The 144179-nt window shown below is 43.1% G+C and overlaps 3 protein-coding genes across 5 annotated transcripts in view; 1 reads left to right on the plus strand and 2 right to left on the minus strand.

Moving 5' to 3' along the window:
• The first annotated feature begins 17875 nt into the window (after nt 1-17875).
• Rnf24 (ring finger protein 24) lies at nt 17876-81271 on the plus strand. 2 transcript variants are annotated; one of them, XM_070006842.1, is made up of 7 exons: nt 17876-17999; nt 47483-47551; nt 63120-63269; nt 69482-69524; nt 72136-72177; nt 74079-74158; nt 75101-81271. In XM_070006842.1, exons 2-7 carry the CDS (start codon nt 47496-47498, stop codon nt 75237-75239), a joined length of 510 nt encoding a protein of 169 aa, XP_069862943.1. In that variant the 5' UTR covers nt 17876-17999; nt 47483-47495; the 3' UTR covers nt 75240-81271. The 2 variants fall into 2 exon arrangements, with proteins under 2 accessions (XP_069862943.1, XP_069862944.1); XM_070006843.1 differs by lacking the exon at nt 47483-47551.
• A 2443-nt stretch (nt 81272-83714) lies between these two features.
• Pank2 (pantothenate kinase 2) lies at nt 83715-114126 on the minus strand. The gene is made up of 7 exons (XM_070006841.1): nt 113739-114126; nt 105419-105771; nt 99477-99730; nt 96998-97174; nt 92424-92547; nt 90492-90617; nt 83715-84269 (listed from the first exon to the last, which is right to left on the minus strand). The coding sequence occupies exons 1-7, from the start codon at nt 114001-114003 to the stop codon at nt 84219-84221; spliced, it is 1350 nt and encodes a 449-aa protein (XP_069862942.1). The 5' UTR covers nt 114004-114126; the 3' UTR covers nt 83715-84218.
• A 14537-nt stretch (nt 114127-128663) lies between these two features.
• Nucleotides 128664-144179, minus strand: part of Mavs (mitochondrial antiviral signaling protein) — a 17234-nt gene continuing 1718 nt past the window's right edge. Inside the window, exons 2-8 of one of the 2 annotated variants that reach the window (XM_070006846.1) lie at nt 142921-143165; nt 140187-140370; nt 136593-136770; nt 134894-135063; nt 133989-134139; nt 131235-131695; nt 128664-130170 (exon numbers count right to left, since the gene is read on the minus strand). In XM_070006846.1, coding sequence (XP_069862947.1) covers nt 129700-130170; nt 131235-131695; nt 133989-134139; nt 134894-135063; nt 136593-136770; nt 140187-140303 — 1548 coding nt within the window. In that variant the 5' untranslated portion in view covers nt 140304-140370; nt 142921-143165 and the 3' untranslated portion in view covers nt 128664-129699. The remainder of the gene's footprint in view (nt 130171-131234; nt 131696-133988; nt 134140-134893; nt 135064-136592; nt 136771-140186; nt 140371-142920; nt 143166-144179) is intronic. The other variant, XM_070006845.1, reaches the window with a different exon arrangement.

Below are 144179 nucleotides of genomic sequence, written 5' to 3' on the forward strand. Positions count from 1 at the left end.
GCAGTGGGGGTGGGGGCGGAACCCAGAGAACTTCTGAAGGCTAGGAGTCCTGATTTAACTCAGACATGAAGCACTCCTTCCCTCCAAGGAGGTACTCAGTCCTATCAAACCTACAACCCAGCTCTGGAGCACAAAGGGCTTAAGTAAGCAACTGAGTTCAATGCCAGCAAAGCCTGAGGTTCCATTTGTCACTAGCAGGTATGTTCAGTCCCATTTCCTAGAATCAGAGCCTGGAGTGGTGATCTGTTACCAAGGCAACAATCTACGGAGAGAGGGGCAGGGAGGAAAGCAAGACAAGGCCAGGGAAGATGGTAAGTAGGGATGTGGCTTCAGCCTGATTCACAGGAGCTCTGGAGTATGAATGGTCTACAGTTGTTGCCCCTGGAGGGAAGAAAGCCAAACCTCTGTGTACTTGTATCAGTCATTTATTGCCCACCCCTGGGGTTGGGAGAAGATTTAAGTTCCTAGGTTCTGGACAAGGACCATTCCATCATCAAAGGAGGTCTCAGGTATAGGCTGTAGGCTGTAGACACAGCCCTGGCAGCAGCTGTGGGAGGAGCATGCTGGTTGGGGAAAGAAATCCAATTGGAGTATTGATGTGCCCATCACTCATGGCTGAATAGCACATGACAACAGAGGCAGAATTGATGCAGCTGCAAGCCAAGCTCCACCAAGGAGTGCTGCTGACACAGAAACTCAGAAAGAGGCATGGAAGAGACTCCACCTTAGAGCTATGGAGAGAGCATGGCCCTGCCTGCCAATACTTTGATTTGGGACCTCCAGCTTCCAGAAGAGTACAAGGGTAAATTTCTGCTGTTTATGGCCATCCGGAGCATGGGACTTTGTTACAGTGGCCCTTAAAATGCAACGCTTTACTAGAATTTAGTAGTCACTGCCCAGTAGTTTGCCCAAGTGCCCTCTACTCAATTTCCAAAGGAATCTGCGGGTTCCATCCTGGAAACTGGTGCGCACACCCATGTACTACCTTCCTCAGAGATCTGTTAAAACTGCCAGTTGTTCTTCCCCAGGCAAATCCCCCTAAACTACCACCTTTGCCCAGGGTGGAAGTGAAGGCTCACAGAGGACTAGTAACTTGCCCAAGTTCCTCCAGCTTGGCAAGACCTGAACACAAACAGACTGGTTCCAAAGCCTGAGTTTTTTTTTTCTTTTCAGTCATTTAGGCCCCAAAGAGCATCCACCTGCTAAGATACCGGCTGCGTGTTTCCCCTGCTGGCTCACCTCAGGTTTCATGCTGTGAGTCAGAGCAACCAAGATTTTATGAGCCCTCTAATGGGCCAACTACCTGATAATATGATTATGCAAAAAGCCACATGTGAAACTCCCGCCCTAATAACCACGTAATTTATAAGGAAATGAGTCTACCTACTCCCCAGCCTTTGGCTGCCTGCCCTTCACAGAGGTTCTGCAGAAAAAAGAGGTTCAGGGCAAAGCAGGAAAGCACCAGAGAGAGATCCTTCTCCTGAGATCAGAGAGCTTCCTCCTGCCTTGGCCCCTGAACATTCCTCCAACCATCTGCCTCTAGAATCTACGAGGAAGAAGAAGAGGAGACTTGAAGGGGGCTCAGCCAAAGAGGAAAGGAAGAGCAGGTGGAGGGGGCAGGGTAATGAGATCAAAATGGGTCAGTGGGATGGGTTGTTCAGCTCTGCTGCTTAGAGCTGGGGCAGAGGCAAAACCCACCACATGAAACAGGAAGTCTGTCCTCTCTGCCCTGGGACACCAGAACCAATAGCTAAGATGGGCCAAATGGCGGCAGTAGTCAAGCTCCCCTTTAATAAGCTCTTCTGGATTTCCAGGTTCAGGCTCTAGGTTGTTTTTTTTGTTTTGTTTTGTTTTGTTTTGTTTTTCCCTGACATTTTCTGACCTCTGTCTCCATCAGTACTTCTTTCTTCTTACCTCCCCATGCATTTATTATGTACCAGAAGTCATGATGCCAGTGACACCAGAAAGAGTGAGATTCACACAGTCCCCCACCTTCTGCATACGATAGCTGAGTTTTCACACAACTGTTAGGGCTTCCTGAGATTTAGTCTGCAGTTTTCTGTCCTATCCCTATCCCTATATCTGAATCTTTCTCTCTGACAATAACCTGCTCATCTCCTGTCCTCTTCCTCCTGCTTCTCCTCCTCTTTCTCTAAGGTGGTATGGGTGGAATACAGAGCTTCCTGCATGTTAGGCACTCTACTATTAAGCTCTACCCCTAACTCCTCTTTCAAAAAAGTTCATCTGCTCCCAAGATTTCATGTCTGTTCCACATCAACCACTCTCTTTCCCTGTGGAACTAGCCAGTTTCTAACCATCTCTAAAGCTATCTCCTCTGTGTGTGTGTGTGTGTGTGTGTGTGTGTGTGTGTGTGTGTGTGTGTGTGTGCGAGTGCACACGCGTGCGTGCCAGAACTTGAACTCAGTACCTCTGACTCAGTTTGTTGCTCACTCACTGCTGGCCCTCAACCTTTGAACCATACCTTCCAGCCCAGCGCTTCCTTAGTTAAATGGAGATGACGTCTTGCAGATTTATCTGTCTGAGATGGCTTCCACCTGCGATTCTTCAGGTCTCAGCCCCTTGAGGAGCTAGAAGTAAGCCATTGGCATGAGGCTTCCCTCTTTTTTTTGTTTATTGTTTTTATTTTTAATAAAGAAAAGGGAAATTTTCACAGGTTATTAAGTCCTCTCTTTCTACCAGAGTTCACTGTTCTTCTAAATAATGAGAATATAGCACCTGCCATGTGTTGGGCATGTATCATACCGCTGCATATATCAATTCATTGACCCTTTCCACCAGCCCTAGGAGGTCAATACTACCATGCTGGGATTTGCTCTCAGTTGTTCTTTCTTCTGCCCCACTCCACTGACTTGTGACTTGTTTTGGCTAATGGACTGTGGAAACAACATGTCAGTTCTGAGCTCAAGATTTATGAAAGCATTGTATGTTTCCACTTGCCACTCTAATGCCTGTGACCTTTGCCATGTAAAGAACACACCCTGCACAGTTGTTGGTAGAAACATATAAAGCAGGTCTGAACCCTACCTGAGTCTAGAGCCCAGCCTAGCAGGGCTACAGCCAATCTATGGCTCTGTTGAACCCAAGGGTTATTTATTACACAGTGTTAAGAACAAATTTGTTAAGAACAAATTCTGACTAATACAATTGCCATTTCCCATTTGACACATAAGAAAAAAATCAAAGCTTGCAAAGGCTAGAACTATGAGTCAAGTGGTAGAGTGTCTGCCTAGCAAACATCAGATCCTGAGTTCGAGCCCCAATACCATCAAAAGGAAGAGGAGGAAGAGGAAGAGGAGGAGGAAAAAGTGGTGGTGCTGGTGGTGGTGGTAAAGGAAGAAGAAGAGGAGGAAGAAGAGGAGGAAAACTGAAGCCTGAAGAAACACAGTGACATGTATGGTTATACAGCTTGTAAGAAATGGAACTAGGACACAAATCTAAGCAATCTGGCTGTAGTCCCACTATTCTGTATTGACTCTCACACTGAGAATTAGCATTCTCAAGTACACACTTATACTTTCATTATGTGTGTATATGTACATTACATGTGTACATATACACATTTACAAACAGTATATCTATATAACACATTAATGCATATATACATGTGTACATGCAAAAATGTTTATGTATAAACATACATATATATGAACACTATGCCATAGTATCTTATATTTTTAAGTTCTAAGTAGATGACTATATATATGTATTTATATAATTCTGAAGCATATTTTTTCATTCAACACTATGCTCACCTCATTAAGGGTAATCCAACAACATCTATTTTACCTACTGTATTCCATCTTGTAAATATATCCAACTTCCTATAAGATGGACACTTCCTTTATTTTCAGTTTTTGCTATCTCAGACTGCCACACCCAACATTGTTGTACTTGTTTCATTTTGGGGGGGGGGTCCGGTCATGGGGCCTGAACTCTGGACCTGGGCGCTGTCCCTCAGCTCTTCAGCTCAAGGCTAGCACTCTACCACTTGAGCCACAGCACCACTTCTGGCGTTTTTTCTTTTTGCTTATGTGGTGCTGGGAAATTGAACCTAGAGCCTCATGCATGCAAGGCGAGCGCTCTACCACTGAGCCACCTTCCTAGCCCCACATTGTTGTACTTGTGTACATCAAACCACTCTATGTTCTGCATGTGATGGTGAAATCTCTGGGTCATGGCATGTGTGTCTTTCACTTTATATTACAGAATTGATTGTTGTTTTGTTTTTGTTTTGCATCTTTTTTCTTATTGATGCTGGGGATTTACTTCAGGGCCTATGCATGCAGGCTAACCAAGTTATCTATCACAGAGCTACATCTCCTTTCCAACATTTTACACCAATTTGCATAAGTGTGAGATTTACCGGCAAGGTGTGTGAAGTTACTACAGGGTCTGAGACTGTCTGTTATCTACACACTTGCTATAGAGGATAATGCTGGTGCCTCACACAGACCCCTTTACAGGCTGACAGACTCTGGCTTAGCTGCTGGATATGGCTCCTATTGACTTCCACACAACCCTTGCTGGGTAGAGGCCCTTGGCCGTGAGCATCTTCCACCCAAGCACAGGCCTAATCCTCTGTTCATCTTTTCTTTGGTTTGGCACGCACATGCATGCATGTGTGCACCATCAGTGGGGCTTGGACTCAAAGCCTAGGTGTTGTCTCTTCGCTTTTTCATTCAAGGCTAGCACATACTACTGAGCTATACTTCCACTTCCGGCTTTACTCTCTGAATCGGGATCCTCAGATCTCAGCCTGCTGAATGGCTAGAATTACAGATATGAACCTCCCTTGCCCAGCTCAAAAGGCTTTTTAGAAGCTCTGCATCTGTAACTCTTTCCCAACTTGTTACCCGAGCTTGCATTTATACTCATTGCCAAGTATAAAACCACAGCCCCATTTCCCATAAGGAACTTCATTTCTCTTTCTTTTCCCCTCCCTGCTCATAGAGCCTTGGCACTCTCTAGCTCTTTCCCTCTCTCCTTCCCTCCCTTCCCCATCTCTCCCTCTCCCTCTCCATCTCCCTCTCCCTCCCTCCCTCTCCCTCCCTCCCTTCCTCTCTCCCTCCCTCCCTCTCTCCTTCCCTCTTTCCCTCCCTCACCCCCTCTCCCTCTCCCTCTCCCTCTCTCTCTCTCTCTCTCTCTCTCTCTCTCTCTCTCTGCAATCCAGACAGGCACCACCCAGTCTCTGGGCTGGGCCCCATTCCCTTCCTCTAGTTTTACTTCAAGTGCACATTCTTGGCAGCCTTTAAAACTCTTCCCTGTACAACTCAGGAGTTCCACCCTCACTGTGCCTCTCTGAAGCCCCACCCACCTCTGGTGCCAGGTCTTCAGGAGACCCACCCCACCTGTCTCCTTATTGTTGCTTCCAGGATGCTGTCACCATTACCCTCATCTCACTTCCTCTACCTCCTTCCTCATAGACATTCATACTATAACCTCTGAAGTATGTAGATTTCTTACTCAGTTTATTTCGACATTTTATATCTTAGGCAATAATAAAGCCAGCCCCCTACCTTGACCACAGGGGTACTCTGGCAAATAGAATAATGACCCCTCAAGATGTCCATATCCTAATCTCCAGAACCTGTAGATCTGCCATGCCAGGGACTTTGGGATGTGACAGCAATTACAGATCTTCAGAACAGGAATATTACTAATCCAGTATTATTTAAATTGATCCCATACAATCTAGGGACTTGTGTTAGTTAGCTTTCTATTACTGTGACAAAATACCTGAGATCATCAGTTTACAAAAGGAAATGCTTATTTTGGAGGTTTAAACCCATAGTCATGGCACCATAATTCATGGTAGGAGCTTGTGGTGGAGGAAGGATGTTTGTTTCATGGTACTCAGAAAGCAAAGAGAGAGACAGAAAGGGGTACAGAGTCCCAATATCTTCTTCAAGGGAATTTCCCTAGTTACCTAATTTTCTCCTATACCGCCCTACCTCTTAAAGCTGACACCACTGGCAGTCAAGTCTGTAGTGCAAACTACAGCAGGACCTTATAAAAAAGGAAAGTAGAAGGCAAGAGAATGAGAGGAGATATAGCTATAAAAATATGCTTGTATAGAAGACAGGAAGGAGGGGAAGAAGGAAGAAAGAACAGAAGGAAAGAAGTTCACTAGAAAGAAACCAAGATAAAATGCAGTTGTAGACAACTTGTTTGGAATGTATTTGACAGCAGGCATTCATCTAGGCCTGCACTAGAATAAACCCTCAAACTAATGAGGAAAGTCACATGAGGGTGGATCCAAGGGCAGAGAGGGCTCTGGATAGAGCTCAGGATGGCAGTAAGACCTTCCACTAGTGATATGTGCATCTTTGACAGATTGAACAGCCTTTTCAGGGCTCCTAAGAATCAGCAAAGTATAAAAATAATCATATGATACCGGGTGCTGGTGACTCACGCCTACAATCCTAGCTACTCAGGAGGTTGAGATCTGAGGATTGTGGTTCAAAGCCAGCCTAGGCAGGAAAGACTGAAACTCTAATCTCCAATAAACCACTAGAAAACTGGAAGTGGTGTTGTGGCTCAAGAGGTAGAGCACTAGCCTTGAGCTGAAGAGTTGAGGGACAGCACTCAGGCCCAGAGTTCAAGTCCCATGACTGACAAATAAAAAAAAATATTACATGAGTTGTGGGTGTTAGGTTTTTAAAAAGAGGTAGCCGAGTAAGAACTGCACCAGCACACACGTGGTATTCAGGTAAGGGGTAGGTTTATTCAGTAGATCTGCTGGGACCAGGCAAGGTTGGCACTCCACGTGGCTGGGAAAGGCCTGGGAATGAGAGAGAGCTGGGAAAGAGAGGAAAGAGCTAGAAAAGAGCAGAAAGAGGGGTAAGAACAGCAGCACTCACGTGGTATTCAGGTAAGGGGTAGACCTGCTGGGACCAGGCAAGGTTGGCACTCCACGTGGCTGGGAAAGAGAGAGAGCAAGAAAAGAACAGAGAGAGAGCTAGAATAGAACAGAGAGAGCAAGAAAAGAGCAGCAAGAGAGCGTCTGGGCCTGGGCTAGGCCTTATGTAGGGTATGGGCGGGGAAAGGTGTGGCCACATCAAATTCAGATGTGACCTCAGCGGATGCAGATGTGACCTCTTCCAGGTGTCCCAGTTGCCTAGGTAACGCAGGTACTGGGTGGAGACTTTGCTGTGAGGAGGGTGGAGTCTGCTCGCCATCCAGGAGCAGACCTTACAGTGGGCAGTTCAGAATAACCTGCCCCAGCCAAAAAAAAAAAAAAAACTAAAATGTTTCTGGATAATCAAAGTTGATTAGGGCCATCATACCTTAGATTGTGTTGTGTATCAAGAGGGACACAGAAACTAGGTAAGAGACTGCTGGCCTGTAAGGAATCTTACAACCATGGTACAGGTTGGGTCTGTGAGGTCTTGTGAGAACTGACCACTAAAGAAAGACAGAATGAATACCTCAGCTTATGCTGGTGTGTCCAGCGATGATTACAGACTCAAGGCCATCTACAATGTTTGGACCCCTGAAAGCCTCCCAGAAACAGGAGTAGGCTCCAACTGACAGACTGAGGTGAGATCAACACTGAATGAGGGTGAAATAGACATTGAGTTCAATTTAAGTGGTGAAAATTAGAAGATTTTTTTTTTGCACATTTACATCTTTTTCTATTGAAATGTGTATCCATTACCCCAATCATTTGCTGGGAAAGAAATAAGAGGTTTTGGGGCTGGGAAGGTAGCTCAGCAGTAGAGTGCATGCCTTGCAAGCATGAAGCCCTGGGTTCGATTCCTCAGCACCACATAAACAGAAAAAGCCTGAAGTGGTGCTGTGGCTCCAATGGTAGAGCGCTAGCCTTGAGCTGAAGAGCTGAGGGACAGCGCCCAGGCCCAGAGTTCAGGCCCCATGACTGGCAAAAAAAAAAAAAAAGAAAAAGAAGAAAAGAAATAAGAGGTTTTTTTGTTTTTGTTTTTTTTTTCTAAGTACTACCAGACTGTTTTAGAGAATGAAAATGCTACTGTTCACTCAGAGGATTGACTTTAAAGAGGGACTATGAAGGTAGAATGAAGGGGAGCAGGGAGTAGCCCTGTTTTTCCCTCTCAGGTAAGGGAGTATTTATTTTCAGAGATCTGCCCAGCCCCAAAGTGAAGAGTCACCATTCTTAGAATCCTTCCAATAAGGTCAGGTCAAATAACTGGCACAGATCTGTAATCCCAACACCTAGGAGATAGAGGTAGGAAAGATCTTGATTTCAAGGCTAGCCATGGCTACATGGCAAATTTGAGACCAGTATTCTTCCTCATCCCAACCCCCACCCACCCCCACCCCCAAATAGTAGAATTCTTCCAATGAGGCTCTGGATTGATTGCTTTGGTCGCCTTCTCAGGCCCCTACCTCAGAAGTACCCTGCAGCTGCTCTGTAGTATAGGAGACCTCTACTCTTCCACTGGAAAAGCAGGAAGTAGGTGATTCTGTCAGTGCCTCACATATCACCCTTGGTATTTACCTCTGCACATGGAAAGCTTCTTTACCTTCCTACCTAAAGGCCTTCATTTCTGACCACAGGAACATTGTGTGGCCTATGTGCAAGCCAAGCCAGAAATGCCAGAGATGTGAAGGTACCAAGAAATCATCTTCAATTATTCATGAACAGAAAGTCTGTAAATAAATATCCTGGCTTCATCCTTTGGGTTAGGATAGCTCTGAGGTTCCCAGGTAGCCAGGAGACTGAGCTTGTTTCACCCAGTGGTAATTCACTTGCTAGCACATCTGTATGGACTTCTTTTCCCATCCCTGGCTCTCTCCTTCACTCAGCTATCTGGTGCTTCCTGGGATCACCTCCCACATAAGTCATTTGCATTTGAATTCTTGTCTGAGCATCTGCTTTGGGGGAGAACTGAAAACAAGATCAGTTCTAATTGTGTTAAAGAACACAGACACAAAAGGCTCCACATTACATGATTCCATCTATATGATGTTCTAGAAAAGGTAAAACTACAGATGGAGAAAGGATCAGTAGTTGCCAGGAGTTAAGGAAAATGTCAAGAGTAGATCGCAAAGAGTATATTTTGGGCTGATAAAACTGTTTTCTAGCATGAACACAGAGGTGGCTATATGACTATGCATTTTCAAAACTCATAGACCATAAAACTGAATATTACAAAGAATACATTTTACAGAGATGTAGAGAACCTAAAGGTACATGCAATTCACTTAGCCCGTCTGAATATTTACAGAAGATGAACTTAAGAATCATGTAAGAAAAATTTCTTTCCCAAGTCCCATAGCTACCTTATGATAGAGCTTGGAATTCAATCTTCAACAGTACTGAACCGTACTCTTCCAACAGTAACTGGGTATCTTGTCTTTTAGCCAATATATCCCGAAAAGTCTGTACCTCCAAGAAAAGTTGATTATAAATAGGGAATAAGAAAAATGGTCATCTTGGTGATGAGGGCTTTCTAACACATTTATCTCTTGAAGTTTCACTGCCTCAATCCTCCTAGGTTCATGCTGTGTTGACTCTCATACTTGAGTCTCCATGCTTGAGTCTCTATACTTCTCCCTTGTATTGGATCCCCATTTCCTACATCCTGGGTCATTTTCTTTGGTTTACTCTCTTGGCTTCTCAAAACATATCCTTCAGTTCCTTCTTAGAAAAGGAAGCATGAGATTGTGCCTACACTCTTTTATTCTTTTTCTTTTTTTTGTTGGTTATGAACTCAGGACTTGGGTGCTATCCCTGAGCTTCTCTGCTCAAGTCTAGCACTCTACCACTTTGAGCCACAACTCTACTTTTGGTTTTCTGGTGCTTAACTGGAGATAAAAGTCTCAGACTTTCCTGCTGGGGCTGGCTTGAAACCAAGATCCTCAGATCTCACCCTCCTGAGTAGCTAGGATTATAGGTGTGAGCCACTGGTACTTTGTGAGACAATTCTTCCCTTCAAAATTCTGAAGATAATACTTTAACAGTCTAGCTTCCATTTTTTTCTGGAATATTTCCAATAAGGGGAAATCTAAAGCCATTCTGATTCTTGAGACTTGGTATATGACTTACTTTTTCTTCACTGAAACTTACAGAATCTTTTTGTCCCTAGCATTTTGGAATTTTAATTATATATTGGTTGGACCTCTTTTTTAACTATTGAACTAGGCATATCATGGACCCTTACAACTGGCAGTTTATGTTTCCCAGCTTGGGAAATTTTTCTTGAATTATCTCATTTAATGACTTCCTTCCCTTTTCTGGAAGAACAATTATCAAACCAGACAAGCTGTCAAACCTTCTGGCCTATTTATCCTACATTCCTCATCTTCTCTTTCCTATTTTTTTGGATCTATCTCCTGTGAGATAGTCCAACTTTTCCTCCAAGTCTTTTATTGATATACTTTTCACTTTGCTACAGTGTATATACATGTGTTTATTTTAGAGCACCTTCTATTCTCTGTCTTAAAATAGTACTTTATTCTTGCTTCACGGATATAATATCTTGTAATATCACCTTGACAATAAGTCTTTCTATCTTGCAAGCTCATTTTTTTCTGTTTATTTTTGTTGTTACTTTGTTTTGGGTTTTTTTGGTCTGTCATGGGGCCTGAACTCTGGGCCTAGGCGCTGTCCCTCAGCTCTTCAGCTCAAGGCTAGCACTCTACCACCTGAACCACAGCACCACTTCAGGCTTTTTCTGCTTATGTGGTGCTGAGGAATCAAACCCAGGGTCTCATGCATGCAAGGCAAGCACTCTACCACTGAGCCACCTTCCCAGCCCCTTTGTTTTGGTTTTGTTGTTATTTATTTTCTATCTTTCATGTTAACAGTTTCTTCTTCAGATATCTAACAATCTACGCTGGATTTTATTGTTGTCCTGCCCAAGTTGCTGTGAATCCAGTTGTCAAATGTTGGTAAATTATGTGTACCTGAATTTTCATCTCAGCTTCTGTTTCTAGGGAACTAAAGACATCAGTTCAGCTGTCTGCTCTTGATTAACAATAAAGGACTCTCTGGGTATGCTGGAGCACACTTGTTAGCCCAGCACCTATTAGTTCAGAGATTGGAGGATCTAAAGTTTGCAGCCAGCTTCAGCAATACAGTAAGACCCTGTTTCAAAAACAAAGGCAGGGATGAAGTTCAGAGTTCAGAGATAGAATGCTTGCCTCCCTTGTACAAGACTCTGGGTTCAAGACCCATTATTGCAAAATATAGAAGACAGGCAGGCAGACAGTTCAAAAAGTTTATTGAAACTCTGAGAATGAGAGTCAAGTTTGTCAATACAAAGATTCACTGAAGGGGGGCTGGGAAGGTGGCTCAGTGGTAGAGCACTTGCCTTGAATGCTCAAGGCCCTGGGTTCGATTCCTCAGTACCACATAAGAAAAAAAGCCGGAAGTGGCACTGTGGCTCAAGTGGTAAAGTGCTAGCCTTGAGCTGAAGAGCTGAGGGACAGCACCCAGGCCCAGAGTTCAGGCCCCATGACTGGACCCCCCCCCCAAAAAAAAGATTCACTGAAGGGAAGTCAAAGCTTGTCTTATGTTAGAATCTCCAGTCTTTCATTTTTGGCTGGTCAGAGATCTTAGAGAAGAGAGGTTGAGGGTGACTGCTAGTGATTTAGAAACTGAGCAGAGAAGAAGTTGAGAAACCTAGCATGCATGGAGGAAATAGTGACTTAGTACCCCATTCTCTACATGGTATCTTGTCCTCAGCGGTGCTACAGACCCTCTGTAAATGTTTAGTCCTCTGCTAAGCAGGAAAATGCTCACAGTATGGGGGGTAGGAGAATAAACTAAGATTTTTAACTGTTCTCCCCCTGACTCCCCCCCAAAAAAAAGCCTTTCACCTAATTATCCTGATTTTTGGCTGCTCATACAGAAGTGTCTAAGACTGCCAATTCCTCCTTTTTTTTGTTCTCCTCATGAAAATAGGGCTCCTCTTAGCTTTTCCTGAATTTCAGCTTCTGTGGAGCTTCTAGGTCAATTTTCACACATCTCTGTTTACCACTTCCAAAATTCTTTTATTTTCCTATTTCCTCTGTCCAGAGAAGTTCATGTCTTTTCTTTCCTCTATAGTACTTTCAGTGATAATTAAAAGCAAAAGTGGATGTGTAGATTCAATTCACCATCTTAACCTAGAAAAAAACAATTTTATTAGGAAGACCTATCCTCCAAGATCCCTTTCCTTGTGAATCCCTTGGATGACAGACAGGCAAGTGAGAAAAGCCAAGTAATAGAGCCAAAGGCATGGGATGGCAGCTGTGTCTCTCAGTAAAGGCTCCTGATCCCCTACAGAGTCCAAGTTTTTTGCCTCAGTCACTGCCTGAACCAATCTCTGAGTGTATAGACAGATAATTTCCAATTTTGATCATGTAGGTTGGAAAGGCAGAAAGCCAAAACAACCAGGGAAGCCTGCCTAGCGGAAGTGCTTCGGCGGCTGAAGAACATTCCAGAAAGCTTTCTTGTCCCATCTCTTTTTTCCTTCCTTTGTTTTGTAATGAGGTGGTTGAAAGCTCCTTGGGTAAACTGGATAGGTTGAAGTAGAAGAAGAAAACCACCATACTTCCTTTTTCCTAGAATGAGCTGTGGACAAAGGTACCATTTCACTTCCTCTTTCAAGCTTAGACCTGAGACTCAGCAGAGACAAGGTGGTGGCACAATGAGGTGAGCAAAATCAAGAAAGGTAGAAATTGGGGTGATGGGTGTTTCAAAGGATGGCAGCCATGGTAAGAACTGTACAACTAATAGCTGAAGAGCTGGGCTGAGACAGCTTGCTTGGCTCCACAGATGGAACTTGAAAGTTCCCTGATGGTCAACCCTCAGCAATGGGGAGACTGAAGTCAGTGGATAAACACTCCGGCCTCTTATCATCCAGAAAGACAGTGTTGTAGGCTGTTCTCTTCTGGTTGCTTAGTGGGTTTCCAGCAAGGCTGAACACCAGTTGCCCACAGCTGTAACTAGCTAATCAACAAACTTTGGTAGTATTGGCTTCCTGCCCTTCCTTACTCATTTCTATTTTTTGTTATGCTTGGGATGCTTCCCAAATAAATTACCCTCATTCAAGTCCCCATCTCAAAGTCTGCTCTTGGGAGAGTCCAGACAAAGATGAGTGACTTCCAATCCAAAAGTGTGTCTGAGCAGGTTATGCTGTCCCTAGGAATTTGTCCCTACCTCCTCATCTGCTTCTATGACTAGTCTCAGCTAAGAAGCAACCACATAAGAGTCTGGGCATACCAGACTCTTATTCATTCAGGAACTCTGAGTTTTGTTTGGGTGACTGGATCTGTGCATGCACCAGAAAGATAAAGTGATTTTTGGTGGCCTGGGAAATAGAATCCATGGCTCTTCACCTCCTTTGTTAATCTAAAGGTGGACACCTCCAGGCTCCAAAGGACCACGAATACAGGTGCTTATGCTTCCTCTCCACTCTACTGTTCCACTGTCATGTTAACACATCCCATAGTGAGAAGCAATTCACTTCCACAGGCAAGGTCTTGGCCCAGCAAGAGGCCCACATGGCCTGTGAAAAGGGGAAAATTATCAAGAAGGAAATCTTAGAATTGTTCGGATGAGAAGAGGCTCAGAAAACACAGAACAATTCCTGCTCTCACAGAAACTATTGGGGCTCTTCACCAAGCTAAATTTAAGGAATCAAAGTATTGTAGGATAGTCCTTGAAAGCAGTCATTCAGAACTCTAAATAATCAAGCAGTCAAGTATCTAAACAGTAGGAGGGATGTTTTTATCTTAGCACAGTGCCCACCACTCCACTGCACCAGAATAGACAGAAGGGCTGGGATGTAGACAGCCTTTGATTTCTGGCTTCTGTTTCAAAGACTGGTTTTGCCTTGACAAGTGAGGCTGTCACTGAACAAACTTGTACTGAGTGCCAGATTCAAAGATGACTAAAACACGCTCCCGTTCTCAATATAGTCACCATCCAGAAAGCTGCTGTCCAAAATTAGTCCCAGCCACATAAAATTAGATGTCATTTTTTTTCTAGGAGGAGTCTTGAAGGACTTCTGACTATATGGGTATAGGTAGAGTTTTCTGAGATAGGCTTGGAATGAGGAAAAAAAAATTTTTTTTTTTGTCGGTCGTGGGGCTTGAACTCTGGGCCTGGGCACTGTCCCTCAGCTCTTCAGCTCAAGGCGAGTGCTCTACCACTTGAGCTACAGCACCACTTCCGGTTTTCTGGTGATTTATTGGAGATGGGAGTCTCATGGTCTCTCCTGTCCGGGCTGGCTTTGAACTGCGATCCTCAGATCTCAGCCTCTTGAGTAGCTAGGATTACAGGTGTGAGCCACAGCACCTAGCTGAGGAAAATATTTTTAAGGAGGTATAATGTAGAAAGGAGATGGAAGAGGATGGGAGAGGTACTTTCTTAGTTCTTGTTTTGCTGCTGTAACTAAGTACATATTTATTTTTTTAAATCTGTTTCTTGAGGCTGGGATGTCCAAAATCAAGGGGCTGATACCTGGTATGGGCTTTCTTTGCTGTATTGAAAATGGTGGAAGACAGAAAGGCAAGATAGTGCTCATCTAAGGGAAAGAGAGATGGGTGCCAATCTCTTCCCTTTATTAGAAACCCAGTTCTTTAATAAAGCATTAATTCATTCACCTAATTACCACTTAAAACTCCCACTTCTTAGAACTATTTCATTAAACACTGAATGTCCAGTACATGAACTTTGGCAGACATATTCAAACCATAGTAAGAGGGCTGAAAAAGAAGAATATCTTCTTAAGCTCTATTCCATGAAGTCTTCCTCACCCCACACCCCTGATCATCATATGGAACAAAGGAATGTGTTTAGCTAGGAAGTGACTCTTTCAAGTTCTGGATGTCTAGGAGCCCACCTAAATCCTCTAGAAAGAACTTTCCAGATCTCCCTCCATATACCTGGTCCATTTGTATGCTTTTGGTGCACCACAAATATTTTAACTAAAGGAGTAGGAAAGGTTTAAACAAATAGTATCACAGATGAGCAGGTGAATTTCCAGCTGGAAATACGAGAAGGCCACAAATTCATTAAATTGAATAAGGAACCAAAGGGCAGCATTCTAACATATGTTGTAGAAGCTGTGAGGGCTGGGAATGTGGCTTAGTAGTAGTGTGCTTGCCTAGCATGCATGAAGCCCTGAGTTCGATTGCTCAGTACCACATACATAGAAAAAGCCAGAAATGGTGCTGTGGCTCAAGTGATAGAGTGCTAGCCTTGAGCCAAAGAAGCTCAGGGAGCGCTCAGGCCCTGAGTTCAAGCCCCAGGACTGGCAAAAGAGAAATAAAAGAAAAGAAAAAGAAAAGAAAAGAAAAAAACAAAAACAAAAACAGAAGCTGTGAGGCAGGTTCCTCTGACTCCAAAAGGCCATGAGCTAACTCATCCCCAAAAGGCCATGGGCTAACTCATGCCTCCATAAAATTTTAATAAAATGGGTCTTTTTGGGAAGTAGCAAAGCCTTTCTGGTTCTTGTATTTGCTCTTTCTTTTTCATACCTCATTTTCATAAGCACAAAGGACATGAAGCTAGAGCCACTCCACCCTCTCCCTATAGCTGGTTTAGACTAGTGGCTACTAGCTAAGCTTTATAAACAAATAAAACAGGTTTCCAAACCATAGGCCTGGTGAAGAAAACCACAGAAGGGAATACAAAGAAAAAGAATGCAACCTCCCTGGGCCACCAGTGATATCCTCTCTACTAACAACTGTTACATGTCCATTGATGTCCATTGTGCACCAGTCACACACTTGATCCTGAGGAGAAACTGCCCCTGCTATTGCAGCATTCATATTGTGATGATGAAAAATATGCAAATGGGCGGGGACCTCAAAGGGTGTCTGGTGCCAAGATGGAAGTGGGTACAGGGCACAAGTGGGGATTTCAAAGGAAATTGTGTCCACTGTGGAGGCAGGAAGGAGGACTCCATTAAAAAGTGTCTCTTAAAAAATAAGCTTTTTAAGAGCAGTTTTTGATTCACAGAAAAGGGAGGTAACAGCAATGTGAGAATCTCTTATTCCCTCTGCCACCCCCAACACAATGGTTTATTCTTTATAGCTGATGAGCCTACACTGACATGCCTTTATCACCCAAAGTCCATGGCTTATTAAATTAGGACTCGCTCTAGTGATTGGACACTCTACATGTTTGCACAATGTACAAGGACATGTACCCACCATCACAGTATCACACACATACAGAGTACTTTCACTGCCTTAAAAATACTCTGAGAATTTTTGGAGGAAAAAGACATTTGCGTCTCGCTAGATGTTTCCTTCCTAGTAGAGGGATCCGCAAGAATCATGTTCATCAAGGGTGCTGTTCCGAAAATGACTGGAAAATGAGTCTCAAGGTGTCAGATGGGGTAGGGAAAAAGAAAAAGACAGAAACACACCAGATTTGCATATCATACAAATAGATTTGCATGGAAATAGATTGAGGTGTCTGCCCAGGGGAGAAATGAAACCTGATTTAGACAGTGAAAAGTATCAAACAGCAAACAGCAACAGAGAGCAAAAAGACTAGGGATTGGATCCAGCTTTCTGGCTTGAGTCTGGAAGGACATGGGTCCACAACCCTGGACAGGCAGCTCCAATAGAAAAGCCCTATACTCTCACTCACACATGCCTGTAGCCTTCATTCACCTTGGAGGATTGTGACTGTCTATGACCATTGGGTAGAAGGGTATTTTTCTTGAAATGATCGCTGATGTTTCGTTTCCTCTTCCCTCTTTCCTTGGAGGTTTATGGTTTGCCAAAGCAGGAGGAATGAATAATGGCTTTTGCTTTCCAAAGTTAAGTTACTATTCATGGTTTACCTGAAGAGTAAAGGAAGGGGAACTGCAGAGGGACATGGGAACTTTGGAAAAGTAGACAATCATTTCTGCAAGACCCGAGTCCCCACACTCTACAGGGCTTTGCTACAAGTTTCCAGCTCCAAAAGCTAAGGGGCTAGGAACAAGAATAAACTACCAGCTGAAAACAAGAATGGCCCCACAGATTCTTGGAGCCTCTGTAGATCCTACTGCACTGTGATTAGTTTGGGTCAAGACCTTACACACACACACACACACACACACACACACACACACACACACACACACACACACACACACACACACACACATCAGGCTTGAAGTTACAATTTCTTGTCCCAAGGAATGAGAGCCGGCTGAGAGAACTAGATAGATGCAATTAAATAAAGGGGTGCATTGTTTCTGGTACATACTTCTGACCACTATCCGGGCAGAGTTTGGGTCTCATCCATCACCATGGTCCTGCTGCAGGAAGGGCAGACAGAGAGGGCAGTGTGCACCAACCCCCTACGTAAGGAGATGGTACCCTACTCTCGGACTCATCCGTGTGTTCCTAGGGATTTCTAAGTAAAGAGATGAAGAGGGGCTGGGAAGGTGGCTCAGTGGTAAAGCGCTTGCCTTGCATGTATGAGGCCCTGGGTTCGATTCCTCAGCAGAAAAACCTGGAAGTAGCGCTGTGGCTCAAGTGGTAGAGCGCTAGACTTGAGCTGAATAGCTGAGGGACAGCGCCCAGGCCCAGAGTTCAGGCCCCATTTCAGGCCCCATGACCGACAAAAGAAAAAGAGGTGAAGCTTCCATCTTTTACTGTTAGACACAGGGCATGCAAAACAAACAGGCAAGCAAACAGAAAACCCACCACACAATTGAGCAGCGAGCTTAAGCCACCCTGCTGAGCGCTGGGACAGGGCACTAGCAGGGCGGAGACCGTGCCCAGGTCCACAAGGGCTGCGCGTGCGCACTGCAGACGCTGAAGCCGCGCGCCCTCAGAGGAGTGGGAGGGGACTGGGCATCCGGGTTCCTCACCCCGCCCCCGCTGCATGAATGAGAGGCGCGGCGCCCCCTCCCCCGCCGGGCCCGCCCCTCGCCGGGGGCCGCTCGCCCGCAGTCCTGTCTCTGCCACCTCAGCCTCGCGGTGTCCCCACGGGCACTCGCCGCTCGCCGTCCTGCGCACGCAACTTGCCCCTGGCCCGCGGACCGTCCCGCACGCCCGTCAGAGTAAGTGAAGGAAGGAGGACCGAGCTGTGAAGGGCCGCCGTGCTCGGGCTGGGGCTGGAGGAACGGGGCGGGTCCGGGTCCGGGTCCGCGCTCAGGTCCGGGATGCTGAAGAACCCCGCGGGCCTGCAGCCTCCACCGCCCCCCGCCCGCCACCTCCCCGCACACACACTCGGGGTGTCCCCGGGAGGGCGGACGCGGCGGCCCCGAGCCCGGGAGGGATGCGGAGGAGGGTCTGGCGCATCCCGGGGGCGGGAGGGGGGGCGGTGAGATTGAGTCCCGCACAATGAGAGGCGCGGAGCTGTCACCTGGGAGGTTCCTGACCCGGGGCAGGTCCGCGGCCCCCCGCACGCCCAGCTCGCGCGAGCCCTGGTGTCGCGTCCCCGGGGCGAGGGAGGCGACTAGGGGGTGGGGGGGAATGAGCGAGGAGGTGGAGGAGGAGGAAGCGCGGGGTGGCCGGGACGGCTGCCGGCCGCCGCGGTGTCGGCGGTGGGGACGCGCCTTGGGGGGCGCGGCGTTGGCTGGCTTTTCCTGGTGCCGAGCGTCCCTCCTCCTTTCTTTGTGGTGCCTGTCGCCTGCCTGGTTGTCACCGTGCGCCTGGCAGTGGTCTGCGGCGAGACCTCTCGCCTTGGCTCCCTCATTAATGAAAGTCATATGGGGGACCTCATCATGGGGGTGGGGAGGGGTGAGAGGCGTGAGTGCTCCCGCAGGCCAAGGAATTAAAGGACCCTTCTTTGTTTCCCGAGATCTAACTCTGTGTGTGTGTGTGTGTGTGTGTGTGTCCTATGAACTGAGAGAATCTGAGATTGTTAAAAAAAAATGGAAAAGAAAGGCGAGGGTGGTAGAAACAAAATAATAATAACTTCAGACCTTTGCCTCCCTTCTCCTCCTCCTGTCCCAGGTGTTATTTCAAACCGCAGTTCCTGGTTTCTCACTGTAAAAAAAAAAAAACACAAACAGTTTTGTTCATTGAAAACGCATGTTTGTCTTCTCGCGTTTGTCTATCTTTAGAACAACGCTTCTGGGATTTGGCTAATGGTTCTAGACTCATCTGTGTACAGTGGCAATACTCCATTGTACAGGACCCTGCTTTCTGGGGTTAATTCATTGATCATGTGTCTTTGTACTTGTGTACGTGTCTGAAGGAATACTCCAACATATCTAGGACGTTTTTTCTTGGCTTCTAAGTACAGAAAGATTGTGTTTCTTCTTGCCTCCCTGTGTTAATAAGAAGGTGGTCCAGCAGGTTCCCTCCATCTCTTTGCTGTTTTTTTTTTCTTCTTAATTCTTTGGCAAAGGATTTTATTGCTTTATTACCCTGGCATGCGCCCTTGCTTTGATCTGAATTTTCCTGTTTTGTTGTCTGGTTGTGCAGCCCAGCTCAATGGCTCCTCTTACAGGACTACTGGAAAACACCTTTTTTCATTGTCTTCATCCCCTGAGAAAGGAGCAAGCTTTGCAGGTTCCCATAGATTTTGCTTAGTGGGACTGCCTGCCTGAATTTGTGGTCTTGATAAGGTTATGGGAAGTTACAGTTAATGTGGACCAAATAGAAAAGTTGTTAGTGTAGCACTAGCTAGCTATTCCTTGCTATATTATTTTTAAACCAAATTATTTAAATTTTAAAAGGTAGTTGTAAGCCGGGCGCTGGTGGCTCATGCCTGTAATCCTAGCTACTCAGGAGGCTGAGACCAGAGGGTCATGGTTCAAAGCCAGCCCAGCAGGAAAGTCCATGAGACTCTTATCTCCAATAAACCACTTGAAAACCGGAAGTGGCGCTGTGGCTCAAGCGGTAGAGTGCTCACCTTGAGCTGAAGAACACAGGGACAGCGCCCAAGCCCCAGAGTTCAAGCCCACGACTGACAAAAAAAAAAAAGGTAGTTGTTACTTTGGTTGGATGATGCTTTTCCATTTCTTTTTTGCCCTTCTAACTTTGTAGAGTGTTAAGAAGTTAGCTAACTAAGTTATTTAAAAAAAAAACAAAAACTTGAGGCCTGGCATGGGTAGCTCATGCCTATAAGCCTAGCTACTCACCAGACTGAGATCCGAGGATCTTAGTTTGAAGCCAGTCTGGGTGAGAAAGTCCTTGAGACTCTTATCCCCAATTAATTACCAAAAAGCTGGAAATGGAGCTGTGTCTTAAGTGGTAGAGCAGTAGCCTTGAGCATATAAGAGTTCAGGAACAGCACAGACCCTAAGTTCAAGCCCCAACACTGGCACACACATACTCCATACTTTGAGAATATTTCTATTTTCTTTTGATTCAAAATAGTGGTGGCAAAAATAAATTATATTGAATGATATGAATAATGGAGTGTTTTTTTTAAAGATTCTCTTTAAGATTATTTTTCAGTCACACCTATTCATTCCTCCAGCGCAAAATGAAATGTAAACCTCCGTAACATCTGCTTAAGTACATTTTCTCTGTTTAAAACATTTGCTTTTAATTTGAAGGGGAAAATTTTCGCATTGTATCAGGATCCATTATTCTTGGTTAAATTTTTACCTTATGATACCACGTTCAAGTTCTTTTTTTTGTTGTTGTTGTAGTAGTAGGGTCTGACCTCTGGGCCTGGGCGCTGTCTCTGAGCTCTTCAGCTCAAGGCTAGCGCTCTACTACTTGAGCCACAGTGCCACTTCTGGCTTTTTTTGCTTAAGTGGTGCTGAGGAATCAAACCCAAGGCCTCATACATGCAAGGCAAATACTCTACTACTGAGCCACCTTCCCAGCCCCTCTTTTTTTGTTTTTTTGTATGAGTTAAAATTAGTAAAAGTTAGCTGGGTGCTGTGGCTCAGGCCTATGGTCCTAGTTACTGAGGAGGCTGAGATCTGGAGGATATTTGGTTGAGGACAGCCTGGGAAGAAAAGTTTGCTATACTCTTGTCTCCAAATTAACCAGCAAAAAGCTGGGCTGGAGGTATAGCTCAAGTGATAGGGTATCCTATTAATCAATGCTTATCAACCCAGAGGTTAATGTTTCTGGTAATTGAAGAATATTCTTTTTTGTTGGTGGTGGTTGTGGGGCTTGAACTCTGGCCTGGGCACTGTCCCTGAGCTCTTCAGCTCAAGGCTAGCACTTTACCATTTGAGCCACAGCCCCACTTCCAGTTTTCTGAGTGGTTTATTGGAGATTAGAGTCTCATGGCCTGGGCTGGCTTTGAACTGAGATCCTCAGATCTCAGCCTTCAGAGTAGCTAGAATTACAAGTATGAGCCACCACACCCAGCTGAAGAAATATTCTTTTTTTTTTTTTTTTTTGCTGGTCGTGGAGCTTGAACTCTGGGCCTGGGCACTGTCCTGAGCTCTTCAGCTCAAGGCTAGCACTCTACCACTTGAGCCATAGCACCCACTTCCAGCTTTTTCTGTGTATGTGGTGCTGAGGAATCGAACCCAGGGCCTCATGCATGCAAGGCAAGCGCTCTACCTCTGAGCCACGTTCCCAGCCCTGAAGAAATATTCTAAAGTAGTTTTATAACACTTAAATAGTATGATAAATTTTTTAGCAGTAAATGTACTATTTATAATCATTAGAATACTAATATTGTTATTTCTGTGATGGTTGAAATATATGTTGATCCTTTGTTAACCAAAACTTGGTACCATTAGCCTCCAACAATGTATGCTAACAAAAATAAAAAAATTTTTCTGTTGAGCATTCTTTATTATAATTGTTGTAGCTTAGTGGTAGAGGTCTTACCTAGCATGAATGAAGCCCTGGGTTCTATTCCTCAGTACCACTTACATAGAAAAAGCCGTAAGTGGCACTGTGGCTCAAGTGGTAGAGCACCAGCCTTGAGCTGAAGAGCTGAGGGACTGCACGCAGGCCCAGAGTTCAGCCCTATGACCAACAACAACAGAAAAAATCAACCTCAATTAGTTAATCAGTCGTTGACAGATTCAACCTCTCAACCTCTGTCAATTCTTAGCAGTTCCTCTGGTACTTTTTAATTTATCTTGTTTTTAATATTTATACAACTATTCCGTGGCTCTTTATCTTTGGATATCACACATGGTCTTCTGTTTTGGTTACTTTTATTCTTTTTCTTTCTTTCTTTTTTTTTTTTTTGCCAGTGCTGGGGCATGAATTCAGGGCCTGGGCACTGTCCCTGAGCTGCTTTTGCTCAAGGCTAGCACTTTACCACTTAAGCCACAGCACCACTTCTGGCTTTTCTGTGTATGTGGTACTGAAGAATCGAACCCAGGGCTTCATGCATGCCAGACCAGCACTCTATCACTAAGCCACATTCCTAGCCCTGGACTTCTGTTTTGGAAATTGAGAATTTAGACACAACCATCATTCATCCTTACTCATACTTTACAATTCTCTGGGCTGGGAAGGTGGCTCAGTGGTAGAGTGCTTGCCTTGCATGCATGAGGCCCTCGGTTCAATTCCTCAGCACCACATAAGCAGAAAAAGCTGGAAGTGGGGCTAAGGCTCAAGAGGTAGAGCGCTAGTCTACAGCTGAAGAGCTGAGGGACAGCCAGACTCAGAGTTCAGGCCCCACAAAGGACAAAAAAAAAAGCTTTACAATTCTCAGTTAAGTCAGTATTCAGTATTTATATGACTATGACAATATGCTACATTTTCTTCTTGTACAACTTTTGTTTCTCTTTAATTAAATATATGCTGCTTTCTTTTTTTTTTTTTTTTCAATTTGCTTGTCTTACTCTCAGACACTAATTCATCCTCAAACCCTCTGATAGAACTGATAATCTTTCAGTATTTTCAGTTAAGCACTCCAGTTTCATTTCTTTTTCCTGGGAGATGGTGGTACTGGTCCTTCTCTCCCCTACTCCAGTGTGGATTGGTTTGCTTTCTGAATTATTGCTCAGCTCTCATTTTAGGATTTCCTTTGTCATTATTTTGGGAATTTTGGCCACCCCCCTATGTTGGATCCCCAACTTCCTGGATCATGTGTTTTCCTTATTAGTAATCTTTCTTTCTCTTTCTCTTTCTTGCTTTCCTTTTCTCCCTCCCTCCAACCTCCCCACACCATGTCACTGATACTACTTTTGGTGTTGTGGACATGCCTCCATCAAGAGGTATGAATTCTTGCCAGAATCTTTAGAGTCAGGAACACAACTGGATGGTCAAGAACATACACCTGGACTTGCTGGGTACCCAGTGCCATCAGGCCAGCATCCATCTTCCATTTGCCTTGTAACAGCTGTTCAGGCAATTTAAAATATATTACCCAAGGTGCATGTGTATTCCTTAGGGAGGGTGGAGGATATTATGTTCTTTTTTAACTTTTTTTTTTTGGGGGGGTGTCCGGTCATGGGGCCTGAACTCTGGGCCTAGGCGCTGTCCCTCAGCTCTTCAGCTCAAGGCTAGCACTCTACCACTTGAGCCACAGTGCCACTTCCAGCTTTTGTTTTTTCTGCTTATGTGGTGTTGAGGAATCGAACCCAGGGCCTCATGCATGCAAAGCAAACACTCTACCACTGAGCCACCTTCCCAGCCCTTTTTAACTTTTAACTTTTAAATGGAATCATAAATGAAAATATCAGTGAACAACATCAGAGTTTTCAGTGTAATGAAATCATCTCTGTAATCTACATAAAGGTTATCTATCAAGTACATTTTAAAAGAATTCACTTCTGGAAATGAAGAACCACTTATGACCAAAAAGAAACTGTGTTTAAGCTACATGATTAAATATGTCATGACTAAATGTGACAGATTGTAAGAATTTCTGTAGTAAAGAGATGAAAACAAAGGGAGCTATATAGACAAAAGCTTAATTGGACATTGTCAGGTTCCTTACATTTTTTTGTCAGTCGTGGGGCTTGAACTCTGGGCTTGAGCGCTGTTCCTGCAGTCTTCAGCTCAAGGCGAGTACTCTACTGCTTGAGCCACAGCGCCACTTCCAGTTTTCTGGTGGTTTATTGGAGATAAGAATCTCACGGACTTTCCTGACCAGGCTGGCTTTGAACCACAATCCTCAGATCTCAACCTCCTGAGTAGCTGGGATTACAGGCCTGAGCCACTGACGCCTGGCTTCATGCATGTTTTTAAATATTCTTTTTGCACATAAATGTTTGCTATGTATTTATTCTATTTATTTAAAGTTCATCTGGCTTTATGATTAGTGGACTTCAGATTTATAACCAAACATCTGAAGTTGACACAGCACCACCCAGAAAAGCTACCACTGATTTGCTAATAAGCCTGTTTTCCCTGTAATTATTGTATTTCAAAGCTTCGCCCCACTCAGTCAACTTCTCAGCAGCCCACCTCTTCCCTACTCAGGTAAGCTGGACTCAGACCTCATTGAGGGTTTAGGAGATTTCAGACACAAGCCCCTCTCTTCTCACCAAAACTAGAAATCTGCCATTCCTAGGACCCATGTTTTTACTCTTTCTCATATCAGAGATCAACTCCTCTATGCTCTTTCTCTTCATCTTTTTCTTGTACTCCTCAAACCTAATTCCTGTATTTGAGCCTGTTCTTATATCATCATCTTTCTATGGGCCTATCCCAATCAGCATACTCACATGCTCTCATGTTTTCCATCTTTAAATGTGGAATAGCAAATGACAAAAAACTTCCCCCACATCCCATTCTTCCTCTTCTGTTTACCTGCATAGTGAAAATGTCTCAAAGGAGAACCCTAGATTTTCTCCCTGCCTCCTATATATTACCTATCACTATGTGAAATTCTCATGTTGATTGATCTTTTAATTTCTTACCCCCACTGGAATGTCAGCTGTAGGAAGGCAGGGACTTCATCTACCCTGTTTATCACCTACTCAATATATGGGCAAAAAGGGCTCAGCTGACATTTTGAACCTGGTAAAATAGCTCTGTTTTCATTTATTTTTTAATTCCTTATGACTTTTTGCTACACTTAAAATTTGAAGAAAAAAAAATGACAACTAGGCCAGGTGTTGGTGGCTCACGCCTGTAATCCTAGCTACTTAGGAGGCTGAGATCTGAAGATGGCAATTCAAAGCCAGCCCAGGCAGGAAACTCTGTGAGACTCTTATCAGAAACCACTCAGAAAACTGGAAATGGCGCTACAGCACTCAAGTGGTAGAGCGCTTGCCTTGAGCTGAAGAACTGAGGGATAGTACCCAGCCCCAGAGTTCAAGCCCCACAACCAACAGAAATAAAAAACTTAAATTAAAAAATGTTTAACTTTTAAAAAATGACAACTATATTAATGATTAAATTTTCCCCTATGGGAAAAAAATTCCCCTAGGTTAAATTGAATTATATTGTTTCATAAGGAAGATTTAATACTGGCAGTCTTGCACCTGGATTCTGTTGGAATTGAATTTCTTCATCTCTTTCATTTTTTGACACGTGATTGGGGTGGTTTTGTCACCTCTCTGTTTCTTCATCTGTAAGATGGAAATAATATGTACTTCGTGTGTTTATTGTATGGCCAAATTTAACACATAAAATGCTGAACTTGAGTCTTAGAATGGAAGTGAACTCAATGAAAACTAATTGTTAATCTTTCACTTTATAATATTTGACTCTGACTTGGTCTCTTTAATACTTATTTCAGAATGCTTGTATCTGCTATGATATGTTGGCTATGAATATGACTCAGCTACTTTTGTTTTTGTCTGTTTTCTCATTCCTTGCTTCTCTATTCCCTAGATTGCCCCTTGTTAGGTTGGTAAAATGATCTTCAGTTGACAGATGAGTATAGCTCTTAACTAGCAGTTTGGTCATTTGATAAATTGTTTTGATCATTTGATAAAATATTTTTATTTCAAGCCAACTCCTATTGTTTAGTTGGCTTGCTCAAAGATGAGGTTCCTTCTTCATATTAATAAGTTTTCTGATTTCTTACCTAAACTTTCAAAATACCCAAATGTCATCAGTTTTTTTAAGTAACTATAAAACATTATTTTTTTCATAGAAGCTAGCTGTAAAGTTAAATATATGTAGCAATAAGCTTTATAAGAGTTTAGAAAGGTGGGCTGGGAAGGTGGCTCAGTGGTAGAGTGCTTGCCTTGCATGCATGTGGCCCTGGGTTCGATTCCTCAGCACCACATAAGCAGAAAAAAAAAGCCAGAAATGGCACTGTGGCTCAAGTAGTAGAGCACTAGCCTTGAGCTGAAGAGCTGAGGGACAGCGCCTAGGCCCAGAGTTCAGGCCCACGACCAGACCCCAAAAATAAAATAAAAAGAGTTTAGAAAGGTGTTAAGTTCTGTCAGCCTTAGGGAATTCTTTTCTGCATGTCAAATTGTTGTAACTTGTTCCCATATTATTTGTCTCAATTTTTTTTTTGAGGAGGGGGAGGTCAGTCATAGGGCTTGGACCTCTGGGCCTGGATGCTGTCTCTGAGCTCTTCAGCTCAAGGCTAGCACTCTATCACTTGAGCCACAGCACCACTTCAGATTTTCTGGTGGTTAATTGGAGATAAGAGTCTCTGGACTTTCCTGCTCAGGCTGGATTTGAATTGTGATCTTCAGATCTCAGCCTCCTAAGTAAGTAGGATTACAGGTGTGAGCCACCCACGCCCGGCTTTCAATTTTTATTTTTGAGGTTCATGTAATAATTGTGTTACTATCACAGATTTTAAGATAGATAATATTGGAGACTATGAGTGGGAGGGGGAAGGAGTGAGGGCATAAGGGGGTGAATATGATCTAAGAGCATTATGTATATGTATGAAAATAGAATAATGAAACCTATTAAAATCATATGAATAAGAGGCAATAAAAAAGAACAATGGTGTTAGTGAATCTGATCAAAGTACGTTGTATGTATGTTTAGAAATATCACCATGAAACTCCTTTGGTAAGTTAATATACTCTAATTAAAAACTTTTGTTTTAAATATATACAAGCTAAAAGTGAAAACAGTTTTTTCTTAAATTGACTTAGGTAGGTAGTGGGGACTCACACAATGATCTGAGCACTTCAGACCTAGTCTACTGTTGGGTAAAGTGAAGGTTCTAAAAGAATGCCAGATGGTTGAAAGGAATTGTGAGCACTCCAACTAGTCTTCCTTTGAAGCCATCTGGCTAAGCCTCCTCTACTCTGGAGGTAGGAACTAGACACTTTGTTCCATGCTAGCTGGCACACAAATAGCTGGCCAGTAGCCTTACTTTTGGTTAGCCACTCTTGGGAAAGCCAACTTGGGTCCCCCAATCTCTTAAGGACAGTCTAACACTGGGGTTGCACCAAGCCTTTATGATATTTTCTACAAGAAGTTAGAGCCAGCCTGCAGGGAGAGGGATCCCTGCTTAGATTATACTAAGGGAGCCTTGGGGCTGGGAACATGGCTCAGTGGTAGAGTGCTTGCCTTGCATGCAAGAGGCCCTGGGTTTGATTCCTCAGCACCACATAAACAGAAAAAGCTAGAAATGGTTGTGTGGTTCAAGTGGTAGGGCTCTTGCCTTGAGCTAAAGAGCTGAGGAACAGTGCCCAGGCCCAGAGTTCAAGCCCCACAACTGACCAAAAAGAGGCGGGGGGGGGGGGGAGCCTTATGGAAAGTTATGAATTAGCTTTGGGAAAGTTTAATACAACTTTAATTTTTATGGGTGTAAGGCTAAGCTTACTAATAAAGGTAGAAGAGTTTTTTTTTTAAGTACAGTACAGTATCAATAGCCAGAGATAGTACTAAACTGATAAAAATCTTTTTTTCATACTAGTTAACCTTTACAAGTGTTGTTTACTCTTTACAACAACTCTCAAAACATGGATGGTAGCCGGGCGCTGGTGGCTCATGCCTGTAATCCTAGCTACTCAGGAGGCTGAGATCTGAGGATGGCGGTTCAAAGCCAGCCCGGGCAGGAAAGACTGTGAGACTCCTATCTCCAATAAACCACCAGAAAAGCGGAAGTGGCGCTGTAGCTCAAGTGGTAGAGCGCTCGCCTTGAGCTGAAGAGCTGAGGGACAGCGCCCAGGCCCAGAGTTCAAGCCCCACGACCGACAAAAAAAAAAAACATGGATGGTAAAACTAAATATCAAAGAAGTGTTCACATTTCACAAGTAAGGAGCTAGGAGCTATTTACAAACCTGTCACAGGGTTATTCAGATGCTATCCTGCTCTAACACTTCTGGAAGGCTTTTGTTTCTAAAGGAAGTTCAGAGATCTTTGCAGAGAATGGCTAGAGAAGAAGGAAATATGGAAAGAAAAGCATCTAAACTTTCTTTTTCTCTTCAAATGCTTTTTGCAGAACTACTGCAGTAAATAAAAATGACTCTTCAGAATTAGAATGAGACAAAGGTGATAAATTCATTTCTTAAAGTTGCCATAACAAATTATCACAAAATTAATGGTTTATAATAACAAAAATTTGTTCCACCACAGTTCTCGAATCAAGAAGTTGGAGATGATGGTGTCAGCCAGGATGCTGAACACCCCCCAATGAGCCTATGAGAGATCCCTTCCTTTTTCCAGTCTGGTGACTCCACACATTCTATCTTCATGAGGCCTTTTTCAATTTCTCTTTCTTATGAGAGAAATATTTCTCTCTCTTATGTCTACCTAAATAATCCAAAAGGGTCTTATTTCCAGATCCTTGACCTAATTACATCTGTAAAGACCCTTCATTCAAATACAGTCACATGCACAGGTATTTGAGGTTAAGATATGCTCATACCATTTGGGGAGTTACTTTTAAACCCACAATGGAGAACAAAATTTTCCTTCGTGATAATCTTTACCACTGTTGTAGTACGAAGTCCCAACTTAGATAAGTATTCAAAAGACCAAGATACAAAATAGTGGAAAATATTGAAAATATAGAAAAGACAGGCAAATGAACTTTATAGGACGACTTATTTCCCAGAAGAGATATTACTTGAGATAGATCATGAGTGATGAACAGATCTTTACCAGATGGTTTGGGATAGCCTGGGATATACGGACAGTGAAAAATAGATAGGACAGTATCTACCAAAACTAACTCATTTGTTACTGAAGTCTGATATTATGAAAAATAGTGAAGAATGAGGCCAGTGGTGAAGAAATAGTGAAGAATAGGCCAAAGTCTGGGTTGTCTTTAGTGTTGGACTGATAAATTTGTATTAGGTCTAGAGTTGCTTACCCATGACAAGAGTTTCTAATTAAGGCCCTTAGAGCTATTATAAGACCCTTTGAAAAATATTTAGTGTTTTTTTCCTATGAGAAGATATTCATATGATATTCTTTTTTCATCTAATAGGCATTCATTAATTTTTTTAAAAAATTGTCATTAAGGAGTTGTACAAAGAGGTTACAATTCATAAGTCAGGTAATGAATCTAATACTTCTTGGACAATGTCACCCCCTTCCCTCCATCTTCCCTATCCCTGCCCATAAATTGCTTGGTTCTTTCTTTATATACTATGTATTTAATACTATGATTGTATTTGTTCATCCTTCCTCCATTCCTTTCCCCCTCTGCTCCATTGTGCCCCTCCAAAAAGACAAAATAGAGAACAGCAAATACAAAAACAGCAATAACAAAAACTAGTCTTTAAGAAAAAGGATTAAATCTGATCAAAGGAGAACATTCATCCTAAGATGAATTTGAGCCACATTTCAATGTACTTTTCACCATAAATACCTGTGGAGTTAGAGTACCCATTGCACCTCTTATCAAATGTGAGTGTATCTACTTCAGGATGATTTTATTCTTTCCTTTGCTAATACATTTTCTTCATCTCTTACATTAAAAAAAAAAAAGGTTAAAAACCACTGTTCTATTAGGAATGGAATGTTTTGAAGTATTTATAGGAGGCTATTGATTTTCTTTTTTGCTTTGAATAACTTAGAAGATAATATGAAAAGTGAACTCCAAAGAACTTTAGTCAGCTCTGTATGAAAATCACATTGTAAATGTCACACATTAAGAGTTAAAATATTATTTCAAAATGGATGTGAGGGAGGCTATAGATTCTTAGAAAAGGAAACAAATGATTAAGCAAGACCTCACAGCATTCAATTCAGAATGCAGCTGTGACTTGTTTTCTGTAGTTCAATTCACTACTACCATCCATTTAGGACTCCAGAATAATAAAAGCATGACACAATTGTGAGAGGCAAAATGGACAGCTGCATTCCTAAAGGGTTTTTAAAAAGTTTATTCTATAGAACTGCTTGTTCTGTACAATTGGTTTTTAGTTAGGTCACCTACTTCAGAAGTAAAACAATATTTATATCATATAGTGTCTGACCACATTGTACAAGAAGAAAATGGATGTTTTCCATATAACTCACTCAACTTGTACCTAAAGAACCACACTGAAAGTTTTTTCACTGATTCCCTTGTTTAGTACCTGAGATTAATACTACTTAATGGACTTAACATACTGCTACTCAAGCTTCTCTGCTAGTAAGGTTCTTTTCTTTAATTTTTTATTATGACAAATTGTAACAACACTCAAATGTAGAGAGTACTATGGAAATTACACCTATATGCACATTCCTCAGATTCGGCAATGAACAAGGATTTTCATTCATTTTATATACAAATTGTAAAAACACTCAAAAGTAGATATTACTGTGGAAATTACACCTATATGCCCATTGCTCAAATTCAGCAATGAACAAGGATTTTTACTCATTTCATGTATCTTTTTATCTTACCTTTCTTTGCTGAAATATCTTAAAGCAAATTCCAGACATCTCTAGAAACTAAAGACATTTCCTTATAAAAGTGTCATTCTTATACCTAAAAATAGTAATAATTACCCCTTCGTGTCACATTACAGCTAGACCCAGTTCAGCTTTGCATTGTTTCAAGAATATCTTTTTGGCCAAACACCAGAGGCTCACATCTGTAAACCTAGCTACTCAGGAGGCTGAAATCTGAGGATAAGAGTTTGAAGCCAGGGGCTGGGAAGGTGGCTTAGTGGTAGAGCGCTTGCCTTGCATGCCTGAGGCCCTGGGATCCGTTCCCCAGTACCACATAAGCAAAAAGAAAAAAAGCCGGAAGTGGCGCTGTGGTTCAAGTGGTAGGGCTGAGGGACAGCGCCCAGGCCCAGAGTTCAGGCCCCATGACCGGACCCCCCCCCCCAAAAAAAAGAGTTTGAAGCCAACCTGGGAAGGAAATGCCACGAGACTCTTATCTCCAATTAACCCTGGAAAATGAGAAGTAGCCCTGTGACTCAACGTGGTAGAGTGCTAGCCTTGAGCAAAAAAGCTCAGGGACAGTGCCAAAGCCCTGAGTTCAAGCCTCATGACTGACAAAAAAAAAAAAAAAAAAAAAGCCAGAAATAGAGCTGTGGCTAAAGTGGTAGTGACCTACATTGAGCACAAAAGCTCAGGGACAGCAAGCCCCAGGACTGGCACACAAAAAAGTTAAAAATCTAAGAATATATTTTGTTTTATATTCTTCAAATTGCTGTACAAAGGGGTTTCAATTTAATGTCAACTTATGTGTACAATGAATCTTGATTAGACTCATCCCTTTCATCACTCTGTGCCCTGTCTATCCCATCCCACTTACCTCTTCAAGTTGCCTAGTTCAGTTTTCTTGTATGTAATGTACATTGAGTATTATTGTTATATATTCCTACCATTCCTCTTTTTCATTACCCACCTATTTAAGCCAGATGCTAGTGGCTTCACCTGCTACCTACTCAGGAGGCTGAGTCCAGTATGATCACAGTTTGAAGCCAGCTAAGGCAGAAAAGTCTTTTAAGATTCCATCTCCACAGTGCACTGGTGGCACATGCCTGTGATCCTAGCTTCTTAGGAGGCTGAGGTCTAATGACCACGGTTCAAAGCCAGCCTGGGCAGGAAAGTCTGTGAGACTCTATCTCCAGTTAACCACCAGAAAACCAGAAGTGGCACTTATGGCTTAAAGTGGTAGAGTGCTAACCTTGAGCAAAAAAGCTCAGAGACAGCGCCCAGGCCTCTAGTTCAAGCCCCACTGTCGACAAAAAACAAAAAATTGAGCCATGGCTCAAGCAATAGAGCCTTCACCTTGAGCTAAAGAGCTGAGGGATAGCGCCCAAGCCAAGAGTTCAAGCCCCACGACCGACCAAAAAATAATAAAAGAGGGCTGGGGATATTATGTAGATGGTAGAGTGCCTGCTTAACAGAGACCTTCAGTTCAAACCCCACTACTACTACTCACACACACAAACCCCACTACTACTACTACTACTACTCACACACACACACACACACACACACATACACACACACACACAAAGAATATTTTAATTATTTTACCTGGTATTCGGCTTGAATTTTCTATCTAACTTTTATTCATCTTTGATTTGCCAAATATCTTCTGTGCCAGGTATTTTCTGGTATGAACTTACAGAAATGCATATTTTTATTAGAAATACTTGATGAATACACTGCATTTAATGAAGTTAAGTTATAGTTCAATTCTGAATTTATTAGATTTGAGGTCATTTTAAACTCTTTCTGACATGTTTCATATGATTTGACTTAAAAGTTCCTATAAAGCTGAAGGAAACTGGCTCCTCAGAGGAATTTCAGTACTTTTTCCAGGCAAAGATAACTTCCCACAAATGCAGTGAAATCAGTGGTGCCTGAACTTAGATTTTATTCAGGCTAACTTCCAACCCTCTTAAAAACTTAAGTATGTATTTTTTTGTTCAGTAAGTTCCAAGTATATTTCTATAAAGGCAAAAAAGAAAGAAGAGGAAGGAAGGAAGGAAGGAAGAAGGGGAAGGAAGAGAAAGAAAAGAAAGAAAGAAAGAGGAAGGAAAGAAGGAAGGAAGGAGGGAGGGAGGGAGGGAAGGAAGAAAAGGAGAGAGGAAGAGAAGAAGCAAGCAAGCAAGCAAGAAAGAACGAGAGGAAGGGAGAGAGAAAGAAAGAAAAGATAGAATGATATAGTAGAAAGCATTTGGGATTTGTGCAAGTTCTGGCATGTCCATTAACTGTGCCTAAACAGTCTTAGAGGGGTACAATTTCACTTGAATACTTCAGAGTATTGTGAATGTAGTTTAGCTTCAGTAATAAAGTGCTTTCCTGATAATGATTGTTGTAATGTGAGGATAGAACAATGGAAAGAGTAAATAGAAAAAGAAATCATCTTCACCATGTCTCAGTTCTTTCCTTTTCACAAATATGATTTGTGCATTATGCACCAGCTTTGCCTATTGCTGAGCCAGGCCTGGTCAGAGGCTCCATTCTAGTGGTTGTCAGATGATGTGAAAATGGTTAGCATATTGCATAGCTCTCTAAGAAGTTACAGTAGCTGTAGACTAAAGAATTGTGTTCCAGTATAGAATGTGAAAGAGATCCAGGTCCCATCACTTATTTTAGCTGCTTTTTTTTTTTGGGGGGGGGGGGTCCGGTCGTGGGGCCTGAACTCTGGGCCTGGGCGCTGTCCTTCAGCTCTTCAGCTCAAGGCTAGCGCTCTACCACTTGAGCCACAGCGCCACTTCCGGTTTTTTTCTTTTTGCTTATGTGGTGCTGAGGAATTGAACCCAGGGCCTCAGGCATGCAAGGCAAGTGCTCTACCACTGAGCCACCTTCCCAGCCCCTTTAGCTGCTTTTGTGTACACGAATAATGTCATGATTGTTGGTACATCTTTCAATACAGAGGATAATAATGTTGTAAGTGAAACTGTTGTACCATTGTCATCTATATTTACTATTTTCCTCTGGTAACTGATTTTCCTGTTGGCTGTTCTACTTAGCTCAACTATTCATAAAAATGTCTAGCATTTTGGTTTTTTTTTTTTTTTTTTGGTCAATTGTGGAACTTGAACTCAAGATCTGGGTGCTGTCCCTGAGCTCTTTTGCTTAAGGATAGCAATCTACCACTTTGAGCCACAGCTCCACTTCCAATTTTCTGATGGTTAATTGGAGATAAGAGTCTCACAGACTTCCCTGCCCCAGCTGGCTTTGAACTGTGATTCTCAGATCTCAGCCTCCAGAGTAGCTAGGATTACAGGTGTGAGCCATCAGCCCCAGGCTATGTCTACATCTATATATTACATTTAGTCAATATATGAATTTTATGAATTAAATGCTAGATATTTTACCTTGGGACAACCAGTTACTGTATATTATAAGTTGAACATCTCTAATATGAACATCTGAAACTTAATATGCTCCAAAATCTGAAATGTTTTGAGTATATCAACATGATGCCAAAAGTAGAAAATTATATGCTGATTTCATGTGACAAGACACAGACAAAACAACAGGCATCTTAAGAATATTGTATAAAATTAGCTTCAGGCTGTAGATATAAAAGTATGTATGAAGGCTGGGCACCAGTGGCTCACCTGTAATCCTAGCTACTCAGAACACTGAGATCTGAGGATCAGTGTTCAAAGCCAGTCCAGGCAGGAAAGCCTGTGAGACTCTGATCTCCAATTAACCACCAGAAAACCAGAAATGGTGCTGTGGCTCAAGTGGTAGAGCACTCGCCTTAGCTGAAATGCTCAGGGACAGCGCCCAGGCCTAGAGTTCAAGCCCACAAACAACAACAACAAAGTACATATGAAACATAAACAACTTTCATGTTTAGACATGGATCCCATCTCAGAGATTATCACTATATATACACAAACAAACCCTATAAATTCCAGAAAAAATCAGAAACTCAGTACAATTCAGATAACGGATATATATATATATATATATATATATATATATATATATATATATATATATATATATTCAGCCTCTATTATGGAAACAAAATATATAGAAGTAATCCTCAAAGCATATTTCACCCAAGTGTATGCATGTTGTTAAAAAATTAAAAGCCAGCCTTTTGACTTTGAAAAGCTAGCCTCTATGTGCCTCAGTTTCTTCTTCTATAAAGTACAATGGTTGGACTGTGATGCATAATTAGTGCTGAAGGTCTTAACTCTGTGGTTCTGGACAGATAATTAGTTTACAAATTGCTGGTGGTCCCTGACTACTTCCTATGTCATATCCATAAGATTATAAGTAAAATTTTCTGTGTTCTAATTAGTGTCCTAATAGGGTGCCATAACAGAAGGCTAGTAGTATATATAGTCTTAGCAAAAAACAGATTTTTCTGAACTAAAACTTGGATTTGTGATCTGGTCTGCTAAATGGTTTGTAACTTAAAAATGATTTAAAATAGCACTGACCTAGAACATCAGTGTATGTGATGGGTTTAGCTGTAACAGAAATCCCAACAGTGGAGATGGGAGGGCAGGGATGGTAGGGGAAAAACAAAGGAGGAGGCAACAATGCTTGATAAGAAATGTACTCATTACCTTGCTCATGTAATTATAACCCCTCTGTATGGTATTTTCACAATAAAATAACTTATTAAAAAAAGAAATCCCAATGGTAAGTGGTTTAAAATAAGATTAATATTTTTTCTGTTCATGTAAAGTTGACACAAATCTGGTATGCAGCTTCATGTCATAAGGGATCTTCTATTTATGTTTCCTTCAACATTCCTTTCTCCCTCTCCCTATCTCCCTCCCTCCATTCCTGCCTTCCTCCCCCTCTCTCCCTTTCTCCTGTCTCTCCCCTTTCCTTTTTTCTTCCCTCTTTCCCCCTCTCTCTCTTTTTCTCTCTGTCCCTCTTTCTCACTCCTGCAGTGTTGTGGATAGAACTTAGGGCCTTACACATACTAAGCAGTACTCTACCACTGACCTGCATCCCCGGCCTGTAGGCCCCATTCTTATTTAATAAGATAGTTTATAAATAAGATCTTATTTAATAAGATCTACATTCCAGAGAACAGTATGGGGAAAGGTTTGGAGCAAAAGGTACAAAAAGCAACTGCCAGCGCTTTTATATTAAGCAAGATTCCGGGACACTCACATTCTTCATTGCATTGGCCAAAGGTGAGACATGTGAACAAGCATAGCTACAGGAAGGGTGAGAATTGAAGCCAGGTACCCAACTAAAAATTCTAATCACAGTAGAAAGAAAGAACAAATATTGGAGGAACCAGGAGAGGAAGGCAAACCCATCACTCTGCCACCATATTGTTCATTATGAACAAAAGAGAAAAACAATGGCATTGGCCATTTACCCCTTTTTCTAAGGGAAGCTTCCATGTTTGTGATAGCTAATATTAACTCTGTAGGTGGGAATGTCCTTTTAGAGAAGAAAGGTTAACAATGTAGTAAAAACATCACTTTCCAATATGTCACTTTCTTTTCTGTAATTGGGTTTGTGCAAGGGGATCATTCAAGAGAAACTTGGTAGGTGTGTTCGCTGGTTTGAATGGTGTATGAACTGATTCCTTTATGAGTTGAGTTAGTATGCACTTTTTCCACACAGTCCAGTAACTCTTAGCAAAAATCAAGCAGGGAATAACCCAAACAAAGGTACACAGTGATCTTACTTTAAGAGTCCATCTTTCCTAAACCTCTCTCTCATTCCTGATCTTTTAGGGTGTAAACATCACTGTAGTCTAACATAATCATGTATAAAATCAAATAATACTGCTTTGCATGATGAAGATTGTAATAGTAGTCTTTTCAAATGTTTTTAAAAAGTAAAAAGAGCTTCCAGGACTAGTAATATTGTGACCCTTTAAGAAAGCATTTAGAGAGAGGTTATTCACCATTCCAGAATGATTATAACTTTTTCAGAATTTTTCAAAATACAAAATCAGCACAAACAGATTTACCTCTCATAATATTGAAGAGTAGTATGCTTCTTCTGCTCTATTGCCTTCATTGGTCCATCCTCTGCCTGAAATTATCTTAAAGATAGGATTTTCCTATGTCTTTCTAAAAAGGGGGAACAAAGTGATCATAGTAGATAAAAGAGGGACTTGGGGGTAGCTAGGACTGTAATATTTAGAAATTTAAGGTAATTATCACCAGCATCAATGTTCATAAGAACAGCCTATATGCTTTCTGGATTTATAGCTATTTGAAAATTGCTGAATTAGTCATGAACATCTTTGATACTGTTTTTGTTTTTGTTTTTTGTCCGGTCGGTCTTTGGGGCCTGAACTCTGGGCCTGGGCACTGTCCCTTAGCTCTTCAGCTCAAGGCTAGCGCTCTACCTCTTGAGCCACAGCACCACTTCCGGCTTTTTTCTTTTTGCTCATGTGGTGCTGAGGAATCGAACCCAGGGCCTCACGCATGCAAGGCAAGCGCTCTCCCACTGAGCCACCTTCCCAGCCCCCTTTGATACTGTTTTATGGCCATAAAAATTTCCATTTACACAAATAAGATCCCCAAAAGGATAGGCTTTTAATATATACAGATTAGCCATCTAGAAATCGTTGTGGAAGAAATGTTGCTAAACTAATATCTATTTCCCCCAATTCCATACTTTACAACAGTCACTTTAGAAAGCTGTCATTCCAGTAAAACAGGAAGCCTAAAATAGGTCAGTCATGGTCCAGGCATGTATTGAGGCAGAATGAAATCCTTACTTTAAAAATAACCAGCTCAAAAAAGATCTGGAGGCATGGTTCAATGGTAGAGCTTCTTCCTAGCAAGCATAAGACCCTGAGTTTAAACCCCAGTAGCACCAAAAGAAAAAGAATTATTTGAAGGTATTAAATTTTCTCTGTATGGACTCCACTGTGGTTCAGAGAGGCCTAGAAATGTACCTCAAGCCCAAAGGATTTTGAATTCAGGAAATTTTACACTAGCCCCCAAACCAACCTTGCACCAGAACATTAAGAGACTTTAAGCTCACCACATGCCAGGCACACCCATGAGTTGGATGTTGTAATGATCCTCATTTTATGGATAGGAAATTAAAGACTTGCTGACTTGCCTATTGTCGTGGCATCTTCCTTAGAACCTACTTATTACCATAGAGCTTTCTCTGATTTACTACCCTTTTTGCTGATGATTTTTTTTTTTCAGAATTCAAGGCCTTGAGTTTGCTAGGTAAGCCTTCTACCCCTTCTACCCCAAAAGCCCTTTTTGTTTCAGGTTATTTGTTAGATAAAGTCTAGCTTTTTTTCCCCAGGTTTGTCTGGGATGGTGATCTTCCTGTCTATGAAGTACCATACTTGTCTTATTTGTTCACATAGGGTCTTTTTTTAAAAAAATTATTGTAAAGGTGATGTAAAGGGTACAGTTACGTAAGTCAAGTGTTGAGTACATTTCTTTCTTAAAGTTATAATTTTTAATACAATTTTTACATTTCTGGTATAGTTCATTCAATATATACAGTATAGAAGACATACAAAGCCAGGAAGACAATAGAACAGCCTCCTTATAAAACACCTAAAAGTACTTTGTTCTCATTGTTTATTCATGACAGATACCTGTCACATTCTTTTGATATTCTAAATTGTTACACAAAACCTTAAAAAAGCTTCATATAAAAACACTTTCCTTTTTATCAGGGCTCTCAAATTAAATACTAAATGTTCTTTATACCAACGTAGTTACAGTTTTTAATGGCTGCCATACCTAAAAGTTGGTAAGTCAATTTTTATATAACTTTTAAAGTATACATTCTGCAGGTATAAAACTTTTAAAAAGGGGCTGGGAAGGTGGCTCAGTGGTAGAGCGCTTGCCTTGTATGCATGAGGCCCTGGGTTCGATTCCTCAGTACCACATAAGCAAAAAGAAAAAAGCCGGAAGTGGTGCTGTGGCTCAAGTGGTAGAGCGTTAGCCTTGAGCTGAAGAGCTGAGGGACAGTGCCCAGGCCCAGAGTTCAGGCCCCATGACCAGACCCCCCCCAAAAAAACTTTGAAAAAATACATTCAATTTAATTTTTTAAAACTTTCTAAATTTACATTTTAAACACTGCTCTGATTGCTATAATAGCTAGTTTATAGATAGCCAAAATAAGTTAATTTTTAAAAATCAACAATAGTACATTTCTTTTTGAACAGTGTCACTCCTGCTTCATTCTCAGATAGGGTCTTATTAACTTTTGTCCCAGGCTGGCTTTGAACTACAACCCTGCCCTCATCTCCACCTGCCGAGTAGAGCACCATTTGTGAGCATGTACACCAAGCAAGCACAAGGCCCTGAGTTCAAGCGCTAATACCAGTATTTAAAAAAAAAGAGGGAGAGGGGCTGGGAAGGTGGCTCAGTGATAGAGCGCTTGCTTGCATGCATGAGGCCCTGGGTTTGATTTCTCAGGACCATATAAGCAGGAAAAAAAAAAAGCCGGAAGTGGTTCAAGTGGTAGAGTGCTAGCCTTGAGCTGAAGAGCTGAGGGACAGTGCATAGGCCCAGAGTTCAGGCCCTACGCCTGGACCCAAAAAAATTTCTAAAAAAAAGAAAAAGAAAAACTCTAAAAAAAAAAAAAAAGAAAGAAAGAAAAAAGAGCCAGGAGAGAGCAAGAGAAGGGGAGGCAGTGTCCAAAAAGAAATATACTGTTTACCTGACTTATATAACTGTAACTTCTCAGTATAGCACCTTTATAATAGCAATTTAAAAATCTAAGCTGGGGAAGTGGCGCTGTAGATCAAGTGGTAGAGCGCTCACCTTGAGCTGAAGAGCTGAGGGACAGCACCCAGGCCCAGAGTTCAAGCCCCACGACCGACCCAAAAAAAAAAAATCTAAGCTGGGCGCCGGTGGCTTATGCCTGCAATCCTAGCTACACGGGAGGCTGAGATCTAAGGGCTGTTCAAAGCCAGTCTGGGCAATGTCCGGAAATTCTTATCTCCAATTAACCACCAGAAAACTGTAAGTTGTGCTGTGGCTCAAGTGGTAGAGCACTTGCCTTGAGCTGAAGAGCTAAGGGACAGTGCCCAGGCCCAGAGTTCAAGCCCCATGACCTCCCCCTAAAAAAAAAAAAAAAAATCTAAATTAAAAAAAAAAAAAAAAGAATCTACTTGTGTGTGGCCTGGGAGTTAGATCAGTGGTCCAGCAGGTGCTTTTCTTTTTTTTAATTGTGAGAATACCATACAGAGGAGTTACAATTACATGGGCAAGATAACGAGTACATTTCTTATCAAGCATTGTTGCCTACTCGTTGTTTCCCCTTTTCATCCCAAACAGGTGCTTTTATAGAGAACCTTCCTACCATGTCTCTGAGTAGGTTGAATATTATAGGATCTCAAGAGGATAAACCTCCATGGTTCAGAGTTTGAATTGTAGTCACTCAAAATTCAGTACTTCTATGCTACCAATTAGAAAGAGAAGTTTATATCAAGAAAAAAATTCAATGCTTTCTATTTTATTTATTTAGTCAGTCGTGGGGCTTGAACTCTGGGCCTGGGCACTGTTCCTGAGCTCTTCAGCTCAAGGCTATCACTCTACTGCTTGAACCACAGCACCAATTCTGGTTTTCTGGGGTTTATTGGAGATAAGAATCTCACAGACTTTCCTGCCCAGGCTGGCTTTGAACTGCAGTCCTCAGATCTCAGCCTCCTGAGTAGCTAGAATTATAGGCATGAGCCACGGGTACCTGGCTTAATGCCTTCTAATAGCTTTTTGTTTTGTTTTGTTTTTTTTGAGTCTACTGTAGTTTGAATCCAGGACTTCGTGCTTATTAAATAAGGTAGAGCCCTATCTACTACTGAACCATGCCTCCAGCCCTTTTTTGAGCTGGTTATTTTAAAGTAAGATTTCCATTCTACCTAGATGTGTGCCTAGACTATGATCTACCCATTTTAGGCTTCCTCTTAGGGCTAGGATGACAAACACACACTACTGTACCCAGCTTCTTTCCACTGAAATGGAGTCTCAGGGCTTCCCAATTTCAGCCTCCAGTGATGACAAATATATGCCACCATACTCAGCTATGGATTAAAAAGGGGTCTTGCAGCATTTTCTGCTGGGAATAGTCATGAGCTGTGATCTTCCCAACCTCAGCATCTCAATTTCTAATAACTTATTGAATATTTTTATTATCTTTAACTAGTTACATAAAAGAGTTGCCATTCAACAAAGCAGTTTATGAATACAATGCCTCTTGATCAATATCACCCCTTTGACATTCTCACACACCCTCCCAACTCACCCTTTCTCTCACTTAATTTTTAGGATATGTATTAATTTTTGCCACTTAGGAAAGCAGTTTATGTATACAAGGTGTCTTGATCTGTGTCATCCCTTCAACATTTACCCCCTTCAGCCCACCTTTTCCCTTATTCTAATAACTTTTATGTACTTTATTTTTTAGTTTACCTTGTTTGAAGACTGAACATTTTCCTTTAATTTAAAAACTAAATAAATAAATATCTTATGACTACTCCATTAAGCAGAGTTGTACTGATTTCTATCTGGTACCCTGTGCTTTTCCAGGAACTTACTTATAACTGACTGTTGATTTATTTTCTTTTTTTTTTAATTTAATTTAATTTTATTTGTGAACATACTGTACAGAGGAGTTACAATTACATGGGCAGGATAATGCATACATTTCTTACCAAGCATTGCAGCCTCCTCCTTTGTTTACCCTTCACATCCCTTCCCAGCCTCCCCCCTCCCCCCCAATCCCAATCCTTCTCCTTTCCCCCCCTTCCCCCGCGCCCCCCCCCCCCGCCCCGCACAGACGTTGTAAAGCTCGTTTTGGACATGACAACTTGTACTTCTCATTGTTGCAACAGGTCCACCTGTATCCTTAAACAACTGGTTTTTCCCCATCTCCTCCACAAGTTATACTGACATCAAATATAGTGAAAGCAGGGGTTATACTGTGGGGGAGGGATTGATTTATTTTCTTATGTGCAGATGACTTAAATACCACAGACCTATTCAAATTATCAACAATTCTTCTCTTTATTTAAAGAGCAGCTTTTCCCCGCTTAGGGTCACTATGGCTCCTTATTTCAGGATATTTTCTTTTTTTTGAGGGGGGGAGGGGATCTGGTCTTGGGACCTGAACTCTGGGCCTGGGCGCTGTCCCTCAGCTCTTCAGCTCAAGGCTAGCTAGCACTCTACCACTTGAGCCACAGTGCCACTTCCGGCTTTTTTCTTTTTACTTATGTGGTGCTGAGGAATCAAACCCAGGGCCTCATGCATGCAAGGCAAGCGCTCTACCACTGAGCCACCTTCCCAGTCCTATTTTCTTGATTATCATATAGATCCAACATTCCCAAGGTAGATTCTTCAGTATTCAGTGCTGTTTTCTAAAATGTCATGACAGTTTCAGAATAAAATAAACATTGATTAATTTTAATTATAAAAATACAGTTTGTTGGGCTAGGAATGTGGCTTAGTGGTGAGTACTTGCCTAGCATGCATGAAGCCCTGGGTTCAATTCTCAATACTACATACACAAAAAAACCCAAAAGTGGTGCAGTGGCTCAAGTGGTGGAGCACTAGCCTTGAGCAAAAAGAAGCTTAAGGACAGTGCCTAGGCCTTGAGTCTAAGCCCTAGGACTGGCAAAAACAAAAATACAACCAAAAGTGAAAGAAAATAAAATAACATATAAAAAATACAGTTCTTTTTCAAGGTTGGAAGAAAGTAAAGGGCTATAATATGATATGGAATCCTCAATTGGATCTTGGAACACAAAGGTGGGTGTCAGTGGCTCACACCTATAATCCTAGTTACTCAGGAGGCTGAGATCTGAGGATCGAAGTTCAAAGCTAGCTCTGGCAGGAACATCCATGAGACTCTTATCTCCAGTTAACCACCAAAAAACCAGAAGTGGTGGTGTCTCAAGTGGTAGAACACTAGTCTTGAGCTGAAGAGCTTAGGGACAGTGCCCAGGCCCAGTTCAAGCCCCACAACTGACAAAAAAAAAATCTTAGAACCCAAAATGAGTATCAATGAATGAGTTGATGACATTTGAATAAAGCCTATATATTTTAGTTTATAAAAGTATATCAATTTTGCTTCCCTGTCATGACTGTGCTTATGTAATATTTCATTTAATGTTAGGTGAATGTAGGTGAAAAGTATAGCAATTCTTGTACTTTTCTGTATACCTAAAGTTAGTGTGTGTGTGTGTGTGTGTGTGTGTGTGTGTGTGTGTGTGTGTGTGTGTGTGTGTGTGTGTGTGTGTGTGTGTGTGTGTGTGTGTGTGTGTGTGTGTGTGTGTTTATGCATGTGCCTGTCCTATGGCTTGAGCTCAGAGCCTGGGCATTGTACCTGAGTTTTTTTGTTCAAAGCTAGTGTTCTACTTCTGGCTTTTTGGTGGTTTACTGGAGATTAAGAGTCTCATGGACTTTCCTGCCTGGTCTTGCTTCAATCTACAATTTTCAGATCTCAGCCTCCTAAATTAGTTAGGATTATAAGTGTGAGGTACTGGGGGCCCTAAACCTAAAATTATTTAAAAGTAAAAAAAATGGGGGGCTGGGAATGTAGCTTAATGGTAGAGTGCTTTGCCTAGCATACATGAAGCCCCAGGTTCAATTCCTCAGTACCGCATAAACAGAAAAAGCTGGAAGTGGTGCTGTGGTTCAAGTGATAGAATGCTAGCTTTGAGCACAAAAATCTCAGGAACAGCACCTAGGCCCAGAGTTCAAGCCTCTAGGACTAGAGAAAAAAATCTGTACATGATATAGTTATAAATGTGCTTATGACATTTTGAATCTTTTTTCACTGTTTAAACCTAAACCAAACCAATATGATAAAAAAAAAAAAAAGAAAGAAAGAATTTACCTGAACATTTAATGTAGAATCTTTTCAATACAAGGCTTTTACTTAATGATTATTTTAACTTAAGCAAAAGTTTTAACTCTTTTGCTTTGGAAATCATGACAAAAACCCCAAGTATGTTCATTTTTCTGAAATGTGAAGCCCAAGCCATAGAATCCATCAAGAGAGCACTAAAGAGATCATATGTCCAATCTACCAATTAAATGAGATGTATAACCTTATATTTTGTTTTCTAAAGTAAATTATGCAATAATTGAGAACAAGAAGCTCAGTCAAAATGTATAAGTAGTGCTGCCAGCTACTTATGATAGTATATTTTTCTTAGTTTACTTCTTCAGGATCTAATGTCAACTCTAAATCTGTATTTCAGATAATTCATAGCTCTGACTTGGTGAAGGGCCACTGTGTGGCTTAAAGCAGAGGTTAATTATTCTTTCTGCTGTTTCTACTGTTTGTTGATTTAGCTGCTCACTAAAACAGCCTTGCCTAGTCCAACCAGGTCCTTTTTCAAAATTTCTAATCTAATGCCAAGACCAAAAGAGGTCAAAGAAACAAAACAGATTTTCCAGGGAATCCAGACTACACATTAGTATTCCTCAAGTTCCTACCTCTGAATAAAAAGAAATCCTACAAAATAAAAAAATTTAAATTGAGTTGGTAATGAGTAAAAACATCTATTTCCCTTAAGAAACACATTTTCTAAAAACTTGTGTGTTACTATGAAACTGGTAGCTCCCTTAGTATGGTAAATGCAGGGTGGGGGAATGGATAAATGGATATCTCAACTATACACAATTCTGTTTACTCAAGTAGCAATATTATTAGATTAAAGATGAGACAAGGGTATCCAGCACTAACAGCTTTTATCATTATTCTAGATAAGAGACAACTCTAGGAAGAAGGAATTAAAGTTATCTCCTTTTCTGGCAGTACTGGGGTTTGAACTCAGAGCCTTGTGCTTAGTAGGCAGGTACTCTATCCCTTGTGCCACACTTCCTGCACCTTTTTGCCTTGGCTATTTTAAAGATAAGATCTTGCTTTATGCTTGGGCTAACCTGGCTATAATCCTCTTACATTTCCCTGTGTCACTGGGGATGCCCAGACATTGATTGAGATGGAATCTCATGAACTATACCTGAGTTAACTTTGAACTTCAATCTGACTCCCAAGATACTAGCTAAGATTACAGGCTTGAGCCACTGCACCTGGCTAAAATGTAAAACAGTTACCTAGCAAGTATCAGGCTCTGAGTTCAATCCAAAGGAATGGAAAGGGAAAGGGAAAAATTACCTCTTTAAGCAAATGCTAATCCAAGAAAGATAGTTATAGAATATTTATGAGATCTTTAGTAATCCTTGTGGCAATTTTTCTTCACTAGATCTATCAAGAAAAGGCCAGGATTTTCAACCAAGTCTCATTTTTATTTTTCTGTTTCAACAGGAATTAGCTTCTCCTATACACACTCTGTCTCAGAAAAAGACAAACCTTGTCAGGGCTTTTTTTAATGTGTCTTTATTAGATTTATAGATTTAAGAAGAATTGACATCTTTGTAATATTTAGTGTTCACAACCAAGAAGATGATATGTCGAGGTTTTCATATCTTCTCTCATCTCTCATATTTTATTTTTGTATATGATTAGTAAATATTATTTCTTGTTGTTTTTCCAGTAGAATTCTTTTTTTTCTGTTGTCTGCAAATAATGCTCATTTTAATTCCTTTTTTTTGGAATCAGGTTGCTTTTTCTGAAGAGTTAGAAAAGATACAAGCACGTATCAGGTGTAGATTAGCTAGGTATAGATTATTTAAAAATTATACTGGTTTGTTTTCATTATCCCTTTCTGTATTAATCTCAGTAATTGAGTAGATTAATAGTAAATACCAAAAATAAATACAGTTTGTACTGGCAACTAGCAGCACTTACCAAAGTTTTAAGCATTAACATTTTTTCTGTGCTTTGTATCTATATAAGAACTAAGAGCTGGCAAACCATTAACAAAGAATAAAATCCACCTGTAAAGTAAGGCTCACTGGCTACCCAACAAACTTGAGATGTTAAAAGTAAACATCACAGGTAATAGAGAGTATTGAGTAGCATATGCATTGCTCTGCTGTTGTTTTGATTTCTTTTTTTTTTTTTTTTTTGGTCCGGTCGTGGGGCCTGAACTCTGGGCCTGGGCACTGTCCTTCAGCTCTTCAGCTCAAGGCTAGTGCTCTACCACTTGAGCCACAGCACCACTTCCGGCTTTTTTCTTTTTGCTTATGTGGTGCTGAGGAATGGAACCCAGGGCTTCATGCATGCAAAGCAAGTGCTCTACCACTGAGCCATCTTCCCAGCCCCTTGATTTCTTTTGTTGTAAGGAAAACATGTTGTTTTGTTGAAGAACAAAATTCAGCTTTTTTCTAAAATAAAGCAGGATTCTCTTATACCCCAAGACTATCTCATGTTGAAATGGACACTGCTCTTTGCTCCTGTTACTTTTCACTGCCTTTGTGTGATTGCAGCAACAAAGTTTAACTTGAGTGTATTTTTCTTCTTCTTTTTTTTTTTTTTTTTTTTTTTGGTCAGTCATGGGACCTGAACTCTGGGCCTGGGCGCTATCCCTCAGCTCTTCAGCTCAAGGCTAGTACTCTACCACTTGAGCCACAGTGCCACTTCCTGCTTATGTGGTGCTGAGGAATCGAACCCAGGGCCTCATGCATACAAGGCAAGCACTCTACCACTGAGCCATCTTCCCAGCCCCGTATTTTTCTTCTTTACAATTTGTCTTCCATTTCATCTTCCTTCTATTTCAGCATTACTCTGTGTGTGTGTGTGTGTGTGTGTGTGTGTGTGTGTGTGTGTGTGCGCGCGCGCGCGCACGTGCGTGTGTGTGTGTGTGTGTGTGTGTGTGTGTGTGTGTGTGTGTGTGTGTGTTTCCTTTTCTTGGTGGTATACACCTCTAATCCCAGTACCCAGGAAGCTGAGGCAGAATGATTTCAAATGATTTCAAATTCAAGGCCAGTCTGGGCTACAGAGAGAGTTTCAGTAATAAGATCCTATCTCCAAACAAGAAAAAAAGAAAAAGGAAAGAAGCCTGTGCTCATTCAGTTGCAAAACTGTGAACCAAATAGAAGCTAATAGTTAAATACTAATAAATAGATTGTAAAAATTATATTGCATTTCCCCATGTGCCTGAGATAGGAGGTCAAATTTAAATCCCTACGGTCATCAAAATGAAGTTTCATTGAGATCTAATGGGATTTACATAGAAATGGAAAAAAACTTTATAAAACTGATACAGAGATTAATTACTGGGATTATATCAGAGTAAAAGTAGAACACAAAAGTGGGGATAATACCAATAATCCCAGCACTTGGGGAAGAAAGGCAGGATTGTGACTTTGAAGCCAGTCTGAGCTACATAACAAGATACTTAAAAAAAATTTAACTACAAATTTTATCTACAAAATATCATAGGGGAGGGCTAGGAAGGTGGCTCAGTGGTAGAGCGCTTACCTTGCATGCCTGAAGCCCTGAGTTCCACTCCTCAGCACCACATAAGCAAAAAGAAAAAAGCTGGAAGTGGCTCTGTGGCTCAAGTGGTAGAGTGCTAGCCTTGAGCTGAAGAGCTGAGGGACAGCGCCCAGGCCCAGAGTTCAGGCCCCACGACCGGACCCAAAAAAAAAAAAAAAAATCATAGGGGAATTTTAATTACTATGTTAAAACTATCAATTTGGAGAGATTATTTTTTCTATATTGAGTTTTCATGAACATAATCTGCATCTACATTCATTTAAATCTTACTTGATTCCCTTAGTCAGGAATTTATACTTTTCAGCATAAAAGACCTATATGTGTCTTAATAAGTTTATTTCATATATTTCTGTTTTACAACTTTATATATTTTAATTTCATCATTCATGTTCATTATTAACTTTAGATGTTTGTTTTTAAATACTGAAACTTTGCTAAACTCACTTATCCTAGGAGTTTTTTTGTGTTTTGTTTTGTTTTTAAGATTCTTGGTGTTTTTGTTTTATGTAGACAATGATATCGGCAAATGAGGCAGTTTAATTTCTTCCTTTCTGATATGTATGACTTTTATTCCTTTTCTACCTATTGCACTGACTAGAACTCCCAGAACTATGTTGAATAAGAGTGGTGAAAGCAGATATCCTGCCATGTTCCCGATCTTAGGGGGGTAAGTATTCAGTCTTTCACCGTTAAGAGTAATGTTAGCTGTCCAGCTTTTGTTGTCATTGTTTAGTTGGATTTTATTTGTTGTCTTTCGTTGAGGCTTCTTATCAAATCAAGTTCTTTTCTATTCCAGGCTGCCCTGGAACTTGAGATCATCTTGCTCTAGTTTCCGAAATGCCAAGATTACAGGCCAGGGATACCATGCCCAACTTCTGGGAATTTTTAATTATAAGTCAGTATTAAATTTGCCAGATGCTTTTTATGAATCATTTGATATGACCATGTGATTTTTTTTCATCTATCACTGTTTAATATGATAGATTACATATTTAAATTAAACCAGGCTTGCATTCCTGGAATCACCCCTGCTGCGTCAGAAAACACCCAAGCCTACAGCTTTCTTCTAATGGATTCAATTTCTCTAATAGTTGTACTTATTCAAATTATCTTTTATGTTGATAGTTGTACTTATTCAAATTATCTTTTATGTTGGATAAGTTGTAGTGGTTTGTGTTTCTTAGAAAGTGTTCTGCTTTATGTGATTAAGTTTATATCTGTATGCATATGTATATTCCTGTGTACATATATATCCTTTTGTTGTTGTTGTTGTTGGTCGTAGGGCTTGAACTCTGGGCCTGGGCCCTGTCCTTCAGCTCTTCAGCTCAAGGCCAGAGCCCTATTGCTCAGCCACAGCGCCACTTCGTTTTTTCTACTAGTTTATTAGAGATAAGAGTCTTACAGACTTTCCTGCCTGAGCTGGCTTTGAACCGTGATCCTCAGATCTCAGCCTCCTGAGTAGATAGGATTACAGGCTTGAGCCACCAGTGCCCGGCTTCATATATATCCTTTTGATGTCTGTAGAGTCTATGATGATAGTATGTACAGAACCTTTGATAATTTATATCTTCTCTCTCATTTTCTTGATTTCTTTTGTTCATATTTATCATTGTTTATTTGTTGGTTTGTTTTAATTGCACTGTGGAGATCGAATCCGGGGACTTCATCCATGCTAGAAAAGCACTCTACCACTGAGCTATACCCCTAGCTGCTCTTTTGTTTTTTCTTTGTCATTCTTCCTAGCGATTTTTCAGTGTTATTGATCTTTTCAAGCCATAACTCAGCCATTTTTTCTCATTGATTTTTCTCTATTGTTTTCATATTTTCAGTTTTACTGGTTTCTGCTTTTTCTTATTCTTTATTATTTACTGCTTGACCTGCATCTCTTTTTTTTTTTTTTTTAGGTTCTTGATGTAAGATTGAATTGAGACTTTTTAGTGCTATGAATTTCCCTTTTAGTACTGCTTTAACCTGTTTTCCACAAATTATGATACATTCTATTTTCATTTCTAATCACTTTTGTGTTTGTTGTTTTGTTTTACCTTGAGACTTTTTAACCCATGGAAGTATGGGTTAAAAAGTATGTTGATTCATTTCCAGATATTTGGCCATTTTTTCTTATTAATTTTCTGTTACTGATTTCCAGTTTGATTTCATATGTGCAGTAATACAATCTATATGATTTCATTTTTTTAAGTTTGTTGAAAATATATTTTATGATTGAAGATACAGTTTTTCTTTGACACTTGAGGAGATGTGTATTCTGATATTACTAAGTGGAGTACTATGTAAATTTTTATTTCCTGGAGCTGATTGTCTAATTTTTCTTTATCCTTGCTAGCTTTCTATGTAGTTGTTTCATCAAGTGTTGAGAGAGGTGTTTTGCTCCTTGTTTAATTTGTTTGTTGTTGTTGTTGTTGTCTTTGGGGTCAAGATCTCACTATATAGCACAAACTGGTCTTGAATTTGCAATCCCTTGTCTCTACCTCCTGATTGCTGTGATGCAGACATGTTCCCACCACACCTATCAAGAGAAGGTTTTTAAGTCTACAGGTTTAATTGTGGATTTGTCTATCAGTCTATCAGTTTTTACTTCACTTTGTAGCTCTTTTGCTTTGTGCACACAAATTTATGCTTTCATTCTTTGACCATTTTATTATTATGTAATATCCCTTTCTCTGGTAATTTTATTTGTTCTGAAGTCTACTTTAAGTATATGCACCCCTGCTTTCTTTTGGTTAATGTTTTCCTCTGTCAACTTGCCTGTATCATTTTTTTTTTTTTGCAGGGGGAGGGAGAGGGGGGAAGAAGGGGTTTGGTTGTGGGGCTTGAACTCTGGGCCTGGGCGCTGTCCCTCAGCTCTTCAGCTCAAAGCAAGTGCTCTACCACTTGAGCCACAGCGCCACTTCCAATTTTCTGGTGGTTAATTGGAGATAAGAGTCTCACAGACTTTCCTGCTCAGGCTGGCTTTGAACCACAATCCTCAGATCTCAGCCTCCTGAGTAGCTAGGATTACATGTGTGAGCCACTGGCACTCAGCGCCTGTATCATTTTTGGGGGGGAGGGGTCCGGTCATGGGGCCTGAACTCTGGGCCTGGGCGCTGTCCCTCAGCTCTTCAGCTCAAGGCTAGTGCTCTACCACTTGAGCCACAGCGCCACTTCTGGCTTTTTGCTTTTTGCTTATGTGGTGCTGAGGAATCGAACCCAGGGCCTCAGGCATGCAAGACAAGTGCTCTACCACTGAGCCACCTTCCCAGCCCCTGTATCATTATTTTTGAAGTGAGTTACATGCAGGCAGTATTATTAGATCATGGATTTTTGTTTGTTTGTTTGTTTGTGTGTGTGTCCTTTCAGGCAGTATTGGGATTTAAACTCAGGGCCTTATGCTTGTTAATTTGCTTGCTTGGCTGGCAGTCTACCACTTGAGCCACCTCTCTATCCCAGGTTTTTGATGGTTCTTTCAAAGGAGTCCCTTGGTCTTTTCTGTCTGGGCTGGCTTCAAACCATGTTCTTTAGTGTCTCCGCTGGGATTATAGGCATGAGCTACCTGTGCCCAGCTTTGGGCCATGTTTTTCATCTACTCTGCCAATTATGGTGTTTGCTTGTCATATTTGAAGCATTTGTATTTAATGTAATTATCAGTATGTTAACTTTTAAGCATATTATTCTGTATTCTTTATTTTGTTTCTCAGTTACTTGATAATTGCTCAAGTCAGTTCTGTTTTTTGTTTTGGGTTTTTTGTTGTTGTTCTTGTTGTTGTTGTTTTTAATCAGTCATAGGGCTTGAACACAAGGCCTGGGCACTGTCCCTAAGCATTTTTGCTCAAAGCTAGCACTTTACCACTTTGAGCCACAGCTCTACTTCTGGTTTTCTGGTGGTTACTTGGAGATAAAGAGTCTCACAGACTTTCTTACCTGTTCTGGCTTCAAACCGTGATCCTCAGATCTTAGTTTTCTGAGTAACTAGGTGTACAGGTATGAACCCCCAGCGTCTGGCTCAATTCTGACTTTTCTGGAGTGTTTTGGTTGTATCTCTATATGGTTTTCTTAGTAATGATACAGATAAAGTGTAATGGTGTTATTATTTTACTAGCTCAAGTAAAGAACAAAAATTATACCTCCCTTTCATATCTCTTAACCTTCTCTTATTACAAAATACTTTTCTTAAATCTATTCTCTACATATGTCTTGATTTCTTTAGATGATGTAATTTTAATTTTTTTTCTTTAGCCATCAAACAACTTAGAAAACTGAAAAGAAGGAAAATTAATTTTCATTGATCAATTTTTTTTTTTTTTTTTTTTGTCAGTTGTGGGGGCTGAACTCTGGGCCTGGGTGCTGTCCCTCAGCTCTTCAGCTCAAGGCTAGCGCCCTACCACTTGAGCCACAGCGCCACTTCTGGCTTTTTTCTGCTTATGTGGTGCTGAGGAATTGAACCCAGGGCCTCATGCATGCAAGGCAAGCGCTTTACCACTGAGCCAACTTCCCAGCCCCTGATCGATTTTTTTGCTTACTGTCTTTTTCCTTCTTTCTTGATGATTCCCATCATTTCCTTTCTGTTAAGATAACTTTCCTTATTTTCCAGTGCTGGTGCTTGGTCTCAGGGCCTCTTGGTCTCACCTTTTTCAGCTCAAGGTTGGCACACTACCACTTGTGCCACACCTCCATTTCCCTATTAAGATAACTTTCTTGAGTCAATCTTTCAGAGTAGGTCTTCTGGTCATAGTTTCCTTTGTTTTCCTTTCTAGAGAACCTTGGTATCTAAATGTATATGGTTTCATGGTCTGTTGGGAAAACCACTAATGCTCAGTTTAAGCACAATTAATGATGATGGAAGACTGTATCAACTGAGCTGCATGATGCTCATAAGAGACTCCATCTCCAAAACAACTAGCAAAAAGCTGGGCTACAAGCATGGCTCAATTGATAGAACACCAGCTTAGCAAGTATGAAGTCCTGAGTTGAAATCCCTATACTTATAAATAACAATAATAGGGGCTGGGAAGGTGATTCAGTGGGAGAGCGCTTGCCTTGCATGCATGAGGCCCTGGGTTCAATTCCTCAGCACCACATAAAGCAAAAAGCCGGAAGTGGTGCTATGCCTGAAGTGGTAAAGCGCTAGCCTTGAGCTGAAGAGCTGAGGGACATCGCCCAGGCCGAGTTCAGGCCCACAACTGGAAACTCCCCCAAAAAAGTAACAATAATAAATATAATAACTTCACAAATAACTCAAATTGTCTGTACATATTTCACCAATTGGTTCCAAGATTTTTTCCCCTTTGTCTTTGTTTTCCAGAGTTTTACTAGAATGTGCTTTAATATTGATTCCTTTGGTTTTATTCTGTCTGGAATTTGCTCAGCTTTTTGAATTTATACATTTTATGAAATTTGAGATTTTTTTCCTAGCTATTTCTTTGAGTGCTTTTTCAGCTCTTCCTTTTCTTTTCTCCTAGTAATCCAGTGGCATGAGTATTAAATTTCTCATGGATCTCTTTTTTCATTCAACCTGTTTTCTCTCTTTTGTTCCATTTCATTGATGCCTTCCTCCTTCCTCTCTATTCAACTATTGAGCTCGTCCTAAGTTTCATTCAATTCTGTTCTTAAATTCTATAATTTTCACTTTTTTTTTTTTTGTCAGTCTTGGGGGCTGAACTCTGGGCCTGGGCACTGCCCCTCAGCTCACGGCTAGCACTCTACCACTTGAACCATAGTTCCATTTCCAGATTTTTCTGCTTATGTGTGAGGAATTGAACCCAGGGCCTCATGCATGCAAGGCAAGCACTCTGCCCCTGAGCCACCTTCCCAGCCATTTTTTTTTGTTTGTTTGTTTTCTACATGCTAAGACTTAATATTTTCACGTTTCAATTATGTTTATAATTGCTTTTGAAACATTTTTCTCATGGCTGCTTTAACAGCTTTGTCAGGTAACTGACCTTATCATTAATGTTGGCATCTATTGTTTTTTTCTTATTCAGTTTGTGATCTTTCTAGTTCTTGGTTTGATCAGTAAGTTTGGTTGAAACCTGGACATTTTGTGTACAACAGGACTCTAGATTATATTTAAACCTCTGTGTTAGCTAGTTTCACCAGTCTGACAGTAAAAAGAATGGAGGTATAATACTGTCTTTGCTTGATATGTTCTGTTTAGACATCTTCCCTCCTAGACAAAATACATAGACTTACAAGATGTAGAAAATACAAATGAATAATAAGAACAGGAACATAGATGCTGCAGCATATACATTACACAGGTAATGTTAGAAACATAAAGGATATTTTAAATCTGAAGAGTACTTCAGAGAAGTGAGGCCAAGAATTAAGAGCTAAAGTTTAAGAAAGAAGAAAATATCACCAAACATGAAAATGTAAAATGAGGTCTGAGTACATACTTGTCATCCCACCTGCTCTGAAGGTGGAGATCTGGAAGATAGTGGCTTGAGGCCAGTATGATCAAAAGGTTAATAAGATCCCAATAGCTGGTGGCAGTGGTGCACATCTGTCATCCCAGTTACTCACGAGGCCATACAGGATGGTGGCCTGGGGTTGGTCCCTGGCAAAGAGTACTGGGCCCTACCTGAGAAATAACCAAAACAAAAAGGAGCTTGGGGAAGCTAAGAATGTGGCTTAGTGGTAGAGTGCTTGCCTACCATGCATCAAGCCCTGGGTTTAATTCCTCAGTACCACATACACAGAAAAAGCTGGTCTGTGGCTCAAGTGCTAGCCTTGAGAAAAAAGAAGCTCAGAGACAGTGCCCAGGCCCTGATTCAAGCCCCAGGATTGGCAAAAAAAAAAAAAAAGCTTGGGGAACGTGGCTTAAGTGATATAGGCCCTTCTTAGAAACATGAATCTTGAGTTCAAATCCCACTACTCTCCCTAAAAATGGAAAATGAATTGACAATTCTCAGAATATGCTTGAGGAAATATGCGTGTGTGTGTGTGTGTGTGTGTGTGTGTGTGTGTGTGTGTGTGTGTGTGTGTGTGCTGCTACTGGGGCTTGAATTCAGGGCTTCATGCTCTTGCCTGTTTATTTCCCTCAAGACTGGTACTCTGCTAGTTGAGCCATACCTCCACTTCTGGCCTTTTGGCAGTTATTTGGAGTTAAGAGGCTCTCAGATTTATCTTTATAGGCTGGCTTTGAACTTTGATCCTCAGATGTCAGCCTCCTGAGTAGCTAGAATTACAGGTGTGAGCCACCAGCACTCAACTTAGGAAATGAAATAAAAAAAGAAACCAAAAAGGGAACAGGAATGTTTAAACAACTCCAGGCATTGATCATCCTATCTGTCTATTAGTTATGCATGTTTAACAACCAGCAAAGAAATAGGACCATAGATGCTTATGTTTTCCCCTGACATTCTGGAATGAAAAGGTGAATATAATCAAAGAAGACAGACCATGAAAGAAACGAGGTTGTTATGTATTCACTTTGTTCGAATTACTTCCTGGCTTTGTATAGAAGCTTACCTGAAGGAATATTTGAGCTAGGACTTTTGTTCCTCTGGCTGAGGAGACTTGGCCCTATCGGCAGATGCTCTCATATGACTTCATGTATCAGACACGGTGGTACACACCTATAATCCCAACATTCAGGAGGATCAAGTATTTGAGACAAGTCTGGGCTACCTAGTGAGGTGGTGTTTTGTTTTTATTTTTGTGAGTCCTGGGGCTTGACCTCAAGGCCTGGTCTCTATCCGTGACCTTTTTGCTCAAGGCCTAGCACTATCACTTAAGCCACACTTGAACTTCTGGCTTTTTGGATATTTTAGTGAAGATAAGAATCTCACAGACTTTCCTGCTCAAGCTAGCTCAAACTGTGATCCTCAGATCTCAGCCTCCTCAGTAGCTAGGATTATAGACATGAATTATATAGTGAGGTCTGTTTCCAGTGGCTCACGCCTGTAATCCTACCTACTCTAGAGCCTGAGATCTGAGGATTGCAGTTCAAAACCAACCCAGGCAGGAAATCTGTGAGACTCTTATCTCCAATGAACCACCAAAAAGCCAGAAGTGGAGGTGTGACTCGAGTGGTAGATCATTAGCTTTGTGCACAAAAGCTCAGGTCCAGTGCTCAGGCCCTTGAATTCAAGCCCCAGGACCCAAATAAATAAATAAGTCAATCAATCAAAGGTTGTTGATTTTTCCCCCCAAGTTTGGGCATTGAACCCAGAGCTTTTTACAAGTGTGTAATTACTTTAGAAATATACTCAGCCTGAAAAGAAGGTATTCTTTTCTTTTTATTTTTCTTTGTAGTAAACTCTCATGCTTGCTAAACAGATTCTCTACCATTTGAACAATGAACCCAGCCCCCCCCTTTTTTTCCTTTAGTATCTTCACACAACTACACCCAGCTTCTGTTAATTAAAATGGTTTCAGGGACCTTTTGCTTAGTCTGACCTCAAACCACAAACCTTGAAGTCTCTGTCTCCTAAGTAGATAGGATTACAGAAATGAGCTACTACCTCACTTGGTGATGTGATATTGTTCAGGGTACAGGAACTAACCTAAGAAGAATGTGACTACCAAACGTGTTTTGAGAAATGCTGCTGCCACCCTTTAGCTATGGTAGATTAAAGTCAGAGCCTATAAGGATCTAGGTCTGCTCCTCTTTCATCTTCTTTTTTTGGGGGGTGGTCCAGTCGTGGGGCCTGAACTCTGGGCCTGGGCACTGTCCCTCAGCTCTTCAGCTCAAGGCCAGTGCTCTACCACTTGAGCCACAGCACTACTTCCAGCCTTTTTTTGTTCTGCTTATGTGGTGCTGAGGAATCGAACCTAGGGCCTCATATATGCAAGGCAAGCGCTCTACCACTGAGCCACCTTCCCAGCCCCTCTTTCATCTTCCTGATGAGAAATTCTGTGGCTGATACAAGTGCTCAGATTTTCTGGTCTTTGTTTTTGTTTTGTTTTGTAATCAACTACTGATTTGAAATTTGGGCTGAAGCTCAAGATTTTAGAACCTTTGGGTTACATTAGGGGAAACATGGTTTTCATGTCAAAGTATTTATAGTTTGGAGGCTATTGTGAATGGAACTGCTTTCCTGATTTCTTTCTCATCCTGTTCATTGTTAGAAAAGCCACTGATTTTTTTAGTGTTGATTTTATGTTCCACTAGGTTTCCAAAAGTGTTTATCAGATCTAGAAGTTTTTTGGTGGAGTTTCTAGAATTTACAATCATATTATTGACAAATAGGGATAATCTGACTTCTTTCTTCCCTATTTGAATCCTTTATTTCTTTGTACTGTTCTATTGTTCTGACTAGAAATTCTACCACTATATTACTTTAGAGGAATTTTTTTTTCTGTTTTTCCCTGTTTAATGTGATGATGGCTATATGTTATACATAGCTTTAATCGAGTTCAGGTATATTCCTTTATTCATAGTTTCTTCAGAGCTTTTTTATCATAAAAAAAGATGTTGAGGGCTGGGAAGATGGCTCAGTGGTAGAGCGCTTGCTTTGCATGCCTGAGGCCCTGGGTTCGATTCCTCAGCACCACATAAGCAAAAAGAAAAAAGCCGGAAGTGGCGCTGTGGCTCAAGTGGTAGAGCACTAGCCTTGAGCTGAAGAGCTGAGGGACAGCGCCTAAGCCCAGAGTTCAGGCCCCACGACCGGACACACACACACACACACACACAAAAAGATGTTTAGCTGGGTGCCGCTGGCTCACATCTGTGATCCTAGCTACTCAGGAGACTAAGATCTGAGATTGTGGTTCAAAGCCAGTCCAGTCAGGAAAAGCCTTTAAACTCCTATCTCCAATAAACCACCAGAAAACCGGAAGTGGCTCTGTGGGTCAATTGGTAGAGCACTAGCCTTGAGCTGAAGAGCTGAGGGACAGTGCTCAGGCCCAGAGTTTAAGCCCCATGACCAACAACAACAAAAAAAAATTGATGTTGAATTTTGTTCAAAGCCTTTACTGTGTCAACTGAGATGGTCATTTGATTTTTGTTTTCCTATTTATGTAATGTATTAATTTATGAATTTACTATTGATTTACATATATTGAGCCATCCTTGAATCCCTGGAATGAAACCTTTTTAATTTGTTGTTGAATTGTGTTTGTAAGAATTTTTTAACAGTTTTTGCATAATGTTCACCAAGGTGCTTAGCCTTATAATCTGTAACCTGTCTCTTCTCCTTTTGAGCTTTCATTATTCTTTTTTCCTATACTTAGTATTTTAACCATAATGTGTCTAGGGCTGTTTCTTCCCCAGTCTTTCATGTTTGGCATCTGTAAGTCTCTTCCACATGCATGACCCATTTGTTTCTTGAGGTTGAGAAAGTTTTCGGATATATTTCATTGAATAGGTTCTCAGTTATTTTAGTTATATATATCTTCTTTTTTATACCCATGATTCATAGTTTTGGTTTTTTGATGAAGTCCAAGAAATCTTATAAATTCCATTTTTCTGAGGTTTTTTCAATGTCTTTGATTGTTTGATCTAATTCTTCTGCTTTAACTCCTAATATTCTATTTCCAACTTGTTCTGTTATTAGTTAGGCTAGGCTTTCAATTGAGTTTTTATTTGGGCAGTTGAGCACTTCATTTCCAGGATTTCTGTTTGATTTTTGTTTCAAGATTTCTTTGTCTTTATTGAATTCCTCTTTCATCTCTTCTTTATTTCCCTTAGCTGTTTGTTTAAATTCTCTAGTTATATCCTTTTTTAATTCTTTCAGGTATTTATACTTCGGTTCCTTTATTTCATTGATCATCCTTGTTGTTTTATTGAATTCATTGTTTGACCTTTCTTCCTCTTCCTTATCACTTACATCCTTTATTGTGGAGTTGTTGGCTTTTGCAGGAGACATGTTTCCTTTTTCTTAAACTTAGTGATTTTTCACTGGGGTTTACATATCTGGGGCCAAGTTTGTTAGACATTTTTGATCTCCTGGATCCTTTCAGTTGGTGATTTCTCACTTTACTGAAGGCTGGGTAATGGCTGGGTTGTGGTGTGTTTTCCTGTAACTAAATTGCAGGGGTGTGGCTCAATTGTCAAATACTCAAAACCAGTTTAATGTGTACTGCGTGGAAAACTCTTCTCCACTCAGAGTAAGGAAGCTTAGCTAAGAAGCTATTGCAGTTGATAAACCACAGTCTTCTGTTTATGGCAATATCTAATGAAGACCAGTCACTAATATTGCTCCAGTATCTTTAGATGAATGTAGAAGCGATGATGTTATCTTCCTGCTCTAAGAACACCTTAGTGAACCAGTGTGGTCATAGGAAGATGACACTTGTTTATCCTCACTGTTATTTGGTTATATAAGGAAGGAAAAAGTAGTAGCAGAATTTTATAGGAAAGGTTAATGAGGAAGTGGGGTGAGGTAAGTAGAAAAAAATCTAGTTACTGTGTTGGGATAGGGAGAGGAAGACAAAATGAAAATTCAATGTATACACACTTAAAAAAAAAAAAAGCTGGGCACCATTGGCTCACACATGTAATCCTAGCTACACAGGAGGCTGAGATTAGAGGAATGCAGTTCAAAGCCATCCTAGGTAGGAAAGTCCGTGAGACTCTTTTCTCTAATAAACCACCTTAAAACCAGAAGTGGCACTGTGGCTCAAGTGGTAGAACACTCCCCTTAAGTTGAAGAGCTGAGGGACAGTGCCCAGGCCCAAAGTTCAAGCCCCATGACCAAAAAAAAAAAGAAGAAAAAATTGAAGAAAAGGAAGAGAGAAGCAGAACTAAAAAAGTAAATGGAGGCCAGGTGCCAGTGGCTCACGCCTCTAATCCTAGCTACTCAGGAGGCTGAGATCTGAGGAATGCAGTTCAAAGCCAGCCCGGGCAGGAAAGTCTGTGAGACTCTTATCTCCAATAAAGCACTAGAAAATAGGAAGTGGTACTGTGATTCAAGTGGTAGAGTGCTCACCTTGAGCTCAAGAACTGAGGGACAGCGCCCAAGCCCTGAGTTCAAACCCCTCGGCCAAAAAAAAAAAAGTAAATGGAAGGGGTAAATAGACTATAACTAGAAAGTAAAATCTAAAAAGTTTTTGTCCTAGATCAGATAAAAAGAAAAAATCCATATAATTGAACAGATTTTAAAAAATCATAACAGCCAAATCAAAACAGCAATAAAGACTAAATAAAGTAAGTCTTGAAGTGTGTGTGTGTGTGTGTGTGTGTGTGTGTGTGTGTGTGTGAGTGTGTATGTGCGCGTGTCTCCGTGTGTCCCAGTTGCCTCTAATAGCAACCTCTCTTGAGTGTCCTGAGATACTACTACAGTCCTCCTTCGGTGAACAGTGGCCAACCTGACCAGTGTCTCTGCTGTGACCAAGAAGGAAATCTCAAGCCTTTGTCACCCAGTTGCCAGACTTCCCAAGCCTCTGGTATCTAAGCTGTCAGTGTCTTCACACTTTCCCCCTCCTTAGCCACCTCTTATGACTAACTTATATGCAAATTCGATGGCAGAGTGTCCTGTGAGTGAGTCATTGAGCCACGATTGCACCTTACTCACAGGTCCTCAGGTAATTCAGTCCTGAAAACAGACTTATTCTCAAGATGGCAACTGACTCTCTCACACAAGATTAGTGGAGACAAACAATACCTTTCTTCACCAAGACTGACCTCCCACAAATCCCACAGAGCCTTAAAGTTAAGGCGTATGGATTGTGAGGGCTAGTTCCATAGCTACAGTTAGTAGTCTCTTGGCAGAATCATCTGTTTTACCTTATATTGCAGTCTTGGCTTTCCCTTCCCCAATCAGGGAGCCAGGGCCTGGCTTAAACTTCACACTGCATTTCTTCTGCCAAGATAGTTCCTCCATATTTTTCTGTTTCCCTGCCACCTCCTTTGTAGATTCTGGTTCCTTTCTTCTCTTTAGAATCTAATCTTTTCTGTGACACCAAATTCTTCTCATTCATAGAACAAAAATGACAGACTTCTAATCCACCATCTTGACCCACCTCTAATAACAAAAAATTATTACTGGGCTGATGAATATATAGTTCTATTTTTTTAAGAATATATTATATAGGGGCTGGGAATGTGGCTTAGTGGTAGACGGCTTGCCTAGCATGCATGAAGCCCTGGGTTCCATTCCACATAAACAGAAAAAGCTGTGGCTCACATGGTAGAGTGCTAACCTTGAGCAAAAGAAGCTCAGGGACAGTGCCCAGGCCCTGAGTTCAAGCCCCAGGACTGGCAAAAGAAAAAAAGAATATCATGTATTAGCTAGGTGTTGGTAGTGCATGCCTATAATCCCAGAACTCAGGAGACCAAGGCAAGCCTGGGATACATAGTTAGAAACAATTAAAAGTAAAAATTAAAATTAGAAAAACAATTTTAATTTAAATTTTATTGAAAAGGTGATGTACAGAAGGGTTACAATTACATAAGTCAGGTAATGAACACCTTTCATTTTGAAGTGTTACCCCCTCCTCCATTTTCCCCCACTTTTTCCCCTCCCACAATTTGTTTTCATACTGGAAAAAGTATGGTGAAATTGTATAAAAGCAAAGGTATTTCTAGACCAGAATTAGTATCTTAGAATAACCCACCATCTCCTGAGACTGCTGGACCAGCATATTAATTATGGCTATATCATTTGATTACCAAAGAAATAACAAAAAATTCCTAGGCTATATTCTGCATCAGCATATCCTCTGCCAGGTGATGATAGCTCGTGAAAGAAGGGCTCTGCACATCCAGCCCCTAGGAGCACTTCCCTTTGAGACAACACCCCTCAAATGGTCTGAAAATGAGCCAGGTGTCAGTGGCTCACGCCTGTAATCCTAGCTACTCAGGAGGCTGAGATCTGAGGATTAAGGTTCAAAGCCATCCCAGGCAGGAAAGTTTGTGAGACTCTTATCTCCAATAAACCACCAGAAAAAAAAAAAAAAAAAAAACAGAAATGGTGCTGTGGCTTAAGTGGTAAAGTGCTAGCCCTGAGCTGAAGTGCTTAGAGACAGCGCCCAGGTCCAGAGTTCAAGCCCTACAACCAACAACAAAAAAAAAACAGTTCTGCATGTCTGACAGTCTGCCTTCAATTCTGCAAGAGTACCTTGGTGGCATCATCCAATGCAAGGACATTACAGGCCAGTGTTGTCAGGCCTGTAGTGACCTCATGCCTAATTGTCCCATATTGATGGATGCCTCTGATGAGGACATAGGTTTTCAATTTCAAGGTGTTTTTTTTTTAATTTGATTTTGGTTATAGTTATAGTTTAATTGCATTATCAGTCTTTGGTCTCAATAAACAGTACTGACAGCAGCCCTTGGATTTCATACAAAATCAGAATGCCAAGTGAAGTTCTATTGGGAAGGTTACTGGGTTACTTTATCACTATAGCCCATCACCTAAAAGAGAACACAGCCTCCATTCCTGGAATTTTACCCCATACTGACCAATAAGGATTACAAGCAAATTGGTAGAAATAGTCCCTCATTTAATGCAAAATAACATTTGCTCTTAGCTCCTACAGGCTGGGAGCAGCAGAGCTTTGGCATTGGAGAGGTTGTGGCTCCCAGACCTTGTATGCCGTGGTTGTGGGACTAAAACTCTCTCAGCTACAGTTTCCTTATCTAGAAAACAGAAGTTGGATGTGAGGACTAAATAAAATAATGCCAGTAAAATTCTTAAGACAGAGCCTAACTTAAAAGAGGTTTTAAAAAGAAGAGGAAAAATCAAATGATTAATAAATCACAAGCCACTGTTTTGCTTTGTTTGTTTTGGCAGAGCTAGAGTTTGAACTCAGGCCCTTATGCTTTCTAGGCAGGCTCTTTGACCACTTAAGCCACACACCCTCATCCCTTTTCACTTTGTCATTTTTTCCCATAGGGTCTCACATTTATGCCTAGGCTGGGCTGGACCAGGATCCTCCTATTTCTACTTCCCATATAGCTGGGATTATTGCCCCTATATTTTGTGTGTGTGTTCGTGCCAGTACTGGGGCTTGAATGCAGGTCCCAGGCATTCTGTTTTTTTGCTCTAGGCACAACTTTTTGCTTGAGCCACAGCTTCACTTTTGGCTTTTGGTGGTTAATTGGAGTTAAAAGTCTCACAAACTGTCCTCACCAGGCTGAATTCTCAGATCTCAGACTCCTGAGTAGCAAGGATTACAGGCAGGCTTGAACTACCAGTACCTGGCGACATATGTTTTGGGGGGTGTCTTTTAGGGGGGGTTGTTTTGGGTGGGGGTTCTGGTAGTGGGTCTTGAACTCAGGGCTTGGGTACTGTTCCTTAGCTTTTTCCACTCTCAGTTTGCACTCTACCACTTAAGCTTCACCTCTGGCTTTTTTGGGGTTTTGTGGTTAAGTGGTGACAAGAGTCTTTCCTGTCCAGGCTGGCTTCAAACTGGGAGCTTCAGATCCTAGCCTCCTGAATAACTACAGAGATGTGAACTACTGGTGCCTGGCATCTTGAAATTATAAATATTGCTGCTTTGAGGCTTGTGTTATTCAGAGTTAAAAACTATGAAGCTGGGTGTTATTGTGCATGCCTGTAAGCCCAGTTACTTTGGAGATAGGAGGCTCACTGTTCAAGGCTAGACTCTGTCTCAAAAACAAGATTGACATGTGGTGTGGGCTTATAATACCAACTACTCAGGAGGTAGATGAAGGCTGTGGTCCAAGGCTGGCCTGGGCTAAAGTGGGAGACCCTCTTTGAAAAGCAAATGAAAAACAAATGGACTGGATGTATGGCTTAACTGGTAGAGTGCTTTGCCTAGCAAGTGGGAGGCACTGAGTTCAGTTCCCAGTACTGTTAAAGAAAGGAAGGAAGGAAGGAACGAATGAACGAACGAACGAAAGAAAGAAAGAAATTAGAGTTTGAAAAATCTCGACTTTTTTTCTTGTGAGATTGAGGGTTTTCATCTTCATTAGTTACTGGCATTAGTGGTAGTGCCAGGTATAGAAAAAGAACTCAGGGGCTGGGAAGGTGGCTCAGTGGTAGAGCGCTTGCCTTGCATGCCTGAGGCCGTGGGTTCGATTCCTCAGCACCACATAAGCAAAAAAAGAAAAAAGCTGGAAGTGGCGCTGTGGCTCAAGTGGTAGAGCACTAGCCTTGAGCTGAAGAACTGAGGGACACAGGCCCAGAGTTCAGGCCCCATGACCGGACCCAAAAAAAAAAAAAAAGAAAAGAAAAAGAACTCAGTAAGTTTTGATTGGTGATTGAATACTTAACCAATTTATTATTTCAAATGGGCTCAACCATTAGAAAACTTTTGTTTCTATGCATATATAATGCTATTTAGGTTCCTACTGTTTATATATAATTATTTTCTTTTTTCTTCCCCTACAGTTCATCCATGAGCTCAGATTTCCCACATTACAACTTCAGGATGCCTAATATCGGGTTCCAGAATCTGCCTCTCAACATATACATTGTGGTTTTTGGCACTGCTATATTTGTCTTCATCCTTAGTTTACTCTTCTGTTGCTACTTGATTAGGTAATCAATTTGTATTATGTTAATGTGCTAAATATGCTAAACAAGATTAAGAAAACTTCTTAGGTGTGATAATTGGCAAATCCTCTACATTAATGTGGTTTACAGCTTTCTTCTTGTGTGAGCTAGTAATTCAGCAATGTATGTCATGCAGTCTTCAATGCTGTCTGATAAGGAGATATTGTACTCTATAGGACAAAATTGTCTCCCTTAATATTCCCACCATATTTGCACCTTGTCCAGATACACTGTCACAATTTGCAGCATTTAATCTGTTTTCACAGATATTTCAAAGTTGCTCCCAAGAGAGCATTGATTGCTTCATTATTTTCTGAAGTCATTAGGAATCAAAAATACCATGTCTGGGGCTAGGGGTTTAGCCCAGTGGAAAGGCGCCCACCCGGCATGCACAAGGCTCTGGGTTCGGTCCTCAGCCCTGGAAAAAGAAAAGAAAAAAAAAAATGCCATGGCTAAGACAGAATCTGTGGCTTTAAAAAAAACTTCTTGTGTTCTTTCAAACTCTTCAACTCCCATTGTTGTCTGGCTAGCCACTCCCCAGCAGTACATGCAGAGGCAAGTGACAAAGGTAACCTCACTTGCAGTGGTTAGATTTGACCACTGACGTAATTATATCTAAACATTTAAAGTTTTTATTTATTTTTTTTTGGGGGGGGGGGTTCCAGTCGTGGGGCCTGAACTCTGGGCCTGGGCGCTGTCCCTCAGCTCTTCAGCTCAAGGCTAGCACTCTACCACTTGAGCCACAGCGCCACTTCTGGCTTTTTTTTTTTTTTTGCTTATGTGGTGCTGAGGAATCGAACCCAGGGCCTCAGGCATGCAAGGCAAGCGCTCTACCACTGAGCCACCTTCCCAGCCCCACATTTAAAGTTTTTAAATAGGGCCCAATTGTCAAAGCTCAAAAAAGTTCCTTCAGTGAGGTTTTTGGAGTAGAAAGCTAAATTATTATTATTTTTTTTTTTTTGTCGGTCGTGGGGCTTGAACTCTGGGCCTGGGCGCTGTCCCTCCGCTCTTCAGCTCAAGGCGAGCGCTCTACTACTTGAGCTACAGCGCCACTTCCAAAAGCTAAATTATTAACACCTATATATCTAACAGTTCTTAGTGTTCATAAGATATGCGGTTATGGTTAAATCTTGAATGGGTTTTGTTTTGTTTTGTTATTGGGCATTGATGTCTCAGGGCTTGTGCTTGTTAGGCAAGGGCTCTCCCACTTGAGCCACGTGCCTAAGCCATGATTGTGGTTAAGATAAATACTACCATCTGGTATCTTTTTTTACAATGATTTGTTATTACTGTTAGTATCTGGGGCATTCTTACTGACTAGTGGTCAGATCTGAATGAAGTTAGTATATAGTTTCTGATACTCTGACAAGTGATTTTACCTTCTTCATAGGGTCTTTTCTGAAATTTCTCATAAAAGGTAAGTATACCTTATAACTAGAGATAGATAGATAGATAGATAGATAGATAGATAGATAGATAGATAGATAGATAGATAGATAGATAGATAGATAGATGTTAGCTGCATGTATATTTTTAGATCTTGCTCAGAGCAGTAGTTACAGGTTTCAGATTAATAAAATTATATTCTTCAGAAAAAACTTCATGAAAATGTGCTCATTTCTAGAAATACTCCTTTTTCAAAAATATCTATAACATGTACAAGACACTATGTTGAAAACGAACTTTACAACTTGTGGCCAGAGGGAGGAGTTGGGGAGGTGAGGAAGGAAGGTAGGGTAGGGGAAAAACAAAGGAGGAGGTAACAATGCTCGATAAGAAATGTACTCATTACCTTACTCATGTAACTGTAACCCCTCTGTAGAGTATTTTTACAATAAAAAACATATAAAAATCTATAACAATAGCTTGATGAACGCTATATAAAATTCAGCAGCTTATACATGTTCAATATCAGTTGTTTTTTTTTTGGGTCCGGTCGTGGGGCCTGAACTCTGGGCCTGGGCGCTGTCCCTCAGCTCTTCAGCTCAAGGCTAGCTCTCTACCACTTGAGCCACAGCGCCACTTCCGGCTTTTTGCTTTTTGCTTATGTGGTGCTAAGGAATCGAACCCAGGGCCTCAGGCATGCAAGGCAAGCGCTCTACCACTGAGCCACCTTCCCAGCCCGATATCAGTTTTTTTAATTAAAGAAATAAACACAGCCCAAACAGCAGCTCATAGCATCAAAATATCTTTCATTTTCTGAGATTTACTAGATTATTTTGCCAATACCAGGATTTGAACACAAGGCTTCTCACTTGCTCAGCTTGCTTGTGCTCAGCTAGCACACCTCCACTTGAACCAAGCCTCCAGTTTGGCTTTTTTCTGGTTAGTTTGGAGATGGAGTCTAGCAAATTTTTCTGCCCAGGCCTCAAACCTCAATCCTCCAGATCTAAACTTCCTGAGTACCTAAGATTGCCAGCATGAGCCACCAGTTTCCTCCAGTTTGGGGGAAGATTTCCATGCAAGTCTCATCCAAAGAGTTCCCCCTGGTCATAGGCAGACTCAGAACTATAGGAGGAATACAGCTGAGGTCTAAATAAGACCCCCCCCACCAGCCACAGTCATGCACAGCATGAATCCCCATCCACAGAATCCTCAGGTCTGCTAGAGCTATGAACAGGGCACTACTACAACACAAAGAGGGATGTCCTACCTTACACTTCATCAGACATCATGCAACATTCTACTGTATGTTTGTTATTCATCTCTCATCCCAGACATACTTGTTTTATTTGTTGTATCCCAAACACTCAGAACAGTACATAGCAGCACATAGTCACTCAGTTAATGTTTGCTGAGTAATAGAATGAGTGAGTAGTTTCCATATTAGAAAGACAATCGATGTCCTCACAATGAATGAAAGTATGTGGAATCATATAATGAGAGTAAATTTCTAAATTTTTTTTAAAAATCAACATTACATACCACCTTAATAGTAGAAAAGAATTGTGCTGGGCACCGGTGGCTTATGCCTATAATCCTAGCTACTTAGGAAGCTGAGATCTGAGGATCATGGTTCAAAGCCAGCCCGGGCAGGAAAGTCCATGAGACTCTTATCTCCAGTTAACCATCAGAAAACCAGAAGTGGAGCTATGGCTCAAGTGCGCACACATTGAGCTGAAGAGCTTGGACAGCACCCAGGTCTAGCGTTCAAGCCCCGCTACCAACAACAACAAAAATAGTAGAAAAAAAAATGCTTTGACAAAGCTTATTGCCTATTCATAGTTTGTTTCATTTTGCCTTTTTTTGAGTCAGGATTTCAAAAAAATAATGAATTCAAACTCATGGTTCTCCTGCCTCATCCTCCTCAGTGCTGGGATTACAGGCATGTACCACTAAGCCTGACTCACATTCTTTTTTTTACTTTTGTGTCAGTACTATGGCTTGAACCCAGGGCCTTGCAAGCTTGCTCTACTTGGTTGCTCACAGCTGGTGCTCTACTATTTGAGCCATGTCTCCAGCCTGGCTTTTGCTGGTTGTTTTGGAAATGGAGTTTCATGGACTTTTCTGTATAGGCTGGCTTTGAATCTCAGTCTTTGGAATCTCATCCACAATAGCTAGGATTACAAGCTTTTTTTTGGATCCAGTCGTGGGGCCTGAACTCTGGGCCTGGGCTCTGTCCCTCAGCTCTTCAGCTCAAGGCTAGCGCTGTACCACTTGAGCCACAGTGCCACTTCCGGCTTTTTTCTTTTTGCTAATGTGGTGCTGAAGAATCGAACCCAGGGCCTCATGCATGCAAGGCAAGTGCTCTACCACTGAGCTACCTTCCCAGCCCCGATTACAAGCTTTATATAGGAAACTTAAGGCCAGCCTAGGCTATATAGCAAAACCCTGTCTCAACACAGAACAGAAAAGTATATGTGAACTCCACTACTTTTCATGATTTTTCTGTAAGCATGAAAATATTTCAAAATAAGGTTTTTGGGAGGATGTTTTGTTTTGCAGGACTGAAAAGGGCCTCCCCTTGCTATAGGTAAGCACTCTATCAGTTAAGCCATGTCCCAGTAAAAGTAGGGTTTTTTTTTAAATAGCATAGTATCAATATCAGGGCTGTAATAATAAGTACCCCAAACTAGGTGACTTAAAACAACAGGAATTTTATCTTTCAAGTTATGGAAGCAGGAAGGTCAGGATCAAAGTATTGATCCTTCTGAAGGGTCTAGAAGAGCCTTCTTCACCTCTTCTAGCTTCAGGTGATTACCAGTGATCCTTGATATCACTTGGCTCACAGCTGCTCATTCATTTTCTGTCTATTTCATCATATATCTCTCTGTCCTATATCTTACTCTCTTCACCTGAGGATACCAGTCACCTTGGATTTAGAATCTAGCCTATCCAGTATGATGACTTCATTTTCACTCATTGATAATGTTAAATTACCTTATTTTCAAACAAGTTACATTTCAGGGTTCTAGTTGGCTTATGCATTTATTTTTGAAACACTATTCTAACCAGTATGCAAAGACTGGCAAATAAAGCAATGGAACAAAATAGTCTAGGCCACATACTTCGAACACCTAATTTATTTGCAATATGATGGAGAAAGGTGAAGATGGTGGTAAGACGTGAAGATCTGGATGGGGCAGCATTCAGCATTCAGATGAACCCCACATGGGTATGTGATACATAAAATAACATGTTGCTTTCACAACATACTCACAGAAAATATCTTCATAATCTTGGGCTAGGCAGAGATTTCTTTAACTGCACACAAAACTAACCTAACTGAAGAAAGTTGATAAATTGAACTACATTTAAAGAGTTTTGTTGTTTTTTAACTGGGTCTACCAAGCAGTGGCAAAGATGTAAAACTAGAATATTCAAGAAGTAGAAATTGGTATAAACAATTTGGACCAGTTACCTCCTCAACAGAAATGAATCTGTGTGTCCAACAACAAAAAAACATGTCGAGGTTCTGTAGCAGCTTTATTCAACAGGAGAATGGATAAATTGTATTAAATTCACCAAATGAAATACTATGTCAGTCAAAAAGACTAAACTGCTGCAACATGGATGAATCTCAAGAAGGATTATAGTCTGAAAGAAGACAAACCCAATATACAGACAATGACCCATTTGTGTGATGTCCAGAAATTACTTATTTACAATTTAGAATTATTCTGCAGTGCCAGGCACCAATGGCTCATGCTTGTAAGCCTACCTGCTCAGGAGGCTGAGATCTGAGGATTGTTGTTTGAAGCCAGCCCAGGCAGAAAAGTCTCTAAGAAACTCATCTCTAATTAACTACTCAAAAACATGAATGAGAGGAAAAGAGCAAACAGCTTACACTAAGCAAAAAGAAATGTACATATCACCCAGTTTGGAAGAAATAGTTGTATTGTCAAAACTTATAGAATTCACAAACTTTATAGACCATGATAATGACAATTTGCCTTGTGAAGAATAAAATGTATTTGTGACTTTAACTAAGTATCACAATCCCACAACACTGTGAAATTTAGGTAAATGCTTAAATCTCAATTAAAAAACAAACAGGAAGTGTCACTGTGGCTCAAAATGGTAGAACATTAGCCTTGAACAAAAAGAGCTCAGGCAGGAACAGTGCCCAGGCCCAGAGTTCAAGCCCCACAACTGACAAAAAAAAATTATTCTACAGTGCTAGGAGTCCACATAGGGATACCTCTAGGGGACAGATATTGAATGAGGGGTCAATTCACAGGCTTCAGGGGTGTTGGAAATGTACTATGTTTTGCTACCAGTGATAATTACACTAGAATACACATTTTTAAAATATTTTATCTGTATACGTAAGGGATATTTGTGTGTGTGTGTGTGTGTGTGTGTGTGTGTGTGTGTGTGTGTGTGCGCATCTGTGTTTGTGTGTGTTTTACAGTAGCTGGGTTTGAATTCAGGGCATCCAGCTTGCTTGGCTTAGTTGCTTGGCTGGCATTCTACCACTCGAGCCAGGCATCCAGCCCTGTGTTTTCAGAGATGTAGTTTTGAGAACTTTTCTACCCATGCTGGCTTCAAACCTCTACCACCCCCTGAGTAGTTGATTACAGGTGTAACTACAAGTACCCAGTTTTGTTAACATATTTCTTGCTTTAAGACTTTCTTTTCATGAGATTTCTCTTCCATTGGATAACATTCACAGTTCACTGGTACTTTTTCACAGCGAGGTAAGAGAGATGTCATTTGGGAAATCTCAGTATCAACATTGTTCCTTTGTCTTTTAGGCTAAGACATCAAGCACACAAAGAATTTTATGCCTACAAACAGGTGAGAAATTTAATTCTGATTGATTCTGATTATATGTCCCCCCTGCCCAAAAAAACTTTGAGGACTGAGATTTCCACTCAAGTTAAACTGGAACTATATTTACTTGTGTTCATTTTAACATTCCACCTGTCAGTTTTGCTGTACAAAATATATCAGCTTCATTCTCTCACATTTTCCTTTCTTTCATTAGTATTATCTAAAGCTACAAAAAGTGATACGATAAATATAAACAGCAAGAGAACTTGAACCAAAAGTATTGCTGTAGTTTGTAACCCATGCAGCTACCATCTACTACTAGAATTCAGAGACTGCTAAGTGAATTTTTTCCTCCTCCATTAAAGTCATAACTGTTCTCTGGAGGTGGCCAGCTGTGGTGCAGTAATCTCATCTGCCTTTCATATGTTTCATCCTTTGTACTACACATTTGCTTAAGTCACACACACAAGTCTGCTATCCTGCATCATACATGTGCAATCATCACCCGCTGCCACTCCCTTCTTCTTTAATTATCAGTTTTCTTGAAAGTAGTTTTTCTTTTTTTCTTTTTCTTTTTTTGTCAGTCCTGGGGTTTGAACTCTGGGCCTGAGCACTGTCCTCAGCTCTTCAGCTCAAGGGGAGCACTCTACCACTTGAGCTACAGCGCCACTTCCCGTTTTCTGGTGGTTTATTGGAGATAAGAGTCTCACGGACTTTCCTGCCCGGGCTGGCTTTGAACCATGATCCTCAGATCTCAGCCTCCTGAGTAACTAGGATTACAGGCGTGAGCTACTAGCTCCCGGCTTAGTAGTTTTTCTTGAATGTAGTTTTTCCTTCTATGTGTCATCCATTGACATTTTATCCCTGACGCGAAACAGAAGACCTTGATTTTCCCTAATTTTCATTTTACCCTGAGAAGGAGATTTTTGTTGTCCTTAGCTTCCCCCACCCCTACTCAGTCCCCTAGATAGAAAGGGAAGCAGCTTTAGCTTATTTCATCTTTCACTTTGTTGATACAGATATCACAGGACCATTTCATCATTTTATGGTTGTATTTGTTTCTGTTCATCTTTTGGCCATGCATTTTTGGCATATTGTCTAGATGACACACTGGCTTCCTTGAGTATCCCACACTCTGCCCCAAACCTTTCATGGAGACTTTTAGTGCTAGACATTCAAGTGTCCTAAGTGAATGAGTCTTTTTATCGTAGTTCTACCATAGTCTTGACAGCCCCCAAGCTGCTTTCATGTAGGCTGACAGGAAGTAAAATTGGCCTTGGTGCTCAACTTCATTGGTGAAGCTGATAGAACTGAGCAGGTTAAAACAGACTGTAAACTTGAGCTTTATGCACAAGAACTTTTGTACACTCCTATGGAGCTGCATGGTAGCTTCCACTTGGTATTTCTCTGACTTGCCTATTGAATCAAAACCAGTTTTGACTCAAGTGTAAGACATATAAGATTTATAATTCTCATGTTTATTTGCCTATTTTTTTCAACTTTAAGATAAAACATAACTCAAGTTTATTCTCAAAAGAAAAGTTAATAGAATTCTGCTTTCTTAGTACTTTGTACATTTTAACTCTTAACCTGGTCACCACAGATTCAGGCAAACATAGACAAACCTGAATGAATTTTTAGCCCATGAACATAATTGAGCGTAGAGTTAAAGTTTACTGAGGACATTGATGTATAATAAGACTTCCAAAATTAAGACTGACTTTACATTTAATCAGTATCATCACCCAGTAAGGATTTTTAAGTCATATGGCAGTCAATCTCCACTAATCTTATCATTTACTCTAGAGGGGCATGTGTTAATATTTTCCCAAGATTTAATCTACTCTCAGATTTTAAACGTTTTTGCAGAATATCTGCTTTTACAAATAAAAGATAAATGTTGTTTAAAGTATACTGCCTCATGTTGTATTGAGCATGAAGAAAACTATACATATTTGTGAGGATAGTGAGAAATGTTTCAGATTTAAAAGGGAATTTTTTTTTTTTTGGGTCCGGTCATGGGGCCTGAACTCTGAGCCTGGGCTCTGTCCCTCAGCTCTTCAGCTCAAGGCTAGAGCCCTACCACTTGAGTCACAGCACCACTTCCGGCTTTTTCTTTTTGCTGATGTGGTGCTGGGGAATCGAACCCAGGGCCTCTGGCATGCAAGGCATGTGCTCTACCACTGAGCCACCTTCCCAGCCCTAAAAGGGAATTTTAAAGTTGCAGCTTTAACATGGCATGAGCAGTGTGTGTGTGTGTGTGTGTGTGTGTGTGTGTGTGTGTGTGTGTGTGTGTGTGTGTGTGTGTGTGTGTGTGTGTGTGTGTGTGTGTGTGTGTGTGTGTGTGTGTGTGTGTGTGTGTGTGTGTGTGTGTACACATGCGCTAGTACGAGGCTTGAACTTGGGGCCTTGTGAAACATGATGCTCTTTAGTTTTTGCTCATGGCTGGTGTCTTCCACTTGAGCCATACCTTCAGTTCTGCATTTTGCTGATTAATTGGAAATGGGGTCTCTCCTAGTTTTTTTTTTTTTTGGTCAGGGCTGGCTTCAAAAGAGGATCTTCAGATCTCAGCCTCCTAGGATTACAGGCCTGAGCCACTAGCGCCCAGCTTAAGAGCATTCTGTTTATCTTACAGGTTATACTAAAAGAGAAAGTAAAAGAACTGAATTTACATGAGGTAAGTTTGTGCCAAGTATTTTCATCTTTTCTTGGGTCATTTTCTAATTGCAAATGCTCTTCTGTGGTATGTGTAAATGCCTTTACTTTCAGAAGTTATTTTGCTCAGCTTCATAGACTCTTTGTCAGTAAGAGCACATAAAAAGCAGCTGACAACAGCAACATAACTTGTTTTCGGTAGAGCTGATGCCCATGTAGGGTTTCATAGCAGTAGGGATCCTGTCTGCTAATATGCTGTAAGACAAGAAGACAGAAATAAATTCATTTTCCTGCTCTAGATGAACTTGAACTAATTGCATCTGTGAAACTATTCTCAAAGTTCCCCTCTCATCAGTGTCACACAAAAGGCAGTGATTATTTCATGGGTGGGGGTTGGACAGTAAGGCAGACATGGAACCAGGAAGGACACAAGTAAAGACTGGAACCCAGGCTGGGAAGTTGGCTCAGTGGTAGAGCGCTTGCCTTGCATGCATGAGGCCCTGGGTTCGATTCCTCAGCACCACATAAGCAGAAAAAAAAAGCCGGAAGTGGCGCTGTGGTTCAAGTGGTAGAGTGCTAGCCTTGAGTTGAAGAGCTGAGGGACAGCAGCGCCCAGGTCCAGAGTTCAGGCCCCACGACTGGACCAAAAAAAAAAAAAAAAGACTGGAACCCTAGGAAAGGTCCAGCTCTGAAGCCACAGGGTTGTGCAGGGGGCTCAGCTCACTGATGTTACTCTAAGTAAACCTAGGCATGTATCTCCTCTATACTTTAAGATAGTCTGTAAGAGTTTTTTTTAACATTATTTTTGTGTTTCCTCTCACTATAAATGTCCAGAATTTGTTTTGGGTTTGTGAGGGCGGGGGGGGGGGGGGGGGGTTGGTTGGTTGGTTGGTTGGTTGGTTTTTGTGCCTGTACAGGAGCTTGCAGTCAGGGCCTGGGCACTGTCCCTTAACTTTTTGGCTCCAGGCTAGCTCTCTTATGACTTTAAGTCACAACTCCACTTCTAGAGTTGTAAGTGTTTTTTGGTGATTAATTGGATATAAGAGTCTCATGGACTCTGCTGCTCTGGCTGACTTTGAGGCCTGACTGCAGTGCTCAAATCTCAGCTTCCTGAGTAGTTAGAATTACAGGCATGCGCCACCAATGCCCAGCCAGAATTTGTATTTGTTTTTACTTTTTATTTTTATTTTAATTGAGTGAACTTTTAATATGACCAAGACAGATACTGACAGAAAGACAGAGCCAGAGTTGGAGGCCCAGGAACTATTAATAGCATGTTACTACAAGGCAGTCATAACAAAGAGAGGACTGCGCAGGTGTAAGCCAGCCCTGCAGTGAATGCTAGGAGCCAGAGACTGGACTGGGCCTACAGAGCATCCCAGAGGAAGTGAGTTCATGTACATGTGGCAGGGAAAGTCTTGTATTTATTTTTTATTTTTTGTCAGTTGTGGGGCTTGAACTTGGAGCCTGGGCATTGTCCCTGAGCTCTTTCACTCAAGGCTAGAACTCTACCACTTCAAGCACAGCACCCCTTCTGGTTTTCTGGTGTTTAATTGGCGAGAAGAGTGTCATGGACTTTCCTTCCTGGGCTGGATTTGAACTGTGATCTTGAGATCTCAGCTTCCTGAGTAGCATGAGCTACCAGCCCCTGGCTGGGAGAAAGTCTTGTGAGTGATCTGGCATACTCTTTGTAGAAAAAGTTCTGCTTGTTTTCCCTTTCCTTCTGCTCACCCCCTTCAAGATGCTCACCAGGAAGAACATGAGTCTCTTTCTTCAGAGTCCTTGTCCTGACAAGCTCTTTCCTTTCACTTAAGTTTTAGAACATTGTAAATCCTTCAGATAGTCAGGCCTCAAGAGCCTGTCCAGTTTGTGACCTGGGCAAATACCTACCAGATGTGTTTTCATTTCTAACTCGCCTTTCAGCTCTGTGCGGTGTGTCTGGAAGACTTCAAGCCTCGAGATGAGTTGGGGATCTGTCCATGTAAGCATGCCTTCCACAGAAAGTGAGTATTAGTGTGGGATATTTTAAGGGAGGGCAGTTTTTGAGAGGTCTATGTAAACTTTTTTTAGGAGGGGTGAAGTGAGTGATGATACTAGGACTTGAATTCAAGGTCTTGTTCTTGCTAAGCAAGTTCTCTACCACTTGAGCCACACCCTGAGCACTACTAGCCTTGAACTCTTGAATCTTCTGCCTCAGCCTCCCAAGTGCTGGGGTTATAGGCATGAACCACACTTTGAATCACATCAGCCAACTTACTGTGGGCTTTGAGGCAGTGCCCAACAAGCTTGACAACTTCACAATTGGCCTGTGATGCCGAAAGCTGATAGCATCCCACGGGGTAAGGGGGGGGGGGGGCTGGATGTGACCTTAGGAGAGCAGACCAGGAAGGTAGAACGTGATACCACACAGACTCAGGCACAGAGCCAGCCAAACCCACACCTCTTTGGAGCCATGCTGTAAACAGTTCTTTAGATGGAACTTTCCAATGTCAGCTTCCGTCTCCTAAAATGCACTTTAATCAAAACCATAGTTATTTTAAATCAAAATAAAGTCTGAATATAAATGGTAGTATGGGGTGCCTCCCTCCCTTCCTGAAGGCATATTAGTATCCTCCTTCTCTTGCAACTTTGTGGATTATATTGGTAATTTTTGTTCTTCCTACTATTCCCCACCCCACTCCACTCCTCAGTGTGCTCAGTTCCTCTTTGGAAAGTTGTGGGCTGGCATCTTAGTGTCACCATGTAGAAGACGGGAGCACTGGCTTCCCCTCAGGCTCATATGCTTTCTCCACCTCTGGTGGGCCTCCCTGGGCCTCGTACCAGACTCCTCCCACTGTGGCCCTGGTGACAGAGCAGTTCACTGTTTGTGGCAACTGGGAGATCAGGGCATGGGCTGCCACGTGCCTGGAATTGACATCTGCCTCCTGGGCATCTCATTTTCACAGGTGCCTTATTAAGTGGCTGGAGGTTCGGAAAGTGTGCCCCCTGTGCAACATGCCAGTTCTGCAGCTGGCCCAGTTGCACAATAAGCAGGACCGTGGGCCCCCCCAGGGGCCCCTCCCTGGAGCAGAGAACATTGTATAGCTCACTACAAGGATGAGATGGTTGGATACATCCATGGAGCCAGGAAGAACAAGAGCAGGCTCCATCCTCGCTGCTCTCTGCCTCAGGCACCAGCTGCCACTTCCTTTGCCTCGTGAACTCGTGGGCCAGCCAAACTGGGAATTTTGGCATCTGGGTCTTGTGACAACCAAAGCACTGACACTACCCCCACGCCAAGAGAAATGGATGAGCCTACAGGTTTGGTTCCAGAAACTTCCATGAGCATCTCTGGCTAACTCCATTACACTCTTATCTCCCAGATACTTACCTCCATTTCAAGGCAAATCATTATCAAACAGAAGGGAAGATAAATACAGGTGTTGGGGCCGGGGGTTGCAGGCAGGTCTTTGCAGCCACAACCCCTGTGGATGGCTAAGCAGCCATGCAGGTCTCCATGCCTTTGTAGCCACAAACCCTCCTGATGGCCCTGAGCCAAGTGAGACCAGCAGTTCCATCGGCTGAAGCACAGCTGGCTGCCAGTAATTCGTGAGGCAGTGCCCACAAGACTTTTCATGTTGTAAGGCCATCTAGGACCCCAAGGGCTCTGGGTACAACAGCAGCAGTGTCCCCACACTACTCCCCACCTCCAGTTTACAACTCGTACTATCAAGTCATCTAAGCTGAAACATTCAATGCACTTGGAAAGGCTTGGTCAGGAGCCATTTCCTCTTTTATCATTTCCCCCTCCTTTTAAAACACCAGTTAAACCTATTAGGAGCCCCAGCAGGGGCTTGTCCTGAGCCCACACTGGCTGCTGGACTCAGCCTACTCAGCGGGGTGTGGGGAGAGGAGCTGCTTTGCACTCCTCCCTCAGCTGGCCCCAAAGAGGTGCATCTTTCTGAGACAGGCTGGGCCCCCCCTGACCTGGCTGGCTGAAGAGGATGCTGACCCTTTTGCCTCCCTTCCTTCCTCTCTTCTCAGTCCTAGATGAAAAGGATGCGGACCCCTTTGCCTTTCTTCCTGTTCTTTCCTCTCTTGCCCTTTCCACTTAGGGGGGGAAAAAAGGCCTATCATTAACTTTTAAACAGTTTATCCCAGCTAAGACCCCTATGTACTCTTGAAACCTGAAGCTGGTAATCCGCTAGTTGTAAATAGTTTCAGGAAGCTCCTGCAGGGCTGTCCGTCTATTGTGTGTGCCTCAGTACCTGGACGTAAGATAACTAACCAAGTGTCTTTATAGGAGAAGTGCATGCTGCTCTTTGGTTCTTTCTGTCCAACTTTTCTAGAAATACTCAAGTCCATTAGAATCTGTGAACACTGTGTGAATTAGCCATGTGAAGCAGCAGTGGGTGAGACAGAACATTCTTCTCCTGGCCTGCTCTCCCCATCCCTCGTCACAAGAGTGCTGCCACACCTCATCAACCACTTTGCTCCACTCCAGCTCCATCCGCAAGTGTGAGTAGAGAAGCACCCTCTGTATGACATGGAGACAGGATGGAAGCGGGTCTTTGCTGCTTTGTTCATAAGATGCCTCCAGGAATCTTTTCTAGAACTCAAACTCTACCATCTTAGAGAGAACTTGCCCTTGTCTTGGATATCTGAGGTCAGATGAGGAAAAGTTTCCACTTGCCTAGAAAAGTTCTGGGGAAGCCAGCATGGTGGTACATGCCTGTAATCCCAACATTCGGGAGGCTGAGGCAGGAGGATCACAAATTTGAGGCCAGCCTGGGCTACATAGTGAGATCCTGTCTCAAAGAAAGGAGCAGAATCCAGTTTGGAAAATTACAAATCCACTTGGTCAGAACTGGCTGTTTCCTGTGACATGCCTATCTGTGACATGTCAATTGAACTACTTCCTACAAAGAGCAAGAGAAGTGTGAATGATTTCATATGAACATCTTAGCCTGTCTGGCCCCCACTGGGACTCTAAACACTCGTAAATGCGCATACTTCCTTCCCTTCTGTGTTCTGTATGTAGCATGATAGAGCTGAATGCTGCAACACCCAGTTTACAGTGAAGTGTTTTGATGATCAACGTCAGACACGGGCTTGCTTCTGTCCTCATAGCATTAATGGAACATCCACCATTTCCCATGGCATGACCCCTTTTGTTATAGGACTTCCCTAGGAAAGTTTTTTCCCCCTTCAAAGGAGGAATTCTATATGATCTATACTGCAAATTATTGCCACTCCCAGCTTTTGGAGATCCTGACCTTTCACCTGTAGCCCTTTTCTGTCCCTGTGCTCAATATTAAGATAGCCCCAGCAACACCCTGTACTTGTTTAAAGGCAAAATCATCTGGCAGAGTCAAAGTTCCAGATAGGTTGAAATGGACGGCATCTACCCTGGATAGTCAGGACCAGTGGAGGAAAGCAGAGGAATTTTCTGCACTCTGTTCTGGACCTGCCATGCCCAGACAAGGAGCCACTGACCTTGTGTTTTCAGCCCTTGTGAATCAAAGGGCTTCTTAAAAGGTATTACAAGTGCTAGAAGAGTATTCTTTCAGCTGCCTTCTCCAGACTAGGGGTTAAGAGGGGGTCTCCTGCTATAGCAGGCCCAGCACCACTCTGGGTAATTCTGGCAACTCAGCCACAGGACCAAACATGTTTGCTCCTGACCTCTGGGTTCCCCACCAGAGCTTCCCTGTGCATCTGCATTACTGGATGAGTTAAGAGATCCCTTTACACATTCTTGGCTCAGGCCCAACCCACAAGGAGGCTACCCTTTTTGTATCCATCTCCATGAGCTGCTGATCTATTGTCAGTGTGTACCTAGCATGGAGATTCTGGTCAGCTCTTGGATGACTGGTTGGTGAACTTGTGTGTCTTAAGCAGCTCAAAGACTGGTTGCCACTGTGTGCTATGAATTAATGGAGCATAACTCAGTACAGCTGGACTCTGTGGTTATAGGTGCCAGAGAAGACAACTAAATTCAGTTTGCTGTAGAAACAGAATGAACCCAAATGATGATTCCTGGTTGGATTAGCATAAAGCAAAAGCTGCTGGCTTTCTGTGAAGAGAAAGCAGATTTGGTTAGGCCTCACAAGTAATGCCCTCACAGGTATGCTCACCCAGCCAGGGAACAGGACAAAAAATTGACCCAGTGGGGACAGGTGGTCTCTGAGGAAGGTTCAGATTAAGAAAAACAGAGGAAGCTGGGTGTCAGTGGCTAGCACCTGTAATCCTAGCTACTCAGGAGGCTGAGATTGGAGGATCATGGTTCAAAGTCAGCTCAGGCAGGAAGGAGACTCTTTGCCCCAATAAACCACTCAGAAAACTGGAAGTGGCGCTGTGCTCAAGTGGTAGAGCGCTAGCCTTGAGCTGAAGAGCTGAGGGACAGCGCTCAGGCCGAGTTCAAGCCCCACGACTGATAAAAAATAAATAAATAAATGAAATACAGAGGAGCCCCCACCAATGCCAAGTAAGTACTCTGTTTGACAAATGAATATCCTTTTTATAGCCCCATTCCAAAACATGCCATCTGCATGGCTTGGTTCCACTCTAAATTTGAATGACTACAGTGAATGTGCAGAGCCTGGAGCTCTAGGCAGAAGTGCACTGAGCAGGTGGATTAGCGCACTCCTTGTGCTTTAGGCAGCCCAGCTCTTCAGAGCCCTTTTTTGTATGTGAAATAAGAAAACTCAGTAAAGCAACACAAAGAGTAGACTGAAAACAGGTCATCTCTAGGATGACAGTGACAGTAATTTTTACCTAGCACAAGTTTTCACTGAAATATAAGAGAATCTTTTCTTATTCACTACTTGGGGATTACAGTAACAGTGTCCTTATCACCTCTTGGGACAATGGTCCAGTCAGGGGCCTGGTAAGCACCAGGCCTAGGGGCTGCAAACACCGTCTGTGTTACATTTTCTGGGTGATTCAGGTCAGAGAATTGAGAGCCTCAGAGCTTGAGGGCTTTTCTGGGGCTTGAATGAACCTGCATCTTCTCCTGTTTCCCTTGGCCCACAGTGCACTAACTTGGCTGCTCAGTGTTTATCATCCTTTGAATTTTAAATAGGTAATCCCTGCACAAGGCTCACAAATCACAAAAAAAATTCAGTCTTCCTTACACTCCTCACTAAAGGAGTACCCACTATTTCTTGTTTAAATTTCCAGGGATTATTTATGTATATTCACACATACACACGTCTGTATGTTTATGTAATCTTTCTCCATTTTACCCACATAAAGCAGCCAGGTATATTTGATGAATATTCCCATTTGTGTGGCAAGAGCCATTCAAGTAGTTGTTAAATACCTATAAAAGGTGAGCCCAGAATTATGGGACATTTTAACAATCACATTCCCTTTGACTAAAGCATACCTTGATGGCAATGTGTCGGAATTCTACTTCCCTATACACTCAAACACAGTAATCTCTTCCTTATCCCCAAATGCCCAGCTGATCCAAGACCACCACCAGTCCTGATGTGCAACATGCCCCTCTTAGCAGGCTCTGTAACAAGACCAACTCCTGTGGGTACCCAGAGAAACTGCTCCATGGGACCAGTGTCCAGTGGGAGTAGCTACAGCTGCTCCAGGCTCCTAGGCAGGTACCAGTGGCTTTTGAGGTAATTTGTGCCTCAGCAGCTGAAAGCTTGTCCTATGGCTCAATTGCCCCATCTCCAGACTGAACAGTGAAGCTCTGCCAAAGTATCCACAAGTTCTCTCCTCATACTTATGAACACTTTCAGAAGCAAATGAATTTTCCCCTGGCTCTTTCTTTCCAAGTAACAAAAACCACAATGCACTAGTAACTTTTTACAATTTCACTTTTGCCCTCTAAAGAAATGAATGCTAAAGCTGCTTCTCCAGGCAGTCCTGGGAGAGGCTCAGGCCCACGCCTCCCTCTCCCACAGCCAGCCAGTGCCTCTGCCCTCACTTGCCTCCCTGCCACCTAAGCGAACCTCCAAACCTGCAGAATTCTGTGAGCCCCTCCTTCAAGATACTTAGGGACTCCCTGACCTGGATTGGTGTCTTTCCCTAGAATTTCCTAAGTAGATGTAAAGTCAAATATGGTATAAATTCTCACATTCACAAGAGAGAGCTGGAAAATACCAGGTCATGGCTTTTTAGTAAAATCAACAAAGGATGCCATGTGACATGGTTCCACGAGTGACAACACAGAGAAAAGCAAAGGTCTGTCCAAAAAAACCTTTTTCTCATACTCAACTTTAGAACCCAAATTGTAAGATACAAATTATTTTATTCGGGCTGGGAAGGTGGTAGAGCGCTTGCCTTGCATGCCTGAGGCCCTGGGTTCGATTCCTCAGCACCACATAAGCAAAAAGAAAAAAGCCGGAAGTGGCGCTGTGGCTCAAATGGTAGAGCGCTAGCCTTGAGCTGAAGAGCTGAGGGACAGCACCCAGGCCAAGTTCAGGCCCCATGACCGGACCCAAAAACAAAACGAAACAAATTATTTTATTCCACTTTCAGACTAAGCATCAGCACTCTTGGCTAACAACCTAGATCCTTGCTCCTATGGCTATAACCCAGCAAGGACAGGCTTGCTACTTCAGACATGTAGCCCACAGCATGGGCGCAAGCGTCAAGGGGCCTGGCTCCAATGAAACTCCCTGTCCCTTGCCACCATCACAGGCCTGGGTTTTAGGCCTGCTGCGAACTCTATCCCTCCCTCCACATCCCTCCCTCCCAGGCCCTGCAAGTACTGAAGGGGCAGGGTAGCCAGTGTTATATTAATAAGTCCCTCTGCCAACAGTCTGGTCTTCCAAAAGTACCCCTGGTAACTGGGCCTCTGGACCTTTTGGTCATGGCTGAAGGGGGGAGGGGGGAGAAACATGCAGTTTAGCCCTTTGGGGCTTACTCATTAGATATTGTGTAACGCCTCAAAAAAAGGTTTATGAAATGCTGAGCCTCAGGTTTCATAGACGTGTTTGTACACTAAGAATTCTGCAGCAGAATATTTTTAAACATTCGCAGTTTTTTGTAAGCTATATTTTTGTATATTTAATTGCTATTTTAAGATTTTAATGCATTTTTTGGTAATCACTTGTTTAAAAATAAAACATGCATGTAATTGACCGGAATACATGTAAATAAAGATTTTGAAAATATTTCAGACTGAGCACACTTACATACATTGGGCACAACACTTGGAATCTCAAAGTGAGAGGTTATGATCAGCTGAAGCTGGTTACCGGGAACTGGTTACTGGCACAGAAATCTCTGGCCTAAATCTTCCTGTGGTGTGCACACAGGAGAGGAGCCATGGAGGGAGGGAGAAGACAAGAGGCTCAAATGCAAGCTACAGAGATGGCTTGGGTTACACTAGCCACCCTATCAATTCTGAGAGTACAGGCAGACACAAGTCAACACCAGCCAACACTCAGGGCAACTTTTAGACTGAGCTCCAATGCCTCCACAGCTCAAGTGAATACAAAGACTTGCTCTCACACACAAGCCCAGAAGTCTGCCAGAAGAAAAACCATTAGGTCCAAAGTCCTGTGGTAAGGCCATTGCCACTACTCTGGCCCCTTATTAGGTCATCTGCAGTTCATCTTTGACCTGTGACTTCAGGAAGACTTCCCAATAAGAATGCCCAAGACCTTGAAGCTGTGTCAAAGAGTCTCCTAACATCTTCATCCAGGTGCCTGCAAAGTCCTCTGCTTCCATCTGCCTCACCACTCCAACTATCCTTTCCTCATGAGTTCAGGCCACCTTCCTTCTGTAGCCAAAAACGTCTTTGATGCCTCTACTGTGGGGAGGTAAGACCCTAAAGCCACAAAGGGGAGGGCAGACTCATAGGGGCAGCTGTTGAGTGGACAGGTGGTGGCAATGGCCACTGGTCTGATTCAGTGTTAACCTCATTGGCCCAGGTTGTCGAGCTGGCAGTAAGCTGGTGTATGGATGTGCACCTCTCTTCATAGAGATGTGCCCTGAAGGACATAAGAAAGCAGTGTTAGGCTAGAAGAGGCCATGCTGGCTACAGTGATACCTTGACAGTCAAGGTGAGCACTGATGACTGGGGAGAAGACACACAATTGATCTGAGGTCTGGCACCATCTATTGTCAATAGGCTAACAGAAGTGCTCTTCGTGTTAAAACTAAGGCCTTGAAACATCACTCCATTTATAACATAGGACTCACAGGTAACCTGTCCTGAACTCTCCCATGTGAGCCAGACATAGTGGCACATATGACTGTATATCCCAGCACTCAAGCAGGTAAAGCAGGAAGACCACAAGTTCAAAGACAGCCTCAACTTATATCAAGACCCATCTCTAAAAACAAAAACCCTTCTCATGTGATATTGGGGTGAACACAAGGTAGAACATGAGGAAATGGAGCAAAGTGTTGAGACCAGACAGACCTAAGCCTGAATCCACTCTGCCATTCCCAGCTATCTGACCATGGGCAAGTTTGCTCCTCTGTTATATGGGAACAGCAAAGACTTAAGGATGAGCCATATAGAGCACTGGTCCCTGCCTTCAGAAAGCATCAAGAGCAGAATGTAGCACAGGTGCCTTGAGGGGCAAGCCCAGACCTGCTGGAGTTCGTGGGAGTCATCTACGGGAGCGGGGAGGGGGTTCTCAGACACAGGCAGAGAACCACCTGGGGAAAATGAAGGAACAGTGCTGTTATTTCATGGCTGTGTGGGTAATGAGGTGTCACTAAGGAGACAAGACAACTAGAAGAGACAACAGGACAAGAGGATGCAGGAAAATTTCTAAGGCAGCTAAGCAGAAAGTGGCAGCAGCAAGGGAAGAGCTGCTGTCCTGCTGCATCACCAGTGTTCTGCAAGGCCCCAGGTGGTGGTATGACTCCCAAGGTGTGCCGAGGCACATGTGAAAAGGCAGCCACGCTCCTGGCCACATGAAATCAGGTGCAGCTGTAAGCCAGCCACCAGACTCATCCCAGCCAGCCACCAGGCTTCATCCCATGGCCGAAATCCTGCCACCCCAGCCCAACTCTGCTGCCCCCACACAGCTAACACCTAAGCTCTTAACCCATCTTTCCACATCATCAAAAGGCAGAAACAGCTGACATCTCTCAGCTGCAATGTTTGTTCAGGCCCTCCCTTGCCTTCAGCAGTGAATACTTAATACACAAGGTTGTACAACCTCTAAGGGGAAGGCTTTTTAAAGTTCTTTACACAGGAAAAACGTTCAGCCCCTACACCAAGAATCATCTAAACCAATCAGCCTCTCAAGTAGCCTCCTGAGACTTGGTTCCTGCCTGGAAGACCCCTACCCCTTGCTGGCTCAGTTCCTCTGTTACTCAGCCGGAAGGCAAGACCACTCTTCCCATCCCTGGGAGAGACCAACTCTGCTGGCTCTTTATTCTGGGGTCCTAGGGACTATGCTTTTCACGTTCTGATGTTCAGGTTTCCAACTTCCATCAGGTGCTTCCTAATCCCCACTACATAAAGGAATTCTTCTGGAAGTCTTTTCTTTCCACATGAGAGCTCCCATAATATAGCAATGTAAAGTAACTGCCCTTCTAAAACCTGCTTGTCAAGTTCCAGGTAGAGAATTAACCAGCCCAGTGAAGCTTGCAGAATCTTAAACCATTTTTCAGTGTTCACACAAAGGGTAAATGCAAACCAGAGTAATGTAGAGAAGATGATATCCAAGCACACACTGATAAAACCTGTGATTAGATTCTAACACACAGCAGCTTGCACCGCACTTAGCAAGTTCAAACAGGACATATACAACAGTCAGCTGAGCACAGGAATGCAGGACAACTCTGGAAAGCATCTCCAGTAAGATGTGGAGATTCCAAACCACGCCACAGGTTCAACACTGATGTGCTCAAATGAGCAACCTAAGGACAAATCTTCACATTGCCTGGATATGGTCCATGTTTTTTGCCTTTAATATTTCTTTCTGTACTGGTTGCTTAAATTTTTAAGGATTTATCTTGATGACTTAGAAAAATACACTTGTCATTTCTTGCTCTGATTCGGGTAGTACACGATCATAAAACTGAGTCTCTTAAAAAAAAACAAGTCCACAGATCCCATTGTGGAAAATTCCAGGAAGCTCTCCCAGGTAACAATCAGGGAATCTTCAACAGTTCAAGGAGTGCTCCAACAGCTCCAAAATAACCCTGAAAAACAATACATCAAAGATAAGAACTTTTTTTTGGGGGGGGGGGGTGGTCCAGTTGTGGGGCCTGAACACTGGGCCTGGGAGCTGTCCCTCAGCTCTTCAGCTCAAGGCTAGCACTCTACCACTTGAGCCACAGCGCCACTTCCGGCTTTTTTCTTTTTGCTTATGTGGTGCTGAGGTTGAACCCAGGGCCTCATGCATGCAAGGCAAGTGCTCTACCACTGAGCCACCTTCCCAACCCCAGAACTCTTTTCCTTGTTACAAGTATTATTACTCCTTAAAGCCAAATGTGACCATTAACTCCTGACCAATTCCCCGAACACCAGCATATGCCCACCTAGAAATCTTGGGGAATTTCCCAACAGATACAGGCCTGTATGTAAAACATGCCCCAGACATACCGGTTCACTGCGGCAAGAGTAAAACCAGAAAAAAGATGAGAGAAAAATGACAGAAAGGGTGACATTGACCAAGAGGCCTTATATTCATAATCTAACATGGAACTGAACATCTCTTCATGCAACTATCTAATAAAAAAATTAAATGAACTATTCAACTTGTGGGTGGGAGGAAAAAACTAGAAGAGAGTGAAGGAAGGGTAACATTTTCCAACAAGAAATGTACTCTTTACCCTACTTATGTAACTGAACCCCACTGTACATCTTTATAATAGCAACAAAAATATTAATTTTTTTAAAAAAGTAAAAACCAAGCCTCTTGCAGGTGTTACAGGGCCCTCTGGACTGTCCTAGAAAACGAGGAGAGCTAACAGAGGCTTGGCACACTTCTCAACAACCAAGGAAGCAAAGTGAGATGGAAAACAGAAGTATCATAGAAACTGAGGGTCTGACATGGTTGAGGGTGAGAAAGTTGCCACGGAGGACTCACCCACAAGAGGTGACAACAGCAGGAGAGGTCTGAGAATATGCTGAGAATAAGGTCATTACATCAAAATGTGGAAAGGGAGGCAGAAATAAAAGGACCACAGTTCAAGGCCAACCTCTATCTCACAAAAACAGAGAAGGGTACATGGTGTATGATTGTAATCCCAGCTATGCCAGCATAGGTAGAATGACTGCGATCCAAAGCAATTCCAGGAAAAAAGCATGAGATTCTATCTGAAAACTAAAGCAAACAAAAAAAGGCTGAGATATGATTCAAGAGACGAAAGTACCTGTCTTTGAGTTCAAAACCCAGTACCACAAAATAAATATATAGAGAGAGTCATTTAGATAAATGGATAAATGGATGGTGGGATAAAAAATTCAAGGAAATAATACCCATATTGACACAGAAAAGACCAACAGGAATCAGAATCTGCAATGTTACATAACCCATCAAGATCTCCAAACCATGAGGGCTATGAGGGCTTTAAAGAAGCCAAGTAAGGCTGAAGATACTGTGTTTGCCTTATGTGCACAAAACCTTGCATTCAATCCCAGCACCTAAAGAAGTCGCAGGAAAAAAAAAACCCAAGAAGATCCTGAGTCTGTTGTGGATTTTCAATTACAAGTGTCTAAGATACCATAAGTAGCAAGGTCTGAACCCCAACAGAAAGGGTGAAGCTAGCCTTGTCCCTGTATTTCCCAGCTTTTCAAAAAGGAAGCAGTACCACCTGCATTATAAGGAGGCCAGAGCTGAAAGAATGACTCAACTGAGAATCATTACACTGAGTTCCATGGAAAACTCAGAAGCCATTAACAATTGTTTTAAAGCAGAGACAGACTGTTGTAATGAAAACAGTAAAGTATGAAGAAGGTACAGCAAACTTCCACAACAATCTTTAAGCCAACTTCCTTGGGTAGGAAAACTCAGCAATCAATACTAGAGTCAGGACTGGTACAGGCTGTACTATGAATTCCCCAGAAGAGCAATGCTGCAACTTAGAAATTTCTTCATCCCGTCATTGTACTGTTTCTGGTTGTGTTTAGCAACAAGTGACACCCAGAGTGGGGCTCAAACAACCGGTGAACCCAAGTATTTAGAAAAGTCAACTGAAGAACATGGAAGAGTTTGTGACCTGGAAATGCAGGCTAGGACCACAATTCAGGACCATCAGGCAGATAAACAGTGGAAGGATCTTAAAAATTGCAGTCTTCATGTCAGCCTATATGGTGAAAGGATGACAATAACCGGAAACCCAGAACTGTCAAAGTGTGGGGCTGTGGTTATGCTTGTGTCTCCACAGGTTCTGCAGACGTCTGGCTATCAGCCCAGAAACAAAAACCCAGGAATGAAGAAAAGATCATCCAACATCAAGGAGCCTCTGGAGGAAACCTTCAAGATGATGATGACTGAAGGTACAGGAAGAACAGCACAACAGAACAGCAACCATTCCCACCTGGAGACAGATGAAGAAGCTTTCTCAAGAAGCTGAAAGATGGGGCTGGGAAGGTGGCTCAGTGGTAAAGCGCTTGCCTTGCATGCCTGAGGCCCTGGGTTCGATTCCTCAGCACCACATAAGCAAAAAGCCGGAAGTGGCGCTGTAGTTCAACTGGTAGAATGCTAGCCTTGAGCACCCAGTCCCAGAGTTCAGGCCCCACCACCGGACCCCCAAAAAAAAAGGGGGGGCTGGGAAGGTGGCTCAGTGGTAGAGCACTTGCCTTGCATGCACGAGGCCCTGGGTTCGATTCCTCAGCACCACATAAGCAAAAAGAAAAAGCCGGAAGTGGCACTGTGGCTCAAGTGGTAGAGTGCTAGCCTTGAGCTGAAGAGCTGAGGGACAGCGCCCATGCCCAGAGTTCAGGCCCACGACCGGACCCAAAAAAAAAGAAGCTGAAAGATGTCTAAAGGAAGCCAGGCACCCGTGTGGCTCAGGCCTATAATCCTAGCTACTCAGGAGGGTGAGATCTGTGGATCACAGTTCAAAGCCAGCCCATGAAAAAAAAAAAAAAAGTCCCTGTGAAACTCATCTCCAATAAACTACTCAAAAAAGCTGCAAGTGGCATTGTGGCTCAAATGGCAGAGCACTAGCCTTGACCACAAAGAGGTTCAGGTACAGTACCCAAGCCCTGAGCTCAAGCCCCAGGACCAGCCAAAAAAAAAAAGAAAGTTTAGGGGCTGGGAAGGTGGCTCAGTGGTAGAGCACTTGCCTTGCATGTATGAGGCCCTGGGTTCGATTCCTCAGCACCACATAAGCAAAAAGAAAAAAAGCTGGAAGTGGCGCTGTGGCTCAAGTGGTAGAGCGCTAGCCTGGAGCTGAAGAGCTGAGGGACAGCGCCCAGGCCCAGAGTTCAAGCCCCACAACTGGACCAAAAAAAAAAAAAAAAAAACAAAGTTTAAAGGACAATGGACAGGAAATTATGCAGTATCTTTGTTTATCTTTGTTTTGTGTTGATAATGGCGCCTGCTAGTGCCTCCTGCACAGTGCAAGCCTCTGCTTGGTTGGGGGGGGGGGGGGTCCCAATGCTGGGTAAACCACTGTACTTACATTGTACTGTGATATGTAACAATTCAGAAGTGGGACTTGTCCTTTGATATAAAGACTTGAGTTGAAATATTTGGTAAGAAAAGGCTTGAAGGGCCCTGGATAAACATATCTGATCAGTCTAATATCAGATAATACCCAGTTTGGTCTCCCCAGGGGATGAAGGAAAATATAATTGTTCCAAAGCTACCCAAAAGACATCACCATACATTGGGCCCCTGAATCAGAATTTACCAACTCTTCAAACATATGGCTTCAATTAGCCAGTAATACCATGTGGGCCTCTGATGCCAAGCTGTGAGATCTAAAAGGGTTAAAGAGCTTGGCATTCCAGCTCAAAGTGCCCTGGGACACTAAGGGCTGAGCCCAAGTTAAGGTCAAACAGTAGAGGTCGACAGAGGTAAAAGTTACTACCCAAAGTATGTTTAAATTAGAGCTGCTTGGACACTATAAAGACTTGGAGATGAGATGGATGTCTGTTTTACAGATGAAATGTTTTATTGCTCCCTTCTGCTCCCTAATGATAAGTTACTTCTATGTATATCTCATATTAATGGCTGTAATCACCAGATAGATTGATACCCTAAGTCTCTGCACTGATCTGAAGTCGCTCCTCCCCCTGTACTCAACTCAATTAAAAAAAAATGTTAATGGATCTTAGGACTTGGTAGCAGAAATCCCATCAGGTTTTGGTTCTCCAAAACCTAAAAAAAAAAAAAAAAAAAGAAAACCCTTCAATCAGAGGCCTAACAGCAAATGGAGAAGCTAGGGAGAAATGGTCCAGTAACGCTACATAGAAGGAATCATTTAGTCAGCAGAGGTGATATGTAAATGAAATGTCATAAAGGGTTATAGTCTAGCCTACCTGTATAACATATAATATTCTGTGGTTCTCTTCTGGAAATATTTTTAACTGATCTATTCATTTCTAGAACATATAAGCATAATAGCATGTGATCTTGAATTATATCAGTACATAAAAATTAGCATTAAAAAGCTCAGAACCACTGGGCACAGGTGGCTCCCACCTGTAATCCTAGCTACTCAGGAGGCTGATATCTAAGGATCATGGTTCAAAGCCAGCCTGGGCAGGGAAGGCCGTGAAACTCTTATCTCCAATAAACCCCCAGAAAACTAGAAGTGGCATTGTGGTAGAGCACTCACCTTGAACTGAAGAGCTGAGGGACAGCACTCAGGCCCAGAGTTCAAGCCCCATGACTGACAAAAAAAAAAAAAAAACCACAACAACACAGAACCCAGAGAAACTACCTTTTTACAGAGCCTGTGCAATGGGGGAAAAAGGGAGAAGACTTCAAGAGTATAGCACCAGTGGCTCACACATGTAATCCTACCTACTCAGAAGATCTAAGAATCACAGTGCAAAGCCAGCCAAGGCAGAAAAGTCCAAACGGGAGGGGGGGGTGAACTGTGGCTCAAAGAGCAGAATGATAGGATTAAGCAAAAAAGTTCAGGGACAGCACCTACACCCTCACCTAAGTTCAAGCTCCAAGACTGGCACACAAAAAAAGGCATTAAAAATATAGCAATATATAAATCAAAGCATTTTCTTAGCCTGGCTCACACCTGCAATCCTAGCTAACTCAGGAGGCTGAAATCTGAGAATCATGGTTCAAAGCCAGCCCAAGCACAAGTCTTTATTTCCAATGAACTACTTTAAAAAAAAAGCTGGAAGTTAGCTCCTTGGCTCAAGTAGTAGAACACTAGCCTTTTTTTTTTTTTTTTTTTGGGGGGGGGCCAGTAGTGGGGCCTGAACTCTGGGCCTGGGCACTGTCCCTCAGCTCTTCAGCTCAAGGCTAGCGCTCTACCACTTGAGCCACAGCGCCACTTCCAGCTTTTTTCTTTTTGCTTATGTGGTGCTGAGGAATCAAACCCAGGGCCTCATGCATGCAAGGCAAGCATTCTACCACTGAGCCACCTTCCCAGCCCTAGAACACTAGCCTTGAATACAAAGAGGCTCTGGGACAGCGTCCAGGCCCTGAGTTCAAGCCCCCAAGGGGGGTCGGGGGGGGGGAATGGGATAGGACACATTTTCTTGGGGCTTACCTGGGTGGTTTAGTGCTTGCCTAGTACATTCAAGACCATGGGTTTCATCCTCGGTACCACCAAGAGAAATATTTTTCCCTTAAAATTGCTTAAACTTTTCATTGAAACAGTCAAAACCCCACCTTGCCTTTTATTACATAAACAACAGCTTTCAAACTTTTTTTTTTTTTTGGTAGTGTAGGGCACTCAGGGCCTAGGCGCTGTCCTTGATCTCTTTTGCTCAAGGCTAACACTCTACCACCTTGAGCCACAGCTCCATTTCCAATTTTTACGGGGTTAATTGGAAATAAAAGTGTCATGGAGACATTTCTGCCAAGGCTGCCAGGTATGAGCCACCAGGCGCCCAGCCAAGAAAATGTCTTGATTTATATTCCTCTCTCTCTATATATAGATGTTTTTGGGGGTTTTTTTTTGGGGGGGGGTCCGGGCGTGGGGCCTGAGCTCTGTCCCTCAGCTCTTCAGCTCAAGGCTAACACTCTACCACTTGAGCCACAGCGCCACTTCCGGCTTTTGTTTTTTCTGCTTATGTGGTGCTGAGGAATCGAACCCAGGGCCTCATGCATGCAAAGCAAGTGCTCTACCACTGAGCCACCTTCCCAGCCCTATTTCTCTATATTTTTAAAGGTAAACCTCACCATTACAAAACAAGTACTGCAGAGCCCAGCTGTCACAACAACATAAACTGTGCCCTCTGTGTATATGACAATCACCAGAAACAATCCCACTTACCTCATGTTCTGAAAAAAGTGCTTTCAACTGTCCCTTGGACCAATAATCCAAAGCATATGCCAAAAGCCGCATGGCGATCGTATTAACTCTCAAGAAATTTCCAACAAATACCACCTGGTTAATATTCTAAGCACATCAAAAAATAGCAGTTAGTTTCATTCTTAATTCTTTTCATAGAACCTACACAACACAGCACTATACAGTTTTTAGTAGTGATTTGACTGCTAATCAAATTTAATCCAATTGGTTCAAGGCTAATGAAATTTGATCCCCAAACATCTATGGACTCACTGCATGTATGCTCAAAACTGTCATTTAAAAAAACCCACACATTTGTATTAAATATGACAAATAAAAACTGCTAAATAAAAATGGCATATAGGTAGGTTTACAAAAAAGACTGCAGTTCAAACAAGAAAAGTGCCACAAATGGACACTTTTTCACTAGTGATTGAAATTTTAGACCTAGTAAATTAACAAAAAAAAAACCATGAAATTCCATCCCCAACATTAAATAATAAAATTTATCCACTCATTAATGCTAGACATAATATTAATGGGTGCAGCCCTGTGCACCAAAAGTCACAGCAATTTGTACCAAGATTCATAATCTAGGCCACACTGAACAATCAGAAGTCTAACAAAAAAAAAAAAAGTGAGCCACAAAACAGCTTCACACACTTAAAACTATGTGTTGAACAGTTATAGCTGGCGCCCAAATGCCCAACTCTATGGGAATACTTTTAACAACAACAACAAAAATGATCAAATAAGTAGCCATGAAATATATAGTATTGTGCTGGGAAGGTGGCTCAGTGGTAGAGCACTTGCCTTGCATGCATAAGGCCTTGGGTTCGATTCCTCAGTACCACATAAGCAGAAAAAAAAAAAAGCCGGAAGTGGCATTGTGGCTCAAGTGGTAGAGTACTAGTCTTGAGCTGAAAAGCTGAGGGACAGCACCCAAGCCCAGAGTTCAGGCCCCACAACCAGACCAAAAAAAAAAAAAAAAAAAAGAAAGAAATATATAGTATTTTTTAAGTAAAACTATACAACAGTATGTACCATCAACTAAAATGTCTTAAAATGTCAATGAATAGTAGTATTCAAATGAATTATCAGTTATGTGATCCCCTAGTATCTTTGATAAAAGACAAAGCCCTGGGTTCAATTCCTCAGCACCACATAAGCAGAAAATGCTGGAAGTGGAGCTGTGGCTCAAGTGGTAGAGCACAAGCCTTGAGCAAAAGAGCTGAGGGACAGCGCCCAGGCCCAGAATTCAGGCCCCATAACCAAAAAAAAAAAAAAGACAAATCCTTTTGAGCTTTCCTTTTAAGCCACATTTCCATATAAACTATTTAAAGAATAATGTTTAAACAAGATGTATAAATAGGGAAAAAGTCACTAAGCTGCACCTTCTGGATCCTAGATCCTCTTTCCCTCAGTGCAGCCCATTCTTGGTTCTTTCATAGCCCTGTACAATGCTGCTTGACCCAAATGCTACAAGGCAGCACTGTAAAGAAGCTGAAAGCACAAAGACAGCTCTGCTGAGATGGAGGGCAGCCAGGGCAGGCCTTCCTCTGCCTGCTCAATCTTCTCCCAGCTCCAGTGACTTCCTGTAGATTCCTTCCCAGGGCTCTACAGCTCCAGGTGGGCATGAGTCTAGAATCAGCATTGTTACCCATCATCAAACCCACCCCCATCACTGCCCTACCTTCCTCCACTTTCTCCTCAACAGAGGTCATTTTACCTCTACATTAACAGTATTTATCTCTAGCTAAGTGAAAAAAAGAAAGATTACTTTGTACTCGAAGAGTTTTAACTTTACACTAATTCAAAGTTCACCCCATTAAGGAACTAACTACATTAAGGTGGGGCCCACTTAGGAATTTCAGCATTTTCTCAGAGCAACAGAAGAAAGCTATGCCCCCTTACTTCATTTAGGGCACACATCCTTGCTATAGAGCCAATGTTGTTGGTGATAGTGATCAAAGTCGCTCGGGCAAGATCCTCCTTACTGACAGCCTCTCTCTTCTCCTTGCTCATCATGTTTCCAAAGCTGTGGAAAAAAACAGTCCATTGCTAAACCAAAAGCCACACAGCCCAACAGAAATTTCTGACATAAAACTGACTTTTAGGGCAACACTGTTCAAATCCTCCAACTTTTTATACGGATGGAGTCACCTGCCCAATGAGAACTCAGCTTCAAATAGAAGTGTTCTAATTGAGCAGCTTTTCTGGTGGCTTCTACTGAATTCCAAATGATACCAGCTAGTCCTGCATTCAGTCCCAGATCTACTGGAATCTACACTGCCCTTCCTGCCAACAGCCAATTCAGAAGAAACCTCTATTGGCAATTCACTCCAACTGAACAGCTGTTCCACAAAAGTGAGCACCTTCACATCTGCTAAACTGCTTTATTAGAGCAAAGCAAAGCACAGACAGACAGCCTCCAGAACAAGCTACTTGTTTCAGATTTCCACAGCAGATAAAGTACACCAGCAGAATTGTTTTAATAAATTACCAGAAAAAAATCTCATCCAGGGGCTGGGAAGGTCGCTCAGTGGTAGAGTGTTTGCCTTGCGTGCATGAGGCCCAGGGTTCGATTCCTCAGTGCCACATAAACAGAAAAAGCTGGAAGTGGCACTGTGGCTCAAGTGGTAGAGTACCAGCCTTGAGCTGAAGAGCTGAGGGACAGTGCCAGGCCCAGAGTTTAAAAAAAAAAAAAAATCTCATCCAGTCAGAAAAAAAATGCTAAAACGAGCAAAGGTTGCAAAAATAGAAAACAGACACTCAAGTATCAAAATTAAAAAGCAAATACATATACATGAATGCCTTTCCTACTATCCCGTATGGCATATCCCCTGTTGTCACTGTACTTGATTTTGGTACCCTACATCTTATATATACATATGCCTAATCTGGGGAGGGGAAGGGGAATAGCAAAACTCTAACAAAGCTGAAACAAGGATATAGATGACCCATTGCAACAAGGATACCCACAGGCAGGGGGCCGGGGAGGGAGATTGTGGGACAACAACAGGAAAGGAAGGGGTAACAATGACTGACAAGTAATATACTCATTGCCTTACTCATGTAACTATAATCCCTCTGTACAGCATCTTTACAATAAAATTAAATAGTTGTCATGAATAGTTTTTTGCTACAGACTATGTCCTCCAACTATTTGTTTTCTTTGTCTTGAATTTATTTCAAATGCAACATTAAAATTCTATAAAGAATGTATAGTTTCTGCACTGTACAACAACTCAAATGGTTCTCTGAAGCAAAAACAAAAACAAAAAAACACATGCTCCAATGTACAAAAAAAAAATTGTACTCAACAATCTCAAAGTAAAATTAAGAAAACAATTCCAAGCTAGGCATGATGGTGCACACCTACAATTCCAGCACTTGAGAGACTGAGGCAGGAAGATCACAAGTTTAAGGCCAATCTGACCTACATATGAAGATCCTGTCTCAAAAAACAAAAGAAAACAATTCCATGTTCAATAGCATCAATGGAAATAAAATACTTAGGAATGTTTCTAACCAAAGAAGTCTTTAACTTAGCCAAATGCTGGAGGCTCACACTTGTAATCCTTGCTACTCAGAGAAGCAAGGCTGAGGCTTGAAGATCAAGTTTTAAAACCAGCACGGGCAGAAAAATCCCAGAGACTCTTTATGTCCACTTAACCAGTAAAAAGTCAGAAGTGGGTAAGGCTCAAATGGTAGAGGGCCAGCCTTGAGAGAAAAAAAGTCAAATGAAAGTACCAAAATCAAAACAAAAAGTCTTCAACAAATGGTGCTTGGACAACTAGAGAGCCACATTCTAAAGAAGGAATTTGGACCTCTACTTTTCATCATACATAAAAATTAACTCAAAATGAAACTTAATTCAAATTTGAAAATAAAGAGCTAAAAAAAAAATGTTTTTGGCAGTACAAGGAGTTGGACTCAAAGCCTTAAATTTAGGTAGGCATTAAACTCCCCAGTCCTTTATTCTTAGGTTATTTTTCAGATAGGATCTCACATATAATGCCCAGGTGGATCTGGAGTGAAATCCTATTTATGCTTCCCATGGCAGTGAGCACTACTAATTTGGATAAGGGTCTCACTAACTATTTGCCCTAGTTGGCCACTAATTATCTTCCTGATCTCCACCTCTAGCCACTAGCGGGATTACAAGGTCTTACTACATAGCCAAAGCTGATCTAAACTTCAAAATTATTCTGCCTCTGCCTCCACTTCCCTACTGTTAGAATTACAAGCTACAACACCATACTTGGCTTGAAAAAATTTACTGTTCCTGGGCTGGGAATGTAGCTTAGTGGCAGAATGCTTGTCTACCATTAAGGACTTGAAAGACTTAAACAAGAGAGGAAAAACCATTTGAAAATGATTTATCTAATAGATGACATTGTCCACAATATGTAAATAATCTTGGTAACTCAATAATAAAAACTAAAAACTAGCATCAGATTTGAACGGATATTTCTCCTAAAGTAACAAGCACAGCCAATAAGCACATGCAAAACTTGATCACTAGCCATTAGGCAACCATGACTCAAAACCACAATGAAAGTTGGGCATGGAGGCATATATATGTAACCCCAGTACTTGAAAGGCTGAGGTAGAAAGGCCCTTAGTTTAAGACCAACCCCAGCTACAGAGTACGCTACACGTCAGCCTTGGAAAATGAAAAGAAGGGGGGCTGGAAATGTGACTTAGTGGTAGAATGCTTGCCTAACATGTGTGAAGCCCTGGGTTCAATTCCTCAGCACCACATAAACAGAAAAAGCCAGAAGTAGTACTGTGGCTCAAGTTGTAGTGTTAGCCTTGAGCACAGAGAGGCTCAAGGACAATGTCCAGGCCCTGAATTCAAGCCCCAGGATGGACACCAAAATAAATTAAATAAATAAATATACATGTAGGGCGCCGGTGCCTCATGCCTGTAATCCTAGCTACTCAGGAGGCTGAAATCTGAGGATCACGGTTCAAAGCCACCCCAGGCAGGAAAGTCCGTGAGACTCTTATCTCCAATAAAGCACTAGAAAACCAAAAGTGGTACTGTGGCTCATGTGGTAGAGTGTTATCCTTGAGCTGAAAAGCTCAGGGACAACACCCAGGCCCAGAGTTCAAGCCCCATGACCGACCCCCCCCCCCCAAAAAAAAAATATATATATATATAGGCTGGGCACCCATGGCTCACACCTGCAATCCTAGCTACTCAGGATGCTAAGATCTGAGGACTGTAGTTCAAAGCCAGCCCAGGCAGAAAAGTCTGAGGCTCATCTCCAACTAACCACCAGAAAACTGGTTCAAAGTGGTAGAATGCTAGCCTTAAGCAAAAAAGCTCAGAGACAGCACCCAGTCCTGAATTCAAGCCTCACAAACAACAACAATAAAAAAAAAGAGATTATGCTAAGCAATAACAGCCAGGTAGGAAAGGTAACATTGCACACTGTATGATACCATTCATATGAAATGCTTAAACCAGGCAAATATAAATACAGAAATAGATTTGTGTTGGATAGGGTTAGGGGTGAGGAATGGTATTTGCAAGTAATGGATATAAATATGATGAAGATTTTCTGAAAATGAGTTATGGTGAAGTGGCACTAAATTATATACTTTTGGAACAGGTGACTTTATAGTAAATTGTATTTCACTATAAGATGGTTAAAAGAAAACATGCTAAGCCGGGCACCGGTGGTTCATGCCTGTAATCCTAGCTACTCAGGAGGCTGAGATCTGAGGATCATGGGCAGGAAAGTCCGTGAAATCTCCAATAAACCACCAGAAAACCAGAAGTGGCACTATAGCTCAAGTGGTGGAGCACTCACCTTGAGCTGAAGAGCTGAGGGACATCGCTCAGGCCCAGAGTTCAAGCCCCACGACTGACAAAAAATAAAAATAAAAAATAAAATAAAGCATGCTATCCCAGCACTGATGGCTCACACCTGTAATCCTAGCTACTGGAGGAGGCTAAGATTTGGAAGATTGCTATTCGAAGCAGAAAAACCCATGACTGTCTATCTCCAATTAACCAGCAAAAAGTCAGGCTGAAGGCATGGCTCCAAGGTAGAGTGCTAGAGGTGATCAAGAAAGCCAGTGAGGGTTGCAGTATCAGCTCCCAAGCCTGTGCTGTGGCCCTGGCTGGTCAGTGTAGGAACTTTCTCAATAAAGTTGCTTCTTTATTTAAAAAATTTTTTAAAAAAGCCAGTGAGGGGCTGGGAAGGTGGCTCAGTGGTAGAGCACTTGCCTTGCATGCACGAGGCCCTGGGGTCGATTCCTCAGCACCATATAAGCAAAAAGAAAAAAAGCCGGCGCTGTGGCTCAAGTGGTAGAGCACTAGTCTTGAGCTGAAGAGCCCAGAGTTCAGGCCCCACAACCCGACCAAAAAAAAAGCCAATGAGTTCAATCCTTGGTACCAGCACAGGAAACATATGCCTCTTGTTCAGGATTTTATCCCTGCAGTTCGTACAACACACATTCTCCCTCCTTACCTTGAAGCCACAGCCCAGCCTGGCAATCCAAACCTTTCATAGTCTCCTCCATAAATGTCCCGTACTAGTTTGTCCACTTTGGTGCTATCTCCACGAGATGCCATTTCAAGAGCTTCTTCAAAAGTGGTACAGCCAGTAAGCAGACAGCAGAGACCAAAAAAAGTTCCTCCTCCAAGACTGTGATTAAAAACAAGCAGTGTAGTATTATAACATTGAGGGGAGGGATAATTTGTTATTTTCCAGAACAGGGTTTGAACTCAGGGCCCAAGCTTGCTCAGCTTTACTTGGTTGACTGGCACTCTACCACTTGAGCCAAGCTTCCAGCCCTATTGTGGTATTTTTTAAAAATAGGAACAGGAAGGTGACTGTTTCATTTACAAACCCTGAAACCATATTCATTCATATCAATCCTTACAGCAACCCAGTCATGCACATTAAGATATGTCTTAAGATTTTTTTGAAAACGGTGCCGCATATGCACTCAATGTAATGAACATATTCATGTGAGCCAGCAACAAAGTCGCAAAATATAAGGTCCTGCCATGTTTCCAGTGCAGTCGGTGCCTGCTGAGTGTGAAGCTCCCAGGTGCATATCAGTCTGACCCACTTGGGGTCATGTTGGCACCTCCTCCCTTTCCCAGTTACTTTAGTTTACTGATGCCACCCACCCACTAGATTCCTCCAATGATATTTGCTGCCCAAAATTACTCTAATTCTTTAGCCCAGACCTGTTTTTTTTTTTTTTTTTTTTTTTTTTTTTTTGGGTCCGGTCATGAGGCCTGAACTCTGGGCCTGGGCGCTGTCCCTCAGCTCTTCAGCTCAAGGCTAGCACTCTACCACTTGAGCCACAGCGCCACTTCCAGCTTTTTTGCTTTTTGCTTATGTGGTGCTAAGGAATCGAACCCAGGGCCTCTGGCTTGCAAGGCAAGCGCTCTACCACTGAGCCACCTTCCCAGCCCCCCCAGACCTGTTTTTAAAAAGATCTTGCAGGGCACCAGTGCACTGCTCACACCTGGAATCATACTCAGGAGGTTGAGATCTGAGGATCATTGTTCAAAACCAGCCCAGACACAAAAGTCTGTGATACTCTTTATCTCCAATAAACCGTTCAGAAAACCAGAAGTACCACTGTAGCTCAAGTGGTAGAGAGTTATCCTTGAGCTGAAGAGCTGAGGGACAGCACCCAGGCCCAGAGTTCAAGCCTCATGACACACACACACAAAAAAATCTTGCTGATCCCAATCCCCAGTTCCTTATTTCTTCTAGTGTCCTGTAGATCTTGAAGCCAAAACATTCTTTTCATATCTAAGCTTTCCTTTTTAGTCTATCCTCACCCATGTTTTTGTTTTTGTTGTTTGTCAATCAAAGGGCTTGAACTCAGGGCCTAGGTGCTGTCCCTGAGCTCTTTTTACTCAAGGCTAGTGCTCTACCACTTTGAACCACAGCGCCACTTCTGGTTTCCTAGTGGTTAATTGAAGATAAGAGTCTCACAGGTACTTTTCTGAGCAGTCTAGCTTTGAAACACAATCCTCACATCTCAGCCTCCTTGGTTAGAATTATAGGCATGAGCCACCAGTGCCCAGCCTCACCCAATTTTCTATTGATGAGAACCCTGACCATTTTCACAATTTGAACCATGCCCGTCTCAGCCCTTGATGTGTATGTACATGTGAATACATGTATAGACATAAAATCTACAGATTGCAAAGCTAGGACCTTCCCTTGCCTTCTCTTTTAAAAACCTATATAGGAACTTTAGCTACTTCATATGTGCCATACCAGAGGATAAGAATTACAGAATTAGCCGGGTGCTGGTGGCTCATGCCTATAATCCTAGCTACTCAGGAGGCTGAGATCTGAGGATCACGGTTCAAAGCCAGCCCAGGCAGGAAAGTCTGTGAGACTCTTATCTCCAATAAACCACTAGAAAACCGGAAGTGGTGCTGTGGCTCACGCAGTAGAGCACTCGCCTTGAGCTGAAGAGCACAGGGACAGCGCCCAAGCCCAGAGTTCAAGCCCCATGACCGACAAAAAAAAAAGAATTACAGAATTAATAGTCTAGTGATTCATTTTATGAAGCTACAGTAAAAATTCTAAACAAAAGAGACTGAAGTAGGTCATGAAATCAAAATTTCAAGAAACATGGGTTTGCAAAACCCAAAAATTTTAACACTTTCACAAAATTTCAACAAAGTATTGAAGATAGTTGTACGTAATATCCAAAAGCTTGGTTAAACAATGATTTCTTAATAAAATAATTTCCTTGGGCTGGGAATGTGCCTTAGTGGTAGAGTACTATCCTATCATGCATGAAGCTCTGGGTTCAATTCCTCAGTAATATATAAACAGAAAAGCTAGAAGTGATGCTATGGCTCAAGTGGTAGAATGCCAGCCATGAGCAAAAAGCTCAGGGACAATACCCAGGCCCAGAGTTTAAGCCTCAGTACTGGCAAAAACAAAAATAAAATAAAATACTTACCTGGTACCTGTGACCCTCTTATAATTATCTTTGGAATATACTGCTAAGATGCTAACCCCTGAGCCAATGTTCACCAGAAGCAGAGGGTATGGATTTTTCAAATTAAATGGTAACTTCTGACATTTTTCAGAATCAGCAGGGTTTTCAAAGTAATAGCATGGTGACCGTCCATTAAATCCAACTGAATCAATGTATAAAATTCCTTTTATTAAGCAATCTAATTCATCCAGTTTGCAAAGCTGAAGATCTCCTATCTGTAATAAAAAACATATTTAGATTTTTTAATAAGCCTACAGGTATTTTTGAAATTCCATTAAAAAACATCCCCTCAATATCAATAAGCCATAAAAACATATCCACAAATGTACACCATCATGTATGTTTTACAGAACAGTACTGGGGATTATGAAAAGGAGATAGACTGACTAGACAGACACCTGTTTCCACAGAACAAAATAATACACTCCACATACAAATGACTTTAATAGCTAAAAGAGTCCCAAAATCACAAGTGAGCTCTTAGCAAAAGTCAAGCAGAAAAAAGGATCTCTGCTATCAGGGACAGGATGCAGGCATACAGCTGACACTATAGCTCTAAGAGAGCACCTAATAAGAGTAGATAACAGAGCCATGAAGTTTCTAATAACTGCCTTCCAAAAGACCATCCTCAAGGCTATGGAGGAATATCAAAAGAAGCCACAAATTATTAAACAACCTGAACCCAAAGGACTACATGTGCCCAACAATATAGGATTTCTCCCTGGGTGCTGATGCCTCATGCCTGTAATCCTAGCTCTGTAGGAGCTGAGATCTGAGAATCACAGTTCAAAGCCAGCCTGAGGAAGAAAGTCTGTGAGCCTCTTATCTCCAGTTAATCACCAGAAAACCAGAACTGGTACTATGGCTCAAAGTGGTAGAGCACTATCCTTGAGCAACAGAGCTCAGCAACAGCACCAAGGCCCCAATTCAAGCCCCACAACCAACCAAAAAAAAGGCTGCTTACAGTCTTTTGGAGGACAGCTTAGTAGTATCAGAATTCAAACCATTAATCAACTTAATTTCTTTTAAATAATAATTATTGAAACTATGAGGCACAATACAACAATTAGAATGAAGACAATCTATATGTAAATATGTAGATCCTTTTGGGAAGATTCTCAAGACAAGTCATTAATCAAAAGAGCAAGTTTATGCTAGCAGAGGAGGCTCATGCCTATAATGCTAATCAGGAGGCTGAGATCTGAGGATCAAAGTTCAAAACTAGGCCTGACAGAAAGATCTGACATGTTTTGATTTGTTTGTGTTTGGTGCCAGTTCTGGGGTTTGAACTCAGGACCTAGGCACTACCCACCCTTAAAAAAAAAAAAAAAAAAGGCAGGGCTGGGAAGGTGGCTCAGTGGTAGAGCACTTGCCTTGCATACATGAGGCCCTGAGTTTGATTCCTCAGCACCACATAAGCAGAAAAAAAAAAAAAAAAAAAAAAAAGACAGAAGTGGCACTGTGGCTCAAGTGGTAGAGTGCTAGCCTTGAGCTGAAAAGCTGAGGAACAGCGCCTAGGCCCAGAGTTCAGGCCCACGACTGGACCCCCCCCCCAAAAAAAAAAGGAAAAAAAGAAGGCAAAAGTACAAAGCTCTGAGTTGAAGTCCTATTACTAGAAAAAAAAAAAAAACCTTTAAAAACATTTTTTAAAATATAAATTAGGGGGCTGGGAAGGTGGCTCAGTGGTAGAGTGCTTGCCTGCATGCATGAGGCCCTGGGTTCGATTCCTCAGCACCACATAAGCAAACAGAAAAAAGCTGGAAGTGGCACTGTGGCTCAAGTGGTAAAGCACTAGCCTTGAGCTGAAGAGCTGAGGGACAACACCCAGGCCCAGAGTTCAGGCCCCATGACCGACCCCCCCCCAAAAAAATATATATATAAATTAGATTGTCTACTTTTATAATTATGTATGTGTATATATATACATGTGTATTTATATACTTATGTGCACATGTAAGTGTGCATATACAGTCACACAATGAAATTTTTAACATATAGTAGGTTTGGGGTACAGTACTAGCATAGCAAGTGCAAAATAATAACGTAAAATCCCAGTATTGAGCCAGGTGATGGTGGCTCACATCTGTAATCCTAGCTACTAAGGAGGCTGAGATCTGAGGATCACAGTTCAAAGCCAGCCTGAGCAGGAAAGTCTGAGAGACTCTTATCTCCAATTAACCACCAGAAAACCAGAAGTGACACTGTGGCTCAAGTGGTAGAACGCTATCTTTGAGCTGAATTGCTGAGGGACAGTGCCCAGGCTCAGAGTTCAGGCCCTACAACCGACAAAAAAAAAAAAAAAAAAAAAAAAATTCCAGTATTGCAAAACAAAACAAAACCCAGATAGAAAGTTTTTATAGTGGTGACTTTGGAGAGATGACAGAGACTACCATATCTGACTCTGAATACCTAACCAGTTTGGATGTTTGTAATTACAAGCACAAATATTCAACATGTGAGAAAAGTAATGGTGACCCAGCCCCCCCATAAAGCACCTAATTTTGCTTACAACCAACTTTAGCCCTGCAACTTGCTATTTAATTCAATTCTTATTTAATTACATTTACACTCAATTTATTCCAGTCCACTGTGATAGTAACTTCAGATAAATCTTTAACTAATCCTTAATTAGAAATATTAAGTTATTACTCTGACCAAACCCAAGCCTTTTAAGTGCTTATTAATCACTGTCATTCCATCTAGTCACTCGCTCCTGTCAACATGAATTTAATAAATAACAAGTGCCAACATTTTCATTTCTAAGCTAAATCATGTGACATTGATGGCATATGAGAATCCAAGAACTTTTCTCAACTATATGTCAAACCAATTTTTTTTTTTTTGTCGGTTGTGCTACTTGAACCCAGGGCCTGGAAGCTCTCCCTGAGTTTTTTCAGTCAAGGCAAGCACTCCACTCTACCACTTTAAGCCCACAGTACCATTTCTGATTTTTTTCTAGTGGTTAATTGAAGATAACATTTTAATGAGCTGGAAAGCTCATTAAAATGACGAACTGTGATTCTCAGATCTCAGCCTCCTGAGTAGCTAGGATTACAGGTGGAGGCATCGGCATCCAGATCAAACCAATGTCTATGACATACAAAATAGTGAATGTCATGATTCCCATAACTGATGGCTATCCCAAAATGTGCTGTTGTGCTTTTATTTCTAGTGAATCTCAGTCTGAATGACAAACTTAATGACTAAATCCACAGGTAGTTTCATTAACCCAGGTTACTCAGATTATAAATTTAGGACCAATTAAGTAAACTTTAAATATAAAGAACAATTGGAGGTACAACTCAAGTAATAAAGTGCCTGCCTAGTAAAGCCCTGAGTTCAAACCTCAGTATCACCACCAAAAAATAAGACAACCTTGAAGGAAAAAAAAAGAAACAAAGAAAACTCAAAGCCATACCATGGGTGCCAGTGGATCACACCTTTAATCTTAATATTCTCAAGAAGCTGAGATCTGAGGTTAAGAGATAGCCTGTGCAACAAAAACCTCAAGATTCCTTTTTTTGTTTGTTTTGTTTTGTTTTTGGGTCCGGTCGTGGGGCCTGAACTCTGGGCCTGGGCGCTGTCCCTCAGCTCTTCAGCTCAAGGCTAGCACTCTACCACTTGAGCCACAGCGCCACTTCCGGCTTTTTCTTTTTGCTTATGTGGTGCTGAGGAAGCAAACCCAGGGCCTCTTGCATGCAAGGCAAGCGCTCTTCCACTGAGCCATCTTCCCATCCCAACCTCAAGATTCTTATCTTCAATGCACCCAAAAAAAAAAGCTGAAAATAGGTGTGGCTCAAATAGTAGAGCACCAATGATGAGCAGAAAAAAACTAAGGGAGAGCTGAGCAAGAGCACCAGCACAGGCCAGAAGTTCAAGCCCCAGCACTAAAAAAAAAAAAAAAAGGAAGATAGGAAACTAGGAAGGTAGGGAATAAGAGAGGAAAGAAAGGAGGGAAAGAAGAAAAGAGGGAGGAGAGAGAGGAGACAAAGAAGGAAGAAGGGTAATGAAGAGAGGTCACTCAGTTTTGGTTTTGGTTTTTTGTCAGTTGTGGGGCTTGAACTCTGGGCCTGGATACTGTCCCTCAGCTCTTCAGCTCAAGGCTACTGCTCTACCTCTTGAGCCACAGAGCCACTTCCTTCTAGTGGTTTATTGGAGATGAGTCTCACAAACTTCCCTGCCTAGGCTGGCTCTGAACTGCGATTCGCAGATCTCAGCCTCCTGAGTTGCCAGGATTACAGGCATGAGCCACCCGTGCCCAGCCAGAACTCAGTATTTTAAAACAAATATTTCACTATGTATTACTAAATATTACGTATTAGTCACTTCTCAACCACAAACAGGGTTTGACAAGCATTTCAGTTTTTAAGGGTAGCAGCAGTGCCTACAAAATAAAAACTTCACTGGCCTAAGAACCAATTTTTTTTTTTTCTTTTCTTTTCTTTTATTTGATCAGTTGTGGGGCTTGAACTCTGGGCCTGGGCACTGTCCCTCAGCTCTTCAGCTCAAGGAAAGCACTCTACCACTTGAGCCACAGCACAACTTCCAGTTATGTTGAGTGGTTTATTGGAGATAAGAGACTCATGGACTTTCCTGCCTGGGCTAGCTTTGAACCAGGATCCTCAGATCTCAGCCTCCTGAGTAGCTAGCATTACAGGCGTGAGTCACCAACACTGGCTCCTAAGAACCAATTCTTAGATATAAAAAAGTCCATTTTACATCCTTCTTGCATTACCAAAGCTGTTAACAGTTTGCATGGTTTCAAAGCACACTGCAAAGGGGCCTCCAAGGGAGCCTCTACAAGGTCCTGGAAACAGGGAGTTTTCTCCTTTACTGATGTTAGTTACAGTCCAAAGTCCACTACAGACTTCCACTAAAGATAAACTTCTTCTCTTCTGCTACTTCCCTATATTCACAAGAGGAAAAGAAACCACCAAGAAAAACCCAAGCAGAAAATATAAAACCTTGTTAAATAATCCATGCCAATTGTACATTATGATTACTACAGGGAATTACAGGAAAAAGGATAAAGAGGACAAGATCACAGAGGACAAGATCACAAACCACAGAATGACACAGGGAGAAAAGAAAAATATGTACCATAACATAGATTAAAGGCAGAATCTTCTCTTTTGGTCAAGTAATCTCATTTAGTGGCATGAAAAATATAGTCCCCAAGGATATTTCAAATCTACATTGTATCCTGAAGATCAGGCCAATTCACCTGTAAATTCTCAAGCCTATGCCTATATCCATTCTCAAAGAACATATATGCCTATGCTATGGCATTCCTCAAAGAACCTATGCCTATGTCCATCCTTAAAAGACCTAGCTAGCCTCAAAGCCTAAGTGTTGACAGAATGAAACAAAATCAAATACCCAGTGGTTCTGGCTCTACGGCCACACATGGTTAAGAAACTAGATTAACAAGTATGGCACAGGGGTAGGAATGCAGATCAGTAGTAAAGTACTTGACTATACCAGGATTTGGATTATATCCAACCATCAGGAAGACAAGAGCTCCCCATCAGCCATCTCACGATCCCACTACCTACAAGGCTTGAAAAGATCACAGCTAACCAAAGTTTTTAAGTTGTTTAACATACCAATTTTATGATCTGATTTTTGCTTATCCCAGATTCACTAAGTTTTCCTACTGAAGAAATGACAAATGTTATGCTTTTAGAGGTTCTGATTGTTGTTAACATAATCTTAGCTAGACAAAAAGTAAACTATACAACAATCTGTAGATGTCTAATTCCTATCACTAACATATTAAATCTTCATTTCACTCATGAAAATTCAAGTTCCATTAGAAATGGAAAATATTCTACCACTAGTAATTGGCATTATTTTTAACAATCAAATTACCATAAATTGTATATAAGCTAAAAAATGCATACTGTGAGAAAATCCTGCTCAAATTTGTATGCTCCACCTCCAGTGGCACAAAAGACAGTGTGGAGACTCGAGAAGTTTTTATCTCTGCCCATTTGAATAAAAGCAGGCATGTCATGAGTGGGAAAGCGTATAAAGTGCAGATTGCCTTTGCGTCCACACAGAGTCAGGTCCTTCAGCTCCAGGTGCACGTCCCGAATGCCTGTGGACCCATAAGCCACATTGGAGGTCAGGTACTTCCGAATGCTTTTGAGACTTTCTACTTCCTCCTCCTCTTCTTCAGCAGTGATGTCTTTGGGTTCAAAATAAACCAGCTTGACCAGGGTTCCACCAATATCCAAGCCAAACCATGGAAAAACTAGGGAAAGAAAAACATAAGTGAGAACAGTTTCTTCTCATTTTTTTTCTAAAAATTGTATTTCTACTTACACTAGACCACAACTAATTTTATATCCTGTAGTTTCCAAAAACATATTTTAAACCAAAATATGAGAAGAAATGTGATTCTGATTTGGAAAAAAAAACTAAGACAATGATTAAAAAAAAAAAAGAATATTAAAGTTGAGCCAATCCAGCCTTTCTGTACAAACTAGCCCAAACTACACTATGATATAATTTCTTTTTTTTTGGGGGGGGGGGAATCAATTATAGGGCTTGAACACAGGACCTGGGCACTGACCCTGAGTTCTTTTGCTCAGGGCTAGTGATCTACCACTTTGAGCCACAGTGCCACTTCTGATTTTCGTGGTTAATGGAGATAAGACTCTCATGGACTGTTCTGCTTGGGCTAGCTTTGAACCCCAACCCTCAGATCTCAGCCTCCTGAGTAGCTAGCATTACAGGTGTGAGCCACCAACACCCAGCATGATGTATTTTTGGGGGGGGGGGTCCGGTTGTGGGGCCTGAACTCTGGGCCTGGGCACTGTCCCTCAGCTCTTCAGCTCAAGGCTAGCACTCTACCACTTGAGCCACAGCGCCACTTCCAGCTTTTTTCTTTTTGCTTATGTGGTGCTGAGGAATCAAACCCAGGGCCTCAGGCATGCAAGGCAAGCACTCTACCACTGAGCCACCTTCCCAGCCCTGTATTTTTTTTTTTTTTAATAACAAAATGACTCCTAGTGAGTCTCAGCCCTGAAAACAAAATTCTAGAAATTTCCTGGAGGACAGACATGAATTTTCAGGTTGAAACCCTTAGTGTTAAAGAGAACCAGTTAGTGGAAAAGACCTAAACATCCTACTGAAATTTTAAGAAACCCTAAGGAAAAAACAAAGTTCCTTGCAGATATGTGTAACACAAAAGAAGACTTTAGCAGTAACACAGATGGTAGAACACAATGAAGGACTGGCTTCAAAGCTATATAAAAAAATTTAGGAACTTTCATCTAGCCAAATCAGTTTTCAAGTGGACATGCAAAGGAAACCTTCACATACAGACAACCCAGCTTTTACTTCCTTGGACTAATTACTAGATGCACACCCAACATAATTTTAAAACACTCCAAGGGCTTTAATAAATCTTACAATCCATAAATAATAAGCAGAGAAACAAATACATGCTGACTTTAAGAAACTAAAATACTTACATGATTTCAACATAGGAAGTGGAAGAGGAAGAGAAAGTAGAAGGAAGTGAAAGCAAACAGGTTTGGTCTTGTTGGAAAAAGATAAAGATTCTGATTAATTCTAGACAGGAACAGCAAAGTGACATTCAAATGTAACAATGTATAGGTAACTAACTTCAGCAAAGAAAAATATAGGACTTTCTGAATATACAGGTATAACAGTAAGTAGAAGGGGCGGAGTGGTAGGGACAGGCTCCAAGGCCTGCTATGCACAGCCCAGCTGCACCACTCCTCTAAACCCAAAAGGACTTAGAAGGATTTCATCAGAGAAATATTTATTTCAGTAAACAGATAAGATAGATATATGCCCTAATTTGGGCATTAAACAAAGTCTACATGTATCAAAATATAAAATGAAAACAGAAAGAACCGTAAAATACTGAACCTTTGCTACTGTGATGAATTTGGCCTATTTTTTTTGGGGGGGGGGGGAGGGGAGGGGCCTTGAACTCAAGAGTCTGCCCTTGAGCTTTTTTGTAAGACTGTGAGACTCTAATTTCCAATTAAATGACAGAAAAACACAGACGTAGCAATGTAGCTCACGTGATAAAAGTGCTAGCTTTGAGCAAAAGGAAATCAGGGTCAGCATCCAGGCCCATAGTTCAAGCCTTAGGACTACGGGAAAAAAACAAAACTATAGAAAGGTCCAAGGGGGAAGAGGGAGTGTCTGTCATAACACAAGTGGAAAAGCACTGAAGCACTGAATTACGAAATATTGAAATCCAGCTGTGCAGTAAGAGGAATAATAGAACTCTGGTCAAGAAGGATCTTGTCAAGGAATGCAAGGATGGTTTCCACATTACAAATGAGGCTTCTACATTAGAAAGCTCAAGGGAAAAAAATACAATTATCTCAATAGATTTGAAAAAAAATTAAAATCTGAGAATTAAAACCAGTATAATGGCTAGGTGTATGGCTCAAGTATATGCAAGGGCTTAAGTTCAATCTTCAGTACCACCAAAAATAAAAGAGTAAAACTAGTAGAACAACAAAAAAAATCAAAGTACTCAATAAATATGCCAGAAGCTTTTCAAACATGTGGTTCTGACTAACCACAGTCAAAATTTAATCAAAACTTTCAACTTCTGCACACGGATTATGCAGCTCAGTTAATAAGTATGTGAAGTTCTCAGCCTGTCTCAACATTATTGTGTGTTTAAATTGTATATGATCTGAGTGTATCTATGCCCTTAATTTTAACTCCCAAAAGGCAAATCAAAAATCAAGATAAACATTACTGAGCTAAGTTTAAAAGAATCAATCAAGCATCTGCATAGTACAGTACTGAACATCCTGAGCATTTAGGATAGGGGAGGGGAGTAGGGATAAGGGAGCAACAAAGAAAAACTTTTATTTTCTAACCTAATGAAGGTCACAGATATCCAATCAGTGGTGTAAGTCAACATCTGCAAGTCCTGAAGATCTCCCTAGTATGCTATAGTACATTTTAGTCATCTTCAAAGAACCAGCTCATTCCACACTGCTGTGGAATACTCTGATCTCTCTTGGTTCCTGCACATCTGCTGAGCATCTGGGCTCTCAATAAAAATGCATGCTCTTTTATATGCACATTTTGTCAAAACTGTGCATTTTATTGTATGTAATCATGCTTCAATAAAATTTATGTGTATTATTTTAAGCCCCCCTTGCAGGGCTGGAGACTTAAAGTAGGGTTTCAGTGTACTAGGCAAGCACTCCACCAAGCTACATCCCCAGTCCAAATGTTAAAAATAATTTTAGACTGCTTTGCAATTCATTAGGGTTTGCATAGGTGGGGGGAGAGAGATGCAGTTTTTAAAAAATGAGAACCAGCAGGGCACCAGTGGCTCACCCCTGTAATCCTAGCTACTCAGGAGGCTGAGATCTGAGGATCACAGTTCAAAACCAGCCTGGGCAAGGAAAGTCTGTGAGACTCCTTTTTTGTTGTTGTTGGTCATGGGTCTTGAACTCTGGCTCTGGAAGCTGTAATCCTGTAATCCTCTGGACTGTAATCCTAGCCTGTAATCCTCACCCTGTAATCCTAGCTACTTGGGAAGCTGAGATCTGAGCTCTTCAGCTCAAGGCAAGGGTTCTACCACTTGAACTACCACTTGAGCCACAGCGCCACTTCTGCTTTTCTGCTGGTTGATTGGATATATGAGCTGGGCATCGGTGGCTCACACCTGTAATCCTAGCTACTCAGGAGGCTGAGATCTGAGGATCGAGGTTCAAAGCCAGCCTGGACAGGAAAGTCTGTGAAACTCATCTCCAATAAACCACTAGAAAACCTTAGTGGCGCTGTAGCTCAAGTGGTAGAGCGCTTGCCTTGAGCTGAAGAGCTGAGGGACAGCACTCAGGCCCAGAGTTCAAACTCCACAACCAAAAAAAAAAAAAAGAGTATCATGAACTTTCCTTCCAGGTCTGGCTTTGAACCACAATCCTCAGATCTCAGCCTCCTGCGTGGCTAGGATTACAGACATGAGCCACTGCCACTCAGCTTTCCAGCACTCAGCTTTTCCTTGAGACTCTTATCTCCAATTAACCACCAGAAAACCAGAAGAGGTGTGGCTTAAGTGGTAAAGCACTTGCATTGAGTTCAAGAGCTGAGGGATAGCAACCAATCCCAAAAAAAAAAACCCAAAAAACAAAAACTGAGAACCATAGCTCTGGATCTAATGTCACATACCTAGAGTCCTGATTTACAAGCTCAGTGGTAGATCTCTTGCAAGCACTTAGAGATAGTCTTTTTTTTTTTTGGTCGGTCATGGGGCTTGAACTCGGCCTGGGCGCTGTCCCTGAGTTCTTCAGCTCAAGGCAAGCACTCTACCACATGAGCCACAGCACCACTTCCAGTTTTCTGGTGATTAATAAGGGATAAGAGTCTCAACAACTTTCCTGCCCAGGCTGGCTTTGAACAGTTATCCTAAGATCTTAGCCTCCAGAGCAGCTGGCACCTGGCTTTCACACTTTTTTTTTTAAATAACCAGAAAACACCCATACAAGCTCCATCACTAACTCACTTTATGGCCTTGGAAAAGGATAATGTCACTGTGCCTTTCCTCTTTCCTCATCTGGAAACTGTAACTGAAGACAGAAATTTGCCTGCCTGAAAGGTTTATAAAATACTTGACACTGTCCAAAAAACAAGAAAACATTCAGAGGAAAAAAAAAAGGGTAGCTATGAAGCCAACACTAGCATTTTGTTTCCATAATCTTTAATAAAAAATGTACTTATTTCTGTTTTTTTTTATTGAATGTAATAAGATCGAACCCCTGGCATCACACTTTGCTAGGCAAATAGTCTAACCCCAGCTACGGTTCCATCATTTTCAAAGAATCTTTACTTGGTGTCTTCTCAGTCCTGAGCAGCATATCCCACTCTCTCCCTATCCCAAAATTCTGAAATCCACAACTTCTTACATATGTACATGCCTGGCCTCATTCCTAATTATTCTACAGCACTAAGTCTGGAATGGGGACTAATCTGGGAACCATGCTGCTCTACGAATATATGTGGCAGGAAATAACTATAAGCAAGGCCACAATTCTAAGAAAAAATTGGCTAGCTCCTAGCTTTAACAAAACACACATTCAAGGCCAGATTGAGCTATACAAGACCCTCTTTCCCAAAAGAAAATGAAATTTTTGTTTGTTTTGCAGCTCTCATCTGAAATGTCTCTTCATTAGTTATCAGTCAGAGAAAGTAAGGGAGGGAAACATGGGCAAATTAACAGACATCAAATTTTAAAAATATATATCCTCAGCATGAACATTTGTCAACTTAGTTCCTTAAAAGTTCTAAGTGGCTAGGGTCTAATGGTAGCGAGCTTGCCTAACATGCTGTAACATGCTGGGTTCAATTCCTCAACACCACATAAACAGAAAAGACCAGAAGTGGCTCTGTGGCTCAAGTGGTAAAGTGCTAGCCGTGAGCAAAAAGCAGCCCACAGACAGTACTCAGGCCCTGGAGTTCAAGCCCCAGATCTGGCAAAAAAAAAAAAAAAAAAGTTCTGAAGCCACCTTAAAATAACCTGCCTCATCTTATCCCAAACAGTCTAAATCAGGGTTTGGATTCCAGTGTGGTCTTTGAGTCATCTGGATCTAAATGAGGTGCTTATTTTAAAAATTTAAAAAAAAAATGTTTTAAAGGCAGCTTTAGTAGGCTACTGGGTAGGTAGATTTCATCTCCAAAAGAACTAGCAAAAAAGCAAGGCTGCAGGTGTGACTCAAATAGTGGAGCAAGTGTAAAGACAAGCTCAAACCCAACCAACACACACACACACACACACACACACACACACACACACACACACACACACACACACACACACAATCTTCAACTAAACCCAACCAACACACACACACACACACACACACACACACACACACACACACACACACACACACACACACACACACACACACACACACACACACACACACACACACACACACACACACACACAAAATCTTCAACTACTCTCCAGATTCTCATTCTGGTGAACTGAACCAAGGAAATTATCCTCTTAACTCTTTGGGTTATTTTTATGCTCAATATTGGAAGTATTTCCACAGTAGGCAGAAATTTTCACCTTAAGACTGCTGTGAACACAAAAGAACATGCTTATGTTTGGTCTTAAAGCAATAAGGAAACAATGGGGCTGGGAAGGTGGCTCAGTGGTAGAGCGCTAGCCTTTCATGCATGAGGCCCTGGGTTCGATTCCTCAGCACCACATAAGCAAAAAGAAAAAAGCCAGAAGTGGCGCTGTGGCTCAAGTGGTAGAGCACTAGCCTTGAGCTGAAGAGCGGAGGGACAGCTCCTAGGCCCAGAGTTCAGGCCCCATGACAGGACCCAAAAAAAATAAAATTAAATTAAAAAATAAGGAAACAACTACTAGGACAAAAACAATCCATAAAGTACCGGTTAAGAACTGAATTCCTAATTTAATTTCTATTCCCCCATGCTTAGCCACTGGACTCTGGCCATGCAAGAACCTGTTTCCTCATTTGTAAAACAAAATACCACTCAGAACTCTGTGGGGTAAAGAGTTACTGAAGCTCTAGGCATGCAAACACCAAGAACACATACAGCACTTAGAATCCTTGTGGCCAATGGCTGATTTTTACTTGCTTATCTCTGGAATTTACCCATCTGACGTTTGGCATTACTTAAAAATCAAGTGCTAGGACGAGGCCAGTAGCTCAGGCCTGTAATCCTAGCTAATCAAGAGGCCGAGATCTGAAGATCAGGGTTCAAAGCCAGCTCGGGCAAGGAAAGTCCGTGAGACTCTTATCTCCAATAAAACACTCAGAAAACTGGAAGTGGTGCTGTGGCTCAAGTGGTAGAGTTTGCCTTGAGCTGAAGAGCTGAGGGACAGTGCCCAAGCCCAGAGTTCAAGCCCCACAACTGACAGACAAAAAAACAAAAACAAAAACAAACAAAAAAACCCAACAGGCTGAGAATCTGATTTCCTTCTTTTTAAAAGTCAAAGTGTTGCCTATATAGTCCAGGATGTTCCCAAACTCCCAATCCTCCAGCTTCTAACCACCTCTCCAAAGACTTGGGGGGGGGGGGGGGGGAGCCTGCAGGGGGAGCGGGGATATTGAGCACTCCCAAACTTTTCATCGGAAAACAGGGCTACCTTTAACCATCTAGTCCCAGATGATGAAAGCAGCTGAGCAGCTGAGTTAGGACACAGATGATTCAATATGATCTCACACACACCCACTAATTTCCTTCAGTTTCAGACTGCATTTAAGCAAGCTGATTTCGTCAAAAAGGAATCTGGTAACCTCCACCACCAAGTCTACCCATATATTAAACCCAGCTAACTTGGTAAACAGCTCATATTACAGTATCAGAACAAGTAATACACTTCAAGCAGTATCAATAGCTGCGAGACAGCGGTCCCGAATTGAAGGTCTGTAAAAAGAAAAAAACATACACAATCCAGAAAAGAAACATGGTAATAAAATGGAGATTCTTGGGGAGATCAAATGCAACTCCCAACGCAAAAAGTCAGGAACATGTTTTCCCTCAAAAGAAAAAGATCAATGATCTGTTTGCTACAACCCTGAACTGTGAGTACCTGCAAACCGACTGGAGAAAAAGGGAGGAATTATCTACGTGCGAGATGACCTGAATTCTCATTGGGGAGGGGGGGGGACGAAGAGGGAGGGGGGGTTGCACGGAACCGGGAACACAGTTTTAGAACTGGAGCAACTGAGGTTGGGGTGGGGGTGGGGGGTGCTTAAATCGTTTTCCCAGTAAGCTCGAAAAACGGTTGATAAAAAGGGGATTTCACGTGTTGGGGAAGCAAGTGAGAATTGGAGAGCTCTGTGGGGGAGGAAAGGGGGACCGGCGAAGACTTATGGAAATGAGTCAAAAGAAGCCTTCTCAAGGATGAAGTCTTGTGGCTCCTGGTGAAAGCAGGCCCGAGGAGCCGAGGCAGAGAGGGAGGAAGGGTCGGGGCAGCGCCGCAAGCTGGAAGCGCAGCCCCAGGGCCGCGAGGGCCGGGCGGAGGCCCAACTCCCGAAGCGATGCGCAGGGCCGGGGGGAGGGGGAGGCGCGGTGGTCTCCAGCGGGGTGTCAGGCCACGCACCGACGTGGGACCACCGTGCGGGGGCACTGTCCGCGCGCGGGAAAAAAAAGAAAGAAAAAAAACGGCGGCCGGGCCGGAAGAGGGGGCAGGGCGAGCCGCAGGACGCCCCGCGGGGCACTTACGCGGCCGCTTTTTTCGGAGATTTTCGACGCGCTGGCGGGAGACCGAGGTAGGGCCGCTGTAGGAGCCGGGCCGCTCCCGCCTCAGGCTCTCCGCCGAGGCCCCGACCTCGGACGTCGACGCGCTGCTCGCCCGGCGCCGCAGTGGCTCCCGCCGCCGCCGCCCTTCCGAGTCCCCAGACGCCGGCTCTCCAGCCGACGAGGCTGAGGAAGTGGCGGCGGCCCTGCCGTGGCGCTCCATGGGCGCGCCGGGCCGGCCCGTTCCCATCCGCAGCAGCCACCGCTGCCGCCCGAGCCAGCCCCCCAGCGCCGGACTCCTCTTTTCCTCCTCCGCGGCAGTCCAGCCGGAGCAGAGGCGCACCCTCGGCCGGCCGCCTCTTCCGTTGCGCCAACGAGCGACAAACCAATTGGAGCAGCCTAGGAGCTGTCACCCAATAAAATCCCTGACTCGAGATGGATTGACTTCACTTTCATCCAATAAGAAGCTTCCGACACGGGGCGGGGTGGGAGATGGAGGAGGGAAAGGGAAGATCTCGGTTCGCCTGAGGAGAAGGCGGTGTCGCCTCCGGGAGAGTGATGGCGGCGTCGCCCAATGGACGTGAGGGTGTTGGGCACGCGGGCCCCTTCACCTATCCGCCCCCCACGAGTCGGCAGGTCAGCGCCCCCGGTCCCTGGAACTCTCCCGGATCGATTCCCAAGTTGTGCTCTGTGCCCTGTAGCCCAGCATAGCCCCCAAAGCGGTTGGCCGCTAGTTAGCAGACAGGAGGACTTGAGCCGCAGCTGACCTTAGCCTTTGTCCCTCGGCCTGGTTCTGCAGCTGCCGGGAGCTCCACCAGGCCCTCGCGCCATTGAGTACCGACCCCTCCCCCCAGCGTGTTTGGGCTAAGCCCTTCCATTCCGCCTGGAGAGCTGTTCCGGGTACCAGAAGGGATGAAAGGACTGGGGTTGGTCTCCATGGTAACCAGGGGAAAGGAGGTGGGTTATAAATCCTTCTCCACCCTCCCGTGGTGAAGGAGCCGAGTGTGGGAGACGGGAAGTTGGGTTGGCTTTTTGAAGGAGACTCAACCTGTTTTGTATTGTCTCTTGGAAGGATTTGGTGGCCGAATGTATTTTTAAGTCCTCTCTAAAGATGACAGGAAATGGTCACCCACAGCCCCAAGCCTGATGGCTCTCATTTACCAAAGGCTGAAATAAGAGAGTACCCCTAAAGCTAATGTCTTATTGCAAGGCCTATCTTGCTATGATGTTGGGGTGATAGTTCTCCCCAGTCATGACTGGCAGCACTCTGAGCCAGAAAGCTGAGCTTTTCTTGTCTTTGTTGAATAGAATTCCCATTCTAACTGCAAGCTAGCCCCTCTCCAAGCTAGAACCCTGCAAACTGGCATCCCACTGGCAAAAACCAAGAACATCTATTTCTATTCTAAATCTCAGTGCCCAATATTGACTACCTTTCTGCTCCTACCCTCTCCCTCTCCCCCCCCCCATCTCATTTGTGGTTCTCCTTAACCTACAGGGAATTTTATCAAAATCTGTGAATTCTGACAGATCATCTCTCTAGTCTGCCAAGAAGTACCCTAATATCAAAGCCAAGAATCTGGTAGTATTTTTTCAATTTTCTGAGTGCCTTTACATTCCCACAGCAATATTCGGAGGATAAAGCAATTTATCCAAAACACAGAGCTTAAAAAAACAGATGGCCAGCTGCCACACCTGGAAGAGGCCACATCTGAATTTGATGTGGCCACACCTTTCTCCGCCCATACCCCAGATAAGGCCTAGCCCAGGCCCAGATTCTCTTTTCTCAGCTCTTTCCAGGCCTTTCCCAGCTGCGTGAAGGGCCAACCTGGCCTGGTCCCAGCAGGTCTACTGAATAAACCTACCCCTTACCTACAAAAAAAAAAGGGTGCCCGGCGCTGGTGGCTCACGCCTGTAATCCTAGCTACTCAGGAGGCTGAGATCTGAGGATCGCGGTTCAAAGCCAGCCCTGGCAGGAGAGACTCCTATCTCCAATAAACCACCAGAAAACCGGAAGTGGCGCTGTAGCTCAAGTGGTAGAGCGCTCGCCTTGAGCTGAAGAGCTGAGGGACAGCGCCCAGGCCCAGAGTTCAAGTCCCACGACCGACCAAAAAAAAAAAAAAAAAGATGGCCAATGGCCTGTAGCCTGTAGCCCTAGCTACTCAGGAGGCTGAAATCTGAAGATGACTGAATCTAGCCTAGGCAGAAAAGTTGAGACTCTTATCTCCAATTAACCATTAAAAAGTTAGAAGTAGAGCTTTGGCCCAAGTGGGTATAGTGTAAGCCTTGAACACAGAAAAGCTCAGGAATGGTGCCCAGGCCCTGAGTTCAAGCACTAGGACACACACACATACCACAGAAGACAGACTGTGGGACACCAGTGGCTCATGTTTGGTAACCCTTACTGAAAACTGAGATCTGGGGCTGGGAATGTGGCTTAGTGGTAGAGTACTTGTCTAGCATGCATGAAGCCCTAGGTTTGATTCCTCAGTACCACATAAACAGAAAAAGCCAGAAGTGGTACTGTGGTTCAAGTGAGCAAAATAAACTTCAAGGACAGTTCCCCGGGCCCAGAGTTCACGCCCCAGGACCGGACCCAAAAAAAAAAAAAAAAAAAGACATCTCCAATTAACCACTCAAAAACCAGAAGTGGTGCTGTGGCTCAAAGTGGTAGAGCATTAAGCTTGAACAAAAACAGCTCAAAAACAATTCATTCTCCCTAGCATATTTGTAAATTTAGTCTATGGCTATCATTAAACTATCATTAAAATAATAGATAAAGCATATATTGGTGACAATTAGAATGTTCAGAATCCTAAAAAATGCAAAAAAGTATTTATTGAGCAAAAGAAACAAGGCACAAGAAATACATATTGTGTAATTTTATTTACATTAAGTTCAGATATGAAAGGTGTAGCTCAGGTGTAGAGTGCTTGCTTAACATGCTTAAGGCCTTGGGTTTGATCCCCACCATCACAAGAAGTAAATATATGTGCAAAAGTTATAAGAAGCAAGGATAATGGTACTTTTGGAAAAGGGAAGAAAGAAGTGGTGAAAGATAGACTCCCTTACCAAACTGACAAATGTTTCTCTGATCTGGGTAGTAGTTACTGTGTAATTATTTCATTAAGGTGTTCACTTACAATTTGTGCTTTATTTCCTCTGTGTGTTATAACTTAAAACATTTATTTTTAAAATGAAATTGAAAATTTGCCTTAGAGCAAAGTAAGGCAAGGCAAACAAACCTATGATTAAGCTAAGATTTTTATTTTCAAAAAGTGAAATGGAAGTAGCAATTAAGAAATTTCCTTCCTCCATGGTTATAATACTTTTTTTGAAAGAGAGAGAGAGATCATTTTAAAGTCATTCTGACTGTTAGTTACCCACTGGGAGAAATTGATTTTCTGGTGAATACTCCAACAAGCAGCACTGGGGCCTTGGTAAGTATAGTGTTCCAGAGGAACTAGCTAGACTAAAGGAATGACTTACAAATCTAGAGCCATTCTTGTGATAAAACAGCAAACAAAACAGCTACTAAATTAACTGCCTGCTGCTAGGTAAAAACACCCAACACTCAGCTTAAACAGTAATAATTATTGATGTATTATCTCAGTTTCTGTGAGTCAAGAAATTAAGAGTAACTTAGCTGGGAAATTCTGACTCAGTTTTCTTTTTTTTCCTTTTAGTCACTTGTGGGGCTGGGCCTGGGCACTGTCCCTGTGCCAAAGACTGGTGTTCTACCGCTTAAGCAACAGCACCACTTCCAGTTATTGAGTGGCTAATTGGTGATAAGAGTCTCACAGGGAGGGCTGGGAAGGTGGCTCAGTGGTAGAGTGCTTGCCTTGCATGCATGAGGCCCTGGGTTCGATTCCTCAGCACCACATAAGCAGAAAAAGCTGCAAGTGGTGCTGTGGCTCAAGTGGTAGAGCACTAGCCTTGAGCTGCAGAGCTGAGGGACAGCGCCCAGGCCCAGAGTTCAGGCCCCACAACCGGACCCCCCCCCAAAAAAAAAAAAAAAAAAAAGAATCTCACAGGGGAATTTTCTGCCCAGGCTGATTTCAAACCGCCATCCTTAGATCTCAGCCTCCTGAATAGCTAGGATTACAGTCATGAGCCACTGATGCCCAGCCTGATTCAAAGGTTTTCAACAGGTTTCAATTGGAGATTTAATGGGGACTGTTAGCTCATGCTTGTAATCCTAGTTACTCAGGATACAAAGACCCAGGAGATCATAGTTCAAGGACAGCCCAGGCAGAAAAGTTTCCTAGACACCATCTCCAAAATAAAAAAAAAGCTGGGCTGGAGGTATGGCTCAAATGGTAGAACACCAGCCAAGCAAGCAAGTCAAGCAGATGTGATATTCTGAATTCAAGCTCCATTACTGGGGGGGAGGGGGGGACCCAACTTTTTAAGATGGGAACCAGTGGTCCTAGTTATTCAGGAGGCTGAAATCTAAGGATTGTGGTTAGAAGCCAGCCTGAGCAGGAAAGTCCCCATGAAACTTTTTTTTTGAGGTTGTGGGGCCCGAACTCTGGGCCTAGGCTCTGTCCCTCAGCCCCTCAGCTCAGCTAGCACTCTGCCACTTAAACTACAGCACCACTTCCAGCGTTTTCTGCTTATGTGGGGCTGAGGAATGAAACCCAGGGCCTCATGCATGCAAGGCAGAACATCACTGTTATGTAGCCATTTCCACAACAAACCTGAGAAAACAACTTAAATGGGGGAAGGACATTTTTTAAGACTGAGTCTTACTGTATGTAATGTCCTCAAAATCAAGAAATCTGTGGAGGCACAGTAGGTGACAAAAGGAGTTTTATTTAGCCAGCCAACAACTGCCTAATCCTAGGCTACCTCAAAATTGACAACAGCCACGACCTCCAATGGGGCTTGTAGACAAATGGGGTTATACGTCACAACCACAGGCAGGTGGTAGATTTCACAAGCACAGAAGCTCATGAGGGGCGGGGATATTCTTCAGCTGTAGTCAGGACCAGGCAGGCAGCATTCTGCTGATGTAATTGGAGGTCAGAGATTTAGGACTGGAAGTGGGGATTATCAAAGAAATTAAAAACTGAGTTCTCACCTATATAGCTCAGGCTAGCCTTGAACTCATGATCTTTGTGCCTCAGCACCTGAAGGGCTAGGATTACAGATGTGAGCCTGCATGGCTTGCAGAAAGATTTTGCTCATGATACACTTGGACAGAACATCATGGCAGCAAGAACATGGAGGGGTAGAGCGGGTCTTTACCTCATGGCAACCAGAAAACATAAAATGAGGAAGGAACTAGGGACCAGGTAATAACCTTCAAAGCCACATCAGTGACCTACTTCTTCCAGCAAAGTGCCCCCTCCTGAAGTTTCCAGAATCTCCCAAAATAGCACTACCAAGCTGAGGACCCTCCCAACACCTGAAGTGTGGTAAGAGGGAGCATTTTATCATTAAAATATAACAACTAGAGAGTAAAATGATGCCCATGGATGTGAAGGCTTAAGCCCATAGTCCTAGCTGTTTATTCGGAGGATCATAGCTCAAGGGCACATGGGACAAAAAATTCACATGATCCTATCTCAATAGCGGGGCATCTTGTTATTCCAGCTCCACAGGAAGTTTAACTAGGAGGATCAAGGTCCAGGCAGCCCAGGCATAAATGCAAGACCCTATTTGCAAAATAAACAAAAAACTGCTGGCAATATGGCTGAAGTGGTAGAACAATTGCCTAGCAAGCTCAAGGCTGAGTTCAAACTCCAATGTCACTCCAGTGACAGACAAAATTATTTCCCCTTTGGACTCCATCAGTGCAGGGGGAGTCAGGCTTATTCTCAGCCAATGCTTTATTCCAGAGTGTAATGGTGTGTGGAACTTGGGAAAATATTACCTACTATCTCTCTCAAAGTACAAAGATAGGTAAAACATCAAGTAAAATAGCCTCAAGATGCTCTTCCAAGGCCTGACCCAGGCCGAGTCCTGAAGAGAGGTAGAGGTGTGTTATTTATAGCATGTAAGCAACATGAATGCTTGGATTGCTTTCATTAAAGTTCCAAACTTAAGAGAAAGACAATTCAAAATGAAATCTGAATTTAGAACAACTTAGAATCTTCTGTGCAAGATCCTATGCATTCCAAAATATTAAAAATGTTGAACATGAGCTGGGAATGTGGCTTAGTGGTAGAGTGCTTTCCTCGCATGCATGAAGTCCTGGGTTCCATTCCTCAGTACCACATACAGAAAAAGCCGGAATTGGCACTGTGTCTAAGTGCTAGCCTTGAACAAAAGAAGCTCAAGGACAGTGCCTAGACCCTGAGTTCAAACCCCAGGACTACTTAAAAAAAATATTGATCAATCAAGGCTTATCTTTGACTAAATAGCACAGATTGGGATGAATTTCTAGTATGCGCACAATAATCTAATACTTTAATAGTTGTTACTCAGATAAGTAGTCTGTGCTCAGGCAAAGTTAAGTACATCTTCAAGGTTTTGTTTGTTTTGTTTGTGTTGTAGGAGGCTGGTACTGGGGCTTGAACTCAGGACCTGGGTACTGCCCCTTAGCTTTTTCACTCAAGACTTTAGCCATATCTCTACTTCCACCTTTTTTGGTGGCTAATTGGAGATACAAGTCTCACAGATTTTCCTTCCCAGACTGGTTTTAAACCATCATCCTCAGATCTCAGTTCCCTGAGTAGCTAGTATTTGAGGTGTGAGTTACATGCCCGGCCATTTTAAAAGTGTTAATATGCTAAAGGGCATGATGAATCTCCAAGTGGAGGCTGAAGTGTGTGCAGTATGTAGCTTCTTTCCAAATGTAATTGACTATGGAACTCTTCACAGATCTTCTGACTCTTCGGAGGATAGTGAGAAATTCTGTGTGTGTGGAAAGTCACTTGCCTGTTGTATTAAAGTCAATGAGGAAGAACTGGTTCTTTCCATTTGGAAAGTTGGATGTTATTGTTCACACCTACTGGTAGAAGTATCTGTTCTGAAAACAAGTTGGTCGTGTTCCTCTTCTACAGCTCCACTTTCCCACTTCTCTTAGTGGTAGCACCCTTCCTCTTGCTGTGATTCTTTCTCACATTTGCTTGAATCCTGCACTGTTCAGGAGACATGTAATGCAAACTACATGTAACTTAAAATGTCTATGTAGACAACTTGAATGGGGAGAATGATGGAGGGGTGATTCTGATAAAAAAAAATGAATTGTATACTTAAAAGGACACGATAAACTCCTTTGTACAACTAAATAGAAGATAATTAAAAAATAAATGAAAAGCAAACTAAAGAAAATGTTTTCTTAAAAACTAAGTGAAAAGAAACATTATTATACTTTTTAAAACTCAGATCAATATTCCAACACATGGTGCTAATGGCATTCCAGGTGTTCAACAGCCACATATGTTTAGTGGCTCTCACAGAAAAAAAAAAAAAATCTGATCTGTAATTCGTTTTCATTGCTTCCTAAATGGTTACTCTGAGCTGGGTGCCAGTGGCTCACACCTTGTAATCCTAACTACTCAGGAGGCTGAGATCTGAGGATTTTAGTTCAAACCCATCCAGGGCAGGAAAGGCCATGAGATTTTTCAGTTAACTACCAAATCACTGAAAGTAGAGCGGTGGCTCAGATGGTAGAATACCAGCCTTGAGCACAAAAGCTTAGGAACAGTTTCTCTCCAAACTCTTAAATTTATCTCACTAAAGATTCTAAATATTGTTCTGTTTTTAATGTCTCTTCTGTTCAAAGGTTATAGTGTCTTCTTTGTCTATATAAAAAAAGTTCAAACAACTTCATACCCAAGAAGCCCTAACATTTGGCATCTTCCCACTTTTCCTCATTAATTGCCATATGTTTGCCTAATATGTTCTGGCAAAACAAATTTCATAATTCTCCAAGTAGACTCTACTCTTCACCATTTCTGAAGCTTAGATCATCCCTTGTTTTTATGTGAAATTCCTTCCCACCACATTTCCATGACATAGCAAAATCATACCTATGCCTTAAAGTCATTATGGATTACCATGGTTAGCTATGAACCTTCTGATCCTTTAGATTGTGTGTGGTGTACTCAGTCACGCTTGTTCAAATTCAGGGCCTGAGTACTGTCCCTGAGCTTTTTTGCTCAAGGATCACTATTTGAAGCTTTTTGGTGATTAATTGGAGATAAGAGTCCCATGGACTTTCCCAGTCTGACTTTGAACCACAATCATCAGATCTCAGCCTCCTGAATAGCCATGATTACAAGAGTGCTTGGCTTATATCACCTTCAAAGATACCACATACTTCCATGACTTAAAAGTCAGAATATAAAGCTGATGCTGGTAGCTCAAGCCTATAATCCTAGCTACTAAGGAGGTTGAGATCTGAGGATCACAATCAAAGCCAGCCCGGGCAGGAAAGTCTGAGACTCTTATCTTCAGTTAACCACCAGAAAACCAGAAGTGGCACTGTGGCTCAAGTAGTAGAGCACTCACCTTGAGCTGAAGAGCTGAGGGACAGCACCCAGACCCAGAGTTCAAGCCCCACAACTGACCAAAAAAAAGTCAGAGTAGGAAGTGGTGCTGTGGCTCAAGCGGTAGAGCGCTCGCCTTGAGCTGAAGAGCACAAGGACAGCACCCAAGCCCAGAGTTCAAGCCCCACGACTGACAAAAAAAAACTTATTAATAAAAAAAAAGTCAGAGAATACCTTTTATTATTATGATGATGATTTTGGGTCCGGTTGTGGGGCCTGAACTCTGGGCCTGAGCGCTGTCCCTCAGCTCTTCAGCTCAAGTCTAGCAAGCTACCACTTGAGCCATAGCACCACTTCCGGCTTTTTTTTTTTTTTTTGGGGGGGGGTACAGTCATGGGCCTGAACTCTGGGTCTGGGTGCTGTCCCTCAGCTCTTCAGCTCAAGGCTAGCGCTCTACCACTTGAGCCACAGCACCACTTCCGGCTTTTTGCTTATGTGGTGCTGAGGAATCGAACCTAGGGCCTCAAGCATGCAAGGCAAGCACTCTACCACTGAGCCACCTTCCCAGCCTCGGCTTTTTTTTTTTCTGCTTATGTGGTGCTGAGGAATCGAACCCAGGGCCTCATGCATGCAAGGCAAGCGCTCTACCACTGAGCCACATTCCCAGCCCCAGAGTGTACCTTTTATATTATGAGAAATTATGTGAGTTTGTATCTTCTCACCCCCATTAAGTACACATATACACACATACCTGTCTCTGCGTGTACATGTACACAGTGTGGTAATCAAGGATTCAGTATCAGTTGAAGAGTTGCAACTTTCGGATCCCTTAAAGTGCCTGTTAAGTCTAGCTACTCAGAAAGCCAAGATCTAAGGATTGCTCTTTGAATCCAGCCTAGCAGTAAAATCTTCCATTATAATTTTCTTACAATAAGGTTTCAGAGCTCATTTCTCAAGGATCCTCAGATTTCATGCTGCTAATGAGTTTAAAATGCACAAAGGAAGAATTGTCTGTTATTTTGGCAGATGGAGCTACTACACAATTTTCCCTATGGTACTGTCTTCTCAGAACCCCTAGTCCTGGTTAGATTCATTGAAAGAGCACAGCAGTCTCCATTAATGATGGTGTTCATTCTCATGAACTATTGTTTCTATTACTCTGAAGCACCCTTGTACATTGACTTAAATGAATGGCTTGCAAAAGTGTCATCAAGAGGTGATTATGGGATCTGTGTACCAGTGTACAGTGGAGGATGGTTTCTCATTAGTCATGAATGCTTGCCAGCTTAGTGGAGTACTACTCAAATTCTTCAAATAATTTATTTTGCTAAGTAGGCCAAATATCTTCCCATCAGTCTTCATTCAACTAATTGTTACAGCAAAAGCAATTTTCCTTGCTGCAAGGCCTTCATACCTTTCTGCCTGTAGAACTCCTTCCTTACCTCACCCTCCCACCATCTTTACTATTCATTATTTTGGCCCTTTTCCTGGCCAAGCATCAGCTTAAATGTTCTCTCCCTCAGAATCTTCTCATACCATCTTTGCTAGGTGTCATTTATTCTCCCTGCCTATCTCTTGTTTATTCTTTTTTCCTTCCTCTTAGTTCCAAATGTAAATTGCATTTCCTTTCCTTTCCATTATTTCCTCCCCCTTTCCTTTCCTTGGTGCTAGGAATAGAACCCAGTACCTCACAAGTGCTAGGCAAGTGCTTTACTACCAAAGCCAGACCTCCCATTGCATTTTTTTTTCGAGATATTCTCACTATTTAGCCCAGACTGACATCTGATCCTCTGATGTAACTTGCAAGTGTTGATATTACAGTTATGCACAAAGCACGTCCATTCCACCTTACCAAAGTATGATTTAACATTTAATAAAATGTATTTAAGTGCAGTTTGATGAGTTTTGATAAATATGATAACCATCATCATAATAAAACTTTTCTTATCACCCCGGAAGATCCCTTCGCTCCCCTTCCCAGTCACTACAGTGGCAAAACCTGATTAATAAAACCTCTATACATGTATTAGACATTTTCTTAAGATGACTGTGGGAAAGTACTGGCCAATCAATTCATGGTCAGTTTGTCAAATGGTCTTGAGTCACACTGGGTGGGACACTAGTCCTGGCTTTGCCCAGTTCTCTCAAGGCAGTAAGGCAAAGGGGGAAAGAGTCAGAGACCTCCCAGACTAAAAGTTCTGTTTCCATTCATTATAAGCAGGCATTTTTTTTTTTTTGGTCGGTCATGGGGCTTGAACTCTGGGCCTGGGTGCTGTCCCTGCGCTCTTCAGCTCAAGGCGAGTGCTCTGCCGCTTGAGCTACAGTGCCACTTCTAGTTTTCTAGTGGTTTATTGGAGATAAGAGTCTCACGACTGGCTTTGAACCATGATCCTCAGATCTCAGCCTCCTGAGTAGCTAGGATTACAGACATGAGCCACCAGCGCCCAGCTTAAGCAAGCATCTTATAAACATAGGTAGAATGAAGAAAGAGCTAAAGAATCCCAAGTTCAAGGAGTAATAATGGCAGAATTACATCATTACTGTATCCACAGACTCACAATTTGAAGGTCATTGTAACAACAAAAAAAAATTCTTTCAGCAATTGCCCATTCTCTCTTCTCCAGTTCCTTTGGATAGGCATCCTGCAAGAATCCAGATTCCAACTTGTATATGGTAATGAAATGACTTGTCTTTCTTTTTTCTGCTGTTAAATACAAGGGACTTGATTACAACAGAAGTTGATATCTGATGGCTAGAAAATCAGCCATGTAGGTGAAGGAGAATAGAGGAAGAGGGAATAAGATGAAGGGAGCCAGGGTAGTGTGCTATGGGCCAAGGACGTCCAAGGGCTGATAGCGGAGTTTGTCATTGCTTGGCCTATTTTCAAGAGTTACTTGACCTGGCAGTGAGGGCTGCCTGAGCTGGCTATAGATGCAGGTCTAACCCAGGGCTTCCCTTTCTCTTTTTCTACCCCTGCCTTGTTGTAGGAAAATGTTATAGGAAGTCAACTGAAGCTTTTCTGTTTTGTTTTTTTTTGCCAGTCCTGGGACTTGAACTCAGAGCCTGGGCACTGTTCATAAGCTTCTTTTGTTTAAGGCTAGTACTCTACCACTTGAGACACAGTGCCACTTCCAGCTTTTGCTGTGTATGTGGTACTAAAGAATCGAACCCAGGGCTTCATGCATACTAGACAAGCATTCCACTAAGTTACATTTCCAGCCCCTGCATATACTTTTTTTTCCATATTTTATTTTATTTATTTAATTATTTTTTTCTGTTGGTTGTGGGGCCTGAACTCTGGGCCTGGGTTCTGTCCTGCAGCTCTTCAGCTCAAGGTAAGTGCTCTGCTGCTTTTTCTGCTTATGTGGTGTTAAGGAATTGAGCCCAAGGCCTCATTCATGCAAGGCAAGCACTCTACCACTGAGCCACCTTCCCAGCCCCTGCATATACTTTTTAAATGTAGGCCAAGAGGTCAGAATTTACACAGAAAACCAGGGTTTGTACAAATCTTGGTGCACAGGTCCAGGAGCACAATTTCTGGGTCACAGATTGGGCCTGTGTTCATCTTTAGAGGATATTGCCAGTTTTCAACAGGGTTTTACTACTTAGTTCTCCAAACTTCTATAACAGAATGCCTTACACTGAGTAATCTCTAAGCAGCAGCAGTTTATTGCTCATAGTTTTGGAGATTGGGAAATTCAGGGTGAAGGCACCAGCAAATTTAGCATCAGGTAAATGCCCCCCAGCTGCCTTTTGTGGTAGAAAGGGGAGAAGGGTCCCTCTAGCCTCACAGAGCAGGCGTCCCTTTCCGGACAGGGAAGTCTTCATTGAGTCATCTCCCAAAGGCCCACCTCCTAATGCCATTACCTTGGTGTTAGGTTTCAACATGAATTTAGGGGAGACACAAAATTTCACATTGTAATCTCAACATATATCCCTCCAAAATGTATGAGTTTTAGCTGGAGCAGTGGTTGAAGTAGTAGAGCACCAGCCAAGCAAGCAAGCCAAGTGAGTGGGAAGCGGAGTTCAAACCCTAATACCATATAAATGAATAGTGCTGTAGTCTCTGTATTAGTGCAAGCCTCCTACTTTCAACAGGTGCTTGTGGTTCATGCCTGTAATACTAGTTACTCAAGATCCTATCCTCTGGATCAAGACCATGGTTCAAAGTCAGTCCCAGGCAGAAAGTTAATGAAACACCCTCCCTCCCCCCAACACACATCTCAACAAATAGGTCTAGTAGTTTATACCTGTAATTCAAGCTATGAGGGAGGCATACATCAGAGAATCACAGTCCAAAGCCTGCCCCAAGCAAAAAGGCTAGAACCCTATATGCAGCAATTAAAAAGGAAAAAAGGCTGGAGGTGCAGCTAAAGTAATGGTACCCCTGCCTTCACACACATGGGTCCCTGAATTCAAACCACAGTATTTCACATCAAGTCTTCCAGACAGCAGAATTAGAAAAGTCCTCCATACTTCCTACACATCTGACCTGAGGTGACACCCACAGGGGATGGTTAGTGTGCTTGAAATCACATACACTAGGCCATACTCTGGGGCTACACACTGCATTTTTGTTGTTGTTGTTGTTGGTTATGGGGCTTGGAACTCTGGACCTGGGTGCTGTCCCTCAGCCCTTCAGTTCAAGTCTAGTACTCTACCACTTGAGCCACAGTGCCACTTCTGGCTTTTTCTGCTTATGTGGTGCTGAGGAATCAAACCTAGGGCCTCATGCATGCAAGGCAAGCACTCTACCACTGAGCCACCTTCCCAGCCCCACACTGCATTCTTTATTTGGGGGGGGGGGTGGTCAGTCATAGGGCTTGAACTCTGGGCCTGGGCGCTGTCCCTCAGCTCTTCAGCTCAAGGCGAGCACTATACCACTTGAACCACAGTGCCACTTCTGGTTTTCTGGTGGTTTATTGGAGATAAGAGTCTCACAGATTTTCCTGACTGGGCTGGCTTTGAACCTCGATCCTCAGATCTCAGCCTTGTCAGTAGCTAGGATTATAGGTGTGAGCCACCGGTGGCCAGCTCCCACACTGCATTCTTGAGAAACATTTTTTTCCAAAACTACCCTAGGAAGATAACACATTAAGAGTACCCATGCAGAATTGTTTACTGACTCAGCCAGTGTGGTACTCAAGAGCAGGGGGGAGCAGAGGAGCTGGTTATGAGCATAGGGGTGATAGGAAATGATACAGACAGCTTAGGAACAGACCATTCCCAGATACAGGGCACAGGTAAATGCCTTATGGGGTTTGGAGTATGGGTTGAAATTCAGAAGTAGAAATTCCAGGGGCTGGGAAGGTGGCTCAGTGGTAGAGCGCTTGCCTTGCAGGCTTGAGTCCCTGGGTTCGATTCCTCAGCACCACATATGCAGAAAAAAAAAAGCCAGAAGTGGTGCTGTGGCTCAAGTGGTAGAGTGCTAGCCTTGAGCTGAAGAGCTGAGGGACAGCGCCCAGGCCCAGAGTTCAGGCCCTACGACCGGACCCCCCCCCCAAAAAAAAGAAGTAGAAATTCCCTAGGGCAGTGCACAGGAAAGCTTCCCTGAACGATGACAACTTGGGAGGTAAGCCACAGTAAGCCCTTATATCTCCAACCTGAATGAAGATGGATCCTATGTTTACCCCTTGTCCAGCAAAAGCCATATGAAAAAAACCTACAAGTAAGTCAGTGTCCATGGCCCACACTGTAATCCTCAAGAGGCTGAGATGTGAGGATCATGGTTCAAAGGCAGCCTTGGCAGGAAAATCCGTGAGACTCTTGTGTGTGTGTATGTGTGTGTGTGTGTGTGTGTGTGTGTGTGTGTGTGAGAGAGAGAGAGAGAGAGAGAGAGAGAGTCTTGGTGCTTGAGTTCAGAGCCTGGACACTGTCCCTGAGCTTCTTTTGCTCAAGTCTAGCACTCTACCACTTAAGCCACAGCACTACACGCTTTTTCTGTTTCGTGGTACTAAGGAATTGAACCCAGGGTTTCATGCATGCTAGGCAAGCACTCTACCACTAAGCCACATTCCAAGCCCAATACTCTTATTTCCAATTAAAAACCAAAACACTGGAAGTAGAAGTTTGGCTCAAAAGGTGGAGTGCCAGCCTTGAGCAAAAAAAAAAAAAAAGCTAAGGGACAGCTTTCAGGCCCTGAGTTCAAGTCTCAGTGCCAACACACACACACATACACAGAAAGAACCCACAAGCACATGCCCAAAGTGGCCCACTGTGTCTCTGATATAAATGTCGCTGGAAGGTGGGGAGAATGTATTGGCCTCCATCCTGCACAACTGTCCTGCAGATGCACATCCCTCCCTAGCAATTCCCCAGGGCACAGGTATTACTGAGGGGCAAACAGGAGGGGAGACAGTGGATGGGGTCCAGATTTTCCTATAAAGGTATAGCAATGGGTTCAAACACCTTCCCATTCAATTGTGACTATAATGACATGCATCTAATCCTTAGTAAATGACAGGACTCATGGTAAATTTACACAGATAAACTCATTTAATCATCATGACAATGACAGGTACACACATACACACATGCACGCGTACACACACACACACACACACACACACACTTAGCAGTGAGAAAAATGAGGCACAGAATGGTTAATATCTTGCCTGGGATCACAGAGCCAGTGAGAGGTGGATGAGGATGCAGGCAAAGCTGCCTCCTGCAGAGCGCACTCTTATGTGCTCTGACTCTCAAGCTGTCAGCTTGACCAGGCTGGGCAGGAGGGAGGAAAGAGAAACATTCCTCCTCTGGGCAAGGCACTTGGCAAACACCTTCATACTTCAACCTCAAAAGAACCCAGTGAAGAATTAGCTAGAGTTTCACACCCACATCTGGACATCTGCTCAGGCCAGCCCAGAAATGAAGACCTTTGTCTGGGTTCTGTGCACTACTAGGTGTCCCTCCCCAACCAAAGGAAACCAAGGCGAAGGGACATCAGAAGGGTGCGAGAGGAGAGCCAGGGTGTGAGGAGGCTGGAGGAACATCCAGAAGTCTTCCTGGCACCAGGAAGAAGCAGCTGCCTCTTCCCTCCTTCGGGTCTGCTAGGGTATCCAAAGCAGTTGGCCCACCCTGGAGACCAGTCACATCACTGCTCCCCCAACTCCAGTGCTAAGGCACCAGACTGGACAGCAAGGTGGGAATAGGTCTTGTGGGGTTCCCCTTACTCAGCACACTTGTTCCATGGCCACTGGGGACCTGAGCAAGGGATGAGACCTGGTTGGGTGGCAACTCAGAAGCACCCAGGGTGACAACCCACACTGCCAGGTGAACAGGTCTGAAAGCACCAGGGAAAACCCAAAGGCCTGGAAAGCCAAAGGTGGTGAGGGACATGCACATGGTGTGAGCTAAGACCCATCTACTGGCAGGATTCAGTGGAGCCTCCCATCAGACCCCTGGACCTTGAGCTCCCCCTTGGTTCAGCCCGTGCCCACCCAGCCAGGAGAAAGAGCTCTGGGGAACAAAGCAGGTGAGTGGCACCACGTGGGCTTGAGACTGAGGCTTCACTGGGGCAGGCGCCTCTTCACAGCCAGAAACACAGCCAGAACTGTCACCACAACCCCGGCTACTCCAAGCCACATAGCCCAGGAATCAGTCCCCACACAGTGTACTTCCTCTTCCGGAGGTTGTGGGATAGCTGGCTGCTCCAGCCTCCCTGCCTGGAGGTCAATGCTGGGATCCTTGTTTATGTTCAGCCTAAAAGACACATACTCATCCTCCTCTGGGCCGCGACCAGGCTGTGGCCCGTGATTGGATTCTGAGCCCAGGGAGCTGCTGGGGCTGATGGCGAGGTCCTCAGAGCAGCTCAGGGAGCTGCTGGGGCTGATGGCGAGGTCCTCAGAGCATCCTGAGAACGGCTGGTCCAGCTGGGACAGCAGCACACCCGGCTTGCTCACCTCTGACCCTAAGCTTCTGTCTGGGCAGAGTGAACTGGCTCCAAAGGCAGCTGTGGGTGCTGACGCCTCTGGAGTCCCCTGAGGGGGAAAAAGAAAACAAGAATGCCAGAAGGAGTTAGGGATGGCAGAGAGACAAAGTCAGGTTGGGTAGTCCATTCCCAAGCCAGAGCATAAACTCATAGCTCAACTCATCAGTTCCCAGCCCATAATGCTCCTGAGACCATGACCTTAGAAACCTAACCCATTGGTGGAAGAAGAGGAAACCAAGATCCTATAGCACATCATTGGTGGCCCCTCCAGGGAAGCTCTGTCACTCTCAGTGGTCTATGAGCTCACCTCTTCTGGGGAATCCTTGCTAGGCCTGGAGCCTATGGACTTGGTTCCTCCAGCAGCAGTGGGAACAGATGTAAGGCCCCAGAGGTGGTGGCTATGGGACCTGTTGGGTCCAAGCAGTTGCTCTGGGCTGCCTGGCCTAAAACTTCTGTCTATGAAGCCTGGGCATGGCAGGATAGCCAGGCATCCTGGTAGTGAAGAACAAGGCACTGAGGCACTTGGGACACCATGCACCAACCCTCACTGCTTCTTCCTCTGTGAAACACTGTTGTTTTGTTGAACTGAGGGCTCTAAGCTCCAAAGGACCAGAGGAGGTGGCCCCATGCCCGACCATCCTAAGGGTCCACACTTAGGAGCTCTCATGACTGTTGTCTCTCCTGGAGGGCAGGGGGTGTGATCCAGGGGAGGCTGCTTCTCAGTTGTCCCTACATACTCAAGAAGAACCCAGGAAGCCAAGTGTTGGTAGCTCACGCCTATAATCCTAGCTTCTCTGCAGGCTGAGATCTGAAGGTAGCAGTTCAGAGGCAGCCTAGGCAGGAAAGTATGTGAGATGCTTATCTCCAATTAATAATCAAACATTCAGAAGTGGAGCTGTGGCTCAAATGGTAGAGCACCAGCCTTGAGAGAAAAAGTTCAAGGACCATGCCTAGGCCCCAGTACCAGCCTTCCCCCAAAAGGAAAAGCCCATGGATTTTTCCCATTCTGGAGACAGTATATAGACAGGAATGGGTCCAAGAACAGGCTCCAGAAGGCCAGCTCTCACACCAGGAGAAAGAATTCAGTCACTGCTAGGTAGAGTGAGGACTCACCTTGGCTCTGTTGTTGCTCTTGTTTGAGGGCCCAATGCTAGCAGGCACTTTGGGTAGTGTTGTGCCGGCACGTGTTGGGTTGATGGGCAACTTGGATGGTGCTGGATGGGTGAGCATATTAGGGGGCATTGCACCAGGGGTCTTTGAGCTGGTGGGCAACTTGGAAGGCCCTGTACTGGCAGATGTTGGGGTAGAAGGCACTTTGGAAGCCATGGTGTTCACAGGCATCTGGGTGGTAGGAGGAGGCACTGGGTTGGTAGTCACAGAGTTGCCAGGTACCTCTGCATCACTAGCTCCCTTTGTAGAAGCCAAGCCAGAAGTCAAGGAAAGGGAGGGGTTGCCAGCAGATGGAGCTGACCCTGCAGGCCCAGGCAAGCGACTTGCCCTGGCACGGGCCAGGGGCTGAAAGGAGACAGTTGGAGACACAGGCCCACGAGTTGGTATGGGACTGGTGGCAGTACCTGCAGGTAGTAAAACAAAAGAGGAATATTTTACCCTCAGGGTTGGAAAAAAAAAAGGTCCCTCTACCCCAGGTCACATTGTCTCTACTGCATCTAGGCCTCGGGATCTCCCGTCTATGAAGTCAATTCCAAAGCCCCTTTGGTCATTGCTTTGGGGCCTAAAGATTCAACAGTTCCCCTAGGTTCTTGACCTGTAGCCCCAAGTCTCTCCTGTACAAGAGTGAAATAGTCTCTCCCTCCTTCTAACTTCACCTAAGGGCTTGGAGATCATTATGAAGTATTCTCGCCTCTTATCCCACCCCAGGGTACTTACTCGCACTTCTCTCATTTCTGTTTTTCCTCTTTAGTCTGGTAAAATACTGGGCCCCTAACTACTGCCCAAGGCTCCCTGCTACCCCATTCCCTGGCAGGAGCAATCCTAGACCAGGCCAAGGGATAGCAAAATAGTTCAATCAAAACCTCTTAAACCAGGCTGGGAAGGTGGCTCAGTGGTACAGCGCTTGCCTTGCATGCCTGAGGCCCTGGGTTCGATTGCTTAGCACCACATAAGCAAAAAGAAAAAAGCCGGAAGTGGTGCTATGGCTCAAGTGGTAGAGTGCTAGCCTTGAGCTGAAGAGCTGAGGGACAGCACCCAGGTCCCAGAGTTCAGGCCCCATGACCGGACCCAAAATAATAATAATAATAATAATAATAATATACCTCTTAAACCAGTTAAATAGTACCAATGGCTGGCTAGCCCCCAGAGTAAGGAAAAAGGCACTCCTGGGAGGAGGGCCTGACCTGGAGGAAGCAGCAAGTGAGAGCCCATGAAAGGAATGGCATCAGGAGTCTCCCAGACCCTTAAGAATGAAAATACCAGGCCCTGAGGCAGACAAAGATCAGAGTGAAGTCTGATGGTTCCAACCTTAAGTCTAACACCAGAGAAAGTTCATGATGGCAACTGGGTCCATAAAGGTATTAAGATCAAAGTGCCAGCTGGGTGCCAGTGACTCACACCTGTGAACCCTAGCTATTCAGGAGGCTGAGATCTGAGGATCTCAGTTGGAAGCCAGACTAGGCAGGAAAGTCCATGAGACTCTTACATCCAGTTAACCCCAAAAAGCCAGAAGTGGAGCTGTGGCTCAAGTGGTAGAGTGCTAACCTTTAGCACAAAAGCTCAGGGACAGTGCCTAGGCCCTAGGTTCAAACCTTTTTATCTCCAAATTCTAAAAGGTGTTTTACGACAAGCACACATTTCATCACAAAGCACAAATACATACTGGGAATCATTTGGGAGTGGCAGGAGTAAGACACTAAGAATGCTTCTCCCAACTTTTAATTGTTCATGTGTCAGGCCACTGAAGGCTGACCAAGTATCTGTGTCAGGTGGAACATATTTCCTAACCTGAGAGATCAAGGTGAACAGTGTATACTCAGTCCTGACGGGGGATACATAGGCCCAGTGTGCAGTCCCAGTCCATGGCTGATAAAGACCACACTTCCTCTGGGGACTGAGCCACTTGAATGGTTTGCTGGGAAATAGAGACCCATTTGGGACAGCACAGTGATGGAGGGCTCCCCTACTAACAGCTGTGCTGTCCTCTGTCCTCCCGGCCCTGGCCAATTCCTACAAGGTCCTTTCATCACAGTGCCGAAAACGGCTTTGATTCTCTTCCCTACCCATACTGTTGCAATGAACAGCAATACACACCTATACAACAAGCCAGACTCTCTGTGATGACTTTGCCAGTCTTTGCATCTAAGAATGGAAGTTTCTCCATTTCTTGGAGCTGAGCTAGCCTTAAAACTTGTATGGACTCACAGATTAGGAATAGAGGGCAGCTCATGTGCATGTGCTCCGTGCCCCCCCCCATCCCCCAATGAAGAAGAGGTAGAAGCAGATTATGTGTATTTGCTGATGACTTCATAAAAGGAAATCCAGCCAAGACCAAAACTGTTCAACTGCATCAGTCATGTGTTAAATCATGGTTGTTGTTTGTTTGTTTGTTTTGCCAGTCCTGGGGCTTGAATTCAGGGCCTGCCCATTGTCTCTGAGCTGCTAGTACTCTACCACTTGAGCCTCAGCGCCACTTCCAGCTTTTTCTGTCAAGCATACTACCATTGAGCCACATTCCCAGCCCCATGGTTGCATTTTTTTAACTCTTTATTACAAAACAAGTAATATACTTTCCTAAGAAACTCTCTGTACATCCTTTAGTCCTGCCTTGTTTTCTGTCCTAAGAAGGCTAAGGGGTAACTCTAATCCTCTGAATTAGAGAGCTGAGAGTCCTCAAACATCCCATTTCATGCATACCTGCTGTGTGAGTGCTGCTCAGTTCTGGGGCCTGGTCCTGATGTCTGCTGGAGGCCACAGGATTGAGGACCGGCAAGTTAGATGACGGTCCACTGGAGGAGCCACTGGAATTCCTCTGGATGGCCCCAGATTCATGGGCCTGCTCTGAACTCTGCAAGAGAGGAAATATGAATAAGGTAATTCCTTCTCCCAAAAGCTAGCAAAGGGCAGCTGGTGTTCCTGGAGCATCTCCTACAGTCCTCAGTCCACACACTGCCAGTGACTATATGTGATCTTGCAACTACCTCAGTAAAAACGAGGGGTCACTCAGCGGCACATCACTGGCCCAGCTTGCACAGAGCCTGGGGTTCAATTCCCAGCACTTTATAAAGAATGGAACACAAAATCAAACAAACCCACAAACCAACCATGGGGTCCCTATCTACCTGTGTGGCTTGTGGGGAGGTCTTCCTGTCTGTGAACACTGCATAGAATCCAGAATCCTTTCTTCAGGGGCTTCTGCACAGACCTTGTGACCTCAGGTCCACAGGACCTGTGTCTGCAGGACACCCCGTGGTCCACCCATCACATCTCGGTAGAAAACTGGTTAGCTTCCCCCACACTTCACTGCTGATAACTACAGCTCCTTGCCCTATCCACCCTGACCTCCCACACCCACCAATCAGATCACTCCCAGGCTCCTCCAACTGACTTGACATGTCAGATGATCACTGCCAAGACCTTCAAACTCTGGCCTCCTAGCTGGCTGGCAACAGAGTGTTCCCCAACACTCTGTCACCATGGGCCTGGAGCAGCTTCCTGTTGAGATAGCCCTGATATGTTGAGGGGAGAAGAGAACTTCTGGAAGGCTAGGTAAACAGAAGTGCACAGATCAGAACACAAAAGCAGGCAGACCAAGGTCAGACCTCTCCTGGGGATTTTGGCGGCTGGGTGTCCTGGACAGGCATGGGGTAACCTGCCTCCCCTCGGTAGCCATTGTGGGGTCTGCTGTGGGCTGTAGCAGATTCAGAGGCTCCTGAAATCTTGGCAGGAACTGCTGGGTCCTCTGGTGGGGCCGGAGAGTGGGCCGGGGCTCCTAGAGGACAAAGATACCAAGATAGGAAGAAGGAATCAGGAGACTGGAGGTATGGCTTAAATGGTGTTTGCCTAATAAGTGCAAGGCCCTGAGTTCAAACTGTAGTACCACCAAGAAAGAAAATGGTGTTATGTCCTGATGACAAAAAAGGCTAAGGTGCAGGCCTGGGATGGTGGCTCAGTGGTAGAGCGCTTGCCTTGCACGCATGAGGCCCTGGGTTCGATTCCTCAGCACCACATAAGCAGAAAAAGCTGGAAGCGGCACTATGATTCAAGTGGTAGAACGCTAGTCTTGAGCTGAAGAGATGAGGGACAGCACCCAGGCCCAGAGTTCAGACCCCACAACCGACAAATAAACAAACAAACCAAACGCTAAGGTGCTTTGGGATCCTCATGTCCCCCTTCATAACTCCAAAGGCTGACTTGATGTGATACACATCTCAGCATTGACAAGCATCACTGGGGTAGGCAAGAGGGAGGAGACAGGAGTATTATGGAGGAAAGGAAAGATGTCAAGGGTGGCCTGATCAGTCTTTCTGTACCCAAATGGTGTTAGTGGTTACTCCTTCTCTGTCCCCAGACTTTCTCCTCCTCATGCTGTCACCCCCAAATGACCCCTTCCACCACCCACTAGAGCTCTCCCACAGCTATTTGTACTCAAAAGACCACTATTATCCCAGGCCTCATACCTATAATCCTAAGCACTCAGAAGACTGAGATGCAGAGAATTGTGGTTAAAGGCCAGTCCAGGCAGAAAAGTCTGTAAGACTTCATCTCTAAAATAACCAGCTAAAAAGGAGGACTGCAGGTTTGGCTTGAGTAGCAACAAGGCAGTAGAGCAAGCAAGCGAAACGACCATGATCGTGAGTCTGAGTTCATGCACAATCTTCACAAGTAAAAGAGACCAGCTAGGAAAGAAAAGAGGGAGGGAGAAAAGAAAGGAGCAAAAGGCAAATGTGTGGTAACCCACAGCTGTAAATTTGACAGGGATCGAAGGAAGGCCTCTGTTATGAACTGTAAATAGGGCTGCTTGACTTTTTCTTCCTATGTCTCTTCTCAGGCCCCATCCACCAAATCCCCTCTGATCACTGGCAGGGACATTAAAAGGAATGAAGGAGTAACTAGGCAGCTGGGAAAGAGGTGGAGACAAGGGTGTTCTCAGGGAAAAGCAGGGGGAAGAGAAACAAAGGAGAGAGAGATGGTAAGCCAGTGAGCAGAGGAGGAAAGGACAGGAGAGGACATAAGGAAATGTGGGAAGCAAACACCACAGCTACAGAAATAACAAGGGATCCCTGGCTGAGCACTGAGCCCCAACTAAGCATACAAAAGTCCTCCATGACAGACACTGCCATCAGCCCCATTTTGCAAAGAAGACTGAGGCCCGAAGAAATTAAGGAACTTGGCCAAATCGATACCAACCAGGATCCAATCGAGCTATTCTTTGCTCAGGAATTCTGGGAAAATAAGGATAAGAGAAGGTAGGAGGTACAGGGGTGGGGAGAGTAGGGGGGGCCAGGGCAAGAAGCTCACCTCGAGGCAAGTAGCTATGGTAGACACTGGCCACTTGTCCAGCAAGCACAGACAGTTCACAGGCGTTCAATGCCCCAATGAAGAAGTCCACCCAGCCAGTCCGCCGCTGAAGGCTATTGAAGAGTTCCCAGAGTGTGTCCCGGTTCCCCAGACGCGCATAGGAGGCCCGCAGGCGATCCTGGAAGACAGCACAGCAGCCCTGCTCAAGCCAACTGCCCTACCCCCCTCACTTCTTCCCTACTTACAAGAGGGCTACAGCCCCAAGAGGCAACCATGTGACATGGTCCAGCTCAGATCAAGGCCAGGGTATAGTCCCAGTGGGTAGAAGAAAGCACAGCACAGCTGCAATCAGTAAGAGCAGCTGCCTAGAAACAGACTCTGTACCAGGCTCTCCCTGCTTAAAGCTTTGCATCAACTATCCTACTCAGTGCTTTCATTACTCTTGCTTTCTGGATGAGGAAACTAAAGCTTTAAAGTAACAGGAATCCTGGGTAGGAATCCATAGCCTTGGATTTAGATGACCCCTAAAAAAAGAGAATAAGGTTTGTTTGAGTTAGTAGCTCATGCCTATAATCCTAGCTATTCAGAAAGATGAGATCTGAAGATCCTAGTTTCAATCCAGTGGGAAAGTGAGACTCTTATCTCCAACTAACCAAAAACAACAACAAAAACAAAACAAGTAGAGGTGTGGCTCAAGTAGTAGAGTGCCAGCCTTGATGAAAAAAGTTAAATGTGACTGCAAAATCTTGTACCTGAGGTACAAGGTCCTGAGTTCAAACCTCGAAAGAAAGAAAAGGAAGGAAGGAAGGAATGAAGGAAGAAAGGAAGGAAGGAGGGAGGGAGGGAGGGAGGGAAGGAAGGAAGGAAGGAAGGAAGGAAGGAAGGAAGGAAGGAAGGAAGGAAGGAAGACAGGGCTGGGAAGGTGGCTCAATGGTAGAGCACTTGCCTTGCATGCATGAGGTCCCGGGTTTGATTCCTCAGCACCACATACTCAGAAAAAGCCGGAAGTGGCACTGTGGCTCAAGTGGTAGCGTGCTAGCCTTGAGCCGAAGAGCTGAGGGACAACAACCAGGCCCAGAGTTCAGGCCTCGAGGACTGGGAAGGTGGCTCAGTAGTAGAGCGCTTGCCTGGCATGCATGAGGCCCTGGATTCGATTCCTCAGCACCACATAAGCAAACAGAAAAAAGCCAGAAGTGGCACTGTGGCTCAAGCGGTAGAGCGCTAGCCTTGAGCTGAAGAGCTGAGGGACAGAGCCCAGGCCCAGAGTTCAGGCTCCATTACCGGACCCCCCCCCAAAAAAAAAAAACAGAGTTCAGGTCTCACAATGGACCAAAAAAAAAGAAAAGAAAAGAAAGACAGAAAGACAGACAGACAGAAAGAGAGAGGGAGGGAGGGAAAGAGAAAGAGAGAAAGAGAGAAAGAAAGGGAGGGAGGGAGGGAGGGAGGGAGGGAGGGAGGGAGAGGAGAGAGAGAGAGAAAGAAAGAAAGAAAGAAAGAAAGAAAGAAAGAAAGAAAGAAAGAAAGAAAGAAAGAAAGAAAGGAAGGAAGGAAGGAAGGAAGGAAGGAAGGAAAGGAAGGAAGGAAGGAAAGGAGGAGGGGAGAAGAGAGGAGAGGGGAGGGGAGGGGAGGGGAAGGGAGGGGAGGGGAGAAGGTATAATTCCCAGCAACAAACAGATGAAAGAAGACAAAGGTGAAACAAGGAGTTGAGAGCACTGAGCAGATTCTGGGAAGATAGCAGTTGCAGAGAGAGAGAGAGAGAGAGAGAGAGAGAGAGAGAGAGAGAGAGAGAGAGTATTCAGATTCCCACACACAAAAAAAACACACAAGCAATCAGACACAGCAAAAATGAAAATTCACAGAAACTAAGTTGGGCTTGTTGGACCATAAGGAGGAGGAGGAGGAGGAGAAGACCCCACCAACAGAAAGCAAAGTACAAGGTATCCCACCAAACACCCCAATACGAGGTAGAACCAAACCTCACAGGACCCAGACCTGCATTGCAAATGGTATCTATGTGGGAGGATAAACAGGAAGCATTGGCACTTTCTTTTCTTGTATGTGTGTGTGTGTGTGTGTGTCTGTGTCTGTGTCTGTGTCTGTGCGTGCAAGCACACACATGCTGGTACTGGGGCTTGAATTCAGGGCCAGTGTGCTGTCCCTTAGCTTTTTGGCTCAAGGCTGACACTCTACCACTTGAGCCACAGCTCCACTTCTGGATTTTTGGTGGTTAATGGAGATAAGAATCTCACAGACGGGGCTGGGAAGGTGGCTCAGTGGTAGAGCGCTTGCCTTGCATGCATGAGGCTCTGGGTTCGATTCCTCAGCACCACATAAGCAAAAAGGAAAAAAAGCCAGAAGTGGCGCTATGGCTCAAGTGGTAGAGCGCTAGCCTTGAGCTGAAGAGCTGAAGGACAGAACCCAGGCCCAGAGTTCAGGCCCCACGACCGGAACCAAAATAATAATAATAATAATAATAATAATCTCACAGACTCTTCCAACTATGATCTTCAAATCTCAGCCTCCTGAGTAGCTAGGATTACAGGCATGAGCTATCAGGACCCAGCCAATGGCATTCTTGAGACACCTGAGGACAGATGTCTTTGGGGTTGCAAAAGAGGCCACAGATACCTGAAAGGAACACAGGGATCCTATCTGAGAACAACTAAAACTGGGGAATGGAGGTTGTCACTTCACTGATCAGTGCGCAGGGCATCCCAAAGCAAATCCTGACACAGAGAGACATTGCTCTGAGTGCTCAAATTTGAGCCCCAGAGCTCCCTGACGGGACAGAGTTTCACAATGAGGAAAATAGAATTTAAAAAATCAGCCAAGTGCTGGTAGCTCACATCTGTAGTCCTAACTACTCATGGGGCTGAGATCTAAGGACCGAGGTTCAAAGCCACAGAAAAGTTTGTGAGACTCTTACCTTCAATTAACCACCAGAAAACTGGAAGTGGCACTCTGGCTCAAAGTAGTAGAGCACTAGCCTTAAGCAAAAAAGCTCAGGGACAGCATCCAGGCCCCGAGTTCAAGCTCCATTACTGACCAAAAAAATAAATAAAAAATAAAAAATAATTAAGATGAAGAAAAGAAGACTGAAAAACAATAGTTAAAAGGAACCAGAGCCAGTAAAGAAGCTAGTGTCATACTTTAGTACTACCCAAATACAACACAAGAGGGGGCGGTTGAGGCTAGAAAAGCCATCCTGAACCACACTTGGTCCTACTTAGAAAAGCAGCAAGAACAAGAAGGAAGATGCAAGAGAAAAAAAGAGAGGAGGGGATTGGTCTTGGCCTAGGTAAAGAACTAGATTGAGGGGCTGGGAAGGTGGCTCAGTGGTAGAGCGCTTGCCTTGCATGCATGAGGCCCTAGGGTCAATTCCTCAGCACCACATAAGCAAAAAGAAAAAAGCCGGAGGTGGTGCTGTGGCTCAAGAGGTAGAGCGTTAGCCTTGAGCTGAAGAACCGAGGGATAGCGCCCAGACCCAGAGTTCAGGCCCCACAACAGGACCCCCTCTCCCCCCCAAAAAAAAAAAAAACTAGGATGAGGTTAAACTTGGAATCCCACAGTTCAGCATCTGTCACTTCTGCTCACCTGATCGCTGGCTGTAAGGCAGGGCAGGTAGGGCAGAATCTCCAGAACATCCACCCGGCAAAAACTGCTGTGATTACGGCAGATATACTTATAAGTCTTCTCTTCAGCAAAGGTCATGGCTGCTCAGCTTCTGAACAGAGGGTTCTCTAGCCCTGGGAAGTGTGGATGTACTGAGAGAAAAAGACTGGAAGAAAAGACATTATACACGGTAACAGGGCTGGAAATAAAGTTGGACGAAGGCAATTCTTACATTTTAGGACTCTTTGGGATTTTCCTTTTAATTTTTCTTCTTCTTCCTTTTTCTTTAGGGCCTCATGTTCACACTCAAGTTTGTTTCTTGTTTTTTTTTTTTCTTCCTCTTGGCTAGTACTCATCAATTAAGCCATGCCTCCAGCCTGGCTTTTTGTGGTTAACTGGAGATAAGAGTCTCACGAACTGGGGCTGGGAAGGTGACTCAGTGGTAGAGCACTTGCCTTGCATGCATGAGGCCCTGGGTTTGATTCCTCAGCACCACATAAGCAAAAAGGAAAAAAAGCCAGAAGTGGCGCTGTGGCTCAAGTGGTAGAGCACTAACCTTGAGCTGAAGAGCTGAGGGACAGCACCCAGGCCCAGAGTTCAGGCCCCATGACCGGACACAAAAAAAAAAAAGAGTCTCACGAACTTTTATACCCAGGATGGCTTCAAATCTCCATCCTCAGATCTCTACCTCCTGAGTAACTTGGATTACAGGTGTGAGCTATCAGCACCTAGCTAATCTTTAGTTTGATCAATGCAAAATAAAAGGGCTGAAGGTGTGGCTCAGCAGTAGAGAGACACCTATTAGTGTTGCTGCTTTGAGGTATACTAAAACCAAGGGGAAAGAAAGTCCAACATAATAATAACAGAGTCATCACATTGTATAGATGAAAAAATGAAGTATGAAGAAATTAAAGGGAGCTGTGTGCTGGTGGCTCACACCTATAATCCTAGCTACTCAGGAAGCTGAGCTCTGAGGATCAAAGCTCAAAGCCAGCCTGGGCAGGAAAAGTCCAAGACATTCTTATCTCCAATTAACCACTAGAAAACTGGAAGTGGCATTATGTCTCAAAGTGTTAGAGCACTAACCTTGAGCAGAAGAGCTCAGGAACGGAATCCAGCATCCCTACAACTGATCCAATTTTTTTTAAGTACCAAAAGAAGGCCAAGCAAGAATGCAAGGCCCTGAGTTCAAACCCTACCACCTGCATTATATACATATGTGTATATATATATATATATATATATATATATATACACACACACACACATATATATATATACAGACACACGCATATATATGTATGGACGTATACATTTATATACACACGTATATATACACATATGACTTACTAGTCACCAAAGAAGCAAAGAACTGACTTCTTTAGGATCAATTTTTTTCCAGAGCACAACTGCAGGCGCAGTACTAAAACTTGTTATATATGTGTATTCTCAAGAGGGAGACTGAGTTTCACTGCTCTGAGGCCACTCTGTGACTCAGGGCAAGTTACCAACCTTTTCCAGGTTTTCCTTCAAATGGCTCAAGGAGCTTATTTTGACAGTAACTCAGACAGACAAGCTTAAAATTTTCTAGAGCACCTCAAATACAAGCAAGCATTATTTACATAGCACTTACCACTGTTTGCCATTATCGATTCATTTGTTTGCTTGCTTTTTATATTTGCCTTCCCCATAGGGGAGTGCAGCCAGGACTAAGGGAGACAAAGTCTATGTTATCATCCAATTTATAGTCTACTGAGCTGGGACGGACAACAGATCAATAGACACCTACTGAAATAAGAATTCCTGAAAGTAACATAAGTTATAATGAAAATAAAGAAGGACAATGAGCAGATCTTCCAGAGAAAGATATAACTCTTAAACTGGGGTGGTCAGGGGCATCCTCCCTATCCCCCCCAAACTGGTGACAATTGAATTGAGCTTTCTCAGCTGTCTGAAAATTGGCATCTTGGGCAGCAAGCATAGTAAATGCAAGTCTTAATATGGGAACCACTTTGGCACATTTGAAGAATAAAAAGCAGGCCACTAAAAAGGGTTAGAAAGTGAAAGCAGCAAGGTCAAAGCTGACAGAATCTACACACACTGATGACACACACCTATAATCCTAGCTAATTAAGAGGTTGAGATCTGGAGCAGCACAGTTTCACCAGACTAAGTAGATAAGTCTACAAGTTTCCATCTCAAAATAACCAGCAAAATGCCAGGCTAGTCTTGCTCCATCCATAAGCAAGCTAAAGTAAAATACTCAAACACTGAGTTCAAATCCCAGAACAGGCAAAAAAAAAAAAAAAAGAGTTGGCAAGGGATACTCATGTAGAGAAGGACTTAGGATTTTATATGGGGTAAAATGGAACCACTGGATGGTTCAAACAGAAAAAGGAGATCTGATTAAAGATCTTTTTGGTGATTGTGAGGAAAAACATGATGGGACTAGAGTGGGACCAGGAGGATGAGGAAGGAGGCCACAGGAAGGGAGATGAAAATGGATACATCCAGGATAGTACCATTGAGGTGGTGAGGCAGTGGCTAGATTTCCTAGTGTTTCACGGAGGTGGGAGATGAGGGAGAAAGGAAAACCCAGCATTTGTCTTTGGATTCTGGGTGCAAGGAAGGTACCATTTACAGGCTAGGGAGGCTAGAGAGGAGCTATGGTGAAGAGGAAGGTCCAGAGGTCCATTCTGAACAAGCAAAAGCTTACCATGCTGTTAGACTTCAAGGGCACTGTGGGGAAGAGAAGTAGGCAGGAGTACAGGGCCAGATGGGTGTCGTGGTAAGACCTCTGGGAGACAGCACTTCAAGCGAGCAAGGCCCATGGCTGCTGCAGGTGCCAACTCCTCTCCACATGGGAAATGGGACATCAATCCTGCCTCGTGGCCTTACAAACCCTCTCTTCATGACTCAAATTGCCAAGTACAGGTGCCACATTGCTGGTAGGGGTAAGTGCTAGTAACAGAACGGTCAGAAAATCAGGGAAGTAAGTAGGGTACTGGTGGCTCACACCTATAATGCTGGCTACTCAAGAGGCTAAGATCTGAGGATTGAGTTTGAATCCAGCCTAGAAAGAAAAGTCTATGACTTCTTCCCCCCCCCCCCCCCCCGTCCTGGGGCTTAAACACAGAGCCTGGGCTCTGTCCCTGAGCCTCTCTGTGCTCAAGGCTCTACCATTTGAGCCACAGCACTGCTTCTGGCTTTTTCCAAGTAGTGGCTCACACCTGTAATCCTAGCTACTCAGGAGGCTGAGATCTGAGGATCACAGTTCAAAGCCACCCCAAGCAGGAAACTCCGTGAGACTCTTATCTCCAACTAACCACCAGAAAATCAGAAGTGACACTGTGGCTCAAGGGGTAGAGCATTTGTCTTGAGCTGAAAAGTTCAGGGACAGCGCCCAGACCCAGAGTTCAAGTCGCAAAATTAACAAAAAAAAAAAAAAAAAAAAGAGTCCCACAGACTTTCCTGCCCAGGCTGGCTTTAAACCATGATCCTCAGATCTCAGCCTCCTGAGTAGCTAGGATTACAGACGTGAGTCACTGGCACCCGGCTTGTCTATGACACTTATCTTCAGTTAACTACCAAAAAGCTGGAAGTGGAAGTATGGCTCAAGTGGTAGATATCAGCCTTGAAAAGGAAAAACTAAAAACAAAAAACAACTAAGGGACAGTGCCCAGGCCCTGAGTTCAAACCCTAGTTCATTCTCTCTCTCTCTCTCTCTCTCTCTCTCTCTCTCTCTCTCTCTCTCTCTCTCTCTCTCTCTCTCTCTCTCTCTCTCTCTCTCTCTCTTTCTTTTTTTTGGGGGGTCCGGTCGAGGGCCTGAACTCTGGGCCTGGGCCCTGTCCCTCAGCTCTTCAGCTCAAGGCTAATGCTCTACCACTTGAGCCACAGTGCCACTTCCGGCTTTTTTTTTCGGCTTATGTGGTGCTGAGGAATCGAACCCAGGGCCTCATGCATGCAAGGCAAGCG

Source organism: Dipodomys merriami, unplaced genomic scaffold, assembly GCF_024711535.1.
Source record: "Dipodomys merriami isolate MVZ:Mamm:240054 unplaced genomic scaffold, mDipMer1.0.p SCAF_7, whole genome shotgun sequence".
In the NCBI taxonomy this organism is placed as follows: Eukaryota; Metazoa; Chordata; class Mammalia; order Rodentia; family Heteromyidae; genus Dipodomys; species Dipodomys merriami.

Bases quoted from the DNA above. Each gene is read 5' to 3' on its own strand.
- Rnf24 (XM_070006842.1), top strand. From the start codon at position 47,496: ATGTTGAATAAGAGTGGTGAAAGCAGATATCCTGCCATGTTCCCGATC. The intron at 47,552-63,119 runs GTAAGTATTCAG...CTTCCCCTACAG, and splicing joins ATGTTCCCGATCTTAGGGGG to TTCATCCATGAGCTCAGATT. The intron at 63,270-69,481 runs GTAATCAATTTG...TTTGTCTTTTAG, and splicing joins TTCTGTTGCTACTTGATTAG to GCTAAGACATCAAGCACACA.
- Pank2 (XM_070006841.1), bottom strand. From the start codon at position 114,003: ATGGGAACGGGCCGGCCCGGCGCGCCCATGGAGCGCCACGGCAGGGCC. The intron at 97,175-99,476 runs GTAAGTATTTTA...TTTTAATCACAG, and splicing joins AAGAGGGTCACAGGTACCAG to TCTTGGAGGAGGAACTTTTT. The intron at 90,618-92,423 runs GTAAGGGGGCAT...TGATGTGCTTAG, and splicing joins GGATGTGTGCCCTAAATGAA to AATATTAACCAGGTGGTATT.